We start from the raw sequence: 144,179 nt of genomic DNA, 5'->3' as shown, positions 1-144,179 counted from the left end.
AAGGGCTATAAAAAATGAGAGAGAGAGAGGAGAGATTTATGGAGGGAAAGCAATGTGGGAAGGCCTACAGGTCAAAGGTAAGCGGTGCTGCATTGCACCCAGTCCGGGCCACCTGCCCTGGCTGGGACACAGGGCCCTGTGCTGCTGGCTTCCCTCAGGCAGCTTTTTGGGAAGAGCCAGCTGTGGGTTTCTGAAAGACTTTCCCAGTCAGAAAGGCCTGGGGTATGAGAATAGCATCTTGGGGATGTGAGGGTCTGAACACCCTCTCTGGCCTGTGGTCTGTGGTTGCCTCCCAGCCCCACTGAGCTGCTCCAGCGGACTTCTTCGTAGGCTGGTGGTTAAGTGGGCAGACACGTCTGGGTGCACAGCCCCTGCTGGTCCAGCCGCAGCCGTGAGCAAGTGCGTGTTGCGCTGCCTGCCTCCTCAGACAGAGTGCCACATCCTGGCCTTTCTCACACCCTCTCCCAGTTTTTCCAAAATTCCCTGGGGCAAATGAGACTCACTGTGAAGCTCAGACTATACTATGGAGGGGCTGGTGTGTCTCATCTGGCGGGGTCCCCTGGCAGGGTCACTGGCAAGGACATCTCCTGGCTTCTAGCACTGGAAGAGGGGCAGAGCTGTCAGAGCAGGTCGAGTTAGTCTGGTTCCCTTCCTTCTTCTTCTGCTTCCCCTCTAGTCTACAGTTGCCTCATTCCCGAAAGAGGTGACAAATGAGCCATCCTTGGTGAAGGAGAGAAAGGACAGCACACCAAGCTCCCTGTGACTGAGACAGTGGTGGTGACGGCCAGTCAGGGAGGGGCAGTGACCTCAGCCTGAGCATGTGCGGTGTCAGAGCCTGGGAGCCCAGCTGGCGTGGCCAGCAAGAGACGGCGGGAAGTCTGGCTGGAGTGTAGGCTGAGTCATCTCAGCGCGGCAGAGTCCAGGGTAGTCACGCCTGTGAGTGATGAGCACCTTGAGGAAAGACAACGTCACTGAAGTGTCTGGAAGGTGAATCAGGGAGCCACAGAATAGAGGGCTCTGCATTCCTGGGGATGGCTTCCTCTTACTGCCTTGTTCTGATAGGTTTTCTTCCCTGAGTGACCTCAAAGGAATTTTGAGATTTGCAGTTGATGTTTCTATAGCAAAATGAGCTGGGGTGTCTCAGAGCGTCACAGGGTGAAATCTGTGGGGTTTCAGAGGTTGATAGCCATTCTTGTCTTCCTTCTTTCCCTTTGGGTTCCTCCTTTTTTCCTTCCTTTCTTGCTTCCTTCCTCCCTCCCTGCCTTCCTGCCTTTCTTCTTTCCTTCCTCCCTCTCTCCCTCCCTCCTTCCCTTCCTTCCTCCCTAACTTCCTGCCTGCCTTTCTTCTTTCATTCCTTTCTTCCTTCCTCTCCTCCCTCTTTCCTGCCTCCCTTCCTCCCTCCGTCACTCCTTCCCTCCCTGCCTTCCTACCCTCCTTCCAGCGTGTCCATATTCATCTTACCAATATTTATTAAACAACAACTGTGTGCCAAGCAGTATAGCCTGGGGATACAGAGGTGAATGAAATACAGATGGTCCCTGCTCTCACACATCCTGTAGTCTAGGGTGATAGAAATCATCACAAATAATTACCTGCAATTTGAACCTAGTCCAGGGGCTCTGAATGCACCTAACAGAGGTCTTGGCAGGACCTGGAGGGCCAGGGAGGGCTTCCTTGAGGACAGTACTGTTAGGATGAGACAGGGAGGATGGGAAGTTCACCAGGGAAGAGCATTCCAAGCAGAGGTGTTGGAGAAAGTGGAGAGCTTGATGACTTTGAGAACAGGGTAGTTATTGTGGCCTGAGTGGGGGAGGGGAGAAGAAATGAAGGGCCAAAGCAGGATTCAGGGCCAGCAGGGCCAGGGAGGCTGTGCTGAGGAGCCAGGGCTCTATCCTCGGAGCCCTTCTTCGGCAGGGGTGGGTGGAGGATGATCCACGTGAGCCCTGTAGGGACATGTGAGATTCTGCTCATGGAGTGTTCTGACCCCCCACCATCAGTCACACCACATACAGTCAGGGAGAGGCTCTGGACCACATGTCCTGTTCTAGCAGGCTGGCTTTTAGGCATCATCCTGCCCAGATCCGCTGTGGGTGACTGTGGGCAGGGGCTTCTGTTCCCCTCACTGTCTCTAAGGATGAACAGTAGCAGTGGCTACAGGGAAGGCTTTTGCTTTTTTAAATGGACAGTTCAGGCCCAGAGGGAGGCTGCTGACTGTCTCCCTTCAAGCCAGAAAACCCTGGGGTCATAGTTACATAGCAGCCTGTTCATTGTGCCACAGTGCCTTACTCTAGGAACTGGGAAAGTCTCAAGGAAGAATCAAGTAGTTCACAGATACTTTGATATAGTAGAAGGAATACAGGCTTTGGAGCCAGAAAGATTTGGACTTGCATTCTGGATCTGCCACTAGCTGTGTGGCCTTGGACAGACCACTTAGCCCTCTGAGCCTCATGTGCTCATCTGTAGCTAGGGGACAATTGCAATAAGCTACCCTTATCCTGTCCTATCAAGGATTACTACTGATAGTGTTTGTAAGATGTTCAGCACAGTGGAGGGCAAAAGTAGCCCTTCAGTATTTGGTAAATGTAGGAAAAGTTTAAACCATCTTAGAGAGGTGGTCTTTCCCTTGTGCTCTGGAAAAAGAGAAGCCTCATCTGCCATGAATGCCCTCTAATAGTCCTTTGTGAGTCAAACTGTCACTGCTAGGACATCCTGCCTTTTGTCTCTTTGCATGGCAGCTGGAGCCCACCTCCCTCGGTCTGCCCAACATCAAGCCTGGCAGTATCAGGGCACCACCCCTGGAGAGAAGCACCCAGGCCCCTGGCTACCTACAGGACCTCTCCTCATCTAGTTCCTACTGAAGAGCTCACAGATCACACAGAATACTCTGGTCCTGCTGAAGCAGCAGGTAAGCTGCTTGGGATAAATCACACACACACACAAACACAGGTGTCCCTCTCCCTGTCACTGTCCCTAGACCACACACCAAGACCTATCATTTCCGGCTCTAACCCTTCCCAGGACCAGGGCAGAAGATACCAACCCTGAGGTGAGCAAGGGGACAGGACGAGGATACAGGGTTTCTGGGGCTACACACACACACACACACGAACATGGATATAACACATAATTATGTAACACACACAGATGCATAGGGTGACCCCAAGACCAGAGACACCCAGATACTTAAGCACGTGATAACATTGTTTAATTTTCCATTGGGTCTCTTATCTGTGAACAAGGATGATAGTAAAAGGGTAATGTTGTCAGGATTATACATAAGGTATGTGGAACACTGCCTGGCCCAGACTGAGCACTCAGTTTTTGCTTGCTATGATTTATTACAGCTACAAACCCTCACAGGACACAGACAGATATGGGAATACAAAGATACCCAGGGCTAGCAGGATCAGATCACAAGCACACACATAGCCCATGTCTGCCCCTACACAGAACATGCAAATGCCTACCTATCCAAGGAAAGCCCACTGGTAGCCAGTCTGGTAGGGCTCACATGGCTTGGTCTTGGCCAAGTAAGACCTGGTCTATTTCAGCCACAAAGCAGCAAAGGAAATGGAATTGTTCTGCACATTCAAATGAGCAGAATTTTGAGATGGAGAGTGGATGGAGGCCAGGGAGAGAGGGACCGTGTGAGGAGAGGCAGGAAGCTGGGCCTGAGAGGTCAAATCCTGTTTTAAAGAGGGCAGTGGTGTATTTTAAGCTGTCTGATGGCTTGTCCTGCAGTGTAGACCCCACCCACCTCTGACTTGTCAGTGGAAGATGCTTTGTTAACAGCATCTGACATGACAGGCGTTTGGGGATGATCAAAGAAAGGGGGCTGTGTCCCATATCTGAGGTAATGCACCACTGGCCACAATCAGAGGCAAGAGACAAAAGAGGTGCAATTGCATGGGAGCAGGAAATTAGAGTCAGCAGACCAGGAGAGAGGGGAGAGACCCAAGGCCAATGGAAGATATCATCATCAGATGGGTGTCAGAGCCATTACAATGGCTGAGAGTGCAGGACCCTCCAGGTGGCCAGCTTCTGGATTATAAGCTGCCAGAAATATGAGCACTTACGTCTAACTCTCTTTAAAACAATATCCCCACCTGCTAAGGGAGGCTGGAGGGAGGGGTGCGGGAATTGTGTGGGTTTAGTAAGAGAAAGCTCAGTGAGAGGTGGGGGTGGGGCAGAGGAAAAGCTGCGTTGTGGTCAACTTGAAAGCAGTGTGGGTTATATCTCGAGGCATGTCCTCTAGGAACTTTCTCTGCAATTTATCAAGAGATTTCCTGTAATCCCACACTGGTTATATTTAAGAGGAGTCTGTGAGTGGCCCTCAGATGATTAGTCCCTATCATCTTTCTTTTGAGGAAGAAGCTACCCTTTAAACTCTGTGATTGACGCACATGGACTCTGGACGTCTGGGGAGTTTAAGGAGGAGATCAATTGCTTTTGAAGAAAAGGTGGCCATCTGGGTAGTGCAGGTGCAAGGTAGCCGGGGCTGCAAGGTGGCAGATGGTTTGGTCCTCTGAAGACAAATTAGGGAACCCAGAAGATGACAGATGGGCAGATGTTGGGTCATTGTGAAAGGAGTTTGCCCAGGTAAAACAGATTTTTTTTATTTGGGCTGAGCATAAGGATTTCATCACTATTTATTAACTGCCTTTCAAACTTTGCCCACAAACACAGTGGGAATCTCTTTGTGGCAGATTAGTTTGAAAAATATCTCCAGCAATAAAAAGAAGAGAAGGGAGAGGCCAGGCAGATCTATCATCCCTTACCTGCAATTCCAAAATGTAAAACAGCTCTGAAAACTTTTAAGTTTTCAGTTTTTTTTAAGATTTTATTTTTCAGTAATCTCTACACCCAACATGGGGCTCGAACTCACAACCCTGAGATCAAGAGTCACAGGCTGTACCGACTGAACCAGCCAGGAGCACCTGAAAACTCATTTGGCAGCACTTGGGTGGCTCAGTAGGGTAAGCGTCCAACTTCAGCTCAGGTCATGATCTGGTGGTTCACAGGTTCAGGCCCCACATCGGGCTCTGTGCTGACACCTCGGAGCCTGGAGCCTGCTTCAGATTCTGTGTCTCCCCTTCTCTCTGCTCCTCCCCCACTCATACTCCCTCTGTCTCTCAAAAATAAAACATTACAAAAAATTTAAAAACTCATTTGGCAGCACAACCTGACCTGAGTTGATCTGAAGCTTTTTGTCATCTTTATCCCATGTAGTGGAACATTTGGTACAGAAATATTGATGCATTTGACTATTGAGTGCTGCCCCCAGACTCCACTGGGGTTTTACATAACACAGATAATATGCACTAGATAATCTATCTAAAGTCCAAAGAGTTTTGGATTCTGAAATACATCGGGCCCCCAGGATTTGTGGGTGGGTCCCACCCACCTCCAGGGACAACTGAGAATGAATGCTCTTGAAAGGCTGCCTGGTGGCAGGTCTCTGGGCAGTCTAGGCTTAAGTAAGAGACCAGAGATGCTCCAAGGGAAAGCTGAAGCTTTTTGTGTGGGTACACCTGGCAGGGAGGGAGCATGATGGTATACCTAGGTCGGGGGGGGGCAGGGGTACACCTGTTGAGGGAGAGTGGGGGTATACCTGGGGAGAGAGAGAGAGTGGGGATGCACCTGGGAGGGAGGGAACAGGGTACACCTGGGGAGGAGGGATCAGAGAGTATAAGTCCAGGCTGGTTCCACTGGACTTAGGATGTAAAATTAACAAAGAGGAAGAGAAGCCCTTAGGAAAGCCATTCTTTTGAATTAAACGATATGTTGAAATAGAGCTAATAAGGAAAGCTATTTTTGATGGCAATTTTTTTAAAGGACCCATTCAAGTAGGCCCACCTGGAAAGCCACTCCCCCTCTTTTCAAAACACATTTCAGAAACCTGGGGTGTGACTTTGCTGTCACTTGACTCACTTTTCTTGTCTCCATCAGGTGAGCCCCAGTCCCATAGCCCCTGCAGTGTCCTTGCAGGGGGCCGGAGCTGGAGGATTGACATACATAGATTCATAGTCCCCATTCTCACGGAGGCGCTCCTGAGTTTCCCAGACAGCTGCAGCAGCCGCACAGCCTCGGAAGTATTGGTGTCACCCAGGACGCAGCACCAGGTAAGGAAAGGGGTGGCTGCAAAGGAGGGGCCTTTGCAGTCAGAGGCCTCCGTTGGCTCAGACCCTCGGAACAGCCTGATGAGCAAGGCTGCATAAGTAAGTGAAGAAACACACACCCACAGAGTTCTCATAATAAAGGAAGAAACATTTCTGGGGAAATTTTTAAAGACAGAGTTTAAGTCGAAAAGAAGTATCTTGTGTGGGGCTTAGGTAAAGAATCCTAAGTGACTTGCATCTTTATTTATTTTTTTTTTCTGAAATTTATTGACAAATTGGTTTCCATACAACACCCAGTGCTCATCCCAAAAGGTGCCCTCCTCAATACCCATCACCCACCCTCTCCTCCCTCCCACCCCCCATCAACCCTCAGTTTGTTCTCAGTTTTTAACAGTCTCTTATGCTTTGGCTCTCTCCCATTCTAACCTCTTTTTTTTTTTTTTCCTTCCCCTCCCCCATGGGTTCCTGTTAAGTTTCTCAGGATCCACATAAGAGTGAAACCATATGGTATCTGTCTTTCTCTGTATGGCTTATTTCACTTAGCATCACACTCTCCAGTTCCATCCACGTTGCTACAAAAGGCCATATTTCATTTTTTCTCATTGCCACGTAATATTCCATTGTGTATATAAACCACAATTTCTTTATCCATTCATCAGTTGATGGACATTTAGGCTCTTTCCATAATTTGGCTATTGTTGAGAGTGCTGCTATGAACATTGGGGTACAAGTGGCCCTATGCATCAGTGCTCCTGTATCCCTTGGATAAATTCCTAGCAGTGCTATTGCTGGGTCATAGGGTAGGTCTATTTTTAATTTTCTGAGGAACCTCCACACTGCTTTCCAGAGCGGCTGCACCAATTTGCATTCCCACCAACAGTGCAAGAGGGTTCCCGTTTCTCCACATCCTCTCCAGCATCTATAGTCTCCTGATTTGTTCATTTTGGCCACTCTGACTGGCGTGAGGTGATACCTGAGTGTGGTTTTGATTTGTATTTCCCTGATAAGGAGCGACGCTGAACATCTTTTCATGTGCCTGTTGGCCATCCGGATGTCTTCTTTAGAGAAGTGTCTATTCATGTTTTCTGCCCATTTCTTCACTGGGTTATTTGTTTTTTGGGTGTGGAGTTTGGTGAGCTCTTTATAGATTTTGGATACTAGCCCTTTGTCCGATATGTCATTTGCGAATATCTTTTCCCATTCCGTTGGTTGCCTTTTAGTTTTGTTGGTTGTTTCCTTTGCTGTGCAGAAGCTTTTTATCTTCATAAGGTCCCAGTAATTCATTTTTGCTTTTAATTCCCTTGCCTTTGGGGATGTGTCGAGTAAGAGATTGCTACGGCTGAGGTCAGAGAGGTCTTTTCCTGCTTTCTCCTCTAAGGTTTTGATGGTTTCCTGTCTCACATTGAGGTCCTTTATCCATTTTGAGTTTATTTTTGTGAATGGTGTGAGAAAGTGGTCTAGTTTCAACCTTCTGCATGTTGCTGTCCAGTTCTCCCAGCACCATTTGTTAAAGAGGCTGTCTTTTTTCCATTGGATGTTCTTTCCTGCTTTGTCAAAGATGAGTTGGCCATACGTTTGTGGGTCTAGTTCTGGGGTTTCTATTCTATTCCATTGGTCTATGTGTCTGTTTTGGTGCCAATACCATGCTGTCTTGATGATGACAGCTTTGTAGTAGAGGCTAAAGTCTGGGATTGTGATGCCTCCTGCTTTGGTCTTCTTCTTCAAAATTCCTTTGGCTATTCGGGGCCTTTTGTGGTTCCATATGAATTTTAGGATGGCTTGTTCTAGTTTCGAGAAGAATGCTGGTGCAATTTTGATTGGGATTGCATTGAATGTGTAGATAGCTTTGGGTAGTATTGACATTTTGACAATATTTTTTTTTTCCAATCCATGAGCAGGGAATGTCTTTCCATTTCTTTAAATCTTCAATTTCCTTCATAAGCTTTCTATAGTTTTCAGCATACAGATCCTTTACATCTTTGGTTAGATTTATTCCTAGGTATTTTATGCTTCTTGGTGCAATTGTGAATGGGATCAGTTTCTTTATTTGTCTTTCTGTTGCTTCATTGTTAGTGTATAAGAATGCAACTGATTTCTGTACATTGATTTTGTATCCTGCAACTTTGCTGAATTCCTGTATCAGTTCTAGCAGACTTTTGGTGGAGTCTATCGGATTTTCCATGTATAATATCATGTCATCTGCAAAAAGCGAAAGCTTGACTTCATCTTTGCCAATTTTGATGCCTTTGATTTCCTTTTGTTGTCTGATTGCTGATGCTAGAACTTCCAGCACTATGTTAAACAGCAGCGGTGAGAGTGGGCATCCTTGTCGTGTTCCTGATCTCAGGGAAAAAGCTTTCAGTTTTTCCCCGTTGAGGATGATGTTAGCTGTGGGCTTTTCATAAATGGCTTTTATGATCTTTAAGTATGTTCCTTCTATCCCGACTTTCTCAAGGGTTTTTATTAAGAAAGGGTGCTGGATTTTGTCGAAGGCCTTTTCTGCATCGATTGACAGGATCATATGGTTCTTCTCTCTTTTTTTGTTAATGTGATGTATCACGTTGATTGATTTGCGAATGTTGAACCAGCCCTGCATCCCAGGAATGAATCCCACTTGATCATGGTGAATAATTCTTTTTATATGCCGTTGAATTCGATTTGCTAGTATCTTATTGAGAATTTTTGCATCCATATTCATCAGGGATATTGGCCTGTAGTTCTCTTTTTTTACTGGGTCTCTGTCTGGTTTAGGAATCAAAGTAATACTGGCTTCATAGAATGAGTCTGGAAGTTTTCCTTCCCTTTCTATTTCTTGGAATAGCTTGAGAAGGATAGGTATTATCTCTGCTTTAAACGTCTGGTAGAACTCCCCTGGGAAGCCATCTGGTCCTGGACTCTTATTTGTTGGGAGATTTTTGATAACCGATTCAATTTCTTCGCTGGTTATGGGTCTGTTCAAGCTTTCTATTTCCTCCTGATTGAGTTTTGGAAGAGTGTGGGTGTTCAGGAATTTGTCCATTTCTTCCAGGTTGTCCAATTTGTTGGCATATAAGTTTTCATAGTATTCCCTGATAATTGTTTGTATCTCTGAGGGATTGGTTGTAATAATTCCATTTTCATTCATGATTTTATCTATTTGGGTCATCTCCCTTTTCTTTTTGAGAAGCCTGGCTAGAGGTTTGTCAATTTTGTTTATTTTTTCAAAAAACCAACTCTTGGTTTCGTTGATCTGCTCTACAGTTTTTTTAGTTTCTATATTGTTTATTTCTGCTCTGATCTTTATTATTTCTCTTCTTCTGCTGGGCTTAGGCTGCCTTTGCTGTTCTGCTTCTAGTTCCTTTAGGTGTGCTGTTAGATTTTGTATTTGGGATTTTTCTTGTTTCTTGAGATAGGCCTGGATTGCAATGTATTTTCCTCTCAGGACTGCCTTTGCTGCGTCCCAAAGCGTTTGGATTGTTGTATTTTCATTTTCGTTTGTTTCCATATATTTTTTAATTTCTTCTCTAATTGCCTGGTTGACCCACTCATTCGTTAGTAGGGTGTTCTTTAACCTCCATGCTTTTGGAGGTTTTCCAGACTTTTTTCTGTGGTTGATTTCAAGCTTCATAGCATTGTGGTCTGAAAGTAAGCATGGTATAATTTCAATTCTTGTAAACTTATGAAGGGCTGTTTTGTGACCCAGTATATGATCTATCTTGGAGAATGTTCCATGTGCACTCGAGAAGAAAGTATATTCTGTTGCTTTGGGATGCAGAGTTCTAAATATATCTGTCAAGTCCATCTGATCCAATGTCTCATTCAGGGCCCTTGTTTCTTTATTGACCGTGTGTCTAGATGATCTATCCATTTCTGTAAGTGGTGTATTAAAGTCCCCTGCAATTACCACATTCTTATCAATAAGGTTGCTTATGTTTATGAGTAATTGTTTTATATATTTGGGGGCTCCGGTATTCGGTGCATAGACATTTATAATTGTTAGCTCTTCCTGATGGATAGACCCTGTAACTATTATATAATGTCCTTCTTCATCTCTTGTTACAGCCTTTAATTTAAAGTCTTCGGGGCGCCTGGGTAGCTCAGTTGGTTAAGCGGCTGACCTCGGCTCAGGTCATGATCTCACAGTCCATGAGTTCGAGCCCCGCGTCGGGCTCTGTGCTGACCGCTCAGAGCCTGGAGCCTGTTTCGGATTCTGTGTCTCCCTCTATCTCTGACCCTCCCCCGTTCATGCTCTGTCTCTCTCTGTCTCAAAAATAAATAAAACGTTAAAAAAATTAAAAAAAAAAAGTCTAGTTTGTCTGATATAAGTATGGCTACTCCAGCTTTCTTTTGGCTTCCAGTCGCATGATAAATAGTTCTCCATCCCCTCACTCTCAATCTAAAGGTGTCCTCAGGTCTAAAATGAGTCTCTTGTAGACAGCAAATAGATGGGTCTTGTTTTTTTATCCATTCTGATACCCTATGTCTTTTGGTTGGCGCATTTAATCCATTTACATTCAGTGTTATTATAGAAAGATACGGGTTTAGAGTCATTGTGATGTCTGTATGTTTTATGCTTATAGTGATGTCTCTGGGACTTTGTCTCACAGGGTCCCCCTTAGGATCTCTTGTAGGGCTGGTTTAGTGGTGACAAATTCCTTCAGTTTTTGTTTGTTTGGGAAGACCTTTATCTCTCCTTCTATTCTAAATGACAGACTTGCTGGATAAAGGATTCTTGGCTGCATATTTTTTCTGTCTAGCACCCTGAAAATCTCGTGCCAATTCTTTCTGGCCTGCCAAGTTTCAAAAGAGAGATCAGTCACGAGTCTTATAGGTCTCCCTTTATATGTGAGGGCACGTTTACCCCTTGCTGCTTTCAGAATTTTCTCTTTATCCTTGTATTTTGCCAGTTTCACTATGATATGTCGTGCAGAAGATCGATTCAAGTTACGTCTGAAGGGAGTTCTCTGTGCCTCTTGGATTTCAATGCCTTTTTCCTTCCCCAGTTCAGGGAAGTTCTCAGCTATTATTTCTTCAAGTACCCCTTCAGCACCTTTCCCTCTCTCTTCCTCCTCTGGGATACCAATTATGCGTATATTATTTCTTTTTAGTGTATCACTTAATTCTCTAATTTTCCCCTCATACTCCTGGATTTTTTTATCTCTCTTTTTCTCAGCTTCCTCTTTTTCCATAACTTTATCTTCTAGTTCACCTATTCTCTCCTCTGCCTCTTCAAGCCGAGCTGTGGTGGTTTCCATTTTGTTATGCATTTCGTTTAAAGCGTTTTTCAGCTCCTCGTGACTGTTCCTTAGTCCCTTGATCTCTGTAGCAAGAGATTCTCTGCTGTCCTGTATACTGTTTTCAAGCCCAGCGATTAATTTTATGACTATTATTCTAAATTCACTTTCTGTTATATTATTTAAATCCTTTTTGATCAGCTCATTAGCTGTTGTTATTTCCTGGAGATTCTTCTGAGGGGAGTTCTTCCGCTTGGTCATTTTGGATAGTCCCTGGCGTGGTGAGGACCTGCAGGGCACTTCCCCTGTGCTGTGGTGTATAACTGGAGTTGGTGGGCGGGGCCGCAGTCAGACCTGATGTCTGCCCCCAGCCCACCGCTGGGGCCACAGTCAGACTGGTGTGTGCCTTCTCTTCCCCTCTCCTAGGGGTGGGATTCACTGTGGGGTGGTGTGGCTCGTCTGGGCTACTTGCACCCTGCCAGGCTTGTGATGCTGGGGATCTGGCGTATTAGCTGGGGTGGGTAGGCAAGGTGCTCGGGGGCAGGAGGGGCAGGCTTAGATCGCTTCTCCTTAGGTGATCCACTTCAGGAGGGGCCCTGTGGCAGCGGGAGGGAGTCAGATCCGCTGCCGGAGGTTTGGCTCCGCCGAAGCGCAGAGTTGGGTGTTTGCGCGGAGTGAGCAAGTTCCCTGGCAGGAACCGGTTCCCTTTGGGATTTCGGCTGGGGGATGGGCGGGGGAGATGGCGCTGGCGAGCGCCTTTGTTCCCCACCAAACTGAGCTCTGTTGTCAGGGGGCTCAGCAGCTCTCCCTCCCTTTGTCCTCCAGCCTTCCCGCTTTCCGAGCAGAGCTGTTAATTTATGACCTCCCAGACGCTAAGTCGAGCTTGCTGTCGGAACACAGTCCGCCCTGGCCCCTCCGCTTTTGCAAGCCAGACTCGGGGGCTCTGCTTGGCCGGCGAGCCGCCCCTCCGCCCCGGCTCCCTCCCGCCAGTCCGTGGAGCGCGCACCGCCTCGCCGCCCTTCCTACCCTCTTCCGTGGGCCTCTCGTCTGCGTTTGGCTCCGGCGACTCCGTTCTGCTAATACTCTGGCGGTTTTCTGGGTTATTTAGGCAGGTGTAGATGGAATCTAAGTGATCAGCAGGACGTGCGATGAGCCCAGCATCCTCCTAAGCCGCCATCTTGCCGCAACTCTCGACTTGCATCTTTAAAAAATGGTTTTTAAGTTTATTTATTTTGAGAGAGAGGGAGAGAGCATCTGTACTCGAGAGCATGCACATGGGGAAGGGGCAGAAAGAGAGGGAGAGAGAGAATCCCATGACAGTGCGAAGTCCTCCCCAGGGCTTAATCCCATGCATGAACTGAACCATTAGATTGTGACCTGAGCCAAAACCGAGGGTCTGACGCTTAACTGACTGAGCCACCCAAATGCCCCGACTTGCATCTTTAATAATGGTTTTGTCATGGGCACACAGGATTTTTAATAAGTTTTTTGTTGATGTCACCAGCAATAGAAGACCTTAAATGAGGCTCCAGATAGTGATTCTGTGGGGGTGGGGCACTGTGAACATTCATTTGCAATACTTCCAATAACAAAGAATGCCAAAAGCAGGCCATGCTAGGGTCTCCCACATAGGGCAGTGCTTGTTAGGTAGGGGAGGCTGAGGCTCTGGGTGGGGGCCTGGAGTCCTCTTCACAGATATGAAGGACTTCCTAAAGGAGAAGGAATCAAGGAGACGGGAGGAATGGGCGGAGTCCCCACCTTCTGTCTGACTCCATTAAAGAAAGAATGGCACCTGATGATGGAATGGGCTGTGCTGGGGAGTAGTGAGCTCCTCATCACTGAAGGTGCTTATGCAGAGGCTGGCTACTCCTTGACAGGCATGCTGCAGAGGGGGTTCACGCGTCAGATGGAGGATCAAAATAGACAAGTTATTCCCATCAGAAAAGACAGGAGAGAGAGGGTTTCCAAATCCCGGGGTGGAGGGGGTAGCAAATGATTGTTGTCTTTTGGAGCCACTGATCTACCCTCCTCCCCCAAATCTCAGATGAATGCAGCTGAAGCCAGTGGGCAAGCATGTCCCTCCAGCTGTTGGGGAGGACAGGTTGAGGACCTGATGCTCTCACCTAGGGTACTGGGAGCAACAACAAATATTTGGATGGTTGTAATGGACTAGAGAAATCCTAAGCCAGAGCTTCCTGGGAGGATTTCAGCCCAGAAAGGCAAGCTGAGCTCAAGTTTGCAAAAAAGCAGATCTTCTAAGGTGGCTGTTCTTCTCTGTGCAAGCAGAACCCCCAAGCCCGTGAAACCACCTCACGTGGTTATGGGGAAGCTTCTGGTTTGTAGGTGATAGAACACAAAAGACTGTGGGGTGAGCAAAGTATTTAAAACCAGGAGATCGGGTGCCTAGGTGACTCAGTTGGTAAGCAGCCGGCTCTTGATTTCGGCTCAAGTCATGATCTCACTGACAGCGCAGAGCCTGCTTGGGTTCCTCTCTCTCCCTTTCTCTCTGCCCTTCCCTCGCTCATGTGTGCTCTCTCTATCAAAAATAAATAAACATTTGAAAAAAATAAATAAAATCAGGAGAAATGTGGAACTATCTAATTTATGTCTATCTCTCCTTGCCTGTCTCCATGCTCAGCACTACCCAACAGAACTTTCTGCAATGATGGAAATGTTCTTTGTTGTCCAATAAGATAGCCATGAGCCACAGGTGGCTATTAAACACTTGCAACATGGCTAGTGTGAATGAGGAACTGAATTCTTTCTTTTACTTAATTTTTAGTGATGTAATCTAAATAGCCACATGTAGCTAAAGTCCACTGTATTGTATAGAACAACAGTAGACTATTCTTTGAGAGCTGAAATTGAATTTTTAAAAATATTTGTATCTTCAGCCCCTTTTAGAATGCCCATAAGTAGATATTCAATAAATAAACAGTGAATGAAGATGAAGAAGTTCTGGAGTTTCTAGAGAGGGAGTGGTTGAAATCCAAAGTCAAAAGGGCTATTTTTAGTAGATTAATGGAGACAGAAAAGCACAGAGAATTGTCTGGTTCGTCCGCAGTTTTGTTCTTCTCAATGGCCTTGGGAATTTCTGCCATTTTTACCCCAGTTCAAACCATTTTGATGAATGCATACAAATGTGTAACCACCACCAAAATCGAGCTGTAGAACATTTTCATCACCACAAAAAGCCCCCTTGTACCTGGCGCTGGTTTTGTGGGTGTACAGCCTTGCTCTCATATGGGGGTTTGTGCTTGGTGGGGCCCCACGCTCGCTTTATTGCTCTGCTGCTACTGCCTTGAAATTCTTAATTTTTGACTGAGGGGCACCCTGTTTTCATTTTGCAGTGGGCCCTGAAAATTCTGTAGCCTGTCCGGCTAGTACTTCTTTCAACCATCCTGACCCCAGGCAGCCATGGATCTGCTTAGTTGCTGTAGGTTAAATATGTCCTTTTTAGAGTTTCATATAAAATGGACTCATAAGTATGTGCTTCTTTGAGTCTGTTCTTTTAGTTAGAACAATGCTCTTGAGATTCAGTGTGTGTGTGTGTGTGTGTGTGTGTGTGTGTGTGTGTGTGGTTTGCAGTAGTTTGTACCTTTTTTTTTTGTTGAGTAGTGTTCTAGTGTGTATATACCACATAAGTTTATCCACTCATTTGTTGATGGACATTTAGGTTGTTTACAGTATTTGTCTCTTATGAACAGAGGTGTTATAAACTTGTGTGCACAAGTATTTGTGTGGACATAGATTTTCATTTCTCTTGGGTGAATACCTGGGGATGGGACTTCCGAATCATAGGATAAGTGTATGACTAACTTTCAGAAACTCTCAAATTGTTTTCCAGAGTGTTTGTACCACTGAACATTCCTACCAGCAATGTATGAGTTCCAGACACTCTCTGTTTCTTTTAGCACCTTGTATTGTCCATTTCTTAATTTGAGCCACTCTAATTGGTAGGTTGTAGGTCTTATTATGGTTTTACTCTACATTTCCCTGGTATAATGATGTTGAACATTATTTCATGTGTTTTTAACCATTTATATATCTTCTTTTGTGGTTTCTGTCCAAGCTTTTGCCCATATTTGTTTGTTTTTTTACTGCAGAGTTTTAAAATATATTCTGGATATAGGCATTTTGTCAGATGCACGTGTATGTGTGTGTGTGTGTATTAATCAGATATATTTTCTCCTATTCTGTGGATTGCCTTGTTATTTTAATAGTGTCTTTTATTTTTTTATTATTTTAAAGTATGTATGTACATATGTATGTATGTGTTTATTTATTTAGAGACAGTGGGAGAATCCCAGGCAGCCTCTGCGCAGAGCCTGATGTGGGACTCAAACCCACGAACCGTGAGGTTATGACCTGAGCTGAAACCATGAGTCAGATGATTAATCGACTGAGTCCCCCATTGCCCCCTTAATAGTGTCTTTTAAAAATAGAAGTATTTTTAACTTTGATGAAGTCTAATTTAATATCTTTATCTTTCATGGTTTGTGCTTTTGGTATCCTGAGAAATTTTGCTTACCCCAAGATTATAAAAATTTGCTATTAAGTTTTCTTTTAGAAGTTTTATTCTTTACCTTTAGGTCTATGATACTTTTTGAGTCAATTTTTTGTGTATTGTACGAGATAAGAGTAAAGGTTCTTTGCTCTTCCACCTTCTCTCTATTTCTCTCTCTCTTTCCTTACCATACCTGGTTGTTCCAGCACCATTCTTCCAAAATTCCCTTGCACCATTGAATCGCCTTTTCACTTCTGTCAAAAAACAATGGCCACATATGTGTGGATCCATTTCTGGATTCTCTGTTTGGAACACACTGATTTATGTGTTCAATCCTGATGCTAATACCACCTTGTCTTGATAATTATAATATTTAGTAAGTCTTGAAATCAGGTAGGATAAATACCCCATATTTGTTGTTTATAAAAATTGTAACAATTTTAGGCCCTTAGCAGTCCCATATAAATTATAGAGTCTCACACTGACTATAGATCAATCTGGGGAGAATGGATTTCTTAACAGTACTGAGTCTTCCAATTCATATGCTCCCTCTCCATTTATTTGGATCTTCCTCCATTTTTGTCAGTAATGTTTTGTAGTTCTCAGTGCATGAGTCTTGCATATTTTTGTGGTTAAATTTATTTCTAAATATATAACACTTTTTGATGGTATTGTAAATGGTATTATAACATTTCTTTTCTAATTGTTCATTGCTGCTATATAGAAATAATAGAAATATTTGATTTTTGCATACTGACTTTGTATTGTGTGATCTAGAACTTATTTCTATTAGCATCTTTGTAGATTCACTGGGATTTTCTACACACACAATCCTGTTATCAGAGTATAAATATAGTTTTCTAAAATTTTTTGTTAATTTTGTATTGTGGCAAACTATACATAACATAAAATTTACCATTTTAATCATTATTGCGCATACAGTTTTGTGGCATTAAGTGCATTCACATTGTTGTACAACCATCACCACCCATCATCTCCAGAACTTTTTAATCTTGCTCAACTGAAACTCTATACACATTAAGCAATATAGTTTTACTTCTTACTTTCCAATCTGTATGCCTTTTATTTCTTTTGTCACTGGCTAGGATGTCCTGTACAATGCTGGACAGAAGTGGTGAGAGCTCACAAAAATGTGAGCTTGTCTCTGATCTTAGGTAGAAAGCAGTCCTTCTTTTACTGCAGGTTTTTCATTGATGCCAGTTGAGGCTTTCCTCTCTGTTCCTAGTTGGTTGAGTGCTTTCACCACAAATAGGTGTGGAATTCCATCAGATGTTTTTGTTTGTTCTTTTTGTCCATTTGTTTTTCATTTCCTGAGATGATCATGTAGTTTTTCTCTTTTATGCCATTAATGTGGTGAATTGTATTGGTTGATTTTCAAATGTCAGCTTTCCATTCTTGAGAGAAACCCTACTTGTTCATAATTCATTATCCATTTTAAATATTGCTGAACTCTCTTTGCTAACATTTTGTTAGATTTTTGCGTCTGTAGTTTTCTTTTCTTATAATAGCTTTGCCTGGTTTGGGTAACAAGGTAACACTGCCCTCATAAAGCAAGCTGGGAAATGTTCCTTTTTCTCTTTTATGAAAGAATTTATGTAGTACTAGTATTATTCTTTCTGAGATGTTCAAAAGAATTAGTGATGCCATTGAGGCCTGGTGTTTTCTTTATGGGAAGAAGTTTTTTTTTGCAAATTCAATCTCTTTAGTAAGCATATGGCTAGTCAGATGTTTTATTTCTTCTTTTTCAGTTTTGGCAAATTGTATTTTTCAAATAATTTGTCTATTTCATTGATGTTCTCAAATTTACTACCATTGGGTTGTTCATGATATTCCCTTTTATCTTTTAATACCTGTAACATCTGTAGTGATGTGCCCTGTTTCACTCCTGATAGTGGCCATTTGTGTCTTTTGTCTTTTCTTCTTGATCAATCTAGCTAACAATTCATTAATTTTATTGATCTTTTAAAAAAACTAGAGGTTTTAAAAAATTATGTTCTTATTGTTAGTCCATTTTTACTTAATTTTATTCTTTGTGCTTTAGGTTTAATTTTATCTTCATTTTTTAGCTTTTTAAAGGGAAGCTTCGATAATTGATTTTAAACTTTTCTTATTTTCTAATGTAAGTATATAAAACTCCTAATTGTTCTCTAAGTACTGCTCTAGCTGCATTGCACAAATTTTGATATGTTTTCATCCACTTCAAAATATCCTCATGATTCCTTCTTTGACCCATAGATTACTAAGAAATTTTTTCTTTAATTTCCAAATATTTGGGGATTTTTTTTGGGTGTCGATGTCTAATTTAATTTTGAGTGGGCAGAGCACATATAATTCAATATTTGTATATGTTGATACTTGTTTATGGCCCAGAATATGGTCTGTCTTGGTGAATGTGCCCTGTGCATTGGAAAAGAGTATGTGTTCTGTTGTTTTAGGTGGAGTGTTCCATAAATGTTAATGAGATCATGTTGGTTGATTATTGTTCAAATCTCCTATATATTAGCTGGCTTTCTGTCTACTTGCTGTATAAATTAATGAGAGGAGTGTTGGGATATCCAGCTATAATTGTGGATGAAGTCTATTTCTCATTCCAGTTCTGTTGTTTCATGTTTCATGCATTTTGAAATTTTGTTGTTAGGTATACAAATGTCTAGGATTGTTATGTCCTCTTTGTGAATTGACTCTTTTGTCATTATGAAATGTTCATATTTATCTTTGGTAATATTTTTATAACTACAGTCTACTTCATCTAGTGTAGAACTGTGTTAGCCTTTTAATTAGTGTTTGCATGGTGTGTGCTTTTCTATAAAAGATCTTTTCACTTTCACCTTTTCTGTGTCTTTATCATTAAAGTGGGTTTCTTAAAAATAGCATATAGTTGAGTCTGTTTTTTTAATTGAATTGATACTTTGTTTTATCTCCACTTTAGTTCTTAGCTATATGTCTGTCTTATTTTTTAATGGTTACAATAGGATTTAGAATGTATATATATACATTTCAATAATATATATCATTTCAGGTACAATATAGAACTTTATGACGACATACCTGAAGCCTCTAATCCTTTGTTCTATTGTTATCATACAGCTTCTGTTATAAATCCCCTAATATATTGTTACTATTTTTTTCTTTCAACAGTTAACTTTTGAATAAATTTCTTAAAGGAAAAAAATCTTACATATGTATTCATTTATTTTCTATTTCAGGTACATTTCATTCCCTTGTGTAGGCACAAGATTCCACAGAGACTTTTTCCTTTAGCCTGAAAAAGTTCTATTTATATTTCTAAAAATTTCCCATTTGTATTTTTAAGAAATATTATTTTGTACAATAGGTCTGTTTATAATAAATTATTTCAGCTTTTGTTGTCTGAAAACATCTTTACTACACTTTCGGTTTTGAAGCATATTTTCACTTCTTACAGAATTCTAGATTAATTTGTTTTTCCTTTCAACATTTTAAAGATGTCACTCCATTGTCTTCTTGGTTGCATTTTTTTTCTGATGATAAATCTATGATAATTCTCATTTTGTTTCCTTTATGTTGTATGTCTCTTTTTTTTTTTTTCTCTATCTGCCTTTAAGTTTTTCTCCTTATCTTTGGTTTCAGCTATATGCCCTCATATAGTTTGGTTTCTCCTTATCTATAGTTAGTTTTCTCCTTATCTTTGGTTTCAGCTATATGCCCTCATGTAGTTTTATTTGTGTACACCCTTCTTGGGATTAGTTGAGTTTCTAATTAGATATGTGGTTTGAAAATGTTATCAAATTCAGAAACTTTTCAGATATTACTTCTGCAAATAATTTTCTGCTCCCCTTATGCATATGTTCAATTACTTGACATGTTTCCGTGGTTCACTCATGGTGTCCATGGTTCCAGGTTGTATTCATTTTTTTTTCTCTATGTGTCAACTTAGAGAACTTCTTTTGTTATATCTTCAAATTCATTTGCTTTTTCTTCTGTGGTGTTTATTCTCCTGGTAATTCCATCCACTAAACTTTTCATTTCAGATATTGTTTATTTTTTGATCCCTAGAGTTTCTGTTTTCTTTTATATATTCTGTTTTTTTCTCTGTATTTCTATTTATATTAACGTATTTATAATACTTTTTTAAGACACCTGTTTGCTTATTTCAAAATCTTTGTCATTTCTGGGTATGTTTCTATTGACTGATTTTTTTTCCTAGTTATGGATCATGTTCGCCTGCATCTTTGTATGTCTAGAAATTTTTTGTTGGGTTCTAGGCATTGTGACAGTTACTTTTTTGAGGGGATGATTTTTGTTTTTCTCTTTAAAGAATATTGTACTTTGTTTTCGCATACACTTAAGGAATTTAAGCTCAATTTTTTGAAGGTTTGCTTTTAAGCTTTGTTAAAGCAGATCTAGAGTAGCTTTCACTTTGGGTATATTTTAGTGCTTCTACTAAGATGTAACACTTCTAGGTTACTGAGTGCTCCAGGTGTCCAATGAGATACTTCCTCTCTGGTTGGAGCTCTGCTATCTCACAGCTGTGTGTAAGCTTTAGAGGTTGTTCTGCACAGATTCCTAGTGCTTCTTTGCATTAGCCTCTTGGAGTTTTACCCTGAGCATCCACAGAAGTTTTCAACAATAGACTCAATGAGACCTCTGTGTGGATTTCTGGAATTCTTTCTCTGCATAGTTCTTTCCTCTCCAGTACTCTGCCCAATGGATTCCAGCTGCTTCTGCCTCTCTGAACTCTGATCTTGGCTTAACTTGGCAAACTTGTAATGCTATGCTTGTGTTTTTTCTTTTGCACCACTGTCTGGAAAAGTGGCTCCTGGCAGAAAGCCAGGGCAATTGTAAGCCCTGATCATAGTCCTGTTTTGCTTGTTGTCCAGTATTTGGAAACAGCTGTTTCATATATTTTGTCCAATTTTCTCATGTTTTATGGTGGGAAGACAAGTCTGGTACTGGTTACTTTATCATGACTAGAAGGGAAAGATTTTTTTTTTTTTAAAGATTACATTCTCAGCAGTGATGACTCTAAATATTTTTCATAGAGTCACATACCAAGGGACTTTGGGAACTGGAAAGAATTTCATAGAATCTGAGGTATAGAGATCTAACAGTGGTAGCAGAAGTGGAAACAAGACCCAGGAAAAGGATCTCAGCAGAAAATCTGACAGTTCAGGCTAGAACAATTATAATTTCTGGTGTGTGGGCTAAGAATAGGATGGGAAAATAACTTAAGCATTTTCTTTTTTTATCTTTATTTATTTTTGAGAGACAGAGACAGAGTGTGAGCAGAGGAGCAGAGTGTGAGAGAGAGAGGGAGACACAGAATCTGAAGCAGGCTCCAGGCCCCGAGCTGTCAGCATAGAGCCTGACACGGGGCTCGAACTCCCAAACCATGAGATCATGACCTGAGCCGAAGTCAGACACTCAACTGACTGAGCCACCAGGCGCCCCTAAGCATTTTCGATTTAAACATTATTTGCTTCTTTTTGAAGCAGGGAACCCAATATGAGATGGACCAGGGCCTTTTCTTCTAAGAACTGGAACTTAACCTTGGCTACCTGTTAGAATATCAAGAGAGGTTTTACAAATGCTGACACTTAGGCTGTACTGAAAAAATAAGTCAGTCTCTGGAGTGGGCCCAGACATCTGTATTTTTTAAAACTCCTTAGGTAATGACAGTGTGTTGCCAAGGATGAAAATCACTGCTCCAAGGTTCTGCACAGCCAGCCTGGGGGCTGCAGATCTTTTTTCCTTGGGAAGTTGTATCAAGTGCTCTCACTGTATCACTGTATCAGATGTGTATCTCACCTACTCATCACCACCTTCCTTTATTTTCCCAGGCATCTTCTCACCTTGCCCTTGTTCTACTCAGAATCTCTGGCAACTGTTCAAGGTCTTCTGCTTATACTTCCTGATGACAATCCTCCTTTGGGGTGATGAAAGAGGCCTGGGAAGTCCCTTCCTATTTACCGAGGAAGCATGGTCTTGTCTCCTGGGAATAGAATCCATAGCCTTTCTGTGATGGAAAGTGCCATGGGTCAGAGGTCCCACCGTGCCACCAACTCTCAGAGTGACAGGGGTCAGTTGCTTCTTTTGTATGCGCCCAATTTCCACACCTGTAAAATTAAGGGACCGAGATGCATAGTCCTCTGTCTCTGATAGTCTGGACAAGTGAAGGCAGCCTTGTGTTCCTTTGAGAAGGCTCCAAAACTAAGCTCTAGACTTCTCCTCAAAGATGTGTAATGTCTGGTTGGTGTTGCCTCTAACCTCCCCCCGCCTGAGTGTGCCCAACTATGAGGAACAAGTTGGAAATGGAGAACTTTGGTGCTTAGAAGATGTCAGGTAGATTGTTAGATGTATAACAAAGTATGCAGTGGAATTAGACATTAGCAGGGCTTTTTATTTTCCTTTAAAGCTGATAAAAATGACTACTTTGAAAAGGCCATGTTATGGGCAGACTAAATGTATATTTTGAAAGAGACCACTCAGTACTTCCACTGGTCATATGGGAAGAGAAAGACCTTCTCTCTCTGGGCTGAGAGTGTTGTGTGTCATGGAGATTCCTGGGGATTGGGTCAGGTGAGGGTGGACAGCCAGATGAAGGATGCCCCAAGAGGACCCTATCTTTGGAAGATACCTGGGAACCAGGAGAAATGAGCATCACAAGGGATTCTGCAGAAAGGCTGAGCCTGGGAGCTCTTTGAGGAGATGTGTGGAGCAGCAGTGGAGGAGAGATTCCTGCTCGTGGAAAAAGGGTCCGATGGGAGAGCCAGGTCTCCAGGCAGAGGACCCCACAGCAGTGCTCTGGCAGGGCTCAGCCCAGCCACCAGTAGAGAGATGCCCTCACAAAGACATTGGGCAGAACCAGCAGCACTGCTGTGGCCGAAGACGAGTGAGGAGCCTGTCTGGAAGCTTGTCTGAAGCCTGGCTCCAGAGCCCACGAAGGATGGCACTTGGGAACACCCTACAAACATCAGGGAGCAGACCTTCAGAGAGAGACCGGATTCCCTGGATTGAGAGGGCAAGGGCTGGGGTAGAACAGGAAGTGGTCCTTCCTTTACAACTAGAGGGCTGGCAAGACTGGAGTCGTGAGAGCTGCTCCTCATAGCATTTACTCTGCAGCACACAGAGATACTGCACAGAACAGGGCAGAGAGCCGATTACAAGAGCAAAATGTACAGGATCAGTACTTCTGGTATATTTATGGAACTGCTGCTGTGGTTATCATCATTGCTAATGATCCATCATGGGAATGTTTTCATGACCTGTGGCCCAATTTACATGGATCCTTTTGTTGACTTCTGCTTCATAACTAGGATACCATTGTCCAGGCCTGTCTTTCACATTTGTTGCGCCCAGGCCAACAGTGCAAATGGAGGCCAACATACTTAAATATTATAAATTCAGCTAACAGCAGTGTGAATTATTTAATATTGCAAAATGCTCCTTAGCCACCATACATATGCAACTGGTATGAATGCAGCACTAATTAGTGACAGCACCTGGAACACACATGGGATCACAAAGAGAAGCAAAAAGTGGATGCTCAGCACTAGTGGGAAATTATATTCTGTTGTGCAAGAATCTATTGTATTCATGCTTTCTGAGAGCAAGGATTGGGTAAATCCATTGTGTTTCTTTATCTCAGCACACTGCCCACCTCCCAAGCTGCCTGCCTTTAGCCATCAGCAATCACCTTTGTTTTGAGACTACAGAACAAAGGGTTTGGAATTGTTTGCGGGGGCAGGGGGCTCTCAGTGGTGCTCATCAAGAAGGTAGATGTTTACTTAGGTTTTGTGCTTGTAATGTGTAGGGTGCTCAAAAGCATGGAGTCACTTTGTTGGGTCAACATTATTTTATTTCATTTTATTTCAGTTTTGACTTTAGATACAGAAATTTTAGTTCAACATACTCCTCGGTTCATGGTACAACGCAAACTTCAGTGTGTCCAAGGGCCTCTTAATACTGAATGTGAAATTCAGAGTTAGTTTTTCAGAGAACTATTAAATTAGCCTAAATGCACTGCTAAGATGATGGTTTGCATCTATTTAGAGAAATTCGACTTAAAATTAATTTAAGACAGATTCAGTTTAACTCTTAGATATTTTTTTTTGTTGAAACAGGTTTCAGTTTTTTTCTTTAATATCAGATAATAAGTGATTGAGGATCAGAAGGATCAATACCACTGGATGTAGATAAGTGTGTATAGAGGCAGGTGTCTAGGTCCCCATGAGGAAAATACAGGGAACCAAGGAAAAGGTGCCAGACTTGTGGGCTGGGCTGCCTGTGTGTGCGGAGCATGTGGCACAGCTCATCCTTCATCTCCATCACTGGCTTGACCATTGTGGCTATCCTGGCAGTCAGCCACTTCTGGTCTCCCTGGCCAGCACGCATGGGCCTTCCAATCCCTGTGTTTCCTGCCCCCAGCTGTCCATTCAGCCATTGTAGCTAGGCACCATTTGAGCCTTGACAGGGTTTCTGGTATCCCCTCAAACCCCAGGGGCCTGCATGCCCTGTGTGCCCACCTCCCCAGTCTTATCCCTACTGTCTTTCCTGGAGGCCAAGGCCCTGCTTGTGGAAGTTCTCCCTTGGCTGTTGACTGCAGCAGTGGAGAATGTCCCTACGAGTGAGAGCACTACCACAAGCTGGCCTTGGGTGGCAGCCATGGGAGTGTGCAGCTCACCTTCCCTTCAGGAGGGAGCCAGTCGATAGGAGCTTCCAGCTGTAGCGCCCTCCGGATCTGTGTCTGTGTTTGAACCATGGCCATACTTTCCCAGGCAGCAACAACCAGTGACTATGTCCAGTGGAGGCACTAGGACCTGACAATATCTGTCCACTGCAGGACTCGTCTAATGACCAATCTGTGTTCTAGAGCTCCCAATTAGGCTGGCCAAGATTATCCTGGGGCTGTACAGCTCTGAGGCTCTTCCTATTTAATTTTCCTTCCACTCATCTCCTTTCACAGTGATCAGAAATGCACTGTGGTCTGAAGGCTCTCGCTGCCAACTCCTGTTCATTCCTGCCTGTTCTCCTTCACAGTCATCTCCCCAAGTGAATCTCTTGCACTGCCAACTGCATCTCAACATCTGCTTCCTGGAGGATCTGAACAGACATAACTTGTGAGAAAGTCTGTGTTAGAGAAACCATATGTGGCTTTTCAGCTGTTGACAGAGAAGGAGAAAAATGCTTTAAGGGAAGGGTGAGCCAACAGTGGCCTTCCCAGAACCACTTGCCTATAAGAACATGGCTTGAACAGAAAATAAAATGGAGAAAATGTGGGGGCCCCTTGATTTCTGTGCTTTCCTGGGTGTAGCCTCTTTTCTGTACAAAGTATAGGAAGTTTGGGATCCAGGTCTCATACTCATCTCCTTCCTTTGCCATCATCCTCTTCCTCTCCATCCTCCCCACCATCTGCAAGGGCTTTCAACAGGTGGGGTGCAACAGGGAAGAAACTGGCACTGAGGCCCTCTTTTCATTTGGCCAACCTTCCTACATATAAATTTGTATGTGTTGTTAATTTCTTGTGCAAATATCTCTTAATTGTCTGGCTTCCTCTTTAGGATGTAAGCTCTATAAGCAAAGGGACCCTGTCTATCCCATTTTCAGCATTGATTCCCTAGAACCAAAAAATAGTGTCTGAAACATAACAGCTACTCAGTAATATTGGTTGATGAATAAATGAGTGAGTGAATGGAGGGTGGACCATATTTTTGTGCTTCCAGCAGCTAAAAAAGCAAACCAAGAAATTAAATGTGTCCCAATAGTTTAGTATGCTAGCCAAAAATTAGATCTCCCATGGCCACCTTTCTAATGCATATAGTCCCTGGGGTGTATCTATTCACGCCCTTACTCCATCACTGAGCAATCTCTCTCTCCCAAATAGTGGCCCCACTGCTGGAGATGCCATTCTTGTATTCAAGATGCTTTAAAAAAATTCCTTGTAAGAAGCCTATTCCCCAACCCCCTGTACTCAGACTTCCCCAGAATGCTAAAGCCAGTTCTGTCTGTGTTGGCCAACATGTTTAGGGTGCCCTGCAACTGCTCCCAACTCAGGAAAGCATGTTAGATGACATTCCAGAGGGTGCTCCTCCCATCTTCTTTCATTTAAATAATTACAAGTCTCTTCTCCTGAAAGAAGTTCCCCATGGGGCAAAGTCCTTTGGAAGGTGATCCAAGCCTGGCTTTGCTGATGTGCTCTCAGACTTTAAAAACCATCCTCTATCAATTATCTCAGGCACTGGAGATGCCAATAAGTAATTATTTGTCTAAACCAAGAGGAAAAACAATAGACACACTCAAGAGTTGAGTTTCACTCAAGACTCACTGGGCTTTCAGAGTGGAGGAGGGAAGGCTCTGTGTATGCTTATCTTCACCAAGGGCCAAAGGAGACAATGGGTTGAAAGGGCAGTGAATCCCAATGACTGCTGAGCAGTAGCTCCTTTATTATTATTATTATTATTTTTTTAATGTTTATTTACTTTTGAGAGAGAGAGAGACAGACAGAGCGTGAGTGGTGGAGGGGCAGAGAGAGAGAGGGAGACAGAATCAGAAGCTGGCTCCAGGCCCTGAGCTGTCAGCACGGAGCCCATCGTGGGGCTTGAACTCACAAACTGCGAGATCATGACCTGAGCTGAAGTCAGATGCTTAACTGACTGAACCATCCAGGTGCCCCACTAGTAGCTCCTTTTTTAAAAAATAAGGTTAGCTCACTCTTTCAAGTATATTAGATGTGCTCACGGAAGAGCCTGGGCTCTGGATAAAGTCCTGTATTCCCTTCTGGTCACCACACTATAGTAAGCCAATTCAAGGGCAAGTTGCCATACCAGGGACAAGTCCTTTCAACAAGAGTCTCTGTCTACCCCAGTCATTCACTTACTCTGTCTTCCAGAAAACATTATATTATATAGAAGAAAATCTCTCCAAGATCAAGGTGACAATAAGTAGGTTTACTCAACTATTTTTTATTTATTCCAGAAACATTCATGACATGTGAACCGCATGCTAGGAATTGTTCTAGAAGCTGAGGATGTGTCAGTGAACAAAACAGGCAAGGTCCCTGCTCTCACAGAGCTTATTCTTTAATGGAAAGGAAAGCTGCAAGTAAATAAGAAGACAATTTCCAATAGTAATGAGTTCCAGGAAGACAATGAAAGAGATGATGTGATAGAGAGGATGGGTTCTCTCTGGGTGAGGACATGTGTTTGGGGAGAGTTGCTAATTTGGACTAGTGGTCAGGAAAGAACTCACAGAGGGTTTAACATTTGAGCTAAGACTTGAACAACCCCAAAAGTCAGCCATATAGAGACCTAGAGGTAGAGCTTTCTGGGTATATAGAAGAATAAGAAAAAGCCAAGGTTCTAAGATGGGATGAGCTAGGTGTGTTTCAGGAATCAAATGAAAGTCCAGATGGCTGAAGTGTAATGTATGGTAGAGGTCAGAGAAGTAGGTTATGTGATGAAAATAACCAACCTGCCATACTAATGAAAACTTTAATGGTCTGTGCCCATCTCAATTTCTGGGCACCTAAGACTAGGTGTGTGTTGGTGCAGGGATCACAGACTGGTAATGGGATGTGGGATCTGAGCTGACTTTAGTCATTTCCACAGTAACACAAACATGCAGGTGTGTCTAGAATCCTTTGTTCCCACTAAACTTCTGGGCTGGCCTCTTCCATGTTTTACTCTCATCTTGGCCAAATCAACAGAAGTGGCTTTGCAAACTCAGCATTCCAAACCAACTACAGAATTCCTATTTAAACAACTCGTGGTTTATGAGAGGGAAGTGGTCAGTTTTCAGTGCTTTCCAGTGATTTCTCTGACTTCCACATTAATTCTGTCACTATGCAGCATCAGGCTACAGACCAAATCCAATTCAAAGAGCACCAGAGCTTCTCACTGGTCAAAACTTTGCAGAGGTTTACAGCACCTTCACTCACTTTCCCTGGTTTCTGTTGACTATTAGAGCCAATTTCTGTTGACTATCTCAGTCATTTGAGAGTCACACTTCCCACCCAATGAAGGAATCTCAGTGCTAACATCCTTGTCATCCATCCTTGACTGGATTGTTCCTCTAGTGGAGGGTTCACCTCCATCTGAAGGAATTGGTCCCTTTATTGGATAACTTTAGTAATTAGGAAGCTCATCTACTTATTGAGTGGACATTTAATCTTCTGGAACATTTATGAAGGGGTTATTTGAAGAGAGTTATCTTGTAGTCTGAGTCTTCTTGTCTCAGAATTACATATCCAATTCCTCACCTCTCCCCCTCTCTCCCTGATGAAGTTTCTAGATTATTTTAAGCCCTCTGATCTATGTGTATGAGTTAGGACTCCTTTGGTAACAAATGACTGCAAATTCACATCAAATTGATTTAAACCAAAAAGATAATTTGTTGGTTCATGTAACTGAAAAGTCCAAGAAAAGCACCGGGACTGTCTTCATTTGGTGTCTGTTTTCTCCCTGTCTAGACCACGGGCTCAGCCTTCCTTTGTGTTGGGTTCATTCTAGAGATCCGTGGGGTAGTCCTTGGAACTCTAGGCTCACAGCAGTTTACAAGTGATGCCCTGACTGGCTGGTCCTGATTACATTCCCACTGGTAAAGCAATGAATAGGGATCAGCAGCACTAGAAACAAATGTACTGAGCATGAGGAGAGGTGTTCTCCCAGAAGGGAAGTGTGGTATAGCTACCTAGAGGGAAAAAAATGCATAGATGCTTGGGAGCAGAGCAATAGGACTCCACCTGAATCACAGATTTGAAAGTAACCAATATGTCCCGCTTCATCTGCTTGGGGTACAATTAAGGTCATATCTCTTTTTGCAGTATTCTAATTATAGACCTCAAGCCTCAAATCTGAACTTATTTTTCTCTCTTCCTGGGGTCTACCCTTCTGGGATAAATGGACAAGTAAGCATCCAAGTTGTTAATTTGTGTTTACTTGTATGTTATCCTGCCTCATGGTGGGAGTAGAACTCAGACCTATCCCAGAAGCCAGAAATCAGGCATCACAGTTGATGCCTCTGAGATCCCTTGAGACTTCTGTTCTGCTGCTGTTGTGGCCCTCATCACAAAAGGTGTCACCCTGCTGGTCACAGGTGAGAATCTGTGGCCAACTGGGACTGAGTCTCCTATTTAGGTACTGCTCTGGCAGAGGCAGGGGGTCCTCAGGTCCTGATGAAGGCCAACTTCCCATGCTTCTCCCTTCCTATGTCCTGAGCTGTAGGCTTAGCCAACAGGGTCTTCAACAAAGTATGGCCTGGCTTCTGAGCATGTATGTAAACAACTCTTTAATGTTTGAGGGCTTTTGAGGATGGAGAAGAATTAGTACTCCTGTACTTTGTTTAATGGTTCATTTGTCAATGTTCCAAATTTCTCAAATGATTAACATTCCATTAATTTTAAATGCACTGTATTTCTCTACATGTTCACACAACACTTACACAATTATAAATCAAAACTCATTGACTCACAAATTAAATTTCCCTAGTCATTTTCCCATTGATGGGAAATTATTTAATCTTCTAAACATTTATCATGTTTAGAAATCCCATTATTATAAATCCCATTCTAAAACAAATCCATTATATCAGACTTTCTTAAATGCTTCAAATACTTTAAGAAATAAAAATACTCCAAATATCACAGTCATTATAAAACTGATTATTAGACTTCTATTAAAACCATTTACAAATGTGCTAGTACCTGGGTTTTTTTATTATTTCTATTCTCATCCTCATTCTTACTTTTATTCTAATATTTCATGGAAATTCTCTTCCTAAGGTTTATAAGGGAGAAAATAAAAACCATCTCTGTTTTCTAGTTTTCTCTTTGTGGACTGCTTGAAACAAAGGATGCTTCAAGCAAATTTAGCTTTAAACACAGTGAAGTCTGACTTATTTCACAATGTTAACATAGGTTACACGTAGGGAGTGGCAGTGGGAGACAGAAAGGGAGAAACTTTAATTTTTCTTGTATATACTCGTGTATTATTGGAGTATTTTTTAATCAAGCATTTACTACCTTTCTGATGATGAATACAGTTTTCAGAGCTTTGAATGACAAAAACTAACCCACCTGTGGCCAACACTGTTAGTACTTTTTTATTCCCTTTGTTTTGTTTTTCCGCGGAGGCATCTCTATTTCTTTTTGCAAAGTAAAAACCACAACCCATATTTATTATTTCCCTCATGTCACAAGCACTTTCTCATGTTATCAGATTTTCTTGGGAAACATGGGGCCTGTAACAGCTGCATGATACTCTATCATGGGGACGAGCCACAATTCACTGAGTCATCTTTCTACCTTTGGCAGAGAATTGCTTCAAATCTGGGAAGTACGTGAAAGATCATTTCGTTTGAGTTTCTTATTTTCCAGATGAGAAAGCTGCATCCCCTGAAGCTAGCAATTTGTCCAAGCATGGCCAGCTGGTCAGAGGCTCGGCTGGGACCGGGCACTCCCAGGGCCTGGTCTCTGCTCTTGCTGGCGTCACATGCTGCCTCCTGGGCCTCTGCAAGGCACTTTTTGGAACCTAACTGTAGGGCACTGCCTACATTCTTTCTAAATTACATTTTGTAATTTGGGGCCCATTATTCCTGACTGTCAAGATCATTTTTTATCTTCTGTCATATAACCATTAGCTAATGGGGGACACTGTAGCCAACACCAGAAATTGTGGTTTTCCTCTATCATGATGTGCTTCCTAAGTCATCTCTGTGCCAATGAAGGGGAAATACTGTCATAACTTTTGTCAGATAATTCCAATAGTCACCAGAAATTATAGGGAAGGGTGTTAATTAGCATACTTCGGTCCATGTTTCTCAGGGATCCCTTGGGTTCTGACATTCTGGGATCAGCATTCCAGCGGATGCCTGGGCACTGCCCAAGGGCCAGTCCAGTGCTCACAAGATGGAAGAGGAATAATTATTGGGTGGGGAAAACAAGGAGAGAAGGGAGCTAACATTGGTCACCAACTCTGGACTCAGCTCTGAGTACTGGGGTGCAGATGACAGAAAAACATTACAGGAGGGGGAGCCTAGAGGATGAGATTGTTAAGGTTTGGGGGAAAGTAGGTGGATTGGGGGTATTTCCCTTTTACTCAAAGTGTCTCATCCTGCGGTTGTGTCATTAAACTCTACATGAAGGAATTCACCATGGTAGAAGAGATCACTCTTGGAGGGCTGTGGCTTATTCTACTTTTTCCTTTACATTTTAAGAGGCACACTCTACCCAATCTGTACAACTGCTTCTTTAACATCAATATCTTCCATCACTAGAGCCACTTTTTGAGTCATCTTATATAGATTTTTCCAGAATGCCATGTTCACTCTCACCTAAGTTATTTGAGATACAGCCCCTTCAACATCTTTCTTTGGAAATGTTGTGGCTTGGGTTAACATTTTTAGTGTATTGCTTTTGAGAAAATCCTTAATTCATATGAATGTCATTGGAAGGCACCACAGAATGTGATGGTTTCTATTTATGGTTAATGTTAATCCTTTGACCATATGGTAGTTTAAATTTTTGGTACAAATTCCTTTTGCATGGTGTTATAGCTCATTCCTGGGCTGCTATAGTTGTGTAATTTATTAATGTGAAAAATGGACTTTGAAATGTAATAGTCCAGAGCTAATATGGAGAGCAGCAAGGGAATTTAGTGTGCTTAGAGAAGAGCTGTTTCTATGGAAACTAATTCCTTTGAGTGAAGTCCTGGGGTGCCTGAGCTGCAGGGTGTTTCTGTGTCCAGGTGATGCAGCCTGGGTCCCAGGCTCAGCTCTGACATGAATCTCCAGGTTCCATGAGCAAGTCCCAAAATCTTTGGGACTTAACCTTCTCATCTGTGACTTGGAAGAGTCAGATGAGTTCAGTGTTTACTAGACTAGATTTTGGAGTATTAGCGACCAGTAATATATTTATTTAAAGTTCTAATTTTGGAATAATTTTAGATTCACAGAGAAGTTGTGAAAGATAGTACAGAGAGTTCCCATGTAACTTTTAACCAGTTTTCTCTAATGTTAACTCATTACACAGCCACAGCACATTTGTCAAAACTAAGAAATTAACGTAGGTGTAATACTATGCACTAAGCTACAGATTTTATTTGGATTTCCCTAATTTTTTCACCAATATCCTTTTGTCTGTTCCCAGTATCCAATCCAGGCCACTACATGCATTTAAGCATGTCTCCTTAAAATCCTCCAATCTGTGACTATGATCTTGTCAGCTTTAAAGAATGCTGGCCAGATATATTGTAGAATGTCTCAACTAGTAATATTTTTAAAAAGAAAAACAAAATTAGAGGATTAGTCTAGCTTTGGAAAAATTGCACAAGGTGTATGAATGAGGTCTCTGTGTTGTGAGTGACAGAAAATTCACCCTGAATTGTCCTCTCAAACAGGGAATTTATTGGCTCATGTAACTAAAAAGGCCAAGGGCATATGTGGCTTCAGAATGACATTCATCTCCAATTTTACCTGTTTCTTGGCTTGGTTCTTCTCTCTTCTGAATATTCAGGTCATTCTCAGCTATGTACTCACCACATAGTTACAAGATGGCTTCTAGCAGCCCACATGGCTATATCCATTCAGTGTGTGTGTGTGTGTGTGTGTGTGGTAAGAGGTATTCACCTCTGCTCCATGTTCACAACTAAGAAGATAATCAGTTTTCTGCTTCTGATGTGAGGATGTGTTGCCCAGAGTTGTGGCCACTAAATTGTGATCATGAAGGGAGCAGGCTGACAGCTGAGGAGGACACAAGAACCTTAAAGATAGATAAGAACCTGGGTTCTGGGTGATTTTATTTAGTTGTGGAATTAATCAGCCGTGGATCTGGATTGGTTATATGAAATAATAAATTCCCTTGCTGCTTAAACTTCTGTTAGTTGAGTTTCATTTTACTTGCAACTGAAAGCATTCCAAATGATACAATGATATTGCAGGTTTCCTTGTTGGATACAGGATATTACCTGGATACAGATTTGCTTGTTGGGCTTCTCTATTTGACAGCATAATACAAATTGGAGCCCAACGTTTTTTGGCTTGTAGTTTTCATTAGAATTATTGTTGAAAAGCCCAGCTTCACCTGGGCATTTTGACAAAAACAGAAGTGATACTCATCAGTTCACATATTATAGAGCATTTGAGTAATATTTCCAATATTTCTGGTTGCTTCTTCCCATGAAGGCTAGAAGCAAACCATAGGGACAGGGCAGGGAGGGGGCAGGAAGGGGTTTGCAGGGTGCACCTCACTCAGAGCATATTCAGTACAGAGGCTTCTGCTCATCCAGTGGGCACAGTCTGGAGTTGGTCAGAGAGGGACGCCTTGCCTGGAGAACACTTTCTCATGGCAAACATTTGGGCACCTGGGCTGAGACGATCTTGTCTAAGGCCTTTCAACTCAGGCTAGCACTGTGTGATGTAATGGTGTGGAGATCACCATGCCCACAGCGGGGGCCCTTTCTCTCAGTGTAATAATCACTGAAGTACTGAGCACCTGAGTAATGAAAGTTGTTTTTAACTTTTTTTAAATGTTTATTTATATTTGAGAGAGACAGAATATGAGTGGGGGAGGAGCAGAGGGAGATGGAGACAGCATCCAAAGGAGACGCGCGTCTCTGAGCTGTCAGCACAGATCTTGACACAGGGCTCGAACTCACAAGTCATGAGGTCATGACCTGAGCTGAATTTGGACATTCAACGGACTGAACCACCCAGGTGCCCCAATAAAGGTCTTTTAATAAAGATTTTTATAAAAGGATAAAAGTTCTTTTTTAATAAAAGGTTAAAAGTGATTTTTAAAAAGGTTTAAAGAGGTCTTTAAAAATCACTGAAATTAAAAAAAAAAAAAAAAAGAAGAGTGTAATTATTACTGAAAACACCAGCCCATGGTTTCTCATTGAAGACTAATGTTTTCAAGGGCTAAAGGAATAACAATTTGGAAATGCATTGGCTTCTCCCATCGTTATGCTCTATACACTCACTTTTTTTTTTTTTGAAAGAGAACTTGTAATTACTTTAATGTACAGAAAACTCAACAGCATCCACTTACCCTAGTTTGGAAGCCAGTTCTTTGGCCTTTATCTTTTCCAACTTGGCAATGCAAGCCACCAACTTTGGACTCAGGGCATTGCCTCCCCAGTGACAATGGATCTCATCATATCTGTCATTGTCATGGGTCCTGATGGCTTCTACCAGCTTAGCTCCTTTGTCTTCCAAGTTAACTTGTGTGAAGGTGAGAGTGGTGCAGGTATTCCTGTGGACCAGATGCCCCAGCCTGGCCTTCCTCTTGATGATGCAGGAGGGAACCCCATCTTACGACATAGGGCAGCCAAGAAGACAACCCCAGCTCAGTGGGATCCACAGCACATGCAATCACTGCCAGCTGAGCCTTCTTGTTTTCCACTAAGGTGGTGACAGTATTAACCCCAGCTTGAAGGACAGGTGGCCTCTTAATGGGGACATCCCCTTTGCTGGCAGCTTTCTTCTCAGCCTGGGCCAATGATCTCTGCTTCTTCTCTTGCTTTGTCTTGCTGTCTGTGGGCCAGCTTCAGCAGTTGAGTAGCTGTTTCGTGATCCAAGGCCTGGGTGGACTGGTTAATCGCGGGAGGCACTTTTACACATTTATAGAGAACAGCCGTTTGCCGCTACAGCCCAACGTAATGGGGCCATTTGACCCAGTGGGTGAGGTCCCTTTTGGGCTGGATATCCTGTCCGATGCCAAAATTCTTGGGCTTTTTCTCAAATGGGATTGACAGCTTCTTGGCCTCCTGCTTCTTCACCACAGCAGGGGCCGGGGCCACCTTCTTCCCCTTAGCTTTTTTTCTTTTTGGCATCTTTGGTGGCTGGAGGAGAGAGCTATACTCACTTCTTTTAAAGAAGTATATGATGTATATGAATAGTTTTTGCTTGTCCCTCTAGCTTTTTAAAATGAAAACGATTTTAAAATGAAAATGGTTTGGAGGCACCTGCGTGGCTCAGTTGGTTAAGCATCTGACTCTTGGTTTTGGCTCAGGTTATGGTCTTGCTGTTCCTGGGATCAAGCCCACATTGGGCTCTAGGCTGACAGTACGGAGCCTGCTCCGGATTCTCTATCTCCCTTTCTCTCTGTCCCTCCTGCATGCATTCATTCTCTCTCTCTCTCTCTCTCTCTCTCTCTCTCTCTCAAAATAAATGAGTAAAAACAGATAAAAAATAAAATTTCTAAAAAATTTTTAAAAATATGGGTGCCTGGGTGGTTCAGTTGGTTAAGCGTCCGACTTTGGCTTAGGTCATGATCTCGCGGTTCCTGGGTTTGAGGCCTGCATCCGGCTCTGTGCTGACAGCTCAGAGTCTGGAGCCTGCTTCAGATTCTCTGTCTCCCTCTCTCTCTGCCTCTCCCCTGCTCACGCTCTATGTCTATCTCTTAAAAAATGAATAAAAGTTAAAAAAATTTTTTTTAAATAAAATGAAAACAGTTTTACTCCTTCCCTCCCACACACACTTTCTCACGAGGAGATACATACTTACATGAATACTCTCAGACATCGTGTGGATCCACATATTTTGGGCATGTATATAAAGCCATTTATAGGGATTTAATCCATGAATCATAAACAGAAGATTCTCATTAGGAATGAGCAGTGGCCTCTTTAAGCTTGCATAGTGCTTATAGTATTTGAAGATGGAAAACTCTCAACGTTTTATAGGAGGCTTATAGATGCACAGTGGACTCTGCATTTTAATATTAAAAACTTAGAAATGGTAGTAAGTCCAAGAGGCAGTAATAATCTGATACGATAGCAGTGCTGTATTCAGGGCTTGGCATAGAGTAAGTTGTCAAAAACATTTGCTGAGAAAAAAATGACACTTTCTCTCCCATTTTTAATGACTGAAAAAGAGAAATAGAGGTTTTCAGGGTAAAAAGTGACAAAGCAGAGCTTTCGGGAAAATCAGTGACTTCAGGATAAAATAGCAGGTATTCCCAGATCGTTAAGCACTGAAGCAATTTTTAAGTTACTCTGTAAACTTCAACAGGGCTGTGGACAGCCTCATGCAGATTTGTTATCTTTCAGTGAATGAAATTTCTTTTTTAGTGTCAAACTGGCTCTGTGTCGTGAGCCCATTTTTCTGGGACTGTAGGTGTTTTCAGCAACCCACACAAAGCCCTCAAGGGCCTGGGCACTCACTCCACTGCTGAGGCTTCCACTTTCTCCTCTTTTCTCTTCTTGCTCTCAAATTAGTGTGACTGAAACCCTATCTTTATGTGGGTCAGGGCTTCCTTTTTCCTTAAAATGTCTTTTTTTTTTTCACTTTAAAAACAAACAAACAAAACCACTCTTCTATTTCCAGAAATTCTTTGCACTTCTTTATTTCCTGTTGGCTTATTCAGAGGCATTTTTTGCTAATGAAGTTTCAAGATGATTTCTTGAAACTGTTATAAAGTTATGTAACTTTGCTGATTTAAAACTATCTTCTTTGCTAACTTCTTAACTGTTGAGTCTCTTTCTCTTTTCAGAGCAAAGGCTCCTTCTTTTTTTTGTTTTTTTCTCGATCTGAATTAGAATTTCTTTATTTTATTTTTTATTTTTTTAAATTTACATCCAAATTAGTTAGCATATAGTGAAACAATGATTTCAGGAGGAGATTCCTTAGTGCCCCTTACCCATTTAGCCCATCCCCCCTCCCACAACCCCTCCTGTAACCCTCCGTTTGTTCTCCATATTTATGAGTCTCTTCTGTTTTGTCCCGCTCCCTGTTTTTATATTATTTTTGTTTCCCTTCCCTTATGTTCATCTGTTTTGTCTCTTAAAGTCCTCATATGAGTGAAGTCATATGATTTTTGTCTTTCTCTGACTGACTAATTTCACTTAGCATAATACCCTCCAGTTCCATCCACATGGTTGCAAATGGCGAGATTTCATTCTTTTTGATTGCCGAGTAATACTCCATTGTAGATATATACCACATCTTCTTTATCCATTCATCCCTTGATGGACATTTGGGCTCTTTCCATACTTTGGCTATTGTTGATAGTGCTGCTATAAACATGGGGGTGCATGTGTCCCTTCGAAACAGCACACCTGTATCCCGTGGATAAATGCCTAGTAGTGCAATTGCTGGGTCGTGGGGTAGTTCTATTTTTAGTTTTTTGAGGAACCTCCATACTGTTTTCCAGAGTGGCTGCACCAGCTTGCATTCCCACCAACAATGCAAAAGAGATGAGCAGAGGCTCTTTCTTAACTGATGATGGTCATAACAGCAAAACTTAAGTGGATTTTGCACTATATGGATCTCGGTTTCTCAGGATGTCAATCCATTAGGCATATTCCCCACCCTACTCATCCCTGTACCCCCGAGTCTGATCCCAGATTTAATAATCCTCTGTTCTGCAACAATTGTTATTACCTCCTGTTTTAATCCTGCTGATTCATACCGTTTCGCCAAAACCTACCTGTGGACTCCGAGGGTCTACTATGGGCTTGTTTGGGGGCTCCCGGGACATGCTGCCAAGAAAAGAACCTTGTACTGGATTTGGGGCCCAGTGCCTGATTCTGCCTTGGTTTCCCCATCTGCAAAGCATGGAGCCTGGAGTGGATGTCTATGGTTCCTTTAGTCCCAGGCCCTCATCTGCCCAAGGCATGATGCCAGCCATTCTATTTTCAAACACTTCAGAGAAGAAAATTCTAGAGTCCATGGTTCTTTAATTTTTCAGTCCAGTAATTGTAAAAATTTCTTCCTTCCATCATAGAAATCTTTTCCCATTCAATCAAGGCCTGCTTCTGCAGCTACATGGTTGAGTGGCATTTGCACACCAATAGATGTAGGAGGCTTTCCTAGTCTTCTTCATAAATGCGGAATACCACAATTATTCATTTGTTTCCAGAATAAAGATTACAGGTACAATGGCATGGTGCAAGGAAGATGGGCTTGGGCTGGGGCAGAAAGCCCCTCTGTTTCTGGGAGATCCTGGCTCTCAGAATTTCATTTCCCCATCTGTCAGGTGGGGATCTGGCCATCCTGGCCGCAGGGCTGTTTTGAGGATGCATGGAGAGGATGCACCCAAATAAATCCCCACAGGAGGTGGCTATCCTCAAGGTATGGGATTATGCTGGAGTGAAGTCAGGGATCTGGCTGTGCACCGAGACCCCTCAGGAGCGGCTTTCACCCCACGGAATCTTTGGTGGACTGCGGTGGGTTATAAACAAATGGAAAGAATAAAGTGGAAATAGAGCCTCCCAGAGAATCTGGCTCCCTGTGACTCAGTTGGGGGACTGCGCAGGGAACCATTTATTTGGAACACTGTGGCTCCCTCCTGTGCCCTCCTCAATCCCGGGTTAAAAACAAAAGAAAACAAAAAAACAAAAGAAAACAAAAAAACTTTCCCGAACTTTCCCATTCCTCTATGGCTTGGCTGCGAACTCTGAAATTCCATCCCGTATTTGTTGTCACCCGCGGGCCCGTTTCCATGGTTACCCAGATTCCAGGCGCTGGCCCAGGGCCCACCACAACCCATCCCTCAAAGTCTCCTTGGCGGAGGAGAAACATTCCTTCTCACTGCGCGCTCCGTCCCTCCGCAGCCCTGTCGCAGCCCCGTTCCTGTGTGATGTGCATGTTCCAGTGTTCTAGGTGGTTCTGTTCAGCATTGGTTTGGGGGTAAGCGCAACATAACAATTTGCTCCGTGTCTCTTTTTCCTCATTTAAGCTGAGGAAACACTTTCTTGTACCAAACATTATACCCTTGGCAAACTCTCCAGATGGTTCTCATTAAAATTCCAGTTCCTTTTTTTGCAATTCCTTTTTTCCCCATTCTCCACACACTGTTAGGTCAAAAATAAACACCAGGATGAGGACTGAATGGGAGGTCTTGAGTATAGCAGCTCAAATGAATGGAATCTTTTCAGAGCCCCCTGGTGTGGGCAAGAAGGAGCCCCCAGGTCCCCTTCTTACCAATGGCCACTTCCCCTTTCATGGGGCTTCATAAATATGCACTGGTGTGTGGGGGGGTATGTATTTGATATTAAAGATGCCCTTGGCCATGAGCTCTGCAGGCCTCTAGAGAGCCAGCTAGGTCCCTGCTCCCCAGCAAGTCCTGGCCCTGACTGTGCCTGCAGAGGGACTGGGCAGAGGCCTGCTGTCAATCCCAGTTCATGCACATGGAGGCCTCTGAAGGTTACTCAGGACACTGTCTTCAGGAGTGAGGCACTCTTGCTCTAAGAAGTCAGTGGGAAGGATCGCCAATGCTGTTTTGCTTTTTAGCAGCTGTGCAAGGCACAGGCTTTGCCCCCACCTCTGAAAAAAATCTGCTTGCACAGAAAAAGTGTGTGGGGGTCCAAGGACGTGTATTTGATGTTTTAATTTCCAACTTTATATTATGAAAAAAGTTTCAAATCATGGAAAAGTTGAAAGAAGAGTGCAATGAATACCCATATCACTTCACCTAGATTCAGTGCATTACATTTTGTCATATTTGCTTTCTCCCTTTCTAGATAAATAGATGATAGGTGGATAGCTGACAGATCAGTCAATCTCTATATATCTTTTGCTTAGGCATTTGAAAGTTGGAAGCTTGCCCCTACAGTGTTTTATAACCTCTTAATTTATGTATTAATATAATTACATAATATATGACATTCTAATAGAATACATTCCTACTGTAAGTTATTCAGACATTCAAATAGTGTAGATAGGAGGCACAAGTCCTGCCCAAGTCCCTCCTCCACTTGCGTCCCCCACCCCACAGAGTAGCTTGGTTTGTGTCCTTCTGACCTTTGACTGTGTTTATACAGATATATGCATGTTTAAATAGAAACACATTGTGTTATATGTATTTTTAAACATAAATGAGATCATACTATACGTGCTGTTTTGCCATTTATTTTTCACTTGGAAGTATGTCTGGGATCTTTCCATATTAGTGCTTGGAGCTCAGCCTCATTCTTTAACTGCTGCAAAGCGTTCCAAAGAATGGCTGTGCAATAATTTTCTTAACTGTTCCCTCTTAATGGACAATCCAGCTAGTTGTTATTGTCTTTCCATTACTCACAATGATGCAGTTAATATCTGTGGAAAATGTGTTTTTGAGGACATGTAGCAGTACAGCTCTTCGGCCGATGCCTAGATGGCTGATGCCCTAGCTGGGTTAGATATGATGCTCACTTTATATTTGTGTAGAGTCTGCCAAACTGCTCTTCAGAATGGTTGCAACAACATACACAAGCTCCAAAATAGAGCCCATTTCCCCTTACCCTCAGCAACACTGAATTTTATCTTTGTTTTTTTTTTTTGTTTTTTTTGTTTTTTTTGTTTTTTTTTATTTTTTTATTTTTTTATTTTTGAGAGAGAGAGAGACAGAGTGTGAGAAGGGGAGGGGTAGAAAGAGAGGGAGACATAATCCGAAGCAAGGATCCAGACTCTGAGTTGTCAGCAGAGAGCCTGATGCGGGGCTTGAACCCACGAACTGTGAGATCATGACCTGACAAGTTGGATGCCTAACCGACTGAGCCACCCAGGTGCCCCTATCCAACTTTATAATCATTCACATTCTTTTTTTTTTAATTTTTAACGTTTATTTATTTTTGAAGTGGGGGGCAGAGAGTGAGGGAGACACAGAATCTGAAGCAGGCTCCAGGCTCTGAGCTGTCAGCAGAGCCTGATGTGGGGCTCAAAATCACGATCTGTGAGATCATGACCTGAGCAGAAGTCAGATGCTTAACTGACTGAGCCATCCAGACACCCCTATAATCATTCACATTCTGATCAATGAGAAGTCATTTCACTGTGGGTTTAGTTTGCATTTCTTTGATTTTTAATAAGTCTGACCATTGTGTCAGAGTTCAGCTGCAGATGACAGCAGCCAGTCTGCTTAGTTTATGTAGAAAGATCAGTAGAAAGAGAGTACAGGAACTGCTTGATTTAAAATATGGAATCAGATGCTTACAGTTTGTGAGATCAGATGAAAAAGTAGGACTGACCCCCAGAACTCCAGCTCAGAACCAACCTGCCAGAGGAGCCTCTACTTCTGCCATGACCAGGAAACTGGGATTCGGGAGGCTGTGCCCCAACTGCCGATTTGGTAATCTGGAAGCCTGGAGGCCTCAGACATACCTGGTATCCAGGACCACGCTGCCTCAGCTGCATTGTGGATACCTTACATCCTGTCCACAGTATCTATGGAGCTGGAGACTACATCTAGACAGTGAGATTGCTGCTCTGTTGATGCAGGAAAAAAAAAAAAAAGCAAACCAAGCAAAAAATAAGCACCTCCCTTAACCCCGAGTGTCACCAGAGTCAGTCAGTCTCTTGAGGGTATCTATGGCCAGGGGAAGCCTGATTACATTTAGAAGCTCAGCTCTAAGGGAGCCTGGGAATTGTAGGCATTAGCTTTTTAGGCTCCAGCATGCAGCAAGCTACAAGGTAGTAGGCATGGAGTTGAGTGAATCAATCTGAAATATTGGCCATAATCCTATTTTCATGTTTCATATCTTTTTTTTTCTGCGAATCGCCTGGTTATACCTAGTGCCCGTTTGTCATTCGGGGTTATCTTTTTCTTATTAATTTATACAAAGCCTAAGCTTGGTAGGCTATCTGGAAAAGAATCTTTTGTCTGTTATGTATGTTAAAACCAGCTTCTACTCTTTTACCTTTTTTGTTATGTAGAAATCTTGAGCTTCTCTATTTTGTACTTTATGGTTCTTCGGTTTTTACTTAGGAAGGCCTCCCCTGCCTCAAGGTTCCTAAAGTATTTAACTACATTTCCTCCTAACATCTTTAAAAATTTTTTAGGTTTAATTCTTTAAACCATCTTGAATATGTGGTTTGAGGTAGGGATCTATCTTAGTTTTGTTTTTGTTTACCCAGATTGTCCCAGCATAATTTGTTGAATAAATTTTTTTTTATCATACTTTAAATCTGGAGAAGTTTGTAAAATATAGAATGAGCTCTTAGCTTTCTCTGATGCAGAACAAGGCAGTGTAAAGCTTTGAAAAAATTAACTTGTTATCATTTCACATTTTAGTTCTCTTTAAAAATAGGGGGTTGGCATTTCTAAAGCACAGATATGACAAAAACCTGATCAAAAGCCTGGTCAAAAACCTGATTGTGTCTCCTTTTCCTCAGGACCAAGGTCTAATCTCTGTTAAGAGGCTCTCTGTTCAGCAACCCCTATGGGCCTTTCCAGTATGATTTCCCTGCTTCTTCCCTAGAAGGGAGGTCATATGATTTGATTTGGCCAACAAAAACAGAAAACATGTGTAGATATCTGTGTCAGCACTTTCTCTGTGACACTGTAATAATTTCTTTATGATACTTCTCTTACTTACTGGTATTTCTCATTGTGGTCACCATCGGTATCACAATTCTTTATTGCAATATATTTAACAGCCCTGGCCAACATACCACTAAATGCAGCAGTGTTCTCTGACACCCACTTCCCCATCATCCCGGTCATCGTGACTGCCAAGAAAACCTCCCACCTGTTTCCAAACATACCAGCTCTACTCTCAGTGAGAAGGAAGGAAGAGAGGGAAAAAACCACTGGGATTGAAACAGAAATGACAGGATATCATTACCATAAGGCCCTTTGCCAACTTTGCCTCTCATCTCTAGATGTCTAAATCTAGACTTTCAAAAGCTATCTTTTCCATAAAGCTTTCCTAAATACCCATAGCTCTAGATTATTCCTTTTCCTTTTTTTAAAAATGCAATCCCTACCTAATGGGGGAGCTCAAACTCACAACCCCAAGATCAAGGGTCGCATGCTTCACTGACTGAGTCAGCCAGGAGCCCTGATTATTCCTCCTCTGATTCCCCTCTTCCAAGGCATTTTTTCTATATCTATTTATCCATCCATCCATCCATCCATCTATCCAATAGGTATTTAGTGAGCACTTATAGTGCACCAGGCACACTGACCACTTTTCTTCTTAGATTATTGCCCTTGGCATAAGTGTTTTATCTGGTCTACTATGTTGTAATCTCAGGTAGACTCCCACATCTGATCCACCTTGGCATCTCCTAGAGTGCTTTGCATAGAGCTGGCACTCCTGCGGAATGTCAGCAGAATGAAAGTTACTGAATGCTGATGCAGGTTTTAACACACACCCGAGATGTACATTCAAAATCAGTGAGAATATTTTTTAAACAATGCTATTCTGATGTTCACAGTATCTACATTATTAGTTTTTAAAAATTACCCATAATCTCACCACTTTTTCAGGAAGTAATGTTAGATATGACAGTTTCCTTCTTGGTCAGTCTGACCTTGTCCTTAGACACAATGACTGCCAATAATTGGCTGCCTTTCCTTCCAGACTTTAAAAAACATGTTTATGCAAATTCACATACAGATATGCCCACATGCACATGTATTATATTTAAATTAGCATTAAGGGGTTGCATGAAACACGAGTTTGAGCCTCAGTTAAAAATTTACAGAGTATGGGGTGCCTGGGTGGCGCAGTCGGTTAAGCGTCCGACTTCAGCCAGGTCACGATCTCTCGGTCTGGGAGTTTGAGCCCCGCGTCAGGCTCTGGGCTGATGGCTCAGAGCCTGGAGCCTGTTTCTGATTCTGTGTCTCCCTCTCTCTCTGCCCCTCCCCCGTTCATGCTCTGTCTCTCTCTGTCCCAAAAATAAATAAACGTTGAAAAAAAAATTGTTTTTTAAATTTACAGAGTAAATAAATTATGATATCTAACTTAACTATATATCGTTTTATAACTACACCACAGTTTTGAGTACACTGTACTTATTTCACTCCCAACCCCTGGGATATAGGCTCAGAAAGGCTGCCACACAGGCTCCTGGCCACACAGTCAGTAAGTGGTGGAGCTAGAACTTGAATCTAGACCTTCTGCCTCCTAAGTCACTGCTGTTCCTACCATGCAAAATTTTTAATTCCCGAGGACTATTTTGGGAATGATTATTTACACAATAAAATTATTCTTTGCTTGACTTCAGAGTATCAATGTAGAATTCCTTTGAAATGCTTAAATGTTTTATTTTGTTGAAAACCCACAATAGCTAATGTTTTTCAAGTGCTCACCATATGCCAGAAACTGTTCTGAGTGCTTTACTTGTGTTGGCTCATTTGGTACCCCAATAAGCCTATCATGTGAGCAGTATTGTCAACCCTATCTCTGATCCAAAAGCAGGTTCAGAAAGGTAAATGACTTGTTTGGGAACAAGTAGCTGGTGCATGCTATGCTGGGTTCTGAACCTATATTTTTCTGCCTCCAAAGTCTGTACTTTTAGCTGTTATATTTTGCAGCAGCCTGTATATGGTTTCCTTACACGTCATTTCAAGTAAGTAACTTATGTAAAATACACAAGGTGCCAGCCTGACATGTGTTCTACTTTAAAGGTATTTGTAGCATGAAAGAAGTCTAACGTGGAGGAAGATGTTTAGATAAGTGCTTAAATAAGAGCAAAAAAGCAAGAAGGAGAGGAAAGACACATGCACAGAGGAGTCTTGCCTGCTTGGTTAACTGAGAGAAAGCGGGAAACTGGGTGAGATGAGAGGCAGGTAGCAGTCCGTGGGCTCTGTGACCCAGACTGGGCTCATTTTTCTTGTGTATAACTGGAGCCACTGCTCCCTGTCCTCCTGGGCTGAGAACTCAGATTCGTGAGCGCCTCATCTCCCAGATGGCAGCCCTGGGTGAGCAGGAGCTGTGAGTGGAGGGGAAGGAGTAACTCTCAGCATCCACACAGCCCTGAGAGCTGAGAGCCAGAGAAGATGGGAGGAGAGCAGGGGGGAACACAAGAGCCAGAAAGATGGGACTGGAGAGAAGGGCCTCCCCAGGACAGCCCATGTCCCCATCTGTCTGGGCTGAGCTGGGGGAGGCCATATGGGGTCCTAGCTGATGATAGGAGTTAGGGCATCCCCACTGGCAGAGAGGCAGGGATGCTGCCTCCTCTCTTTTCCTCAAGAAGTCCCTCATAGTTAGATGGTGTGCCAGTGAGAGTGAGTACCAGTCCGCGTGCTTGGTGGTAGGGGCAGGGAGACTGCTTGAGACTAAGAGGACAGGGCAGGAAGCATGGGCAGAGATGCTAAGAGAGTGGAAGCAAGATCATGGCGTGGGTGGAGGAAAACCCCCTTTGCCCTTGGGTGGTGGCCCCAGGATAAAGGGGATCTGAGTCATCAGGGAAGGCATGGAGTAACTGGGATGGGTTTATACATCAACCACCCTCACTTCCTTTGGAGTCACTTGGTTGTTTTCAAATTCTCCACCCTTTGCCAGCTCCTGCCTCCCCTCATCATATCCAGTGTGTGTTGTGTGTGTATATGTGTGCAACTGGCTCTAGGTAAGAATAAAATTAGCAAAAAACCCCCAGGAAAGTGTGCCTATTTTTGACCTATAAAAACAGCTTTTTAAAAAAGTTTATTTATTTTGAGAGAGGGTGGAGGGGCAGAGAGAGAGAGAGAGACAGAGAGAATCCTAAGCAGGCTCTGTGTTGTCAGCATAGAGCGCAACATGGGACTCAATGTCACAAACTGTGAGATTATGACCCAAGCCAAAACCAAGAGTCAGCTGCTTAACCAACTGAGCCACCTAGGGTGCCCTCAAAACAGATTTTTTTTTGGTATGGTTCAACACAATAAGGTAAACTGAAATAAAAACCCAGGCAGAAGCCCTTCATGAACTTGTGTGTTGACCATTGTTCTCAGCTCTGTAATTGTGCTCTCATATCTTATTTCAGTCAGGGGCTCTATTCTGAGACAGCTAGGGCAATGGAGTGTAAGTTCATATAGTATTTGGCCAAAAGCCAGATAAGATTTAGGCACAGACATGCCCTGGGATTGGGTGATAACCTTGCTTCAAGTTCTCTCAACTGTCTACAAAACCTTTCTTAATGTACTTTGTACTGCTTCTTTATCTACCCTCTTACCCCATGGGTAGGATGGCAACAATGACAGAGGACTCAGTCAAGCTCAGGAAACAATTTCATCAATAGGTCTATAGGTTTTCATGAGGAACAGGAACAGCTTTCAGGATGCCTGGAGGTCTGCCCCAGCTTTTCTCCCATTGCTTCTCCTGGATGAGCCTACTTTTCTGATAGCCCGAAGGCACACAGTTGGTTTCTTGAATTCTCATATGATTCCAGAAATGTGAGGGCATTTTCTGGGTCCAGTTGGTCACTGTCCAACATGGAACCCCTATAGATGGCTGCCATAGTTTTAAGGACCATCATTGTCATTTATGGGGCCCCTTGTTCAATAATTGTTAAGAATCTCAAGACAGCCTCAACAGGCTGTTCTGGGTGTGAGCCCTGTGTTGCCACATGGGCTGCATGTCCATGAACTGGGTCCTGGTTGGCCCAGGTGCAAAGGCCAAGGCCACAAGATGTGAAGTCTCCTCAAGAGACCATCCAGTTGCCTTTCCATGCCAGCCACTTCCCCCCTTCCACTACTTTCTATACGAGCTCACTGACGGTGTGGCACGACAAGGAACTGGGGAACAGATTTAACTGTGCATAAAACATGGCCAAATCAGGACAGGAACTTTGGAAAGCAGTTTTTCTAGAGCCTTATGTATCATTCTAGAATGATGCCTAAATTCTCCAAATAATTTAACACAGAGAGCTGGGAAATAGCTTAATGAAAGTCCCCAGGCCTGACTATAAGTATGGGTTGGGGCCACAGGCTGGCACAATTCCTGATTCTGGCTACCTGTTTCTGTAATCAAAGTTCTGAACTGCCCTCACCTTCCGTGTGCCCTTATTTGGCTCCCCACAAAGCACAAGTGAGGAGCCCACTAAGTGAGCTGCCCAATCCCAGGGTGGCCGCCCGGAATCCCAGGGATTCACACAAACCCCTGCCCAGCATGCTGGGCAACCAAGACCTGCAGAACCACTTCCAAGCAAAACACCACATTTATGCAGTGTCTTCAGCCTGTTCTACCAAGACCTGCCTGCGATTCAGACTTTCTCAAAAGAATTGTGCGCCCCCTGCTGGGAAAATAGCACTGACATTAAGCTGTTCACTATGGTCGCCCCAAATCTGAAAACACACCTTTAGGGAATTAACCTTGTATAAACCCAGAAACAACAGTATGACTCATAGTGATAAAGTTGTGAGTTATAGGAGTTATATACGGATGTGGCAATAAGTTGAATTTTTTAATGTTTTATGGCTCCTGGGTCCCTCACCATTTTTTTTTTTTACCTCAATCATAGAAACAAGGTAAACATTTTGAAGTTCTAAGTGTCCCAATAGGATTTCCTGCCTATTTCAGAGAGGACTGGTCACAGAAGATTTCACAGGAGAGGCCACATGGTCCAGGGAGAGGACATGGGTTTGGAGATCAGCCAGCCTAGGTTGCAATTCATTTACTACTTAAGTGGCTTCAACTTGAGACAAGTTGTTCAATTTTGAGTTGCCATCTCATGATCATGAGTACAATAATATTCACCTTCAAAAGTGGATGTGAGGGCTAGAGATCTTGTGCCTGAAGCACTCAGAAGTGCTCAGTTTAACTGTGGCTGTTGTTGCTTGTTACTCTATTGTTAAGAAGTGGGTCTAAGTGGGCTTCAAAGGATGGGCAGCTCCTGGACACAGATACTACCTTCCCGGGGGGTGGAGGCTGCATCTGGAGCCCTGTGTCTGGTTCAGAGGATTCACCCCTGGGTCATGATGCCAGTGCTCACACTGGGCACTCTAGTCTCTTTTGAACCCCACAACCATGCTTGGGGTGCTGGTGTCATGAAATACACCTCTCACTGGGCACATCTGGACAGTTCTCCCTCTAAGAGATAACCCTGGTCTAATACCACCTCCACCTTGTTAGCTCAAGCCACTGTCATCTCGCTCTCGAGCCAATGCAAAGCTCTTCTGTCATTCCACCTCTGTTCTCACCTGCTCAAATCCAGAGTAAGTTCTTTTTTTTCTTTTCAAAGTTTTATTTAAATTCTAGTTAGTTAACATGTAGTGCAATATTAGCTTCAGGAATAGACTTCAGTGATCCATCACTTTCATACAACACCCAGTGCTCGTAACAAGTGCCTTCCTGAGCACCCATCACTCATCTAGCCCTTCTCCCACCACCTCCCTCCGTCAACTCTCTGTTCTCTGTATTTAAGAGTCTCTTGTTCTTTGTTTCCCTCTCTCTTCTTCCCCCCACCCCATATGTTCATGTTTTGTTTCTTAAAATCCACAGATGAGTGAAATCATATGGTATTTGTCTTTCTTTGATGTATTTCTCTTAGCATAATACACTCTAGCTCCATCCACATGGTTGCAAATGGAAAGATATCATTCTTTTTAGTTACTGGGTAGTATTCCATTGCATATATATACCGCATCTTTTTTTTTTTTTTTTTTTAATTTTTTTTTTCAACGTTTATTTATTTTTGGGACAGAGAGAGACAGAGCATGAACAGGGGAGGGGCAGAGAGAGAGGGAGACACAGAATCGGAAACAGGCTCCAGGCTCTGAGCCATCAGCCCAGAGCCCGACGCGGGGCTCGAACTCACGGACCGCGAGATCGTGACCTGGCTGAAGTAGGACGCTTAACCGACTGCGCCACCCAGGCGCCCCTATATACCGCATCTTTATCCATTCATCAGTCGATGGACATTTGGGCTCTTTCCATACTTAGGCTATTGTTGACAATGCTGCTGTAAACATCAGGGGGCACATACCTCTTTGAATCAGTATTATTGTATCCTTTGGATAAATACTTAGTAGTGTAGTTGCTGGATCTAAGGCTAAGACTTATAAGACTTGTAAGTCTAAGACTTAGCCTTAGTAGTTCTATTTTCAGTTTTTTGAGGAACCTCCAACAATTTTTTTCCAGAGTGGCTGCACCAATTTGCATTGCCACCAGCAGTGCAAAAATGTTCTCCTTTCTCCGCATCCTTGCCAACATCTGTTGTTTCCTGTGTTGTTAATTTTAGCCACTCTTACAGGTGTGAGGTGGTATCTCATTGTGGTTTTGATTTGTATTTTCCTGATGATGAGTAATGTTGAGTATCTTTTCATGTGTCTGTTTGCCATCTGGATGTCTTCTTTGGAAAAGTGTCTGTCTATTCATGTCTTCTGCCCATTTCTTGACTGGATTATTTGGTTTTTGGGTGTTGAGTTTGATAAGTTCTTTATAGATTTTGGATATTAACCCTTTATCAGATATATCATTTGGAAACTATTCTCCCATTCTGTCAGTTGCCTTTTAGTTTTATTGTTTCCTTTGCTGTGCAAAAGCTTTTTATCTTGATGAGGTCTCAATAGTTCATTTTTGCTTTTGTTTCCCTTGCCTCCGGAGACATGTGTAGTAACAAGTTGCTGCGGTCGAGGTCAAAGAGGTTGGTGCCTGTGTTCTCTAAGATTTTGATGGTTTCCTGTTTCACATTTAGGTCTTTCATCCATTTTGAATTTATTATTGTGTATGGCATAAGAAATTGGCCTAGTTTCATTCTTCTGCATGTTGCTGTCCAGTGTTCCCAGCAACATGCAGAAGAGCAAAGTAGGAGACTTTCTTTTTTCCATTGGATATTCTTTCCTGCTTTGTCAAAGACTAGTTGACCATATAGTTGTGGGTCCATTTCTGGGTTTTCTATTCTGTTCCATTGATCTATGTGTCTGTTTTTGTGCCAATGCCATACTGTCTTGATCACTAAAGCTTTATAATGTAGTTTGAAATCTGGAATTGTGATGCCTCCAGTTTTGGTTTCCTTTTTCAGGATTGCTTTGACTATTTGGGGTCTTTTCTGGTCCATTACAAATGTTAGGGTTGTTTGTTTTAGCTCTGTGAAAAATGCTGGTGGTATTTTGATGGGGATTGCATTAAATGTGTAGATTGCTTTTCATAGGATAGACATTTTAACAATGTTTGTTCTTCCAATCCATGAGCCTGGAGTGCTTTTCCATTTTTTTGTGTCTTCTTCAATTTCTTTCATAATTTTCCTATAGTGTTCAGGGTACAGATCTTTTACTGCTTTGGTTAGGTTTATTCCTAGGTATTTTATTGTTTTTGGTGAAATTGTAAATGGGGTCAATTCCTTGATTTCTTTTTCTGCTGATATGTTTTTAGTGTATAGAAATGCAACAGATTTCTGTGCTGATTTTGTATCCTCAGTTTTGCTGAATTCCTGTATTCTAGCAATTTTTTGGTGGAGTCTTTCAGGTTTTCTCCTGAAATTGGCAAATAGTGAACGTTTGCCAATTAGGATGTCTTTTATTTCTTTGTGTTGTCTGATTGCTAAGGCTAAGACTTCCAGTACTGTGTTAAATAGTAATGGTGAGAGTGGCCTTCCCTGTCTTGTTCCTGCCTGTAGGGGAAAGGCTCTCAGTTTTTCCCTATTGAGAATGATATCAGCTGTGGATCTTTTGTATATGGCCTTTATGATGTTGAGGTATGTTCCATCTATCCCTACTTTGTTGAGGGTCAAACCTAGAGTAACTTCTATTTGACAAAATAAGATCTGATTGAGGCCGCTCTCCCAGCCCTCCCCCCAGCTTACCTGCCAGCCTTGAGTGTTTTTTTTGTTTTGTTTTGTTTTGTTTGTTTTTTGTTTTGTTTTGTTTTGAATATATGGAATTTATTGTCAAATTGGTTTCCATACAACACCCAGTGCTCATCCCAAAAGGTGCCCTCCTCAATACCCATCACCCACCCTCCCCTCCCTCCCACCCCCCATCAACCCTCAGTTTGTTCTCAGTTTTTAAGAGTCTCTTATGCTTTGGCTCTCTCCCACTCTAACCTCTTTTTTTTTTTTTTTTTCCTTCCCCTTCCCCATAGGTTTCTGTTAAGTTTCTCAGGATCCACATAAGAGTGAAAACATATGGTATCTGTCTTTCTCTGTATCTGCCAGCCTTGATTGTAATGCCAGTCTCACCTTTGGGCTTTATGCAATTCACTCTCCCTGCCATAGCTCCTCATCCCTCAAATTCCACCCCCCGTCCTACTCTTTCCCACCCTTCAGGTCTTGTCTCTGAACTCAAGGTGGGTACATTAATTGCACACTTTCTTATTTTCTCCAGAGCAAATTGAGTCTTTTTGGTCTCATTCCGCTGTGCTACAGCAGAAATTATATCTGTGGTCACTAGGGTATCCTTTCTTCCTTTTAAGGTCTCACAAGCATTTGGGATATTCATGAATGACCTCAAAAGTGGGTGAGGACCTCTACTCTTAAGCCCATCTGGGTCACTGCTGCTATCCTCATAGCCAATTCTGAGGGGCCCTGGAAGGAGGTGGCTTCAGTGCTTGGGGTTTTGCCTAGACTGGAAGACACCTCAAAACAATGAACCTCTGAAGTACATCTCACTGGGTCCAACCAATGACTGGGGCACAGCCTTCCTCCACTACTCTTGAGAGGCTCCTCCTCCCCCTCTCCCCTGCATCCAAAACTAGGGGTAGGGTTGTTTTTGAACACACCTGTCCTCTGAAACAGCAAGCACAAAGCAACCACTTACTTGGAGTAGGAAAAATTCATAAACAAAATTAATATTTGAAGTTACATGCTATAAAAGCTACTTGTCACAATGTCACACCGTGATTATCTAATCTAAGTCAGGTCCCCCCAGTCCCACTCTCTATACCCTGTAGTAGTTGCTATTGGGGCCCAGATCCCCTTTCCCTGGTCTGTCTGTGCACCCATTCTCTGACTACTTGCTCTGTGTTGGATGCCAAGAGCTCATGGCGGCATGTACTCTGGAGAGCCTCGTCCCCCAGCAACGCCTGGGTTATGCCCTCCCTGGGGGATGGTGGGAGGGGCAAGACCAATGACTGCACACTGCCCATTGAATACAAAGGCCCAGCCCCTTGCCTCAAAGTGGGAAAACTCTTGGTGACATCACATTGCATAGCACCTGTGGAACCTGGCTGAGGCTAGACTGAAGCGTGAGGCTGTATCTTTGCTCAGCTTTTTCCTCTGCTCTATCCTGTTTCCCTCTCGAGCCCCTCCTGATATCACAACCTCAGTAGATCCCCTACACAAGAAACTGTGCCTCAGGCTTTGCTTCTAGGTACCCAGCCTAAGTGACATCCTTTTCTCCCTTCCTAGCATGTCACAATTTAAAAGCATAGATTTGTATAACTCTTGGTTTAATGCCTGTTTTCCCCACTAAAAAAGGCTGGAGCCACGTGAGGTCCCTTTTACAGAAGACAGCAATGCACTGATTTGAACTGGAAAGCCACACGAACATAGCCTCTCAGGCCCTGCTCTGCAGACTTTCCCTTTTTTTTTTTTTTTTAATTTTTTAATGCTTCTTTATTATTTTTGAGAGGCAGAGACAGAGCATGAGCAGGGGAGGGGCAGAGAGAGAGGGAGACACAGAATCCGAAGCAGGCTCCAGGCTCTGAGCTGTCAGTAGAGTCCAGTGGGGGCTTGAACTCACGGACTGTGAGATCATGACCTGAGCTTAACCAACTGAGCCACCCAGGCACTCCCAGACTTTCCTGTTCAGGTGTTCTGGTACATTTGCTTGAAAAGCCAACCTACAGCAGCCACCTAGAATCTCTTGTGGCCATCTTCCTCAAGCCAGTCCTGGATAGGCAGATTCCAGAGCCGCAGGTGACAATCTGATGGGCTCTGGATTGGTCACCTAACTCCACACAATGACCCGTAGTTCTGGCACCACATCACAGATCAAACTTGGCAGACAGCTCTCAGGTGAGGGTAGAGGTCAAGCAGATAAATCAACAGCTATTTTACAGGCATCACAATCTGATTCAATGGAAATCAAGACAGCTTTCTTGTTTTACTGGCCTACCAGCATTCCCAGGAAAAGCTGGATTCCTATGAACATCTGCGGGGTTCCTAGATGGCAGTGTCTTCGGTATCACATACCTCAAGTAGAGTCATAGTATAACCCTTTTAATTAGAATCTGGAAGAACTGTGGCAGTCTAAGTACTTCCAAGTTTTTGAAAAACTTTTCTCTTAGTATAAATTTTTTCTAAACATTATAATTCTCTTTTCTATTGGGTTGTCTTTCATTGACGGACCGATGACTTGGGGTCTTTATTCTGAGAAGACTTCTAGGCAAGACACTGATGCACAGGGAATTAGCCTGGATGTATTTGGATTACAGGAGAGTTGCTACAACTGTTTCTGATGGAAACCCTAGAGCTACTTCTGACATATTTCTTCCTAAAAGCTAGGTAAACAGAAAGACCCCATAAAAAAAGATGAGAGACTTTTTTTTAAACATTTATTTGTTTTTGAGAGACAGAGTGTAAGTGGGTGAGTGGCAGACAGAGACACATAGAATCCAAAGCAGGCTCTGGCTCTAAGCCATCAGCACAGAGCCCAGTGTGGGGCTTGAACCCATGAACTGTGAGATCATGACCTGTGCCAGAGTTGGACGCTTAACCAAGTGGGCCACCCAGGCGCCCCTAGTGTTTCTAGTTTTTGAAAGAGGGATACAGAAATATAAGCCAGGGGCTCTTTCTACAGTTCACAACCTGGGTAAGAAAATAAGAAACACCACTCAACAGAAGCATAATGACAGGAGATAAATGTCCATGGATATGTTTTTCACAACACGGGTTCTTATACAAAAGTGTAGCTGAACATGGACTTTGTGGTGTTTCCATTGTATCTGAAAGGACTCTTAGAAAATATGAAATCTTGTTACTGGGTAACACTAGTGGTCCGGTTTGCCAAAGGTCCTTTCCGGTGGCACCAAGTTAACTAGTAGGGAGAGCAGAGATACCTGCCAGATAACCTTTAATCTATAAACTTACCCAAAGTTTGAAAATGCCATGGAGAATCTTAGGAATCCCACCAATCAGCCAATAGGATCATCTAGACACGCGTTCCACCTGCAGGTGCTACAGGCCATTGCTCAGACTGCCTCTCAGAGGGAGGCACAGGACAAGTTAACACTCTCCTTACGTCTGGCTTCCTGTCTTTGCCCATCCCTCTTGTGTTTTTAATCACCTGTGTCACAGGACACGTGTAAGTAGTTGGCATGTGTTAAACTCTGAGTAGAGCAAAATCAGAGTTAAAGGCAAATGTTGAACCACTTACATTCAAACACAAGCTAGTGAATGAAGAACTTTGGGTTCAAGGGCCAAATATTCTGCATTCCTGAGAAATCTGTTTCTCATTCTGTTAAGTATTTTCACATTGCACTTTGCTTCCACAAACTAAGTGGGTGTACATTTTTGAGTGTAGCTTTATCACTTCAAGATCTGAATTAGGAGAATGAAAGAAAATATGTAGTTTTAAATTTTTTAAATTTTTATTTATTTTAGAGAGAGAGAGCGCACGTGCATGTGTGCACCTGGGGAAGAGGCAGAGAGAGAGGGAAAGAATCCCAAGCAGACTCCACACCGTTAGCATGGAGTCCGATACAAAGCTCTATCTCAAAAACGGTGAGATCATGACCTAAGCTGAAATCAAGAGTTGGATGTTTAACCACTGAGCTACCTTAGTGCCCCTACATATTCTAAAAAAAATCCGTCCATGCAAAGGGAGCCAGGTGTTAGTTTCCTACAGGGGGAACATTCTCATGGAGGTACTGTAAGGCCAAGTCGGTCCACTTCATTTCTTGCTCTTTAACAGATTCTGTGGTGCCACCGTTGTCCTGTTCCGGTTCAGGAAGCTCATTCTGAAACGGTACAATGGACATTCAGAACGCTGGTATACTCTGCATTAATAAGCCCCTTAAAACTCAAGAGTACTTAGAATTAAAACCTGTGAGTTCTTAGAAACAGGCAGCATAATTGACAGAAATGTATCGTAAAGAAAGAACTAGGATAAAAAAAAACGTGAGGAAATATCACATGTATCGCTCACATGTGCCCTGATGTCTGTAGTAGGGAACGGCAGCACCACGACTCTGGTGCTTGTGCAAGAGGCAGTGGTGGCAGAAGGATGAGAGCACAGGCTTTTGGAAGCCACTGGGATCCAAGCCCACAATTCCACCCTTTGCTGGGTTACCTGGGCAAGGTATTCAGACTCCTGGAGCCTTTGTTTTCTCTTTGGCAATGGGAGGAAAAAGGAGCCATCACCTCATAGGATAGCTATGAAGACCAAATGAGATCAAGTAAATGAGATCAAGTGCTCACCACTGTGGGGGCCAGCCAATGCTCAAGAAATAGCTGCTGTTATTACTAGTGGCTAGGATCACTGAAAAGACCCCCTACTGACTCTTTTCTGGGGAGGCTGCTTTAATAGAATACCACATTTGCTGGAATATTCCTTAAGCACAAGAAATGTATTAAGATAAAACAAAACAAACTATCCTGTCCCCAACATGCTCATATTAAGTGGCAAGCACTGAAAATGTAACATGATAGGTGAGACTTCCCTCTAGTGATGGAGCATAGCAACATAAATCCTGCAAATGACCAGTTCATATCCGGCCAGCAATTTTCTTAGAATGGTAAATCATGGGCCACACTTAGTATAGAATCTGACATATAGATTTTTCAGCATGAGATTTAATTTACATGTGACACTGTATAAGTTTGAGGCATATGACATGATGATTTGATACATGTATGTATTATGAAATGATTATTGCAATAAGGTTAGTTAACACATCCATCACCTCACATAGTTAGTTAACCATATTTTTGTATGTGTTGAGAACTTTTGATAGTTTCCTTGTAGTTTAAATTTAAATTTATTACTACCAGGATTTTGCTTTGTACCAGAGTTCACTGACACCAATATATGTCTTTTTAATTACCTGAATTTACACCTTTTGAGGGGGGGCAGCAAAGTGTTACCCAATACTGAGACTTAGGATTTCCCACTGAATTCCATTTTGCAGTATATGAATATAGTAATGTTTTTATCCTTTAAAATTATTCAAAATAGTGGGGCCCCTGGGTGGCTCAGTCGGTTGAGCACCCGACCAGCTCAGGTCATGGTCTCACCATCCATGAGTTTGAGCCCTGCGTCGGGCTCTGTGCTGACAGCTCAGAGCCTGGAACCTGCTTCAGATTCTGTGTCTCCCCCCATCTCTGCCCCTCCCCTGCTCATGCTCTGTGTCTCTCTTTGTCTCAAAAATAAATAAAAACATTTTTAAAAATTTGTAAAAATAAAATAAAATAATTCAATATATATAAAATGATTTACTTACAGTCTGTACGAGTATTATCTGAACCACATACATCTTTTTTTACAACATACAACATAATACTGAGATTCAAACACATCTGTACAAACTGCAAAGAACTATCATTTACTGTAACACAATGATACATTCAAACTTAAAGAGAAAGTTTGTTTCCAGTAATTATTTATAGCTGACAAAGCATAAACAAGTCCTTTGCTAATGAATTATGTGATTGGCAGAAAAGCAACTTTACTTAATTTCACCTTATCCGTGGTATATGTTCTGAAAAAGTGTCTTTCATTTGGTCACTACTGTCTCTTGCAATGAATGCCAAGGTTAAAAAAAAAAAAAGCGTATGTGCTTAGAAAACAAATGCACAGTATCCTGAGGTATCATAAACCCAACCATCCATTATATGGTATACTGCAAAATGGCCTCGATTCTTGGCAGCTACTCCTATGAAAAGGCAGAGTCCTCTTTCCCCAGTTTCAGGTTGGGACTGGCCAAGTGCCTTACTTTGGCTAACACAGAGCAGCTGCAGTGTCAGTGGGCTCGCTGTCAGCCTGAGCTCCAGGCAGCCTCACCGTTGGGTCTCCTGCTGCTCTTGGAACCCCGAGACAGCCATGTGCAGTCTAGGCTGGTCTGCTGGATAATGAGACTTGGGCCTAAGCACCTCGCCATCCCAGCTGACGACCTGCTACCTACCAGATTATGTGACAAGTCTCCCGATGACCCAGCCTCCAGCTGGCCTGCTGGCTGACTGCAGAGCACAAGCAGATCCAGCAGGGATCAAGCTGGCAAGGACTGGAAGACCCTCTGAGCCCAGCCACAAAATCATGAGGTAAACTGCTATTGTTTCAAGCCACTCTGTTTGGGGGAGATTTGTTAGGCAGCAACAAAAGCTAACCAGTACACACATTGCCTCAGAATCACAAGACACAGGAAAAGACACAGATTCACAAGCAGGCTAGGCTACAGCCTGGATGTTAGCATAGAAATTTCTCTCCCTCAACCCCTTCCACAGCAGTGGTCCCCAAATCCTGCCATGAGCCTGTCCAGAATTAACCAGCTCCCCTCCAGTGTCGTGCCTTTGTTCAGGCCCTCCTCCCCTGCTGATACACTACTGCAATCACTTCCTTACTGGTCCCTCTGCCCAGTCATTTGCCCTCTTCTCCATGTCACACATCCTCTAACAACACTGCTGAACTGATTTTCCAAAACTCAAATTTGAGCATGGCAGATTTCTATTATGAAGACCACTCATTCCTGGCTATCCTCAGAATGAGGTTGAAGCATCGCATCAAATACTCCTCTCAAAATCTGGTCCAAGCCCATCTTTTCGGCCTACCTTAGATGACAAATATTTTCTCCATCCACAGTGAATGTCTCACCATCTCAAGCCTTCAAAACTCTGAGCCTTTGAACTTCTGTCCCCTCTGTTGGAGTGCCCTTGTCTATCCCCACTAAATTTCTGGCCCTCCCTTATGACCAGCCTAAATATTATATTCTCTCTAAAGCCCTTCCTGATGCCGAATGGGCAATCAGCCACTTCCTATCCTATGTAGCTGTTTACAACCCATTTATAACACTTACTGTAATTATTTATGTATGTTGCCTCTCTAGCACCCCAGGGGCAAGAACTATATCTGACGTTCACATAGTCTTATGGCATACAGTAGGCTTCAAAAAAATGCTTGTCGAATGAAAAAAACAAGTTTATAAGACAGGATCTGCAGCCTTCACACAGACCTAGGTAGGAAGTCCCAACTTACCAGCTGTCGGGCTTTGGACAAGTTCCCCTCTCTGATCCTATTTCCTTACTGTAAAATAGGGATAACACTACTACTCTTGCAAGGGTGTTTCAAGGGTTAGAGATAACATACATGAAATCTCAACCTCGGTCCAAGGCATAAAACTGGTATTGAGTAAGTGACAGCTATAATTCTCATTATGCACTCTCTTTTGACTATTTTTCTAAACTTGAACTAAGCTGTGACTTATTATTTAATATGTGTATTATTCATTGAACATATTATCATCTCTTAACCTTAAATGAAAATGTAGGTGAGCTTAAGTTTATTTATTGGTCAACAGCAGTAGCAGTCTACTTGTAAGCTGTATTTCATTAACAGCTCCTCTCAAGGCACTTGGTGTGCTCTACAGAAAAAGTTCCCAGAGCCTGTTCTCTTTGTTTTTTGTTAGGCCTCTATGACATACATAGGATTTTAAATAAACATTTATAAATGCAAAACTTTTGTTTTATTTTTTAAAAATGTTTGAGAGCAAGAGAGTGCTTGTGAGTGGGGGAGGGGCAGAGTGCAAAGGAGAGAGAGAATCCCAACATGGGACTTGATTCCATGAACTGTGAGATCATGACCTGAACCAAAATCAAGCGTCGGATGTTTAATCAACTGAGCCATGCAGCCGCCCTTACAAACGCAAAAACTTTTAGATCATTTATTATTACATGAGGTTCAACAAACACCTTGCAGGACAGTTCTCCAGAGATCAGGAAAGAAAAGAGTATCACAGGGCCCTTTTGGTTTAAATGCAAAAAAGCCAGGTGTCTTTCAAACATTTTCCAGGAAACCTAGGATAGGTGTGTATTTCAAGAGTGTGTCTCTAAAGATGTCAATTGATCAACCACAGGTAGACAAGTAGGAAATACAGAGTAAATGCCACTGCTTCGTGTTCCACTACATCTTGTGCATTAAGGTCTCATTATCTGGTTTACTAGCTTTGGTGCAGTGGACAGAATGTGGCTCAGAAGGCTTGGGTTCCAGTCCTGGTGTGACCCCTAACTGAACTCCTCATATCAGCTCTCTGAACCACATTTCTCTACAAATAAAAAGGTCAAGCTATCCAGGGTCTTCTAGAGTTAGAGGAGTCCACAGCTTTCATTTCTTTGCCCTACTGTTTTATTTGTCCATTGATATCCTACATCTACTAGCACACTCCAGATCATACGTCTAAGCCACCATCGCTGGCACAAATTATAGCCTACCAGTGGTATTGCAACATCCTCATACGGCAGCTTGTCTTCTCGCCAGGCATCGTCAATCAAATCCAAGATCCTTCCATCTCTCTGTACCTCACTGTCCATTCTTCTGCAGCTTTGATCTTGTCAGATCTATAAGCCAAAGAGGTGACCTCTTAAACATGAAGGCTGAAGGGATGATATAATCTAGCACTAGGACTCCCCAGGCTTTTTAGCCTGGATGTGTCTTTTGGTGTAACATCACCCTGGGAAATGGGAGAGACTCATCTTCTCATTTGGGTCAGGTGACAACTTATTTATAAGATCACAGTCTCTCCGTTCTGCCTCCCGCTCCCAGCCCTCCCCACTGCTGAAGGATGCTTTATAGCATATATAGGACAGAAATCAGATATAGCTCAATTGACAGACCAGTGTGACAGTGTGACCTTGTGTACAAGGCCACGGTATATCTGGAATGTAGCTTTTCTCTCCTAATATGCATGTTCACCTTTCCCTGTTCGGGATGCCTTTGATGAATCCCTGATTCATAACCAAATCTCTTCTCTGTCCCCTTTAGCCTTTTCCTGAAATATTTCTACAAGTCTCCACCTGCCTTGGCTCTAATATTAGCATCCTTAGGCACAGGAGCTAAATGAACACACTGAGATACTGAACTGGGCCACACAAAGTAACCAACTACAGATCTGACAGAAATCCTCAGCTGAGTTTGTAAAGGAAAACTGCCTCCCTTCTTAAAACAGTGCCCAACCAGAGTTCTGAAAGGAGCACCACCAGGTGAACAAGAGTAGCAGGACCCCATGCTGCCCATTTCTGCTTTCCTTTGGGGTTCCTTCCTGATTTTTTAATGCTGTACTCCCTTCAATGCCTGGACCAAGTGGTCAAGATGTTACTTAGCTCCTTGGCCATAGCTGATTCTCCATTTTTCTCCTAAACAGCTGCAGCCAGCATGGAGAAAACCTCTGGTTTCCCTGTTTCCAAGTTTGGGCTCTGCTCCTTCATTATGGGTTATCACCCTACTGTGCTTCCTGCCACAAAGTAGCCATCCTGATGGCCTGGAAGCCAATGGCACCGAAGGCACTTCCAGTCACTCCTAGTTTCTGAGGCTATGAACATTCACACAAGGAACAATCTTTCGGGGTGGACTCCAACTCCTTCAGACAGGTCTGTGCTTGTCCCCAACAGCATGATTGCAAGATAGCCCTAATGCCTAGGTAGTAATTACACAAGTTGGGTGGGATAAGAGTTTTTGACCTCATCATGGTAAAGATCCAGGTAAAACTGAAGCAGAAGGTATCCAGCTAGTTCTGTCTTCAGTGAAACAGATGAAGCCTTGATGTTTCACTCAAGAATTAATTCAGTACTACCCAGTAGATAACTCAAAGCAAGTATAAGGATATTGACTTTAGGAAATTTACATACAGTTCCAGTTATATTTTTGGAATCCCTGTCCTGTAAGAGCCCTTTTTCCTGCTGCCATTCCTTTGCCCTTGCTGCTGTCCCCTGGGATACCCTCATTTCTCTAGTTGATCACAACTAGTTAATTTTCCCAGTCACACATAGATTGTGTGACTTTCTGTGAAGTGTTTTTCAAATCACTCTACCTTTAGCAGGCATTCTGCCCTTGAATGTTTCCTTCTTGTCCTTAGGATCCACCTAACAGGTTAGGTAGTCTTTCCAACAGTTTGCCAGGTACCCTTGTCTCCAATTAATATGTGTAAATTTTGCAGCAAGACTCAGCACATCTTTCCCAAATTTCGCCTCAATCTTTTTTTAGCCGTCCCTCTTGGAAACACCACTAACCCTGCCACACTTTCCAGACTTTGCACGCAAAAGCCTTTTTCCCCCATCACTAACGCCTACTTTTCCTTCCAAACTCAACACTGGGATCAGCTCATCTGGTCAACATTCCACTTCCAGAGTCAGACGCTAATGTGCCTTCACTCTTCAGGGGCTGGAAGAGAGGAAAGCATCGTAGATACGCAATGTCCCACACAAGGCCCGCTGTCCCAAGCACTTGCCACACTCGACAGAATGAACCACTACTACCTTCCTGAGCAAACTTTTCTTACACATTTAACAGTCCCAATGCCTGGAACGCTCTTTACAATCCCTTTGTTTCCAGCTAACCCCTAGTCAGTCTAAAAAACTTGGCTCCCAGGTCGTGTCCCGCAGGAGCTTGTCACACTGCTCATTACATGGTTTTCCCAGACCCTCGGTGCGTCCGATCCCCGGAGCAGGGGCACGTTTTATCTCATCATTGCACTTTATCGCTCTGGGAACAGGTAATTAACAAGATCTAAGTGGGACGGCCTTTTCGCCCTTACTAGAAATGACCCTCGCAGGCCACCACCATCCGTAAGAAGCGTGGGGCGGCTCAACAGTCCCGGCTTCCGGCTCCAAGATGGATACACCAAATGTGGAAGCGGGGGAGGCCCAGAACCGCCACGGAAGTGCCTTTCCACCCGCCCACGGCGTGCACCGGGGAAAGTGATTGTAAGGATGAAGTGAAGCCATCGGCCTCCACCCACGGGAATGGGGAAAGGGCGACGCTGAGGAAGCAACGCGTCGGCGTCCCTCCAGCCTAGGGGCGCAAGAAAGTCTTACCCGCGCGGGACCCAGCGCCGCACCCGCTTCTACCTGACCCCACCCTCAGCATCACGTGACCCAAGCCCTTTTCTCTCCGACTCCCGGATGTGGGTGAGCCCATTTGTTTGCGCGGAGGGGAGGTCTGGGAGGACGCAGCTTCGATTCAAAAGCGAGCGGGCAGTGGGCGGGACGAACGTGGAGACCGCGGAGGCTGGACGTCGGGTCGGCGGAGACGCGCGTGCGCGCCCCCGGCCGGAGGTAACGGCGGGAAGGCTCGGGGGCGCGCTCGCGGCGGCCCAGTAACTGCTTGTGAGCTTGTACGACGGGCGAGGGGCGGGCGTGCCCTAGCCCGGAGGCGCCCTGGCTGCGGTGGCGCCGCGGGCTGCGCGGCCGTATGGCCCGGGGCTGGCCTCCGCAGCAGCCCGCCGGCCACCAGCCCCGCCTTCGCCGGCCGGGGTCCGCTGCGGCGCCCCGCCTGTCCGCCTCGCTTCGTGTGCTGTGCGGACCCGCGAAGGCGAATATGGCCCTGCCCGGCACACAGTCCGGGCCAGCCAGGTTGTCAACCCCTCCCCCGAGGCCGGGCCGGCGGGAGGGCGGCCGGGGGGGGGGGGCGAGCTGCCGCCGAGCCCTCGTCTTCCGTGGCGGAGCCAGCTGCGTGCCGCTCTTCCTCTGCAGAGGAGGAACCCCCGGCACAGCCCTCCCGCCTAGGCTGCCGTACCTGGTTAGCTTCCCAGCATTGTTGTGACAGGCCCTTGACGGCACCTGATGCCGGTTCTCTAATGGGGGGGAGGGGGGGGAACTTAAGCAGTTTTTGAAGTAAGTTAATGTCAGTACAGGAGGTACGGAAATGTGACAGAAATCGTGAAGGACTGAAGTTACGGATTGCTCCAAACAAATCAGGGGTGGGAAATAATCATATCTTAGAGTGAGGGTTTAAAAGGGACAGTTCCTTAGGAGCACTTCAATCTTGAAGATACTTGAAGACAGGAAATTCAAGCTCAATGGTTTTTTTTTTTTTTACGTCCCTTACAACATTAGAGAGTAAAAACGAGTCTGCTGGTAGTGACTAATCTTCATTTATAATTAGAGTACACTTATTTCCACAAAGTAGTTTTCGTTGAGCCTTACATCGGATTCATTAAGTTATTTTATTCCTTTAATAAAGCAGTACTGTAGGGTACGTGCACTGCTGTTATAGTTACCCACATGCTTGCATTTCATTTTATAGCTATGGAGAGGAAGTCCTAGTAAGGATCATCAACTACATGTAACTTTCAGATATTTATATTAAAATTTTTTTTAACATTTATTTATTTTTGAGACAGAGAGAGACACAGCATGAGCAGGGGAGGGTCAGAGAGAGAGGGAGACACAGAATCCGAAAGAGGCTCCAGGCTCTGAGCTGTCAGCCCAGAGACCCATTCCGGGTTCGAACTCACAGACCGCGAGATCATGACTTGAGCCGACGTCGGACGCCCAACCGACTGAGCCACCCAGGCGCCCCCAGATATTTATATTTAAACTTATAGCTGTAGTTTAATAAAGTGTATTCTCTTATTTGAAATGCAGTACCGCCTTTAGATTTGTATCAGCTTCTTACCCTTTATATCATATCAGTGATTAGTAGAGTAAAAATGAAATTAAAATGGGTTAGAAAAAAATTAAAGTGAAATGAGTAGAGATTTATAAACATTTAGACACACCGTCCTTTAAAAATGTATGTAGATTCAGGTTTTACGAATTATTTGTAATATATGTATCTTAATTGTACTGAGGCCATTTTTCTCCCATTAGAAGGTGGACTTTTGCTTTGTCCTTCCCATTTTCATTTATGTAGTAGTGGTGGCCAGTTGAGTCAGCATCAGTAATCCACTCTATTAGAGATCGCTACTTTAAAAAAAAAAGTCAACTTGATTTGAAATTCATCTGCAGCCAACATGAACAGTGGTTGCAGGGATCGAATTTATTTTTATGTTAGTTTTTTTTTTTTTTTTCCTCTGAAAGTTAAATTTGCTTTTTTGGCTTTATAAAACCACAATAGTGTCATCATACCTGTGAAAATTTATAAAAGTACCACGATGTCAATATTCAGTTTGGGTTGTTTTTTCCAACTGTCCCTTAAATGACTGTTTACAATTAGTTTGTTCGGATCAAAATCTCATAGAGATCCACATGTTGCATTTGGTTGATACATCATTTAAATCTTTTTTTTTTTTTAATTTTTTTTTCAACGTTTTTTATTTTATTTTTGGGACAGAGAGAGACAGAGCATGAACGAGGGAGGGGCAGAGAGAGAGGGAGACACAGAATCGGAAGCAGCCTCCAGGCTCCGAGCCATCAGCCCAGAGCCTGACGCGGGGTTCGAACTCACGGACCGCAAGATCTTGACCTGGCTGAAGTCGGTCGCTTAACCGACTGCGCCACCCAGGCGCCCCCATTTAAATCTTTTTTAATAGAGCAGTTCCCTCATGTCCCTTTCTCCCCATAATAGTCTAGAGTTAACTGATTGTATCCGCATGACATCCTTTAACATGTACATCCCTTTATTTCCTTTAAACCAGTAGTTAGATTTAGAATCACATGATCCAGTATAGTAGCCACCAGCCAGGTATTTAAATTAATTAAAATGAAATCAAATTAAAAATTCAGTTCCCTAGTTTCATTATCCACATTTTAAATGCCCAATAGTCACAAGTGCCTGGTGGCTAACCTTGGAATGGTGTAAACATAAAATATTTCAATAATCACAGAAAATTCTGTTGAATAACACTAGAAGATTAGATTCAACCTTAATTTTTTTTTTTTTTTGGGGGGATCAGGGTGGTGGGGGTAAGAAGATTTCCTAGGTGGTGCAGTAGACAATCTATTGCATTAATTATCAGAGAGGCATGAAATGCCTGAGTTGTCTCTCTTGTGTTAAGATTGAGCAGTGTAATGCGTTCAGGTATTGTTAGCCCAATCCATCCATCGTGAAATTCCCTATGAACTTTTCACTTAATGGGGAAATCTTTTCATGGATCTAGATTGCCTGTATCCATTATTGCATTAGGGATTGCAGAATGCTGATATTCTAATTCTCTCATTCCTTCAGTGTTTATTAGCTGGAAATCTTTTATGAAGAACAACTCTCCCCCACCAGCCATTTGACTACCATCAGCTATTTGAAATGTAGTTTGTACAGGAAAGGCAAGAAAAATGCTTAATTCTTTCCCTCTATTTTCAGACTACAGTAATGAGTTGGTGGCCTAGCAACCTCCAAAGGTAACCATGAGGGTTTTTGCATTTTTTAAAAAAATCATCATGGACTTGAATATATTTAAACTGTTTCAACTTACTGCAATTTTGTTTTTTGTTTTTTAATACCCAAATTTTCTTACCTTTGGGTAGTGGCATCTCCTTTAAGTTGGCTCCTGTCCACCTTGATATGACTAGTAGCCTTTGATAATTCCCTTTTTTCTGGTAAAAGCATGTTCCTCTCTCATTTATACATTAACGGCCACCAAAAAGACCTGGTTCCTTTGAGTGGAAGATGGTATTTAGAGACCACAGCCTGGGTGCTCTTGCTGCTAGTTTAGTCAATGGCTCTAGGATTTACGATGGCCAGAGTTAGAAAATACACTTATTGGGGCACCTGGGTGGCGCAGTTGGTTAAGCGTCCGACTTCAGCCAGGTCACGATCTCGCGGTCTGTGAGTTGGAGCCCGGCGTCAGGCTCTGGGCTGATGGCTCAGAGCCTGGAGACTGTTTCCGATTCTGTGTCTCCCTCTCTCTCTGCCCCTCCCTCGTTCATGCTCTGTCTCTCTCTGTCCCAAAAATAAATAAACGTTGAAAAAAAAATTTTTTTTAAATAAAAAAAAAGAAAATACACTTATTATCATTTATTATTTTTTATTTTAAAAAAAATTTTTTTTAAATAAAAAAATACACTTATTATCATTTATTATTTTTTATTTAAAAAATATTTTTTTTCAATGTTTATTTATTTTTGGGACAGAGAGAGACAGAGCATGAACGGGGGAGGGGCAGAGAGAGAGGTGAGACACAGAATCCGAAGCAGGCGCCAGGCTCTGAGCCATCAGCCCAGAGCCCGACGCGGGGCTCGAACTCACGGACCGCGAGATCGTGACCTGGCTGAAGTCGGACGCTTAACCGACTGCGCCACCCAGGCGCCCCTATTATTTTTTAAATATGAATTTTTGAGAGAGGGAGAGCATGCGCGTGTGTGTGTGTGCGTGTGCGCGCACACAAACACGTGAGAGAGGGGCAGAGAGAGAGGGACAATCTGAAGGAGGCTCCAGGCTCTGAGCTGTCAGCACAGAGCCCGATGCGGGGCTCAAACTCACGAACTGTGAGATCATGACCTGAGCTGAAGTCAGATGCTTAAATGACTGAGCACCCAGGCACCCCAGAAATACATTTTTTAAAACAAATATACAGAATTCACACTGATTATTTACATTTTAGGGTTTTTTTGTATTTGTTCTTATATGTGTATCTTTTTGTCTTGCTGAAAATCTTAGAACCACATTAGGTTAACATAATTACTTTTTTCCTTACCCTATATTCTACATATTGGTTTTAAGTTAATGATACCAATTTTATTATTAACCATATGATTCCTAATAGTGTTTAGGATTTCTTTGCAGTTCTTTTTTATCTTTAATATATATCCCGCTTGGGCTATGTACAGTAAAACTTGCATTTTAAAGGCATATGAAACAATTGGCTATATGGTTTGTTTGCCAACTTGATAATCTAGTTGATACTTGTTTCATTTTGTTTCCAATTTTTAATATTCCTTTTTTAATTTGGATTTTTTTACATATGTAACAAATTAGCATAGTTCTCAAAACAAGTACCTGTAAAACACAGATATCCAGACAAGTTTAGCTTTCATTCCTCTTTTCTCCACCCTGTTTCCCTTTGTTATAGGTATCATGTTTACTGGCTTTGGATTTATCCTTTGATAAAAACAAATGCATTATCTACTTGCTTTCCCCGTCTGGTAATATATGCCTTGTCCCTTTTGACAGCTTCATAACATTCCATTGGTGGATGAATATTCAACTAGTCTCTCTCTCGATAGGCTTTTGTGCTATGTCCTACTATTGCACATTGTGCTGCACCGTGTGTCTTTGTGCATGTGTGACTTTGTATTTTTGCCAATGTGGCTTTGGGATAGTTTCCTAGAAGTGGCATTGTTGGGTCAAAGGGTAAACGCATATTTCTCAGTTGCTAGGTATTGCCAAAATCTCTACAGAAATTATACCATGCTGTGTTCCAAATTTGCCTACCATGTATGTGAGTGCCTGTTTTTCCATAGCCGTATCAGAGTATATTGTTAAACGTTTGAGCTTTTGTTAATCTAAATATAACTTCCTGTATTTTAAATTTGTATTTCTCTTACTTGTGAGACATCTTTTCATGTTTTGTTTTAACTTAATTTTTTATTTTCATTTCAGTTAGCATACAGTGTTACATTAATTTCAGATGTACACCTTAGTGATCGGTGCTTCCATACAACACCTGGTGCTCATCACAGCAAGTGCCCTCCTTAATCCCCATCTCCTATTTCACCCATCCCTCCACCCATGTCCCCTCTGGTAACCATCAGTTTGTTCTGTATAGTTAAGAGTGTTTCTTGTTCTCTCTCTCTCTCTCTCTCTCTCTCTCTCTCTCTCTCTGTCTCTCTCATCTCTATGCTCATTTGTTTTATTTCTGAAACATAGGAGTGAAATCATATGGTATTTATCTTTCTCTGACTTATTTTGCTTTGCATTATACTCTCCATCTCCATCCATGTTGTTGCAAATAGCAAGATTTCATTATTTTTTATGGCTGAATATTCCATTGCGTGTACATACCACATCTTCTTTATCAATTGTTGGACACTTGGGCTGCTTCCTTATCTTGGCTATTTAAAATAATGCTGATATTTTCATATGTTTAAAGTCATTTGCATTTCTTTTTGTGTGAACTGCTTGTTCATATCTTCTGCCCATTTTCTATAGATTCCTCCCCCTGTCTGGTTTTTATTTATTTATTTATTATTTTTTCCCCTCAACTTTTAGGAAATTTTTATATATTGGATAATTTACCCCTTGTGATAAAACTTTCAAATACTGTTATTTATCTTTTGACTTTGCTTATTGGCATTTTTCCCTATGTACAAGTGTATCTTTATCTACTCTGATTTCTTGGTCTTTCTTCTTATTCTTTCTGGACTTTGAGTGATAGTTTGGTCAATGTTTTAAAATTTCATTTTTATTTTGGAAAATTTCTTTGATACTTTGTGTTTTTTCCCTTAAGTTTAAGTAGGAACCTTTCTGAGGAATGATAAGTTATATTGATTGTTTATTGGAACAGCCAGTTTATCAGCCATAGTAAATCTGACAGAACCATGTCTTTGTAATCATAGTAACACAAGACAGGTAAGGGACAGAGCATTGTTACCCTCCTTTAAATGAGACGTGATGGGTAGGCATAACCCTTTTGTTAGTACATATCAATTCATAATTCTATCTGGAGTTTTATTTTCTTCCTGTGTCCCATTTTGTGAGTAATTTGATCTTGGGCATATACTCTGAATATTTTTCCTGAATTGTAAAATGAAGAGGTTAAGTAAGAGGCCTTCAGATCCTTTCTAGCTCTTAAATTTCAATATACTAATGAATTTCAAAGCTGTGCCTGTTATTAGCTATCCTATGTAGATTCTTTTTCCCCTAAGACTTTAAGTGTCTTTTCTCCGTTTCCCACCCTGCATTTCCTTTAACTCTCCTATTCTAGATATCACCACTTTAAAACAGCCTTTATTCCAAAGAAAAGTTGTAATTAATAACTTAAAAAGAGTTAACCATTAATAGCTTATGTCTGTTGATGTCTTGGTCTAACTGCAGAAATGACCATTGTAGAGCTACACCATTTCCATTTAACCACATTTAGTATTTTATGTTAGTGGCAAGGAGTAGCAGATGATCAAACAGTAATTAAATTGGTATTTAATATTATGAACTAAGAATATCTAACTTTATATCATTATCACGTGGCACAGGCAAAGAAGAAAGCAAAGTGACATAGTACCTAGAGTTGAATGAAGCTCAGTTTGGCTAGCAAGGAATCAGTGATCTAGCCATGAGAAACTCAAATTAGAAAAGTCCATAGAAAATCTGGGTCCTTGCTGTTTACCTGATCCCAAAGAATGAGAACTGATGGTGTTTGGCAGCTATTCAAATAGATGGTGAAGGTATTGGTAAAGAAACACACTAGTAAGATTATTTTCCACAGAGAAGGTTGATGGTTCCCCCACTCCACCATCATCCATTTTTGTAAAACAGAAATGTCTTTGTTTTAGTCTTAAACTATTTTTACTTCTGAAATGGCAGTTTTCCCAGATGTGGACTATTTTCATTATTGTGTTACTGCCATCTGGTGTCCATGGTGTTGAGTTTGCATTTTTCCTGTATTCAGACTTTTTCGTTTGGTTTCATTTATTGCCAGTAAGACACTATTAAAGCAAAAGAAGATATGAGGGTATTTTTAGATCTGAAACTGTAAAATATAAAAACATTGCACATTGGTTGGGACTTGGGAGTCGCACTGCCTAGGTTTGATCCTAGGACTATAATTTGTAGTTTACTGTAGTCAAGATAGCCTCAGTTTCCTCAAAGTAGTAGTATCTTTTATGAGCGTTGTGAAGAATGAATTTGACTGTATATACAACACAGAACAATTGAGCATTCAATGGCTGTTACCTTCTGTTATAAATATTGTTAGTTATTAATAATATCCAGAAAATGTTAATGTATATTAGTAAATGTGTATTACTAATACATTAATGTTTAAGAATTATGTGACCTAAAAAAGTATAATTTTACTGATCATAATTTTGAATAACTGTAGTAGCACTGTCCTTAGGAATAGCTCTTTCTTTCTTTTCCTTTTTTAAAATTTTTTTATGTTTAGTTTTGAGAAAGAGAGAGAGCCCATGAGCGAGCAGGGGAGGGGTAGAGAGAGGGAAACACAGAATCTGAACAGACTCCAGGCTCTGAGCAGTCAGCACAGACCCCAGTGCGAGGCTCAAACTCACAAACTGTGAGATCACGACCTGAGTTGAAGTCAGACACTTAACTGACTGAGCCACCCAGGCTCCCCAGCAATAGCTCTTTCTTACAGATTTAATAAATACCCATGTACGGTAGTCAAGAGCATGCTACTTACAGTGCACATTTGATGGGCTATTAGAATCCCATGAAACCTTGGAGATGATAGTTCATACCCCCTCATTTTACAGATGCAGAAACTGAAGTCCAAGGACACAAAGCTGCCTAGTTGCAGAGCAGGGCTATATCTTGGGTTTTCATCTACATGGTGCTATGTGAACTATGCACTGCCTCTCAGCTCCCCAGAGGGGAATAAAACATGGAATGTAGTTATACTGTAATTAACCATATGATGGTTTGAAAGAAAGTGGATTAGAACATGACATTCTTTTTCTTTAGGTTTTTATTTTATTTAATGTTGGTGTAATATAATGGGAAAACCAACTGGAGAAAAACCCTCTCTGCCATATTTGTGCACAAATAGTTAGTTTAATACTCCTGTTAGTAACTTTAGAAATAAATGCAAATAACATGCAGTAGTTGTATTTTCCAATCTTGCATTCCTCTCTGTGTCTCCAGGACACCCTGTTCTCGCCTCTGTCGATAACATTTGTCACACGGGGGGAACATTTTGGGTTTAATTTTTTCTTTCTCAAACTGGACTATTAATTCCTTGAAAAGGACCATTTCTTTCATCATTATGTACCTGTGGTTAGTACAACACTGAATTCTGTGTTAAATGAAGGAATCCCCTTCTCTTGTCTTTATAATAGATGAGGCGTTAGTACAAAGGGGCAGAACCTCCCACCACAGCCTTTGAGAATTCCGTAAAGACTAATTCAGGGTTGAGCCTTTGAAGGGTTAAGGAAAAAAGGTAGTTCCTCAGGAATGAGAAGTGGTTTGACATTGGTTAATAGTTTTGTAGAGGTGAAGAAACCTACAACAGGTACTTCTTATTGGCAGGCACTTCCAAATTTAAGGGTAATCTTTCCCCTGTCCTTCTCACCTTCCTTTCTTTATGGTTCATCTTTACCTTTCTATGGCAGTCTGTTCTGTCTCCTTCCATTCTTCTCTGCTAGACTCTCCTCTGCAGTTCTCCAGCTATGACCAGGTTGCACAGAGGGATAGGGAAAAGGGAGGAGAGTTGTGATAAGTTCAGCCAAAAACATCTAGCATTTGCCATCTGAAATGCTACACTAAGCTCTGGAGGTGCAGAGGTGAATAAAAATCAGTTTCTGCCCTTAAGGGTTAAATAGTAAGGAAAAAGTGTGCAAAAACCTCATTCCCTGTGTAGTGTAACTCCTATGAAAGAGCTCTTAAGGACTCGCAGTGGGGGAAGCACAGAGGAGGGAGGACCCGTGGGGCTGCCTTTTGAGGGAAGGGAAGGTGTTCTGGGAAGCCTCACAGGCCTGCCATTTCAAGGGTGGGTAGGATCTCTCGTGATGGACCAAGGAGTTCAAGCTCAGGGCATTTAACCTTTTTATAGTATCAGGCTCTCTCTCTTTTAAAGGGCAGAGATCTTTACCTCTTTTTTTTTTTTCTTTAAGTCTTTTCATTTATTTTGAGAGAGAGAGAGTGTGCCCGCATAAAAGAAGGGCTAGAGAGGGAAGGAGAGAGAGAGAGAGGGAGAATCCCAAGCAGGCTCTGTACTGTCAGCTCAGAACCTGATGCAGGACTCAAATTCACAAACCCGAGATCATGACCTGAGCTGAAACCGAGAGTCAGATGCTTAACTGGCTGAGCCACCCAGGTACGCCAATATCACCTTTTTATAATATCTCTTTTTTAAAAAAAATAAAGGTATATTTTTCCTCTGATGTGTGTGACCCCTGATTACTTCCTCTCATTTTGTGAGGGGCTTTGTTGTTAGTGTCCTTCTGGGACACAGAACTGGTTCACAGGAATGCAACAATAAGGTATGATTTCTATCATGTGGGAAGGTTGTCAGTAGCATTCAGATCATTGTAAGTCATTTTCTTGTAGTCTGAAATGTATTTGGTCCTAATATTTCTTGAAGGGATATTCCTGGACTGCTTCTACACCCATCCTAAGAAGTGGCTGCATTTTCTCATTGTTATTTGTTATTGTATGTTTTCATTCACATTCTTAGGTTTGTAAGTTGGAATGTTAGAACTTGAAAAATGAATTTTCTCCTGACTGATTGTTTTTGCTTTCCCAGTTGCCAAGACAAAGGGGATTTGGCGATGGAGGCTTTGTTGGAAGGAATGCAAAATCAGGGACATGAAGGGTAAGATTGCTTTTGACCTTAAGCTCCTCACTGAGTTTAAAAAGCGTATCCAAGTTATCCCTCTATTTTGTGCTTTGGCTACAGAAGCAAAAGTGCTGAGCAAAAGCCCAGTTGATCCATGTCATGTTTGTGGACGGCATCTCTCTTTGGGGTGTTGGCCTCATCTCAGTAGTGAAGCCAGTGAAGCTGGCTACTTGTTTTCATCCCCCTCTAAATTTTCTCCTCCCCAGAAGCAAACGTAGAAGTTCAGCAGTTTTGTACACTAAGAACAAATGCTTAAAAAAGTGTTTAAGCCTTAGTGATGATAGCTGTCTGTGGCCATTCCTGGACACCTGTTTGAACCCAGTGCACCTATCTATGTTTACTTCTTTTTCTGCCTCTGTAATATCTGGCACCTCCTGTAACTGTGAAGGATGTCAACAAGTTTACAATAATAAGGTCGGCTGCAGGAAGTTTCTAATAATAAGGTGGGAAGAAATCATTGAAATAAACCTGGCTCAACGATGAGTTTCTTGAAACAGCTCTTAAAATTGTATTATCACCTTCCCACTAGCCTACTCACTTCCAAGGCTTTTTATTTTGGTTAGCTAAGAATGTGACAAGCTCGCCTGGATTCTTCCTGATAGCTCTCCTGAAACATTACAGAAGAGCTACTTGTTGGTCATGGAAGCCCCGCTCACAAGCCAGACTTAAACATCATCTCGTGTTTGAACAAACGATTTAGGCTTTAGGGTTGGCTATGAGAGGAAGACAGAACATGCAGTGGAATAAGTAATCATCTTAATATGAACATTAAAAGGAAAAGCTCGGAAGTCCTTTTCTTTGCTTCTAATAATTTCTTTACTGACACTTTTCCACCTCAGGTGGGTTTATGTCTGCTACGTTTTTACATGCGAAGGATAAGTCATGGGCATATGATCTTATTTACAGGGGATTTTTGACATCCTGTGAAGCAGAACTACAAGAGCTCATGAAACAGATTGACATAATGGTGGCTCATAAAAAATCTGAATGGGAAGGGCAGACACATGCTCTTGAAACTTGCTTGGGCATCCGTGAACAAGAACTGAAGGCTCTTAGGGGTCAGTTGGATATGAAACACAATGAGGTAAAGCCGTTGATTCACTCCTCTTTTTGATATTTTGACCTTGGCTTTTGTATTAAATATGTTTCTAAAATATTTGTTGAAGAAAGCATTTGTGTGTTGTTTCTGTATTACTTCAGTGGTTTCTTTTAGAAGAAAAATTCATTGTGAAAACATGTAAGAATATTAATATTTATTTCAAGGATCATGTTACTTTGGTCACATAGAGCATATAACCTCTTAAAGAATGTGCAAAGGGTGTTACACGATCTTTGTATAACTGTCATCCTATTAATGTTTGTATTATCATTCACCGAGTTTAGTGAACGTTGTTTTTGGCCTCATTGTATGACTAGTGTAAAAAAGTTAAGCCCAGAATTCAATAATTTGCCTCTCTGGGTTCCATTTAAAAAATCCAGAAAACCTTAAAGTTCTTTTTTTCTCTGCCCTTGTTGAAAATTAGGGGAAAAGAAAGGAAAGAGGAAAATAAAAATTCCTTGCAATCCCACCACCACTAGTTATTGGTGATTTGGGGGGAAAGTTTTATAATGTTTGTTGATTGACTTCCATAGGTTAGCTGGTACAGTAAAAAGAAGAACATTAAATATTAGAAAGGAAGCAGAAAGCACTTCTAGGCCCAAGAAATGCTTATAATGTCTCGCATGAGTGTCAATCTGAGAAGGATTGCAAAAGTTGTAGGAAGGGCCTGGCCCCAACCCTGACTCTGATGAATTTTCCCACCAGCAGGATCACCCACGTATGAGTGCTGTTACTCTGTTTATTCAGGAACACTCCTGTGAGGGTATACACTGAGATTGTGATGCCTTTTTTTTTTTTTAATGTTTATTTATTTTGAGAGAGAGAGAGAGAGAGAGAGCATGCATGTCAGTGGGGAAGGAGCAAAGAGAGGGGGGAGAGAGAATCCCAAGCAGGCTCCATGCTGTCAGCACAGACCCCCAATGTGGGGCTCAACCCCATGAACTGCAAGATTGCAACCTGAGCTGAAATCCAGAGTTGGATGCTCAGCCACCTGAGCCACCCAGGTGCTCCAAAATTATGATTCTTTTGATGACAATTATCAAAAGTATTTTAGAAATGTTTCACGTAACAAGGAAAGAATTAGGCTTGTTATAAAGTGGTTTATGCTTGTCAAGGGAGTCTGTCAGTGGTTGGCCGTTTGCACTTTGGGTCAGAGCGGTACAGAGTAATATTGGCCGTGTCAAATTCAGTTTTCTGTGAAAGCCATTTGCTAAGCTAGAATGTGTTTTAAAATTTGGTAGAACTTTGAGAATGTATTTTAAAATTACACTTAATGCAAACACGTAGAAGGTGGTAAAAAAGTATATGGGATGGTAATTGTATTTGATTTTTTTAAACACTGTAATTTAGGTAGGGTCAATGCTCCTTGTCTGGTAAGCTACTTTAGCTACCACGTCTTTATTTCTCCTAGGGCAAAACAAAAGTAGTTTTGTTTAGTAAGTTAAATTGATTGTGGTTTCCTAGCTAAGAAAATCACCGTATGTACACATAGGTATCTAAGTCGTTTATTTTGTGAGAAACCCATTAAAGAAATTCCTATGTGTGTGATTTTGAGAATATTTAGTCACTCTGAGGCTGTTTAAACTTATTCCTGTAGCTTAGTTTTGATGTCAAGGGCATTATTGCCGTTACTTAGTACCTCAAAAAGAAATTAAAGGGATTGAATGGATAGGTTCCATGGTAAGGATTTGAAGATTACAATTCTGGCCGGGGGACATAAAAGAAATTTAGAATTGTAGCTGTCTGGTCAATTTACTGCTTCATTGATTGGGCTGCTGAAAGTTGATTAAGTTTCCAGAAGTAAAGTGCTTTTACCAAATGCTAGTAATGAGAATCTATCCCATAGAGTTCATCTGTGAAATTGTGTTGGTATTAACATGTTTATAATCTGCTTTGATATAAGAGTTAGAAAATAGGACTTTAAGTTTTTGTCATTCTTATTTGTTTGAAAGTTACAGGCTTAGAAGCAGCCCTATGGTATGAACAAGTGCTACCCAAATGACAGGTGCATGGTGAGATACAAAACTTTCACCAGAATGGACATCAGCACGTTGCATCATTTACTTCTTAGAACGTTTCGCTACATAAAAAATGCGAGTTACACTAAACAGTGTGTTTGGTGACATAATTGCTTCACATTCTGCCTCAAGCTCCTTATCTTGTGCTGGATTGCTGTAGTGACCAGCTCCAGCCTGTGTGCGCATGCGTGGTACTTGGAGGAATACTAGTATAAACAATTCATTTTGTAAGTGAGTGCTTTATGTGTTTTCTGATTACACTGTTGGGATTGAGTTGTTTGTTTTCTTAAATTTATTTATTTTTATTATTTTTATTTTTATTTAAGAGAGAGTGTGGGCAAGCTGGGGAGGGGGCAGAGGGAGACAGAATCTTAAGCAGACTCCACACTCAGTGTGGAACCTGATGTGGGGCTCAATCCCATGAACCTGGAATCATGACCTGAGCTGAAATCAAGAGTTGGAGGCTGACTGAGCCACCCAGGTGTCCTGGGATTGGGTTGCTGTTTTGGTTTTGGTTTTGGTTTTTAATTTTATTTAAACCCAAGTTAGTTAATATATAGCATAATAATGGTTTCAGGAGTAGAATTTAGTGATTTATACCTTACATATAACATCCAGTGTTCATCCCAACAAGTGCCTTCCTTAATGCCCAACACCCATTTAGTATATCCCCCTACCCACCAACCCTCCAGCAACCCTCAATTCTCTATAGTTAAGAGTCTCTTATAGTTTGCCTCCCTCCCTCTCGTTTGTAACTATTTTTTCCCCTTCCCTTCCCCCATGGTCTTCTGTTAAGTTTCTCAAGTTCCACATATGAGTGAAAACATATGATATCTGTCTCTCTGACTGACTTATTTCACTCAGTGTAATACCCTCCAGTTCCATCCATGTTGCTGCAAATGGTAGGATTTCATTCTTTCTCATTGCCAAGTAGTATTCCATTGTATATATAAACCACATCTTTATTTATTCATTAGTCAGTGGACATTTGGGTTCTTTCCATAATTTGGCTATTGTTGATAATACTGCTGTAAACATCAGGATGCATGTGCCCTGTCAAATCACCATTTTTTTATTGTTTGGATAAATGCCTATTGTAATTGCTGGGTTGTAGGGTAGCTCTATGTTTAATTTTTTGAGGAACCTCCATACTGTTTTCCAGAGTGGCAGCACCAGTTTGCATTCTCACCAGCAGTGCAAAAGTGTTCCCCTTTCTCTGCATCCTTGCCAACACCTGTTGTTTCCTGAGTTGTTAATTTTAGCCATTCTGACAGGTGTAAGGTGGTGTCTCATCGTGGTTTTGATTTGTATTTCCCTGATGATGAGTGATGTTGAGCATCTTTTCATGTCTCTGTTAGCCATCTGGATGTCTTTGGAAAAGTATCTGTTCATGTCTTCTGCCCATTTCTTGACTGGATTATTTGATTTTTGGGTGTTGAGTTTGATAAGTTCTTTATAGATTTTAGATAATAACCCTTTATCAGATTTGTCATTTGCAAATATCTTCTCCCATTCCGTCTGTTGCCTTTTAGTTTTGTTGATTGTTTCCTTTGCTGTGCAGAAGCTTTTTATCTTGATCAGGTCCCAATAGTTCATTTTTGCTTTTATTTCCCTTGACTCTGGAGACATGTGTAGTAATAAGTTGCTACAGCTGAAATCAAAGAAGTTGTTGCCTGTATTCTTCTCTAGGACTTTGATGGTTTCCTGTCTCACATTTAGGTCTTTCATCCATTTTGAGTTTATTTTTGTGTATAGTATAAGAAGGTGGTCCAGGTTCATTCTTCTGCATGTCGCTGTCCAGTTTTCCCAACATCATTTGCTGAAGAGATTGTCTTTTTTCCATTGTATAATCTTTCCTTCTTTGTCAAAGATTAGTTGGCCATACATTTGTGGGTCCATTTCTGGGTTGTTTATTCTGTTCCATTGATCTATGTGTCTGTTTTTGTGCCAGTCCCATACTGTCTTGATGATTTCAGCTTTGTAATACAGCTTGAAGTCTGGAATTGTGATGCCTTTGGCTATTTGGGGTCTTTTGTGGTTCCATACAAATTTTAGATTGTTCTAGCTCTGTGAAGAATGCTGGTAATATTTTGATAGGGGTTGCATTGAATGTGTAGATTGCTTTGGGTCATATAGACATTTTAACAATATTTGTTCTTCTGATCCATGAGCATGGAATGTTTTTCCATTCCATTATTTCTTCAATTTCTTTCATAAGCTTTCTATAATTTTCAGTGTACAGATGTTTTACTTCTTTGATTAGGTTTGTTCCTAGATATTTCATGGTTTTTGGTGCAATTGTAAATGGGATTGATTCCTTGATTTCTTTTTCTGCTGCTTCATTATTGGTGTATAAAAATGTAACTGATTTCTATATGTTGATTTTATATCCTGTGACTTTTCTTAATTCATGTATCAGTTCTAGCAGTTTTTTTGGTGGAATCTTTCAGATTTTCCATGTAGAATATCATATTGTCTGTGAAGAGTGAAAGTTTAACTTCTTCCTTGCTGACTTGGATGCCTTTTATTTCTTTTTGTTGTCTAATTGCTGAGGCTAGGACTTCCAACACTATGTTGAACAACAGTGGTGAGAGTGGACATCCCTGTCACGTTCTTGACCTTAGGAGGAAAGCTCTTAGTTTTTACCCACTGAGGACGATATTAGCTGTGGGTCTTTTGTATATGGCCTTTATGATCTTGAGGTATGATCCTTCTATCCCTACTTTCTTGAGGGTTTTTATGAAGAAATGATGCTGTATTTTGTCAGATGGTTTTTCTGCATCCGTTGAAAGGAGCATGTGGTTCTTTTTCTTTTATTAATGTGATGTATTATGTTGATTGATTTGCAGATATTGAACCACCCGTGCATCCCAGGGATAAATCCTGTTTGATATTAATATGTTGTTGGATCCAGTTTGCTAGTTTCTTGTTGAGAGTTTTTGCATCCATGTTCATCAGGGAAATTGGTCTGTAATTTTCCTGTTTAGTGGGGTCTTTGTCTGGTTTTGGAATCAAGGTAATGCTGGTCTCATAGAATGTGTTTGGAAATTTTTCTTCCATTTCTGTTTTTTGGACCAGCTTCAGAAGAATAGGTATTAAAACTCTTCTTTAAATGTTTGGTAGAATTCCCCTGGGAAGCCATCTGAATATATCTGTTAAGTCCATCTGATCCATTGTGTCATTCAAAGTCATTGCTTCCTTGTTGATTTTGCTTAGATGATCAGCCCATTGTTGTAAATGGGATGTTAAAGTCCCCTACTATTATGGTATTATTATCAACGAGTTTCTTTATGTTTGTGATTAATTGATTTATATATGTGGGTGTTTCAAGTTGGAGGCATAAATATTTACAATTGTTAGATCTTCTTGGTGGACAGATCCCTTAGTTATGATATAATGCCCTTCTTCATCTCTTGTTACATCTTTGTTTTAAAATCTAGTTTGTCTGATATATGTATGACTACTCTGGCTTTCTTTTGATATCCATTAGCATGATAGATGGCTACTTTCAACCTGCAGTGTCTTTAGGTCTAAAATGAGTCTCTTTTAGGCTTTTTTTTTTTTTAATGTTTATGTATTTTGAGAGAGCATGAGTAGGGGAGAGAGAAGAGATTGAGAGAACGAGAGAGAGAATCCCAGCACAGAGGCTGACATGGTGCTCAGTTCCACAGACCATGAGATCATGACCTAAACCAAAATCGAGTCAGACGCATAGCCAACTGAGCCACTGAGGCCTGTGGATTGGTTTTAACGGCCATTTCTGCTAGTGTTACCTCCTGACACCATGCAGTGCAGGTTGACCTAATGAAACAAACAAGTAAGGAATTTGGAGTCCTGGCTGTGCCTCTTTCCAGCTGATTGGCCTTGGACAAATATTCTAACTTCTCTGAGCCTGTTTAATCATGTGTAAAATTGGAACATAATGCTTATGTCCCAGGGTTGTTGTGAAGAGTGAGTTACTATTTAAGAAATCTCTTTGAAAACTTCCAATTGTATCTAAAACGATCCGTTATTTCAGTTTTTTCTTCTGTCATCCATAGTGACAGTTTCAAACCTTGGTTCCCATTTCTCTGCCTAATGCCATCCCTTCTCAGCATTTAACCTCTTTTTTTCCTCTAAGAAATTGAAATATTGTTGAGTGCCCATTATGAATAAGACCCCTGGTACATAAATAAAAGTAAATAGTCTTTTCTTCACATTTAGTATTTATGCTTGCCACATGTAGTAAGTAAAAAGAAAAATGGTTCTGCAAGGTTGGTAAGAAAAAACAGTAATCACCTGGCTTACCCCTCTGAAGCTGGAATTCTGGCTGCTCGGAAGCACTCATTTCAATGCCTTTAAGTCTTTTGGTATTCTCCCCATGTTTCTAAGTAACATTTGATACTGATTTTTTTTTTTAATTTTCAGTTTTAGCTATTTATCTAATGACTTGTTACCATGAAATATAAGGGTTTTACTCTTTTACATACAATTTCCATCCCCTCATCCTGCCAGGATTGTATATCTTAATTTTTGGTTAGATCAGTATTTCATATTTACATCATTAAGATGGTAGATATTATTCACATCTGAGACAGATAGTCTAATGGTAAGCATATTTCTTACATAATTTTTTGTTTTCCTGGGAATTAATAATTATCTCATTTTCATTTACTTTTTAAAAATGTACCTACCACTGATTCTTCCCAAACTCTCTGACCCAAGTGTAAGTCTTCTCTGTGTGTTCAGACGTATCAGGTAATTTATTTATTTTTTTTTCTTTTTTGTGAAGATGTCTTTAGTGGAACTTGTCATTCTCGAATAAGGAAAAGCAACGCTGTAGGCTAGCTGGAGAGCTGTCATTTTGGGAACTCCCTTCACCAGTATTCTAGAGTTTCTTATGCTTTTCTCCTTTTTGTCTTTGTATTCTGTCATATTCTTAATTAGTTTATTTCTTCATTTTTGGTAGAACATACTTTTGAGATCTTCTATGTCTAAAATAACCATAGTCTCTTTTTATGTCAGATTGAGAGTTTTATCAGCTGTAGAATTCTGCTTTCAAAGTAAATTTTATACAGGATGTTTTTAGTTAAATATGAATCTTTTAGGCTTTAGCATCTGATAATGATAGACTGGTTAATTTTGACCAGCCCACCCACTGAGAATAAGTAGGTAAGTTAGATTAAAAAAAAAAAAAAAAAAAAAGTCTGCTTAAAGTAGAGTGCTAAACAAGCCGGTGAAGAATTTACCAGGCCAGGATCTGGGCTAAACCAGAGGTTGAGGCAGGAGCCCAGGGTTGGGGCAGTTATTAGCTGGACCTAGAGAAGGTAGCTCAGAGGGTAGAGACTGAATGGGGTTTTTGATAACTTCAAGGAGCTAAGAGAATAAAAGATTTGGTGTCCAAAGCAGCTGTGAACCCCTCCTTACTGTGGGTTGGGACCTCAAAAGGCAGCACCCTAGGAGGAAGGATGGGCTGGATATAAAACAGGCCCTCTTGAAATTGTCACTCAGCCACAGACATTTAGATCTCTGAAACAGTTTAAGGTGACCCTAGAGTGCTTCTGTCCCTAGGCATCTCCAAAGTTCTAAGTCTTCCAGGAACCTGGAAGAAGCAAACTTAATTTTTTTCCAGAGGGAAAAAAACCCCACTGTTCTGGGGCTTGAATTATTTCTTCAAATAATTTTTGCAAATACAGTGCCTGATACCCACTCAGAAAGTGACCCCTGACACACAAGAAGATAAGCAACAAAAATGCGAAAAAGCAGAAGCGACAGAAGATAGACACAGATACATGGCAAATCTAGATATTGGGCAAATACCATGCTCCAACTTTGCAATAGCTGTGTTCACTATGGTCAGGGAGGTAAAAGACAAGATTGAGCACTTCAAGAAAGAATTGAAAACTCTTCATATAAAATTTTTCATATAAAAAATGAAATGAGGGGAAATTATAATATTGAAAAGTAAAATAACTCAAATTAAGGACTTAAAGATTAAGAGATAATTAAGAGAGCTTGGATATAGGACAGAAGAAAATGTTTAGAATAAAGCACGGGCAAATGATGGAAAATATAGAGGGAAGATAAGAGAAAGAGGATGCAGTGAGAAAGTTTAATATGAGTGTTTTTGGAATCCCTGGAGGAGAAGAAAAGAGTATGAATGAGCAGAAGCAATATTTGAAGATAAATTAACCAAATGTGAGGAAGGCCATGTATTTATGAAGTCAGAGAATCTCAAGCAAGATAATAAAAAGGTTAGTAAAAAAATATTTACCTATGTTGAAAGCTAAAGACAAAGAGGAAGTCTGAAAGCAATCAGAGAAAAAAAAAAAGATTATTTAACAAGAAAAAAAGATTATCTATAAACAGCTCTGAACAGCTGACTTGTCAGCTAAAACAGTGAAAGCCGGAAGACAATAGAGTGATCCTTACAAAGAAATGACTGTTCTCCCTTGCCAAACCAAAATCTATATCCAGAGTAAAGATGACATAAAGATATTTCAAGTCAATAAAAATTGAGAGAATTTGTCATTGACAGACCAGCGCCAAGGAAATACTAAATGTTCTTCAGGCAGATGGAAAATGATCTCAGTTGGAGTTGAGCAGATAAGGAAGAAATGAAAGACAACAGTAAATATGTGGGTAAATCTAAATGAACAGTGACTGTATGTAACAACAGTAGCCTTTTCAGTTTTACATGTATGTGTAATTATGATGGCATTTAAGTCTGGTTGGGGGATAAATGGAATTAAAATATTTCTGTAGTCCTTGGGTTGCCTGGGCATTGGTAAAATGACTAACACTGGATTTGTTAAGTTGCAGACCTATGTTTTAATCTCGAGAGAACTATTAAAAGTATATATTGATATATTAATAGAGTATATATTTTCCAAGCTACTAGAGAGAGAATAATGAAATGATCAGAAGTTACCATTTCCAAAGAAGGCAGGAAAGGAGAGAAAAAGGATCATAGTGCTTATTAAGTACACATTGTACTTAATAAATGATAGATTTAAGGTTTCCCCTGCTATCTGAAGGTTCACCTTACACCACTTCTGCTTTTCAAAAGACTTAAGTTAGTACCTGTCTTTGCTAACTGAAAAAGCTGAAGAGGATTTTTACTTTTATGAAGTGATCGTTGCTTCTTTGCTTTATGCCATCTTGGCTTGTGAACACAGGTTTCATAGGAAGGCTTTCAGATAGTGGGGGGATCCTTGCAGGTCCATTAAATGTAATTGCATAAATGGCCTAATTAAAAGATACAAATTGTCCAACTGGATACAAATAATTAAACTCAATTATTTGGTGTTTGTAAAGATGCACCAAAATTGAATTGTTCTTAAAAGAATTTTGTTTCTGTTTTTTTAAATTAAGATAAAACATTATATTGATTTCAGGTGTACAATGTAACGATTCAGTAGTTATATGTATTCTGAAGTGATCACCACAATAAGTCTAGCTAACATGTGTCACCATACGTGCTTACAAAATTTTTGTGTTTGTGATGAGAACTTTTTTTCCCCCAAAGATTTAGATGCCTCTATTTTCTTCTTTATTGATACTGCCTATTAGGATATGAATCTCTGAGGTATTTGGTGATCAGTATTTTTATCTTATTTTATTTTAAATTAATACATACAATATTATATTAGTTGTAGGTATACAACATAACGATCTACACATTTCAAAATGCTCACCATGATAAGTGTAGTTACCATCTGTCACCATACAAAGTTATTATAGTATTATTGACTATATTCTCTATGCTGTACTTTTCATCCTTCTGGTTTATTTTATAATTGTAAGTTTGTAGCTCTTAATTCCCTTTGCCGATTTTGCCCATCCCCCTGCCTTCCTCACCTGGCAACTACCAGTTCTCTATATTTATGAATTTGTTTGTTTGTTTTGTTTTGTTTTGTTTTTTAGATTCCACATATAAATGGGTGATGAGAACTTTTAAGATGTAATTGTTTTGTTTGCTTTTTTTTTTGAATGTTTATTTATTTTTGAAAGAGGGAGAGAGAGAAAAAGCACAAGTGGGGTAGGGGCAGAGAAAGGGAGAGAGAATCCCAAGCAGGCTCCGTGCTTTCAGCGTGGAGCCCAATGTGGGGCTCAGACCCACGAACCGTGAGAACATGATCTGAGCTGAAGTTGGATGCTTAACCAACTAAGCCACCCAGGCGCCCCTGTTTACTTTGTTTTTTAACTTACTATATTGTGATTATTACCTCCTGTTCCCCATTCTCCCTCTCCCTCCTCACTAATTAATAGATGAAATTCTAACTGGTTATGGAGAGATGTAGAGAGAGACTGATGGGTATTGATGGAGGTGAGGGCTGATAACTAGCTGTGGCTGGTATCAAGCCATTGAAAAATGGTTGGGATAATGCCCTCACTCTGGTTGCTGGAACTGATTTCTTTGAAGTGGGGTAAATGGTAAAGCAGGTTCAAGCCTCCTACTGTCTTTGCATCTAACATGACTATTCTGCACTTTGATTTCTATAACTTTTTCTTGAAGTCTTACTGATTTTTGTTCAAAATTCTTAGTTTCCAAGGTTTTTACAACCTTGTATCTCTTAATTTTTTCATGAGTTTTTTTAAATAAAAAATGTTGGGGAGAATGAGTCAAACAGAGCAAGTTTTCATGTAAATCTAGAAATTTTAGAAAGGTTCTATTTTCCATTTTTTGTCAGTGTTATGGATTTTTAAGTAATTAGATGTTTGATTTCCTGAGAAGTGGGGTATTACCATATACAGTTGAGAACTTGTTTTTACAGGTAAGTGCAAAGGTTATTTCCTATTTTAAGGTTTCAAGGATATTGTTTCAATGCCAATAATGAAAAATACTACACCTTTTGGCTTCTAGGTTGTAATGTTGCGTCAACAAGTAGAAGAACATGAAAAAGTTAAACAAGAGATGGCCATGGACTATAAGCAGGAGTTAAAGAAACTACATGAAGAAGTAAGATTTTAATTATATTATGTGTTGCATAATTCTCTCTTTAACCCTTAGAATTTTGTTAACGGGCCTGTTTGGACTTCATAAAACGAGAAGTGTATATATTCTCTGGGAGGTATAGGGTTAGAAATTTATTTCTTTGTTTTTAAATTCAGGCATAGAGTCTTGTCTAATTATATGTTTGGTGCTATCTAAATAGGGATTCTAAAATGTGTTTCTCAGTTGAGTACCTGAAAGAAATAAAGCCGTTTTTGTGTAATACTATAAAATATTGATACCAAGAACTTATGTAAAAAAATTTAATGTTTGAGTTAAATCAGCTAGATTTTAAATAATGGAGAATCCAAAGTTTTCAAAAGCATTTTGGGATAAATAAGAAAAGTAAAAATTGTAGCAACTCAATGTTGCTAATTAACTCAATGTTGAGTTAAATCAGCTAGATTTTAAATAATGAAGAATCCAAAGTTTTCAAAAGCATTTTGGGATAAATAACAAAAGTAAAAATGGTAGCAACTCAATGTTATTCTCCAGATTAAGAAAAAACAACAACAACCTGCTTTTATTTTTATTTAATTCCAAAGCATTCCTCTCCTGCTTACTGAGTATCAGTGTTCCACAGGAGAATGACTCAAGAACCACAGGTCTAGAGAAAAGAAAAAAGAATTTTTATTTACTGCTTTTATCATGGGTGTGGTTTATGGGGTCCTTAAGTGCAAGGCTATTGTAATAAAAATTAAAGTTTTGTTTAAAAAATATTTTTCCCTTGATTTTTTCTTTGATGCAATATTTTTTTGTTCTAGTGTTTATTTTTTATATGCAAGTTTGAGTCGTTTGTATTTAATTTGCAAATCTAACACACTCAGTCTATTTTCAATAGTCCTGTTTAGCACTGCTCTTGCTTTCATAATACCAATTTGTTCCACCACGACTGTTTACAAATTCTTAAATTTTAAGTCTAGAAATAACTGTGTCTACAGTTAGGCAGACTGAAAAGAAGCTATGAAAGACTACAGAAAAAGCATATAAGGGACTTCAGAGGAAACACCAAAAATCACAGGGAAGATCGATCTGAAATTGAGAGGTTAACTGGAAAAATAGAGGTATGTTCATGGTAATAATTTCTTCATAGTGGTTGGCAGACTTCCTGTAGGAAGGTGCTCTTTCTAGAAATGGTACTAGTTCTGAACCTGGTTTTCTGCCGTCTCCAGGACTGGCGTGGAGCTATTTCAGAGGTACATCCTGTCATCACCTGGTCTTCTGTGGTTAATGGGGTTATTACCTATCAGTAGTTTCCAGTAGGGCACTACCACCCTTTGAGGGCATTTGGAAATGTACAGACACATTACTTTGGTTGTCCAAATGACTGGGAGTGAAACTGGTGTTTAGGGGACAGGGACTAGGGATTCTAAACATGCCCCAGGGCCACACTACACAGGAAGGGTTACTGTCCCCAAAATGCCAATATTGAGAAACATTGACCACCAGTCACTACCAGTCCTCCATGGGCAATGTCCTTGTCTTATTTACCACCTAATAGAATAGGGATTAGTAAATGTTGAAAGTACTTGGCTTTTTGTACAGAGTACTGTGCATATCAGATTGCTTATCCTCAGTTCCCATTTAGATGTAGTAAGCCATTTACTCCCTTCTTTGCTAACTTTCTTTTTATTAAGGCAGAGTAACTCTGGTTATTGTGTATGTTGATTTCCAGAGGACCTAAGGGAGGTGGTGAGTTAACACTGCCAAGAGTGAAGGAAGAAACAGCATGAGGCTGTCACTCTTTTCCGTGGTATCTGCCTCTCCCCTCCTCTGTCTATGCCATTGGTCCTCCAGTGTACTAAGAATCACCAGAGTCCTCTTTAGGCTGTCAGAGATTCTGCTCCAGTAGTATGATGTGGGGCCTAGGAATCTGCATTTTATCTAGCTCCCCTGGGTGTTTGTAATTTGAGAAGTATTGTTCAACATCTCTCTATGATTAGTTACAATTTTCTCAGAGCATCTGTCACCCACAAATACCATTATTACTATTTAGAATTGTAATTTCTATACTTAGTGTTCTTTTACATCATAATATTTTTCTACATTCGAGGAGCCTAGACTCAGAGGACTATGCAGATACTGCTTCCTTTCTAGGCATCTTCAGCGATACCTGAGGTTTTCTCCCCAGACTCATTGTTCCTCATTACCACTTCCTGGCCATTCTCTTTTCTACCTTAAGACCCCATCTTTTTTTTTTTTTTTTTTTCTCCAACGTTTATTTTATTTTATTTTTGGGACAGAGAGAGACAGAGCATGGACGGGGGAGGGGCAGAGAGAGAGGGAGACACAGAATCGGAAACAGGCTCCAGGCTCTGAGCCATCAGCCCAGAGCCTGACGCGGGGCTCGAACTCCCAGACCGTGAGATCGTGACCTGGCTGAAGTCGGGCGCTTAACCGACTGCGCCACCCAGGCGCCCCAAGACCCCATCTTTGATCTTCATGTCTTCAGCCTGTATCCCCTACCAGTATACATACAACCAAAGTCGTCATCTTCTGATCCTTGGGTTATTTCCCTAGCTTAGAGGTTTCAGCTTCCAGGACACTGTCACTGTCTCCAATAATACACTTACCATAATTCTTAAAGGTTTCAGTATCTACAAGGATGATACTTATATGACTCTGGTCTTTGAATTCCTTGTTGTTCTTTCCTCCATGGACATATTGATCTCCTCCTTATCTCATCCACCCATTCCCGCTACTGTTCCTTAGGTATCGTCATGACCAAACTTGCAACCCTCCTGGAATCACATTTTTAAGCATTTCATTCTTTGACTACCATCCTTCTCTTTTTAGCTCACTTCCTCTAGTCCCTTGACTCTCAATAGTCACTTGATCCCATCCCCAAGTGATTGAACTCTGCCACCTTTTCACTGCTGCATACCTATCTCATGCCTTCATGTGTCAGTCATTACCCAGCTTCAATTCCATGGTAACATTCCTTATATTCCCCTTCAGCTCCTGTGTCCCTCTCTTACTTCATCATATTTGCTTGGCAAAACCATAACTCTAGTTAAATCCAGCTTTCTGCCCAGTCTCTACTTGCCATGTGTGGTAGACCGTGGCTGGAGAAAAACATAATCATGCTGACTGGCCTCATTTTAATTCATGGTCACTTCCTCAAATAAGTCCCAATGCTACCCAGAAACATACTATATTTCCCTTCACTCTGCTACTTTCCATAATGACTATTTCATACTTTCTCTTTTCTCAAACTTTCGACACTTTTTTCCACATTCTTATATTTGGGTGATGATCTTGCTTTCCATTTCATTGAGAAAATAGAAGCAATAAGAAGAGATTTTCACAGACTTCTGACACTGTATCTTCCCACCTATTTGCATCTGTGCCCATATACTTTGCCTTCTTGCTGATGGAACTGCCCATACTCTCCCCGATCCTTACCCAAGACATGGCTCCAGCGATTCTTCTCTCTTCTGCATCCTCCCTTCCTTCATACTGGATATTTCCACCACCATCCAGATTTCTCCCCTCTTAAATCCTCTTTTGACCTCTCTTTCTCTGGATGCTGCCCCATTTTTTTCTTCATTTTTTAAAAATGTTTGTTTTTGAGAGAGAGGGCAAGCAGGGTAGGGGCAGAGACAGAGGGAGACACAGAATCTGAAGCAGGCTTCAGGCTCTGAGCTGTAAGCACAGAGCCCAACACGGGGCTCGAACTTTTGAAATCATCTATGACCTGAGCTGAAGTCAGATGCTTAACTGACTGAGCCACCCAGGCACCCATTTTCCTTCATTTTATAACTAAACTACTTTAGGCATCTGTACTAGTCTCCAATTCCTCATTGTCCATTTTTCTTGCACTCGCTCAATAAGGCTTTTGCCCCCTCAACTCTACAGAAGCTATTTACTTGGAGGTCACCAATGACTTGTACCTGAAAATAGTTCCTTGATTTGACTTAGAGAACAGCCATACTTTCCTGGGCTTTCTCCTACCTTGTTAACCAGTCCTCTCAATCTCTTTTGATCCCCAACCTTTTACCATTGGAATACCCTAGGGTAGTGTCATTGGACCTCTTCTTTTTTCTATCCATGCTCCCTCCCTTGGTGATATCATCCAGTCTTGTAGTTTTTAGCACTGTATATATGTTGATAATTCCCACTTTTATATATCCAGCCTTGACCTGTCCTTTTTGCTACAGAATAATTTTTCCAACTGCCTGTTTCAGCTGTTTCACATCTCCACCTTGATACCTAAAGCTGTGTCACACTTCATACTGGTTTTCTCTTCCCCATCTACCAACACCATTCCTGTTTCAGTTAATGGCAACTCCATTCCTCAACTTTTCAAGCCTAAAACCTTGGAGTCACCCTTGACTTCTCTTTTCTCCACACAGCAGCCAGAATGATTCTGTTGTAATTATGTCAAATCATGTCCTCTCCTCTACAAAAAACCTTCTAGTAGCTTCTCTCAAAAGCTGAAGTGATCCTGAGGACCTACACAGTCTTGCTCCTTGTTAACTGACCTTTCTCTACCTACTTTTCCTTTTACTCCGTTCAAGCCATACCTCGTTGCTTGCCCTTAAACATACCAGGACATTTCTACCAGTTCAACCTTTGTACTTGCCTTTCCATCTTCCCAGAATAGTATGACTTCATCCCTATCTCCCTGGGAATTTAAATGTTACTCAGTCTGGCCATCCTTTTTTTAAAATTGCAACTCCCAACTCTGAGCACTGTGTGCTCCATTTTCTCTAAAATAGGTATTATCATGTAATGTATTATATAGTGAATGTGTTGTCTATTGCCAATTGAATGGGGCTAGGATTTTGTTTGTTTTTGTTAACTGTTGTATCCCCAATCCCTAGAATAGCCCCTGGCATATATAGGAGAATGAATGAATGAGTGAATGAATGATTATCAGAAAGCTGGTTAACTGTGATTACCCCCAAGTTAGCATGAGACTTCTGGAGTTGAGGGTCCTAGAGAACAGTGATAGAAATCCCTTTGATTTTCATAACTCATAATTTCATATTTTATATGATCATAAATCATATTTTCATAATCATATTTTCATAAATATTGGGCTCATCTTCTTTGTTGTTCATGCAACTTGTAGTGACCCATCATTAATTTTGACTGTTCCACTTTGGGTTACAAATACCTGTTAAAATTTAGTACAGATCTCCCATTGTTATTCAAGTTCTTGCAGTTGTTCTGTTGAGAGGGTAAAAATCTGGATACCAAAGGGTATTCTACTTTAGGAATCTATTTGGTTCCTGAATTTCAGATACTGAGAAGAATTGGGCTACGGAGGGACTCACCTGAAAATTTATTTGATCTGTTCAGTTTCTGTGTTTGGATATCAAGAATTGGTAGCAGGATCTCCTCATAATCATATTTTGAAATTTTAGTTCTCTTCAGATCAGTTTTCTGAAGAACATCACAAAAAATGATAACAACCTTTAGGTGGCAGCAAATCTGTGAAAACCATCCTGGACCCAGTATTCAGCATCTGTGCTTCATACTCTTCACCATTAGGGTGTTAAATTTAGAGAGACAGATCTCCAGAGGCTCAGTATGTCAGGAATTTAGTGTTGCTCTCCAGTTCTATCAGCTAAGTGAGTAATGGAGCTCCTGCTGGGGAGTAAGGTGTGTGTATACCCAGGGACAAGGGGAAAAATTAAAGTAAGAATGAATCTGGGAAGCATGACAGTAAGGAGAAGCACTTAGAAGTTAAGCACCTTAATTGCCTCTTCAGGAATTTCGTCAGAAATCACTGGACTGGGAGAAGCAACGCCTGATTTATCAGCAACAGGTATCTTCTCTGGAAGCACAGAGGAAGGCTTTGGCAGAACAATCAGAGATAATTCAGGTAGGTTTAAACCATTTTATTTTTTATTTTTTATTTTTTTAATTTTTTTTTTCAACGTTTATTTATTTTTGGGACAGAGAGAGACAGAGCATGAATGGGGGAGGGGCAGAGAGAGAGGGAGACACAGAGTCGGAAACAGGCTCCAGGCTCTGAGCCATCAGCCCAGAGCCCGACGCGGGGCTCGAACTCACAGACTGCGAGATCGTGACCTGGCTGAAGTCGGACGCTTAACCGACTGCGCCACCCAGGCGCCCCTAAACCATTTTTAAAAAAGAGGCGGAGAAGTCTTGATGACATTGGCACTAGCTGAACGCAGTACACGGGTGCTCTCTCATATCTGCTCACGTCTTTGTGCCACATGCTCCTTTGCCTGCTCCCTCCCTCCCTTGTGCTCTCTTGCCCTCTCACTCTGGCTGTCTGGTTCTCCTGCTCACTACATGCTCACGTTCACGTCATTCTCCTAATCTTGGTCTTCCCTTTTTCTCCCCCTCTGTCCTTCCCCTTCTCCCTTTCTCTGCCTCTGTTCTTTCTGTTTTCTTTTCCATTTCTTTGGTGTTTGGCTGTTTCTGGCTCTTGCCTTGGCTCCACTTCTGTGTCTCGCTCGGTTTCTGATAGCTGGGGTACCTTGGCTGAGATGCCTCCACCAGGGAGCCTCAGATCGGCTGCTGTTTGCATACAGATACTAAGAGATTCATACTGCACTGATGTGCATACCAACTAAAAGTATCTTTGTGGTGACAGATACTTTTTAGAACTGTAGGAAAAACCTTTTTTTAAATGAACTGGTGGCTTAAGCAGAACTAAAAAATTGCTACCTAATTTGGGGATATTGCTTCTTAGAATACACTCATTTTGTATGCTTTTCCAATTAAAAACCAAGAACATAAAAGGAAATGAACATAGAGGGGAGTAAATATTTGTGACCATTCATTGTGTGCCAGACAGAGTCTCAGTGCTTCTTCTAGAAGCAGTTATCTGGAATATATTGTTCTGTGTTATCTCTTTCATTTGATAATCTGTCAAGGTTGGTAGTTATCTCCGTCTTACAGAATAATGGAATTACTGGAGAAATTACAAGAGCTGAAGGAATACCTTAAAAAAATATATTAAAAAAAAAGTCTGCATTATTTTCTACTTTAAGTCTCAGTAATGTTTTGGCTTTTAATCATTCCCCTGAAATAACAGCTGGCTGATAACGTACCATGAATGCTGTGCTGTGAGTAACTTTGGTCAGGTGGCACGAGGAGCCTCCAGCAACCTCAAGGAGGAAAATTATTTACTAGGCTGCAGCAAGCTATGCAGTCAGAGTGGGCCAATAAAATCCTGGATGTCTAGACCAGAGTTTTTTTTTACCTGAATGCTAAAGCACTGTGCAAACATAAATAGTTATAAGATATTGTTAAATTCTTTTTTTTTAATGTTTATTTATTTTTGAGGGAGACAGAGCTCCTCCAGGGGAGGAGCAGACAGATAGGGAGACACAGAATCAGAAGAGGCTCCAGGCTCCGAGCTGGCAGCACAGAGCCTGACACAGGGCTCGAACCCACAAACTGCGAGATCATGACCTGAGCTGAAGTTGGACATTTAACCCACTGAGCCACCCAGCTGCCCCTATTATATTCTAATTGTAACCTTCAGGTTGAAAAAAAAAAAAAGGAATCACGTCCTACTTTTTAGTTCTCAATTCCTCATCTGTGGAGTGTGCTTACTATTGATTGCAAATCCTTTTTTCAAATTACTATTGTGATTACTCTGCATAATTAAACCTCATTGTTGGTAAAAGTGAGATTTTTATTTACCGTAATTCAGCTAGGCTAGAAGAAGAAGCCTTTAAAAAGCCAGCACTTGTTTTCCCTACTAAGGGTTTTTGAATTATTCTTCTGATACTCTGCCTGTTTAACTCAAAAAATGTTACTGATAATATATTTCTCTTTCTTCCTTAGCAAGCTAAACAAAATTAAATCTTCATGTGATTCAGGAGCGTCATTAAAAAAAAGAAAAAAACTTTTAAATGAATTTCTGTATAGTTGTTACCCAACATTAGATGGTTACCATCATTTTGTCAGTCTTTTTTTTTTAATTGTGGTAGAAAACACTTTAAAATTTACCATGTTAATGATTTTAAAGGGTATGGTATAGTAATGTTAACTATATGCATAGAGTTGTGTAACAGGTCTCTAAAACTTTCTCACTTACAAAACTAGGCTCTGTACCCATTGAACAACAGCCCATTTTGCTAGTCTTATTTCATCCTTCTCTACTTTTTTATCTTTGGCTGGAATATTGCAAAGCAAATTACAGAAATTGTCATATTTCCCCACAGATAAGGACTTTAAAAAATTATAATATACTAGTACTACATTAACAGAATAAATGATCTATTAACATAATTCAATGCTTACTCTATTCGGACTTCCCCGGTTGTCTGAAGTTATGTCTTTTTACAGTTGAATGTTTAAATTGGAATCCAGTCAAGGTTGACACATTACATTTTGGCGATATGTGAATCACCATTGAACAATAAAGGGAGAAAATCTGGGTGATTGGATAAATGGATATCACATCTACACTTCCCCAAGTTTTTAAAAACTCTTGATGTAGACTTTTTTCTTATCCATTTTTTAACATTTAAAAGTGGAGTTCAGGGGCGCCTGGGTGGCGCAGTCGGTTAAGCGTCCGACTTCAACCAGGTCACGATCTCGCGGTCCGTGAGTTCGAGCCCCGCGTCAGGCTCTGGGCTGATGGCTCAGAGCCTGGAGCCTGTTTCCGATTCTGTGTCTGCCTCTCTCTCTGCCCCTCCCCCGTTCATGCTCTGTCTCTCTCTGTCCCAAAAATAAATAAACGTTGAAAAAAAAAAATTAAAAATAAATAAATAAATAAATAAAAGTGGAGTTCATAGTAACTTCTCAATCTTTGAGTCATTTATTTGTTCAAGTTCTTTCTTCTGGTCAGCTATTAAAGTTACATAATACATGTTCATTTTAGAAAAATGAGAAAATGTGGATGACATGAGAAGTAAATAAAATAACCCATAATTCTGTCCTTTAGAGAGTTAGTTACCATGATTTACATGTTGGTATAAATTTCTTCCAACTTTTACTATGCTTATCTGCAGTTATATACTGCAGTCATGTACCTTTAGTAGGAAAACATTGTTATGTGTGTGTGGGAATATGTATCCTTGGTTTTTAGATTCCACATATAAGTGAAATCATACAGTTTTTGTCTTTCTGTCTGACTTATTTCACTTAGCATAATGGCCTCTAGGTCCATTCATGTTGTCACAGTGGTAAGATTTCATTTTTTTTTTTTATGACAGAGTAATATTGCATTATAATAGAATATGAATATGTATGCACACCCCCCACATCTTCTTTACCTGTTTATCTATTAATGGACACTTAGGTTGTTTCCATGTCTTGGCTGTTACAAGCAGTGCTGCAGTGAACATAAGGGTACATACATCTCTTTGAGTTGATATTTTTGTTTTCTTCAGCTAAAGACCCAGGAGTGGAATTACTGGATCCTATGGCAATTCTATTTTTAATTTTTTGAGGAGCCCTCAGACTTTTTTCTGTAGTGGCTGCACCAATTTATATTCCCACCAGCATTGTATAACGTCTCCCTTTTCTCCACTCAGTAATACTTGTCTTTTTGATACTAGCCACTCTGACAGGTGTAATGTGATACTTCATTATGATTTTGATTTGCATTTCTCTGATGATGAGTGATGTGTAGCATCTTTTCATGTGCCTGTTGGCCATCTGTATGTCTTTGGAAAAATGACTATTCTTTTTTATTTTATTTTATTTTATTTTATTTTATTTTATTTTATTTTATTTTATTTTATTTTCCTCTGCCCATTTTAAAATCAGGTTTGGTTTTTTGATATTAAGTTGTGTAAGTTCTTTATATATTTTGGATTTTAACTCCTTATCATATGACTTGCAAGTATCTTCTCCCATTCAGCAGATTGCCTGTTTGTTTTGTTTATGGTTTCTTTTATTGTGGAAAATGTTTTTAGCTTGATGTAATTCCATTTGTATATTTTAGCTTTTGTTGCCCTTGCCACAGGAGACTGGTCCAACAAAATATTGCTAAGACTGATGTCAGAGCTTACTGCCTGTGTTTTCTTCGAGGAGTTTTATGGTTTCACTTTCTATGTACAAGTCTTTAATCTATTTTGAATTTTTTTTTTTTTCAACGTTTATTTATTTTTGGGACAGAGAGAGACAGAGCATGAACGGGGGAGGGGCAGAGAGAGAGGGAGACACAGAATCAGAAACAGGCTCCAGGCTCTGAGCCATCAGCCCAGAGCCCGACGCGGGGCTCGAACTCACGGACCGCGAGATCGTGACCTGGCTGAAGTCGGACGCTTAACCGACTGCGCCACCCAGGCGCCCCTCTATTTTGAATTTTTGTATGAAGTGTAAGATAGTGGTCCAGTTTCATTCTTGTGCATGTAGCTGTCTAGTTTTCCCATCATTTGTTGAAGAGACTGTTTTTCCCCTTTGTATGTTCTTGTCTCCTTTGTCATAGATTAATTGACCATATAAGCATGGGTTTGCTTCTGGTTTCTATTCTGTTCCATTGATATATGTGTCTGTTTTCATACCGGTATCTTACTGCATTAGTTACTATAGCTTCGTAGTATAGTTTGAAATTAGGGGCCATGATACCTCCTGCTTTGTTCTTCTTTCTTAAGATTGCTTTGGATACTTGGCATCTTTTGTAGTTCCATAGAAATATTAGGATTCTTTGTTATAGTTCTGTGAAAAATGTCATTGATATTTTGATGGGGATTGCCTTGAATTTATAGATTGCTTTGGGTAGTATAGACATTTTAATTCTTTTAATTTATGAACATGGAATATATCTTTCTATTTATGTTGTTTTCAGTTTCTTTCATCAATGTCTTATGGTTTTCAGTGTACAGATCTTTCACCTTATTGATTAAATTTATTCCTAGGTGTTTTATTCTTTTCGATGCAATTGTAATTGCAATTATTTTTGCAGTGGCATTTTTCTGATAGCTCATTATTAGTGTGCACAAATACACTACTATGTTAGTATGTTAATTTTGTATCCTACAGCTTTACTGAATTCATTTATTAGTTCTAGCGGTTTTTTCTGTAGTCTTTAGGGCTTTCGTTATGTAGTGTCATGCTATCTGCAAATTGTGACAATTTTACTTTTTTCTTTCCAATTTTGATGGCCTTTTATTTCTTTTTCTTGCCTAGTCACTGTGGCTAGGACTTCTAACACTATGTTGAATAAAAGTGGTGAGAGTGGGCACCTTGTCTTATTCCTGATCGTAGAGGAAAAGCTTTCAGCTTTTTACTGTTGAGTAAGTAGGTTAGCTGTGGATTTGTCATTTATGCCCTTTATTATGTTGAGATATGTTTCCTGTATATCCACTTTATTAGGAGTTTTTATCATAATGGATATTGAATTGTCAAATGCTTTTTCTGCAACTATTGAGATGATCCTGTGATTTTTATCTTTCATTTTGTGGTGTCTCACATTGATCGGTTTGTGGGTATTGAACCATCCTTATGTTCCAGGAATAAATCCCATTTGATCATGATATATGATCCTTTTAATGTATTGTTGAATTCAGTTTGCTAATATTCTATTGAAGATTTTTGCATCTGTGTTCATCAGGGATGTTGACTTGTAAATTTCTCTTTTTTTGTGGTGTCTTTGGTTTTGATATTAGGGTAATTAATGCTGGCCTCATAAAATGAATTTGGAAGCATTCCTTACTCTTCAGTATTTTGGAATAACTTGAGAAGGGTAGATACTAACTCTTGTTTAAATGTTTTGTAGAATTCACCTATAAAGCCTTCTAGTTTTGGACTTTTGTATTTTGGGAGTTTTAAAATTACTGCTTCAATTTCATTACTTGTAGTTGGTCTATCCAGATTTTCTATTTATGTGTGACTTAGTCTTGGAAGGTTTTGTGTTTCTAGGAATTTATCCATTCTAGGTTTTCCAGTTTGTTGGCATGTAATTGTTTGTGGTAGCCTTTTATGATCCTTTGTATTTTCTATGGTGTCATTTGTAACTCTTTTATTTATTTTGTCCTTCTCTCTCTTTTGTTTTTTTTCTTATGAATATGGCTGGAGATTTATCAGTTTTGCTTATCTTTTCAAAGAACCAGTTTTTAGTTTCATTGCTCTTTTCTGTTTTAAGTCTCTATTTCATTTATTTCCTCTGACCTTTATTATTTCTTCCTTCTACTAACTTTAGGCTTTGTTCTTCTTTTCCTAGTTCCTTTATGCGTAAAGTTAGATTGTTCATTTGAGATTTTTGTTTCTTGACTTAGGCCTCTATCTTTAAGAACTTCCCTCTTAAAACTACTTTTGATACATTGTTTCCATTTTCATTTGTTTCAAGGTATTTTTTTCTTTCAATTTTGTTGTTGTTGTTGACCTATTAGTTGTTTATAGCGTGTTGTTTAGTCTCCAGGTGTTTGTGTTTTTTCCAATTTTCTTCTTGCAGTCAATTTCTATTTTCATATTATTGGGGTCAGAAAAGATGCTTCATATGATTTCAATCTTATTGAATTTATTGTGGTTTGTTTTGTGGTTTAACATGTGGTCTGTCCTGGAGAATGTTCCATGTACACTCGAGAAGAGTGTATTTTGCAGTTTTGGATGACATGTTTCGTTTATGTCTGTTAAATCCATCTGGTCTAATGTGTCCTTTAAAGCCAGTGTTTACTTACTGGTTTTCTGTCTGGCTAGTCTATTCATTCAGGTAGGGTGTTAAAGTCATCTACTATTTATTATATTACTGTCAGTTCTCTCTTTATGTCATTTAATCTTTTCCTTATTATGTAGGTGCACTAAGCATTTTATAATACAATATTTTATTTAACTTTCACACTTAAGCTTTTCCTTTTTAAATATGACAAATCAACAAATGTATAGTAATAATGATTGCAAAGGAGTCCAGTCTACTATTAAATGTACCATAATTTACGTAACCAATCCCTAATTATAGAACATGTAGTTTTTTTTACTTTTTCACTCTTGTAAATAGTGCTTGGTTGAATGTCTTTATATAAACATCTAGGAGAGTATGTCCATTTATATTCTTAAGAAATGACCCTAGAAGTGAAATTGCTGCATCCGTGTAGTTGTCTTAAAGACTTTAATATATATTGGCAAAGTACTCTCTAAAGTTTTGTTGATACAGACTTTCACCAGCAGTGTTTGAGACTGTCCATTTCCTCACACTTTACCAATGTTGGGCACTATTATTTCTTTTAATTTCCCCTACTTCTAGACTTGTCTTTGCCAATCTTATAGGTGAAAAAATATGGTATCTGATTATTTGTTTTTAATTTGCATTTCTTTAATTATGAATTAGGTTGAGCATTTTTTCATGTACTTGCAGGCATTTCCAGTTTTTGTAAATGTTTTATGTCCTCTGCCCATTTTTCTTTTAGTATATTTATATTTTACTATTTTGAAATAGCTCTTCATACATTACCTATATTATTAGCCCTTAGCCGTTTTGTTGCAATTGTGGATATTTTCCTATTTGACCTTAATTTTTGCCTAATAGTTTTTTTGGAAATACAGTTGTTTCATAAATAATTATTTAGAATTGCTTAGTTCTATTAATTTTTTCTTTAGGGTTTTTGTCTTTGATGTCATACTATAAAGCCTTATCTAAGCCAAGATTTCTTCTGCTTTATAATTTCTTTTTTATATATTTGATCTGAAAATTATTTTGTGACATGGTATTTGATACGCTAATTTTTTTTTTCTAAATGGTTATCCACATAATTTATTGACTGTTAGATTTTGAGAACTTGACAGAATGAATCTAAAATTGATGTGGAAAAATAAATGAATGGTACTAGGCAACACTTTTTAAAAAGAGGGTGATGTTCTATCAAATATTAAAAAATACAGTTGCTAAACAACATGACATTAGATACAATGATAGAATGATGGTTATATTTGCATAGGAAAGGATCCATTTAGTCACTGAAACATAAGGTTATTTCTGTGTGGAAGGCAAGCAATCACCGGCTGCTTTCTCTCTTGCCCATATACAAGTGTTGCAAGGAGATATTAAGGGAAATCTTAGAGAACATTAATAACATTAAAAAAATTAAAATATTAAGCCAGCACAGAGTATAAAATATTTAGCCCATAAATGGTATGTGAGAAAAATAGAGGCTGCATTAAATATATATGTTTTCCTTTTGAAATATTTAGATGAGCTGTATGATATTGTACGAGTCAGTTCTAAATCCACTTTTCAATTATGTATGTGTGAGTATAAATGTAATATTTTTTAAAGCATCATATTTCTCTCACAACTCACAAAGAAAAGATGATCCTAACTCAAATGTTAATCCGTTGTCTAGGGAGAATTATCCGAGTTAATTAAATTGGCTCAGACCTACTGTTTTAAAGTTTGTGGTGACATAGACACGACAGTGATAAGAAGGTGTTACTGGGAGCGGTTCTCTTAATGGGCTCGTCAAGCTGCTACTTGGTGGAAATGCCGCAAGGCTGTGGCTGCACTGACACGTTTGGAGTTGACACTGATGGGGAGGTTGGTGAAGATGGATCCCGCCGTGGCCATAGCTTCATACTGGGATCCTTTGGAAAATAAAAGGCCCTTGTTTCCCATGACACTGTTCTCAGGAATCTTGGCGGTCTGGGAGAGCCACACCCTTGAAGCACCAGGATTACAGACCCCAACCCAGTGAAGGATTTGACTGCAACCCTGGTTCCTAGCCCCTTCCTTACTCTTACACTTCAGCTGCACACCATCGGCTTTTATTTCCATCTCCCTGACAGAAATGGTCTTTTTAATTGTTTCTTTACTTTGAACACCTCTGCTGTGAGCTCTGTTGTTGAAATAATCCCACTCATTCCAATAGGATAGTTAGGATGCCACATGTTAGATTAATAAGAGGAAGTTCTGGATTCTGGTTCAAAAACTTAATGGCCGTGGTTAGTGCAAAAAAAAAACAAAACAGTTCAGAAATATATCAGCCTTCAGATACCTCTAACACTAGATATTTGAGAGAAATAATCATTACTTTAGAAGTGATTTATATGATTGCTTCTGACTGTTAGTATTGGAAGAGGTATTTTTGAGATATTCTAGTGTAGTTCAGTGGAAATGTAATGAGAATTACATCTGTAACTTCAAATTTTCTTGGCAGTCACATTTAAAAAGTGAACAGAAAGAGGTGAAATTCATATATTTAACTCGGCATACCAAAAAAATATCATTGAAGCATTTACATTTTTTTTGTTGACTGAGTCTTTGAAATCCAGGATGTAGTTTACGGTTTGTGTTCATCTCCTTTCAGACTAGCCACAGTCCAGGTGCTCAGTGGCAACACGTGACTGGTGACTGCCATATTGGACTGCGCAGGCCAAGTGTGTTCACTCTAGTTAATGAAAATTGAGACTTTGTATTGGAATGATTAGGTACTTCTTACTGTGCTTAAACACTGTACTTGTGTGCGACTGAAATAGTGAATCAACAAAAGAAGGTGGGTCCTTGATTCCTTACAACTAAGAAATTGGTGAGTTTTTAAGTGTCAGATCTAGACTCACTGGTTAAAGTATAACTTAGTTAAATTGTGACTCCAGCCTTGAGTTTAAGAACTCAGATTTGAACTAAATAGTATTAAATAGCTATTGCAGTGTTAAAAAGACAGTGCTAGTGTTTTGCAATTACGAATTTTTTCATCCTGAGAGGCCATTTGGGCAGAGGTTTTCTAGCTGTGTTCTGCCAAGGCCGGGGGCTGCCGTGCAGTTTAAGGTGGGCTTGGGGAGGTTCGGCCATCTCAGCAAGTTGGGCCCCCTCGCTTTCCTCCTCACCCTCATGGCCCAGTCTCTTCAATTATTTATTCTGCACAAGATTCTGTAGAAGAGTTTCCCTTGAGGAAAAAAAAAAAGTTTATATTGTATTTTATTTTATTTTTTATTAAAAAAAAATTTTTTTTTTCAACGTTTATTTATTTTGAGGACAGAGAGAGACAGAGCATGAACGGGGGAGGGGCAGAGACAGAGGGAGACACAGAATCGGAAATAGGCTCCAGGCTCTGAGCCATCAGCCCAGAGCCTGACGCGGGGCTCGAACTCACGGACCGCGAGATCGTGACCTGGCTGAAGTCAGACGCCCAACCGACTGCACCACCCAGGCGCCCCTATATTGTATTTTAAAAGTTTGGAAACTGTTGCATGCTTGGCAGTTGTTTTTACAGATCTAAAAATTCTTTGATATCCTTCTTTCACACTATTTTATGAATCTGGTAGAAAAAGGTTTTGGTTCTTTATGCTGGAATCTTGATCTATAATTTACACAAATACTATTTGTCTGTCTCTTTGCCTTTCTCCTTCCAGCCTTTCTCTGGCTTATGAGCATTATTGAGCATGTACTTGTGTGACCACAGTATAGGATTTTGGCCCTGTACAGTATACAATAAAATCTTTCATCTGTAGCATATTGATTTCTCAGCTGACATTTCAGCTTAAATTAAAAAACATTTTTTTAATGTTTATTTTTGAGAGAGAGAGAGAGAGAGAGAGTGCGCATGAGCAGGGGAGGGGCAGAGAGAGAGGGAGACACAGAATCTGAAGCAGGCTCCACGCTCCGAGCTGAGCTGTCAGCACAGAGCCCGACGCGGGGCTCGAACCCACGAACTGTGAGATCATGACCTGAGCTGAAGTCAGACACTTAACCACCGAGCCACCCAGGTGTCCCATCAGCTTAAATTTTTTAAATAAAATTGGATACCTTTACCTTTTAAAAATACTTACAATTAGGGAAGTTTGACTTACACAGATGAATTATGTCCATCTTTGGTACGTAGAGGAAGTACCTATCTGGATGCAGGGTTAACACTTGTGAAAACTAGAAAGTTGGGAACTACAAACCAGTATAGCTGGGATACATAGCCTAGGAATTACCTAAGTCTGCAGGAATTTTATACTGCAGGTCTGTGAGATAGTCACTAAAGTGGTGTTATTTGTATGTACCTCAGTAGGTAAATCACTAGAAGAAACTAATTTGAGTGCAGTATGTTTAGTGAAGTCTTTTAGCTCAGGGAATGTCTAAAAATTGGTGACAGAACCAGTCCTTTCTCTCCTCCAAGCACAGCACCTTTTTCCTCGAGGAACAAAATTCCCCACTTCCCTCTACCCCAAATTTAAACATTTTGTGGTCAGTTTGAATCATCTGAATATGCATGTTTGTAATGTATCTGAAAATACAGAATAATTAACTACATGCAGCATGTTCTAGGGTGGGGAGAGAGGAGAATTTGACCTGGAAATTTAAGATGTTTAGTGGTTAAAAAAATGTTTATGAGCTTCCATAAGAAATAAAATAATGCATTATAGTTTCTATTTCCTATGTTGTAAAGAGGAGAGAAATCCTGTTTTCATATATGATGACTCGTAGATGCAGTTAAACTTCTGTGCAGTGGGTAGAATAATGCAGCTGTCTTTGCAGTAAATGGGTAGCATCTCTTCTCCTGAGGAATCCCTTTACTTTCTTAATTTTTTATTACCCCTTCTTCTCAAGATATTTATTATATAATTATTAAGACTTTATTTTTTTAATGATTCTTTAAAATTTTTTTTTTAATGTTTATTCATTTTTTGAGAAAGAGATGGAGACAGAGCGCGAGGGGAGGAGGGGCAGAGATAGAGAGAGACACAGAATCTGAAGCAGCTCCAGGCTCTGAGCTGTCAGCACAGAGCCTGATGTGGGGCTCAAACCCACGGACTGAGAGATCGTGACCTGAGCCAAAGTCGGACGTTTAACCGACTGAGCGCCTCCCCCCTGCCCCAGGTCCCCCAAGACTTTATTTTTTTAAAAGCAGTTTTAGATTTACAACAACATTAAGAGGGAGGTACAGAGATTTCCTGTATCGCCTCCTCCATTACCAACATCACTCACCAGCATGCTACATTTGTTACTAAGGATGAACTTACATTCACACATCCTGGTCACCCAAACTCCATAGTTTACTTCAGGTTTTATTCTTGATGTGTATGGCTTATGGGTTTGTACAAATGTGTAATGACATATACCGTCATTGTAATAGCATACAGAGTATTTTCACTGCCATAAAATCCCTCTGTGCTCTGCCTATTCATCTCTCCCCTCCCTCCACATCTCCATAACCACTGATACGTTTATTGTCTATATAGTTCTGCTTTTTCAAGAATGTCATATAGTTGGAATCATATAGTATGTAGCCTTTTGAGACTGTCTTCTTTTACTTAGTAATGTGCATTTAAAGTTCCTTCATGTCTTTTCATGTCTTGGTAGCTCATGTTTTTAGTGCTGAATAATATTCTATTCTTTGGATATACCAAAGTTTATTTATCCACTCATCTACTAAAGGACATTTTGGTTGCTTCCAAGTTTTGGCATTTATAAATAAAACTGCTGTGAACATACATGTGCAGTTTGTTGTGAAAACAATGTTTTCAGTTTCTTTGGGTAGATGCCAAGAAATACAGTTGTTGGATTGTGTGGTAAGAGTATATTAAATTTTGTAAGAAAACACTAAGTTGCCTTCCAAAAAGTCTGTAACATTTTGCATTCATACCAGCAGTGTATGAGAGGTCCTGGTGCTCTACATCCTCACCAGCTTTTGGTATCATCAGTGTTCCAGATTTTGGTCATTCCAGTAGATGTATAATTATTGTATTAATATGCATTTCCCTGATGACATCTAATGTAGATCACCATTTCATATGTTTATTTGCCTCTGTATATCTTTTTTGGTGAGATGCCTTTTCAGGTCTTTGGCCCATTTTTTAACGGGGTTGTTTGTTTCCTTATTCATAAGTTTTAAGAATTCTTACTCTAATTTCTCCCGGTCTATGGCTTGTCTTCTCATTCTCTTGATATTGTCTTTCACAGAGTGGAAGTATTCAGTTTAAATCAAGTTGAACTTATCAGTTCTTTCTTTCAGGGCTCACGTCTTTAGTGTTGTATTTAAAAAAACATTCCTATACCCAAAGTTATCTAGGTTTTCTTCTATGCTATCTCCTAGGAGTTTTATAGTTTTGCATTTTACATTCACATCTTTGATCCATTTTGAGTTGATTTTTGTGACAGGTAGAAGGACTTTGTCTAAATTTATTTTTTTGCTTGTGGATGTCCAGTTGTCCCAGCACCATTTATTGAAGAAACTGTCTTTGTTCCATTGTATTGCCTTTGTTCCTTTGTCAAAGTTCAGTGGACCGTATTAATGGGGGTCCATTTCTGGACTCTGTATTCTGTTCCATTAAACTTTTTGTCTGTTTTTTCACTAGTACTATACTCTCTTGATAACCATAACTTTATAGTAAATCTTGAAGTCAGGTAGCATCAGTCCTCCAACTCTTTTCTTTTTCTTCAATATTGTTTTGGCTTGTCTGAGTCTTTTGCGTCTCCATATAAACTTTGGAATCAGTTTGTCAATATTCATAAAATAATTTGCTTGGATTTTGATTGTGATTGTGTTGAATCCATAGATCACATTGGGAAGAACTGACATCTTGACAATATTGAGCCCTCCTATCCATGAATATGGAATATCTCCCCGTTTATTTAGTTCTTCTTTGATTTAATTCATCAGAGTTTTGTAGTTTCCCTTATGCAAATCTTGTGCTTATTTTATTATATTCATACTTTAATTTTTTCAAATGTTAATGTAAATAGTGTTGTGTTTTTAATTTAAATTTCACATGTTCATTGTTGGTATGTAGAAAAGTGACTGACTTTTTTGTATTAACCTTCTATCCTGCAACCTTGCTATAATTGCTTATTAATTCCAGGAAGGTTTTTTTTTTCTTTTTTCTTTAAGTTTTTATTTTAATTCCAGTTGGTTAACGTACAGTGTTATATTAGTTTCAAGTGTACAACACAGTGATTCAACAATTCTGTGTATCACCTTGTGCTCCTCGTGACAAGTGCACTCCTTAATTCCCATCACATATTTAAGCCATCCCCCATCTTTCTCCCCTCTGCTAACCATCAGTTTTTATCTCTAATTAACAGTCTGTTTTTTGCTTTGTCTCTCTTTTTTCCCTTTGCTCATTTGTTTTGTTTCTTAAATTCCACATATGATTGAAATTATATGATATTTGTCTTTCAACGACTGACTTATTTCTCTTAGCATTATACTCTCTAGCTGCATCCATGTCATTGTAAATGGCAAGATTTCATTCTTTTTTATGGCTGAGTACTATTCCATGGTGTGTGTGTGTGTGTGTGTGTGTGTACACACACACCACATGTTCTTTATCCATTTATCAATCAGTGGATACTTGGGTTGCTTCCGTATCTTGGCTATTGTAAATAATGCTGCTAGAAACATAGGGGTGCATGTATCTCTTTGAATTGGTATTTTTATATTCTTTGGGTGAATATCCAGTAGTGTGATTACTGGATTGTAGGCCAGTTGTATTTTTAACTTTTTGAGGAATCTCCCAGGGGTTTTTTTGTTGTTGTCGATTCTTTCATATTTTCTACATAGATGACCATGTTATCCTAGAGCAAAGACAGCTTTATATCTTCCTTCCCAATGTGTATACCTTTTATTAACTTTTCTTGCTTTATTGCAAGGATATCCAGTTGGTGTTGAAAAGGAGTAGTAAGAGGGGATATCCTTGCCTTGTATCTGATCTTAGTGAGAAGGCTTTGAGTTTCTCACTGTTAAGTATGATGTTAGCTGTACAGTTTTTGTAGATAGTCTTTATCAAATTGAGAAGGTTCCCCTCTATTCCCAGTTTTTATCATGAGAGATTTTTGTTTTTTTGGGTCACGAATGGGTTATTATAAATGAACTATTATTTTATGTTTTTATGCAAGTACAACTGGGTTTTATTTTAGTCTTCCTTATTCATCATTTATTCTTTTATTGTTTCACTTTTATCTATTGGTAACCTGTGTTTCTAGGCTCAGCTTGCCAATCGGAAACAGAAATTAGAGTCTGTGGAGCTGTCCAGTCAGTCGGAAATTCAGCATCTGAGCAGTAAGCTGGAGCGAGCCAATGACACTATCTGTGCCAATGAGTTGGAAATAGAGCGCCTCACCATGAGGATCAATGACTTAGTGGGAACCAATATGAATGTTATACAAGAGCAGCGGCAAAAGGAAGAAAAATTAAGGGAATCTGAAAAACTGTTAGAGGTGTGTTTTAAAATTACTTCCATTGCGGGGGGAGCACCTGGGTGGCTCAGTCTGTTAAGCATCTGAATCTTGGTATCAGCCCTGGTCAGGATCTCACGGTTTTGTGAGTTTGAATTCTGCTTTGGGCTCTATGCTGACAGTGTGGAGCCTGTTTGGGATTATTTCTCTCCCTCTCTCTGTCCCTCCCTTGCTCAATGCTTTCTCACTATCTCTCAAAATAAATAAATAAAATGTGTGTATGCATGTTTTTAAGAGAAAATAATTAACCTCGAACTAGGTTCCAGAATCCATGGTTTCTTTCTTACTCTGCTGCCAGCAGATCAGACATTGATAACTTTATTAATATGGTACCTGTTATAGTCTGACTCCCTGGCTTCCTTTCCTCATGAAATAGAAAAATTGTAATAACAACTGATTTTTTTCCTGAGCATTTTTCAGATTCTCCAGGAAGAAAAGAGGGAACTGAAGGCAGTTCTTCAGTCTCAAGAAAATTTCATCCATGAGGAAAGAATGCAGAAGGAGAAGCTACAAGCAAAATTAAAGCCAACTGACAGTCAACACACAGTACAGGCCGTGAGGTATATTTAATCCTAAATATTAATTGTAGCCATTTGGTTGTTTGGCATTGAGCACCAGTTTTAATACTGCATATTCATAATTTTGTGTTTGATCACATTATGGGTTTTCCTATTCAGTTTTAATTTCTGAGTTAAGTTTTTATGCTGTTATAAAATTTTGTGTGGTTAGTTTTTTTCTGCCTCCAGTTTGGGTCCTTAACCAAAAGACTGTAATGTTTAGAAAGTTAGAAAGTGCTTGGTCAATCTGTAGCCTTGGTGAAACTCCAAATGTGAAAGGATTTAGAGTCCACGTCCCCTGGGAAGCCTCCGTTCCTTGGTAAAATAGGTCATGATTTGTAGCTGCTTATCCACATCATTAATAAGCCAGCTATTGAGATAGCCCTTCTTAAAAAAAATCCTAAAACTCATTTCTATATATGAATTATTGCCATGAGGTTTGTAATAGAAAGTAATAGAGGAACTATGCTCCTGATTTAAGTCTGGTACACATTTCTATTCTTTACAGAACTTTCCTGTAACTTTTTAGTTTCTTTGGCTCAACGTGTCAAGCGGAAACCAAATTTTTGTTTTTTTTGTCTTTTTCCCTTGAAAAACAGGCCAAATCCCAGTTGAGAAAGGAGTAAACTGCTGCCGACTTCTTTGAGAAGCATCATCTCTTCCTTCTTTACTCTCCCAAATGTTCTCTTTGTAAAGCAGGAATCAAGCTGAAGAGTTCTAAAGAGTTTCATTACCAAAAACAGTTGAGAAATATGAACTGATTGTGCATTGTTTATTTGCAAAGATCAGAAACCTTGAACAGTCCTCTTGTGTCCTTTGTTAGGTCACCAGACGAGCCGCAGGCAGAAAGGAGGTACACCTCGCAAGGGCAGGAGGACTTGGGCAATGTGCTATCTCAGCTGGATCTCACCCACAATAGTGAAGAACTTCTGCAGGCAGAGGTGACTCGTTTGGAAGGCAGGTAGATAATTACATACCCTTTCAAGAATGTTCACGTTGTTAAAAATGATTTTTGATCATCATATTGAGAAACTAATATAACAGTCTTATTGAAAAAATAAGGTTTTTTCTCTAGTTTCCACAAATAAGCTAACTTCTTATTTCAGTGAGAAAACAGAAGTAAGAAAAGGAGGGATTCTTGATTTTTCTCCCACCAAATCTACCGGTCTGCCTGCATCTGTGCCCTTAGTCTGTTAGAGTGGATGAGTGGATGGATGACATGTCTGTCCCCTACCACTTCACTTGTGTCCTGTTCTTCTCTCTTTTACATTGTCAAGCTCTTCCTCTCTGCTCAATCATTCCCATGGGTATAAAGTAGGCTTAGTATTTCCTTTGTTGGGAGAAAATGGAAACCCTTCTTGAATCCTGTATCCCTGTCAAGTCGTTTCCATATTTCTCCCTTCTCCTTCAGAGTCAGATCTGTCAGAAGAGTTGTCTGTACTGACGCACTAATCTTGATCTTGCGTTTCTCCCCGTAGAATGCCTTCAGTTAGGCTCTACTGTCGAGCGGCCACCTCACTGGAGCTGCTCTCAGCGAGGCACCCTGGGCACGTGGCACTCCTTCCTCCTATTCAGAAGTGCCCTTGGGTTGTTTCCTGGGTGCCGGTTGAAAACCTGATCTGTGCTGTAGTATGCCCATGCTTGCTTTGTTGTCATGCTTGTGAACTGTTTTTGTTTGTCATACCTCTAAACTTTGTGACTGGGAAGAGTTTGATATTTTGTGTGAAACATGAATCATGATCATTTGTACATGAGCACTTTCTGTATGTAAAAGATTTTAAACTGTACAAACTATTAGCCTTTAGGCAAAAAAAACAACAACAAAAATATTCCCATTTTACCCTTTTGAGTAAAACATTTTTTTGTGTTTACTGTTATTTCTTTGGTTTTTGGAAACCTCCAAGTATTTTCTTTACTTATTAAATATCATGTGTGCACATATGTATGTGTGCACACACATACACATAGTTTATGCTTTATTTCTTTTGCACCTTGGAATACTTAACATATTCTTGGTTATCATTATCGGGGTGTATGTGTACACTTTAGATTGAATAAAATAAAAGTTATTATTCTTTTTGACATTGGAACTAAAATTTACCTTCCTATCATAGATTTTCCATCAATGCACTTTTTAGTATTTTAGGTATGGTTTACCGTGCTCCCACAGGCTCTAAAGACTTACCTCATGTTTCTGACTTGCAGTGTGACCTTGGACCTGTAGCCTCTTTAAGCCCCCGTTTTCCCATCTCTAGCTAAGACAAGAGTATCTGTGATTCTTCTCTCTCTGCCTCAGTGTTTGACACACTGTACTTACATACGGGTACCAAATAAACAAGCATTCTACCACATTTAGAAGTAGGTAAACTTGAAATAAATGGACACAAACATCAGTGTTCAGTAATAAACAATGCCTTTAAAAATATTTTCTCTATCAAAGGCAAATTGAAAAAGGGACCCTTTTTTAGACAGTTTATTTATGTCATTCAGTTTGAACAAAATATTCCCTGAGAAAGGAGCAGAAGGATGTTATTAGCAGAAATGAGTAGTGAGATAACAGAGGCGTGGTGCCCTGAGGTTCTCATATCTGGTGAGGGATTGATTCTTAAGTAAGGGTGACAGGTTGGAAACTGTTTAAAGAAGAGTATTTTTTAGGTAATCAGTATGTGGGTTTCAGGATTTTTGCGTTACGTCTGTGATCATATTTTTGTCATGCACACAGTTTGGAGTCTGTGAGTGCAACATGTAAACAGCTGAGCCAAGAACTAATGGAAAAATATGAAGAACTGAAGAAGATGGAAGTATATAACAACGAGTACAGGGCAGAGATTAAGAAGGTAAAAATCTGCCTGCGTTTGTAAAGTTGTGTTTATAGACTGAGCTGGAGGTTGGGAGGTCATTGGAGTTATTTTTAATGAGAGAAAAATGCAGTACACAGAGCCACTTGATATTCAGGATTAGCTATGCACCTGGAATGTGCTTCGGTAACGTCTTCGTCATCCTCAGGGATGCCGTAGAAATGTTTTTGAGATAATTGAAGCCTGTCCTTTTTGAACGCTATACTTTATTTTAAACGTGTTTTGATGAAAAGCTTTCTAAAAGTTATACACTTTTTTGCTTGCTAAAAGATACTATATGAACTAGCATTTAATATTTTCTTACTGACTGGAGCTGGTTATGGCTGATTTTCCCATGCTGTGTGGTGTGGTTTTAATACCCTCACTGGCTGTTGAGGTATCAGAGCTGACTGTTTCCACACTGATGGGCCTTGGCTGTTACGTTTGTGGACTCGTATTTTTTATTACTTATTTGAGATTACTTCTAGTTTCTTCCTCTTTCATTTCTATTGTCTTCTGTGGACAAGGAAGCCATATAAACAAAGTTTTTAGTTTTGCACCTAAAGAGAATCACAGGTGTTGTCCTCTAAATAATGTGTGCATGGATTTTGACACTGGTTTTCAGCATTTGACTAACACATCTCTCCCTGATTTGCGATTAATAAATTATCATGGGTATAGCCATTAGACCTTTGGTGTAGACATACAACTTGGTAAATTGCTAATTTTTTGCAGACTTAAGGTAAAAATTCATGTCTTGAGGTAAGGTAAAAATTACCTTACTATTTTAACTATTAACATATCTGTCTATCTAATGTGCTTTGTCTTCATTTTTTATGCTTTCCTTTCTGTTTCTTTGTAGTTGAAAGAACAGATTCTGCAGGCTGAACAGAGTTACAGTTCTGCATTAGAAGGAATGAAGATGGAAATCTCTCAGCTGACTCGGGAGTTACACCAGCGAGACATCACTATTGCCTCCACTAAAAGCTCCTCCTCTGACATGGAAAAGCGACTCAAAGCAGAGATAAAAAAGGCAGAAGAAAAAGCAGTAGAACATAAGGTGAAGCTTGAACAAAAACTCTCTTCATTTGAAGTGTTTTTGAAGACTGAATTGAGTACAGAGATAATTTCCATAGTATTTTTTTTAAATGTTTTAATGTTTATTTATTATTGACAAAGAGAGACAGAGCATGAGTGGGGGAGGGGCAGAGAGAGAGGGAGACACAGAATCGGAAACAGGCTCCAGGCTCTGAGCTGTCAGCACAGAGCCTGTCATGGGGCTCAAACTCACGGACAGCGAGATCATGACCTGAGCCGAAGTTGGACGCTCAACCAACTGAGCCACCCAGGCGCCCCCCCATAGTATTTTTCTAAAAAAATGTTTATTTACCTTGAGAGAAAGAGTGTGAGTGGGGGAGGGGCGAGAGAGAGAAAAGTGAGAATCCCAAGCACGTGTATGGGAGCACTGAACCTCGAGCCCGACTCGGGGCTTGCTCCCACGACCTGTGAGATCATGACCTGAGCCTATATTAAGAGTTGGACACTTGGGGTGCCTGGGAGGCTCTGTTGGTTGAGCATCCAACTCTTGATTTCAGCTCAGGTCATGATCTTATGGTTCATGAGTTCAAGTTCTGCATCAGGCTCTGTGCTGACAGTGTGGAGCCTGCTTGGGATTCTTTGTCTCTCTCTCTCTCTCTATGCCCCTCCCCTGCCCTCTCTCTCTCTAACTAAATAAATAAACTTAAAAAAATTGTTTAAAAAGTAGTCAGACACTTTACCGACTGAGCCACCTAGGTGCCTCTCCATAGTATTTAATTCAGGAAATTTGTATTAGACTCCTGCTTTGGGCTGAGGGTGTGCTGGTTAACAAGCATTCTGTGAGGATCAGTGGGGAGGTGAGAGTGACTAGAGTAGAGAGGCTGTGTCTCTTGTATCTGGTGAGAGTGCGATGTGTCTGCGTTGACAGACTAGAGCACACAAGGGATGGGACTGGGAAGCAGGAACTCCTGAAGGGTCCTGCCAGCTTGTGAAAGGTTTTAGTGTTCTCTTGAGGCCACTAGACAATGGCTGTAAGCGGGAGTCAAGGGTCTCTATGGTTGTCATATGGAGAGTGAGCGAGGAGGCAAAGAGACCACTATGGATACAGGAGTGACATGGTGGCCTGAGCAGTGGGCAGGGAAGGTAGAGGGAAATGGAAGAATTCTGAGGTATGTGGCTGGTAAAATCAACTGGGCTTTGTAGTTGCTTGGACCCAGAGGGCAAGTTAGAGTTAAGGGAGGATGTCACTCAGGATTGCAACATGGGCAATTGAGTAAAAGTGATGCTCTTTAGTGAAATAAAAGATGGGAGCAGATTGGGGCAGATACTGCATTTGTATGAAAGTTACACAAAATAGGGAAGCTGGTGGAGGGAACTGGTTTGAGATAAAGGCTGGACTTTCATATGGAAATATCTAATAGTTGATTTCACAGAAGGCTGGAGTTCAAGATTAAAATCGAGGTGAGGCATTTGGCTGTGGAAATCTCTGCATGGAGATGGCCTTTCAAACACCCTGAGAGACTGAGAAATTATGGGAAGAAAGCATAGAGATAAAGAGCTGAGACTGAACCAAACTTAGGAAACTACTCATTTAGGGTAAAAAGATTTTGGAATAGAGCTGAGAAAAGAAGGGGATAAGGAGGGAAATGAGATAGTTTTCACAAAGGAAGCAGGAAACCAAGGAAGGCAGGAGTCTTTTCAAGTTGGAATGGCCAAGCAGACAACTTGAGGAGAATGAGGACTGAAGGTAAGTTACAGGCATGCCTCCTCTTTTTGCACTTTGGTTTGAGCCCTGTGATAAGCAAATCTCTTGGTGCCATCTTTCCAACAGTATTTGCTAGTGTTTCTGTGTTACATTTTGGTAATTCTTGCAATATTTCGTAAATGTTCTCATCATTATTATGTTTGTATGGTAATCTGTGATCAGTAATTATAACTTGCCAGAAGTTCAGGTGATGGTTAGCATCTTCTAGCAAAAAAAATATTTTATTTTCATTTTTTAAAAATAATTTATTTATTTTTTTTTTTCAACGTTTTTATTTATTTTTGGGACAGAGAGAGACAGAGCATGAACGGGGGAGGGGCAGAGAGAGAGGGAGACACAGAATTGGAAACAGGCTCCAGGCTCCGAGCCATCAGCCCAGAGCCTGACGCGGGGCTCGAACTCACGGACCGCGAGATCGTGACCTGGCTGAAGTCGGACGCTTAACCGACTGCGCCACCCAGGCGCCCCAAAATAATTTATTTTTGAGAGAGAGAGCACACACATGAGCAGGGGAGGGGCAGAGAGAGAGAGAGAGGGAGAGAGAGAGAATCCCAAGCAGGTTCCACACTGTCAGCTCAGAGGCAGATGTGGGGCTTGATCCTGTGAACTGATCCCATGAACTGTGAGATCATGACCTGAGCTGAAATCAAGAGTCAGAAGCTTGGGATTCCAAGAGGAGGGAAGATGGCGGCATAGGAGGACGCTGGGCTCACCGCACGTCCTGCTGATCACTTAGATTCCACCCACACCTGCCTAAATAACTCAGAAAACCGCCAGAAGACTAGCAGAACGGAGTCTCCGGAGCTAAGCGCAGAAGAGAGGCCCACGGAAGAGGGTAGGAAGGGCGGCAAGGCGGTGCACACTACACGGACTGGTGGGAGGGAGCCGTGGTGGAGGGGCAGCCCGCCGGCCAAGCAGAGCCCCCGAGTCTGGCTTGCAAAAGCAGAGGGGCTGGATGGAGTGTGTTCGGACAGCAGTCAGGACTTAACATCTGGAAGGTTATAAGCTAACAGCTCTGCTCGGAGAGCGGGATGGCTGGAGGGCAACGGGAGAGAGAGTTGTTGAGCCCCAGACGACAGAGCTCAGCTTGGCGGGGAACAAAGGCGCTTGCCAGCGCCATCTCCCTTGCCCATCCCCCAGCCAAAATCCCAAAGGGAACCAGTTCCTGCTAGGGAACTTGCTGGCACTGCGCAAACACCCAATGCTGTGTTTCTGCGGATCCATCCCTCTGGCGGTGGGTCTGACTCCCTCCCGGTGCCGCAGGGCTCCTCCTGAAGCGGATCACTGAAGGAAAAGTGAGCTGAGCCTGCCCGTCCCGCCCCTGTGCACCTTGCCAATCCACCCCAGCTAATTTGCCAGATCCCCAGCACCACAAGCCTGGCAGTGTGCAAGTAGCCCAGACGGGCCACGCCACCCCACAGTGAATCCTGCTCTTAGGAGAGGGGAAGAGAAGGTACACACCTGTCTGACTGTGGCCCCAGCGGTGGGCTGGGGGCAGACATCAGGTCTGACTGCGGCCCCGCCCACCAACGCAAGTTATTCAAGACACCACAGGGGAAGTGCCCTGCAGTTCCGCACCACTCCAGGGACTATCCAAAATGACGAAACGGAAGAATTCCCCTCAAAAGAATCTCCAGGAAACAACGACAGCTAACGAACTGATAAAAAGGATTTAAACAATATAACAGAAAGTGAATTTAGAATAATAGTCATAAAATTAATCGCTGGGCTTGAAAACAGTATAGAGGACAGCAGAGAATCTATTGCTACAGAGATAAGGAATGGCCAGGAGGAGCTAAAAAATGCTATAAATAAGCTGCCAAATAAAATGGAGACAACCACAGCTCAGATTGAAGAGGCAGAAGAGAGAATAGGGGAATGAGAAGATAAAATTATGGAAAAAGAGGAAGCTGAGAAAAAGATAAAAAAATCCAGGAGTATGAGGGGAAAATTAGAGAACTAAGTGATGCACTAAAGAGAAATAATATACGCATAATTGGTATTCCAGAGGAGGAAGAGAGAGGTAAAGGTGCTGAAGGTGTATTTGAAGAAATCATAGCTGAGAACTTCCCTGATCTGGGGAAGGAAAAAGGCATTGAAATCCAAGAGGCACAGAGAACTCCCTTCAGACATAACTTGAATCGATCTTCTGCACAACATATCATAGTGAAACTGGCAAAATACAAGGATAAAGAGAAAATTCTGAAAGCAGCTAGGGATAAACGTGCTCTAACATATAAAGGGAGACCGATAAGACTTGTGACTGATCTCTCTACTGAAACTTGGCAGACCAGAAAGGAATGGCAGGAAATCTTCAATGTGATGAACAGAAAAAATATGCAGCCGAGAACCCTTTATCCAGCAAATATATCCTTTAGAATAGAAGGAGAGATAAAGGTCTTCCCAAACAAACAAAAACTGAAGGAATTCATCACCACTAAACCAGCCCTACAAGAGATCCTAAGGGGGATTCTGTGAGACAAAGTACCAGAGATATCACTACAAGCATGAAACCTACAGACATCACAATGACTCTAAACCCATCTCTTTCTATAATAACACTGAATGTAAATGGATTAAATGCTCCAACCAAAAGACATAGGGTATCAGAATGGATAAAAAAAACAAGACCCATCTATTTGCTGTCTACAAGAGACTCATTTTAGACCTGAGGACACGTTCAGATTGAAAGTGAGAGAGGAGAACTATTTATCATGCTACTGGAAGTCAAAAGAGAGCTGGAGTAGCCATACTTATATCAGACAAACTAGACTTTAAATTAAAGCTGTAATAAGAGATGAAGAAGGCATTATATAATAATTACAGGGTTTATCCATCAGGAAGAGCTAACAATTATAAATGTCTATTTGCCAAATACGGGAGCCCCCAAATATATAAAACAATTACTCACAAACATAAGCAACCTTATTGATAAGAATGTGGTAATTGCAGAGGACTTTAACACCCCACTCACAGCAATGGATAGATCATCTAGACACACGGTCAATAAAGAAACAAGGGCCCTGAATGATACATTGGATGAGATGGACTTGACAGATATATTTAGAACTCTGCATCCCAAAGCAACAGAATATACTTTCTTCTCGAGTGCACATGGAACATTCTCCAAGATCGATCACATACTGGGTCACAAAACAGCCCTTCATAAGTATACAAGAATTGAGATCATACCATGCATACTTTCAGACCACAATGCTATGAAGCTTGAAATCAACCACAGAAAACATCTGGAAAACCTCCAAAAACATGGAGGTTAAAGAACACCCTACTAAAAATGAATGGGTCAACCAGGCCCATTAGAACAGAAATTAAAAAATATATGGAAACAAACGAAAATGAAAATACAACAATCCAAATGCTTTTGGATGCAGCGAAGGCAGTCCTGAGAGGAAAATACATTGCAATCCAGGCCTATCTCAAGAAACAAGAAAAATCCCAAATACAAAATCTAACAGCACACCTAAAAGAAATAGAAGCAGAACAGCAAAGACACCCTAAACCCAGCAGAAGAAGAGAAATAATAAGGATCAGAGCAGAAATAAACATATAGAATCTAAAAAAACTGTAGAGCAGATCAACGAAACAAAGAGTTGGTTTTTTGAAAAAATAAAATTGATAAACGTCTAGCCAGGCTTCTCAAAAAGAAAAGGGAGATGACCCAAATAGATAAAATCATGAATGAAAATGGGATTATTACAACCAGTCCCTCAGAAACACAAGCAGGTATCAGGGAATACTATGAAAAACTATATGCCAACAAAGTGGACAACCTGGAAGAAATGGACAAATTCCTAAACACCCACACACATCCAAAACTCAATCAGGAGGAACTAGAAAGCTTGAACAGACCCATAAGCAGGGAAGAAATTGAATCAGTTATCAAAAATCTCCCAACAAATAAGAGTCCAGGACGAGATGGCTTCCCAGGGGAGTTCTACCAGACGTTTAAAGCAGAGATAATACCTATCCTTCTCAAGCTATTCCAAAAAATAGAAAGGGAAGGAAAACTATCAGACTCATTCTATGAAGCCAGTATTACTTTGATTCCCAAACCAGACAGAGACCCAGTAAAGAGAATTACAGGCCAATATCCCTGATGAATATGGATGCAAAAATTCTCAATAAGATACTAGCAAATCGAATTCAACGGCATATAAAAAGAATTATTCACCATGATCAAGTGGGATTCATTCCTGGGATGCAGGGCTGGTTCAATATTCGCACATCAATCAACATGATACATCACATTAATAAAAGAAAAGATAAGAACCATATGATCCTGTCAATTGATGCAGAAAAAGCATTTGACAAAATTCAGCATCCTTTCTTAATAAAAACCCTCGAGAAAGTCGGGATAGAAGGAACATACTTAAACATCATAAAAGCCATTTATGAAAAGCCCACAGCTAACATCCTCAATGGGGAAAATCTGAGAGCTTTTTCCCTGAGATCAGGAACACGACAGGGATATCCACTCTCACTGCTGTTGTTTAACATAGTGTTGGAAGTTATAGCATCAGCAATCAGACAACAAAAGGAAATCAAAGGCATCAAAATTGGCAAAGATGAAGTTATGGTTTTACTTTTTGCAGATGATATTATACATGGAAAATCCGATAGACTCCACCAGAAGTCTGCTAGAACTGATACATGAATTCAGTAAAGTTGCAGGATACAAAATCAATGTACAGAAATCAATTGCATTCTTATACACTAATAATGAAGCAACAGAAAGACAAATAAAGAAACTGATCCCATTCACACTTGCACCAAGAAGCATAAAATACCTAGGAATAAATCTAACCAAAGATGTCAAAGATCTGTATGCTGAAAACTATAGAAAGCTTATGAAGGAAATTGAAGAAGATTTAAAGAAATGGAAAAACATTCCGTGCTCATGGGTTGGAAAAATAAATATTGTCAAAATGTCAATACTACCCAAAGCTATCTACACATTCAATGCAATCCCAATCAAAATTGCACCAGCATTCTTCTCGAAACTAGAACAAGCAATCCTAAAATTCATATGGAACCACAAAAGGCCCCGAATAGCCAAAGTAATTTTGAAGAAGAAGACCAAAGCAGGAGGCATCACCATCCCAGACTTTAGCCTCTACTACAAAGCTGTAATCATCAAGACAGCATGGTATTGGCACCAAAACAGACACATAGACCAATGGAATAGAATAGAAACCCCAGAACTAGACTCAAAAGTATGGCCAACTAATCTTTGACAAAGCAGGAAAGAACATCCAATGGAAAAAAGACAGTCTCTTTAACAAATGGTGCTGGGAGAACTGGACAGCAACATGCAGAAGGTTGAAACTAGACCACTTTCTCACACCATTCACAAAAATAAACTCAAAATGGATAATGGACCTGAATGTGAGACAGGAAACCATCAAAACCCTAGAGGAGAAAGTAGGAAAAGACCTCTCTGACCTCAGCTGTAGCAATTTCTTACTTGACACATCCCCAAAGGCAAGGGAATTAAAAGCAAAAATGAACTATTGGGACCTCATGAAGATAAAAATCTTCTGCACAGCAAAGGAAGCAATCAACAAAAGTAAAAGGCAACCAACGGAATGGGAAAAGATATTCGCAAATGACATATCGGACAAAGGGCTAGTATCCAAAATCTATAAAGAGCTCACCAAACTCCACACCCGAAAAACAAATAACCCAGTGAAGAAATGGGCAGAAAACATGAATAGACACTTCTCTAAAGAAGACATTCGGATGGCCAACAGGCACATGAAAAGATGCTCAACATCGCTCCTCATCGGGGAAATACAAATCAAAACCACACTCAGATATCACCTCACTCCAGTCAGAGTGGCCAAAACGAACAAATCAGGAGACTGTGGATGCTGGAGAGGATGTGGTGAAACAGGAACCCTCTTGCACTATTGGTGGGAATGCAAATTGGTGCAGCCACTCTGGAAAACAGTGTGGAGGTTCCTCAAAAAATTGAAAATAGACCTACCCTATGACCCAGCAGTAGCACTGCTAGGAATTTACCCAAGAGATACAGGAGTACTGATGCATAGGGGCACTTGTACCCCAATGTTTATAGCAGCACTCTCAACAATAGCCAAATTATGGAAAGAGCCTAAATGTCCATCAACTGATGAATGGATAAAGAAATTGTGGTTTATATACACAATGGAGTACTACGTGGTAATGAGAAAGAATGAAATATGGCCCTTTGTGGCAATGTGGACGGAACTGGAGAGTGTTATGCTAAGTGAAATAAGCCATACAGAGAAAGACAGATACCATATGTTTTCACTCTTATGTGAATCCTGAGAAACTTAACAAGAACCCATGGGGGAGGGGAAGTAAAAAAAAAAAAAAAGAGGTTAGAGTGGGAGAGAGCCAAAGCATAAGAGACTCTTAAAAAATGAGAATAAACTCAGGGCTGGTGGGCTGGTGGGAGGGAGGGGAGGGTGGGTGATGGGTATTGAAGAGGGCATCTTTTGGGATGAGCACTGGATGTTGTATGGGAACCAATTTGACAATAAATTTCATATATTTAAAAAAAAAAAAGTCAGAAGCTTAACCAGCTGAGCCACCCAGGTGCCCCCAAAAAGTATTTTTAAATTAAAGTGTGTAAATTATATGCCCTGGGAAACCAGAATATTCATTTGACTCATTTTATTATGGTACTTGCTTTCTTGTGGTGCTCTGGAACTGAACCTGCGCTATGCCTGAGGTGTGCCTATATTCTCTTGTGTACGGAGCACAGTCCATGTGATGTGGGAGGTAGAAGCCACATGAGAGGAGGCTGATGCTAGAGAGTGGGAGGGATTTACCAGTGAACTCGTTCATCTTTTTTTTTTTTTAACATTTATTCATTTTTGAGAGCTAGAGTGTGAGTGGGGGAGGGGCAGAGAAAGAGGGAGACAAAGAATCTGAAGTAGGCTCCAGGCTCTGAGCTGTCAGCACAGAGCCCAACACAGGGCTCAAACTCATGGACCGGGAGATCATGACCTGAGGTGAAGTCGGACACTTAACTGACTGAGCCACCCAGGTGCCCCTTCTTAGAATATATTAAATGCATGCATGTTAATTCATCTTGACACACCTTTTTAAACAATTCTTTTAGGAAGATATTTATATACGTGTGTGTGTGTGTGTGTGTGTGTGTGTGTGTGTGTGTGAATGGAAAATGCGTCTTTACCTGATGAAAATTATGTATGGAAAACTTTTGTAGATGCATTTGATTTATTTGTTATGTTTGTTTTTTTCTGCTTTTCCCTTCTCAGGAGATTTTGGATCAGATGGAGTCACTCAAGTTAGAAAATCATCATCTTTCTGAAATGGTGATGAAATTGGAATTGGGTTTACATGAGGTACATAAATAGAAACTTAAGTCTTTTTCTGTTATCCAAGCCTTTTAAAGAAGTAGCTTTAAATATTGATGTTGTAAAGAGAGAGTTAAGATCAAACAATGGAATGCTCCTTCTGCAGAAACATTCTCAAAGAAGTCAAGACAATGATGGAAATGAGCAAAATATCACTCTCCACTTTAGCAATTGGAAGATTTTTTTTATTATGCATATGACAAAATATATGTACAGTCTGTGTTCTTAATAGGGAGCGTGTATATAAAGTGCTCAGCATAGTGTCTGGAATGTAGCAAGTATGCAGTAAATGATTTGTTACATACTATTATTACTGTTGTAGGTACTATGTTCATAATATCTTGTCCTTATAAAGTATATCACCTTTTACATAATTTGGTTTTAATTTCTATAAGGTATAATTAATTTAGTCAAATATTCTAGAATCTTTTACATTCAAAGTATTTTAGTAGACAGTGTAACAGACACAAGGATGGCTGAGGATTCTTGCCTTAGGAGAGTGAAAGTAAACCAGTAAGGAGGGTAAGAAGTGTGTACCAGCTCCTGTGAAGCGGGCAGAATATGCTTCTTAACAGTGAGTTATAAACCCTGTGGATGTCCTTTTAGCTGTTTTTTAATAAAATTCTTGTAATTTGCAAAATGACCCATCTGTTCTGACCCATCTCTTCTGACCCATCTCTTCTTGATGTTGGTCAAATGCCCGAAGATTGTAGAAATTCTTTTTTTCTGCACTTCCAGAGAGTGTGTGCCTTCAGAGATGTATGCTATTTGCTATTAAGTAGTTTTAATTTCATAATCATGGTTTATGGGGGCTGGGGTGGGAGAAAGTGCAAAATACAAAATACTAAATGAATACTTTATTTCAAGTAACAGAAAATATTGGGGACTATCTTTATAATCTTTTGGGACAGTAAGATTCTCTTAGCATCATGAATGCATAAAGAATTTTACAGCATAAACAGTTTTACAACATAAAAATGTAAAATTTGTGGATGGCATAAGACCCCATAAAACAAGACTAATAGAGTTGGGGAAAACAATTTGTACATAGTCAAAAGGTTAATATAAAATATTAATATGGGGCGCCTGGGTGGCTCAGTTGGTCAAACGTCCAACTTCAGCCCAGGTCATGATCTCACGGTTTGTGGATTTGAGCCCTGTGTCAGGCTCTGTGCTGACTCTCACAGTCTGGAACCTACTTTGGATTCTTTGTCTCCCTCTTCCCTTCCCCTGCTCATTCTCTGTCTCTGTCTCTGTCTCTGTCTCTCTCTCTCAAAAATAAACTTAAAAAAATTTTTTTTAATTAAAAAAATTAATATAAGGATTTCCTGCAAAGATAATAAAAAGATCGGATTCCAGTAGAAAAGTGGACAAAGAACAGATAATTCATAGAAGTAATGCAAAAATCTAGTGACCAAGAAAAGCTTATTTAACCTCCCTATAACCAAAACAAAATAAATATTTTTTTTGCTAACTGGCTTGACACTGATTTTTAAGAATGAGTATAATCAGTATTGGCAAGGATATAGGGCAACAGACTCTTAAGCTCTGTTAACGAGAAAGTGAATAGATATGGCCTTTCTAGAGGACAATTTAGCAATGTCCATTAAACTTGTAAATATATATAGCCTATAAAGTCCTGGATCATCTGCATTTCTGATTTTGATAGTCATTGCAGAATAGTTCTCCAGAAAGGTCATACCAGTTTGCATTTCCAAAGAACCCATCTTATAGGAGCAAATGTGCAGAAATGGTCATTTTGATGCTATTTTCAATGTCTAAAAATTTGAAATAAGCTAAATGTTAACCTATAGAGGGATGGTTCATCTGTGCCTATCTATACTATGAAATATTACGTCATCATTTAAGGTGGCAGATGAAAATAATGCATCTAATTTTGCTCCCTTCCAAATCCCTCTAAAACTGTAATGAATGGATTTTTCTTAATTTTGGTAATTTTTTTAAGAGTTTACTTATTTTGAGAGAGAGAGAGTGAGTGAGAGTGTGTGCAAGCGGGGGAGGGGCACAGAGAGCGGGAGAGAGAATCCTAAGCAGGCTCCATGCTGTCAGACCCTGATGTGGGGGCTCCATCTCACGAACTGTGAGATCATGACCTAAGCTGAAATCAAGAGTTGGATGCTTAACTGACTGAGCCACCCAGGTGTCCCATGAAAGGATTTTTTTAAGTGCAAGCCTACAAGGATAGGAAAAAGGGGAGAGGAGACAGCAGTTAAATTGTAAGGGGAAGTTGGACTCATGGCGAGGAGGGGGGGTGCCAGGAGAGGGAGGGAGGAAGAAAGAAAGGAAGGGAGGGAGGAAGGAAGGTAGATGATTTTTGTTTGCCCTGATAAAGCCAATACTAAGCTAGTAGTGGAGAAAGTCAAGATCCAGCCTCATTTACACCACAGAATCTTAAAAAGACTCAGGATTTAGTAGTATTTGATTGAGAGAATATTATCTTATGCAGTGATTGCCTATTCATATTTAAGAGTTGGGAACTGTCAGGGGTGCTTAAACCAGACTATGACCAGAGATTCTGTTGAGTTTAATTTCTCCTGAAACCCCATATAACAGTAGTAGTCCTGTCCTTTCTTTACAAACAGCTGGGCATGTGTGTGGCATGCAGTTTTTATATTACCTTTCACATTCACTTATCTGAATTGTTGCTAATAAAATAATAAATTTGAGAAAAGTTCAAAAGATGCCTGGCAAAAGCAAGCACTATCTTTTTAAAAAAAGTATATTTAATGACATCAAACATCAGACTCTGGTTGGTCAAAATCCCATCAAGTCGTTTAAACTTCCTCTGGTTTTGAAGTTACACACAGTGTGAACATGTTGTATGTATTAAGAATAATTATTAGAAGGTTCCTGTTCGTGGTTTATCACCTAGGAAGGTGGAATTACTTTTACAAATGAATGTTTGGATTAAATAACTATTGTAACAAAATTAATTATCTTAATAATGAAAGCAGTAACTCTGATAAAATAAATTATATGCCACACTTAAAAAATTGACAGTAGTTTGTAGTTTAACTCCTGTATCCTGCAGTTTTTTTTTTTTTTTAAGATTTTATCTGGCATTGGCAACTTATTGAAAAATCTTGTAACTTACATCACTATTGGTACACAGATATTTGGATGCTGCATCTTAAAGTTTATATTTTAAATTCTGTTTGTTAAACCACTTTTGACCAGCTTATTTCTAGAAAATTCTTTACAGAAAAGACCAAGCTAAACATCATATTAAATTCCAAACAAGATTGCATAATTTTTCAAAATGTTAATGAAAGATTTTGTCATTAGAAAAAAAAAAACAAAAACGGTCCAGACTACTGTTTTTTCAGGTACTGTTTTACCAGCAAACACCTAGATGGAAAAGCAATAAAATGAATGATCTTAGAACCTATACCAGATCAGAGTAGGAATCTCCACCTTATACTTGCATGCAGCTCTACCACGTAGTTCATTTGATTTCACGTCCCAGAATAGGTGCCGATGTTATGTAAAAGTCCTGAAGAGCAGAGTACTTTTCAGAACCTTCTGCTCAAATGCCTTTCTTTGAACTAGGTCTCTCAGTCTTCTTTTGTAGATACTCTGGAAGAACCCATGGCTGCTATTTTCTTTTTCTCTTTGTTTCTGACTCTACTTGTAGCTTTCCTCCATCTGAGTTCCAGCCTTCCTCTAGCTCCATAGGTATTCCTTGGCTCATCAGGGAAGCCCATTGTGCTCCTAATTACCGCCCCCCCCCCCATTTACTGTAAGAGACAACACTTTTTCTCATAGGGGGCCAAACACAAGTATTCATTTTTTCCAAAGTAAAGCTACAGATGAACTAGTTATAACTGAAAGAAATGTAATTTCCTACCAGCAGTCTCCCAGATCACAAATATTCTTATACAAATTATGTAACTCTAGCATTCTCTTTTATTAGGCAAAAGAGATTTCACTAGCAGACCTCCAGGAGAATTATATTGAGGCCTTAAATAAATTAGTGTCTGAAAATCAACAACTGCAGAAAGAGTTGATGGATACTAAATCTAAGCTGGAGATTTCTACTCAGATATGCAAAAAAAACCATGAGAGAATCTTTAAACCGACACACAGCAGAGCACCTGAGTTCAAGAATACAGAGTTCAAGTAAAATTTCTTCACAGTTTACTTAAAATGTGTACTATTGTAACTCTCGTTTGAGCACGATTTCAGACTACAGAAATTAAATCTTCCTCAAACGACTCTATGTCTGATTCCGAAGTACAGTGTGGACAAGTAAAGCTGCCATGAGGATAAAATGTGACGGGTGGTTGTATGGCACTTCCTTCAAGCTTTAGTTTCAGACACTCTGGACGCATGCATAAACAACGTCCTTCCTCCCCCGAGCCTTTCCATGCTGCCTCCCCCCTCTGTAGCCCCACTTGTACCCTAAAAGTAGAAATTGGCTTTTCACATAAAGAAAGCTTCCTTTGTATTGTTGGTCAATTAATTATAAGCTGTTACCATAAGAAGTCAGCATTCAGTGAAAACCCACCTGGCTTCAGCTCTTATTCTACAGCTGACGTGTTTCCTACCTACCAAAGCCTCTGCCGACCCCTCTCCTCCACTGCCACCTCGACCCCAGATGATGTCAGGCACCCTGCTCATGCGCACAGTACTTCCCTCTGTCCTAGCACCAAACACACTTATGGCAGTTTGTCTCCGCGTGAGGGCTGAGGCCTGGCGGCGGGGGTTGGACGTTTGGGGCCTGACTGGATAGAAAGAGCATTGTAGTCCAAGTGGGCTGCTCTTTTAGTAAATTACAGCCTTACTGGTTAGGCTATTCCTTTGTTTTTAAGTGAACTTCCTGCAGCGGTTCTGTGTTGAAAGAGAAAAGTTACTACAATGTATATTTGTTTTGTTTTCTAATCTGCTATCCAGGCCAACCCGTGGCCCGTACAGACACGATGGAGTAAAGACTGAGCGCTGCAAAACAGGTCTTCATTCTCCGAGACGACAGGCGTTGGATAGTATAGAGCCCATGTCCAGAGTCCTCAGCCCCCTGAGCTCTCAGATCAGCCCTTGCAGTTCCACCATCTCTTTGCCTTCTAACTTTCTGTGTAAAACTAGCTCTTTGCCTTCAGTGCTAGATACAAATGATGCCAGTTTTTCTGACACTGTCTCTGAGAGTATAAATGACCAGGAAGAGTTTATGTCTTCGGTATGGAAACGTTCTGATCTTATTAGTTTATTAAGTCTATTCAGTTTGATTTTATTTTTTATTTTAAGGGTAAAGCAGGGTGATGGTTTTCTGTTTTGTTTTGTTTTGTTTTTTCCTTACTGGTTCTCTAGCTTAAGTACTCTATTATGTTCATGTATTTCTGTCTTGCAGTTTTATTCATGAAGACACATTTCAGCCATGATTACTTTTCAAAATACATCTTAGTTTTGAAAATTAACATAACCATTCATTTGTATCTTTTTTTTTTAGTTTATTTATTTTGAGAGAGACAGAGAGAACCAGTGAGTGCAGGGGTGGGACAGAGAGAAGGAGACAGAGATTCCCAAGCAGGCTTCCTGCTGTCAGCACAGACCCCAATGGTGGGGTTCAAACTCACCAGGATCATGACCTGAGCAGAAACCAAGAGTCGAAGTCTTACCCAACTGAGCCACCCAGGCACTCCCATTCATTTGTTTTTAACCCTAATTGGAAATTCCTTTCCTGCCTTTTTCAGAGAGGGTCAATTTTGTATTTCAGAGAGGGTCAATTTGTAGAGGGTCAAGGAATATCTCTGGATGCCAAGATGGTCGTGAAGCCTAGCCAGTGAAGAAGAAAGGAAGCAACTTGGGAAAGGGAGAAAGCGGGTGGGTGGAGGCGGAGGAAGGAACTGCGCCTGACGTGTCCAGACGTGGACTGGGTGCCCCAGCGCGACACTCGCTGCTCCGTGTTCCTGCAGCCACTGTGCAGACTCCACCATTTGTCTGCGTTCTCTACCGAAGCCCCTGCCTCTGGCCAGATTTTCATTACCGTCACCAGTTACATGGTCCTATCCCTGTGAAAATGCAGTTATTTTTGACCTTTGCATATGCCAACAAGTTCATGGAAGAGTTTTCTTTTCATTGTTAAAAGAAGTCTCCACTTCACTTACATGTAATTCTGAGACCTAAAAACATCCTGAAAACTTTCTTCCTAAGTTTGGCAGCAAAACCTTTTTGAACTGAACTGATGTGCTAATATGTATAGACTCTTTATCCCACTTAGTATTTTGCTTCAGAAATATCAGTGTCTTTGATTATGAGACGTTACCTCAGACTCCACTAAGGTAATACAGTTGATCCTTATTTGTCACGGATTCTGTATTTGCTAATTCTCCTACTCGCTTAACTATTTAACACCCTGTTCAATACTTGAGGGATTCCCACAGTCATTCGTGGTCCTGTGAGAAGCTGTGAAAAGGTTGGATCCCCGCTTACACGTTCCCAGCTGAGATTGGTTGAGGTGGTGCTCTGCCCTCCTGTCCAGCTGTCACACAGAGGTGACCAGAGTGGGGACGACGTGGGGACAGCACAGTGTAGCTCAGGGAGCTCAGGCTCTGGGGCCTGGTAAACAGGGTTGGAACCCCAACTCTGGCACCCGTTAGTGGGGTGGCCTCTGGCAAGTCACTTCACACTTCTGCACCTCGTTTTCTCTTATGTAAAATAAAGAAAATGGATTCTTTATTAAAATAACTCCAGGAGGAGTTGTTTTTAGGATGATAGTCTGTGTGAGATTGTGTGTGTATATATTTCCCCAAGGAGCAATGATTCTTTATTCACTAACTCAGTGTTTGAGGGGGCTGTATATAGAACATAACGACTGCACGTGAGAATGGACTGTATGTGGTACATGTCCTATATTACCTTTCTAAAATCTGGATTCTGAAATACCGTGGTTCCAGGAGTTTCAGATGAGGGAGTGTGGACTGAGATTTTGGATGAGGGAAAGCGTTGATTTCACTTGCTGTCTAATCTGTTGTCGGTAGATTTTCTGTGCTTTAAAATCAAAGTAACGTATTCAGATTTTAAAAGTGAATTTAAAATAACAGGCATTAGGTATATTCTCTTCTGAGGGTATTAAAGGATATATAAGTCTGAACTGAGATATTCTTTAGGCCCATAACTAACATATTTATGTGACACCTTACATTTATACAACTTGTGTCAGAAAGGAAGAAGTCTTATGTTAATGTTTATGGAACAGCTGCTTTTTTTTTTTCAACGTTTATTTTTTTGGGGACAGAGAGAGACAGAGCATGAACGGAGGAGGGGCAGAGAGAGAGGGAGACACAGAATTGGAAACAGGCTCCAGGCTCTGAGCCACCAGCCCAGAGCCTGACGCGGGGCTCGAACTCACGGACCGCGAGATCGTGACCTGGCTGAAGTCGGACGCTTAACCGACTGCGCCACCCAGGCGCCCCGGGAACAGCTGCTTTTTTACTAGTCCTATCATTAGGATAAAAACAAATTATCTCTTTGGAAGAAAAAGTATTTTAAGTCACCTTTTAATATTTCTCGTTAGAAAATGTATCTGAGAAATCTACTGTTCAACTTACATATGTCCAAATTTGTTTCTCCTTCAGTGTCCCTTGCCTGTGTCTCCTCTTGGTTCAATAGCTACCAGATTTTTGGAAGAGGAGGAACTGCGGTCCCATCATATTCTAGAGCGCCTGGATGCCCATATTGAAGAACTTAAAAGAGAGAGTGAAAAGACAGTGAAACAGTTCACCACCCTAAAGTAGCCTTTTTAAAAAATCACAAACTTGGAAATAAAAATGAACCCTGAAGAGTTGCTGTCACCCGACGAAGCAGCTTGTCAAAACATGAACATGTAAAAATAGCGAAGATGAGACATCCTAACACTGTTGGGAAGAAATCTGAAAACCTGATGCTTCTCTAAGGCATTTTCACTGCACTGGTTTGTTTGAAGAGCTTTCTCCAGCAATAACTTGTAAGAATAAACCACTTTGCTAGACTTCTTTTTTTTCTCACATTACTCTTTATTATTAAGTGGTATTTTCTCTTAATGACTTCACTGTGAATAGCTGTAGACTAATTAAAATAAGGATTTTATGATACAAGTTGAAGAGAAATTAACTATAGAAATGGGTAATGCAAGTATGGATTTCAGAGTCAAAGTGATCCAGATTGATGTACCAGTGTTGTTGCTTCTGGCAGGTTGGGTTGGGAGAGTTTATAGGGGTGAAAGAATTGTGACAGAAAGCCCTGTCTTGCTCCAAACAAAGTATAAGAGAGAGGTGGAGGGAGAGGACAGGCTGGTTTTAGGCATGCGTGCCTGTGGAATGTCAGATGGAAATGCTTGGCATGTGCATTTCTGAGATGTTTAAGGCGGAGACAAAGATCTCAGGGTGCAGAAGGTGTTTAAAACCATGGAGAGCTGATATGATCTACCAAGGAGGATGTGTAGGGAGAAGAGAGCAGTACGCAGGGCTGGGGGCCCTGAAGGATGCCAGCATCTGAGGATCCCAGGAAATGGATCAGTGGAGGAGCTAGAATGGGCAGCTGGAGATATCAGAAGGCACTGGCTGAGGGAAGGGACAGGGCTTCTGCGACTCTCCCCTCCCCAGTGCCCCTTTCCTCTCAGCATACAAACATCCTGTCATTTCCCCTTTCTTTAAAGCAAAACAAAACCTCAGTTCCCTGTGCCTTTCTGTCTCATACTCTGTATATTTCCTTTCTTTCACCCAAACAATTCTGGCAAGAGTTGTCTGCAGTGATGTTTCTGGCTCCTCACCTCCCTCTTAACCTCCTCCAACCCCACCTCCATCCCTACCATGAAACTGCTTTCTTGCTCTCGAGGTCACCAGTGATCTAATTAGTCCCTGAGCATCATTTCACACATTAGCCAATCCCTCTTCCTCTCTTGGCTTCTATGACCTGTCACTCCTGGTTTCTCTCCTACCTTACTGGCCCCTCCATCTCACCTGCTCTTCTGGCTTTTTCTCTTCCGAAGCCTCTCCTCTCCCTTCACCCCCACCCCGGGGCTTTGACATGGGTTTTCTCACTCAACTTCCCCAGAATATTCCATTCACTTTTTAAGCTCTTAAGAGCATCTATAGGCCAGTGACCCCTACATTCAAAGCTCATGTTGACTTCTCTCCAGAGATGCTGTCTTAGATATCTGACTCCCAGAGCTGCTTTACTCGAATGTCTCGTGAGCATCCTATGTTGAATTTTCACAAGAGAGAACTCTTGGTTCTCCCTCCTCCTAAGATTGCATGTCAGGACAGCTTCATGTCTGCCATTTGCTAGGAGTTCCCCTCATTTCCTTCTTCACCCACACCTCCAGGTCCAAGCCATTGGGAAGTCCTATCAGTTCTGCTTCCCAAATCTCTCTTAGATGCAGCCATTTCTCTCCCCAGGGCCACCACCCTGGTCCAGACTAACCAATACTCCCTTCATACTACTCACCACTCTGAACTCATTTTGTTACTTGATTCAAGGACTTTGCCAGTCTGGTTCGCCGTGGGGGCGTCATCACCCAGCACAAGCCCAGCACTGTGGAAGTGCTCAGATTGTTTGAACCAACAGATAAATGTCCTTCCTTAGATGCACCACATTTTCCCTTTGTGCCTGTGGACGTGCTGTCCCTTAGGTCAGCCTCCTCTTCCCAAACTCTTTCACATGCCCGTATTATCTTGCCTGGCAAAGACTTCCCACAGCCCCCGATCAGACTCAGGGAGAGCTGCTCATTTCTTACAGTGCCTTGTATGTGCCCTTCTCAAAGCACTGACCATACTGTGCTGTCTAATTTCTCTCTCTCCCACTAAATTGGAAACTCCTTAAAGGAGGGACAAGGTCCTGCCTCTATCCAGTATGCTGTCTTACACATAGTAGATACTAAGTGAATACGAGGTGGATAAAAATGGCTACTATTCTGGGCTTCATTGTACTCACCTGTAAAATGGGGATGGTACTTCATGGAGTTGAGAGGATTTACCGAAAATACATTTCTGAAAGGGCTTTGCAGACTCTAAAACTGTGATGCCCATCTGGATTGGTATGAGGGGATTTTTGAGTGTCAGACTGTCCCATGCTTCCACTTAAAATATGTAGGGTGCAACCCCAAGTTTCTATGGTACATGTTGACTAGGAGGAGCAAGGACAGACACTAGTCACTGGAGATGCATAAGGAATCATGAGGTACTATGTACACCCTTAAACTTATACTGCGTTGTTGGTTGAAGTAAACTGTCTAAATTTGTCAAAATGTTTGATTGCAATTTAATCTCTCAACTTCATTTTTCAAGAAGATATGCCAAATATTAAAATGTGTCAACTAAATTTGAGCTAGTTTCCTAACCCACACTTTACAAAATCTTTCTAGGATCAGGATGCTCACAGGAGATGAAAAGGTAAGGGTGCTCTCATCTACTTTTGGTGTTTACGGATGACGTTGTGTTGGGTGAGTTACCTCATTCCACTTGGCCGGCATTCCCAGTGAAGTTTGGTCTGGATTTCTATGCAGGTTTTAGCTGAAGAGGACAAAGTGGAGTTCTCACTGTGGGGAGGATGCTGCCTTTCAGTGGAGCCTCCTTTGATTTCAATGAGCCGAGGATGCAGTGGGTGTCATTGTTCCCACGTGATTTATGTGGCTTACCCAGGGTCCCAGAGCCAGGCTCTCTTTAGCAGAGGCCAGGGGTAGAGAGTGCAGACTCTGCAGGCTGGCGACCCTGTTCCTAATCCTGGCTCTACTGTTCACTGGCTGTGTGACCTTGCACAAGTTAATTAACTGCTCCATACCTGAGCCTTCTCATCTGTAAAACGGGAAGCAATAATCATGCATCCCTCATAGGGTTTTTGTGAAGATTAGTATTTGTAAAGTACATAGAACAGTGCCTAGCCTAGTAAGCACCATGAAAGTATCTTGTCAAGTAGAAAAAAACCACAACACTGTCTCTCTTATGTCTTCTCAACTTAAAAAAAAAATTTCTACCTTCCTTCTCCTACCTAGACACATATTGCTTAAACTGGGGTGATGGTAATCTGTTTGCAAAACACCCTTGAGTCCAGAAACTAAAAGTTACCGGTGAGAAAAATAACTATAAAATAAATTCTGTCATTAAGAACATGCATAAACAAACAGGTGTCATGAAAAAGAGATTTGTTGACTTGTTCTAGAAACAGTTTGAGATCGCATGTAAAACGTATCAAAAAGAAACAGTGGAATCAGGGCAAAGGGAAAATGAAGGCCATCAATGTCCATTCACAAATTAACAGAGTATCTAGTTCAGTTGCTGGGGACAGGCAGCAACTTTACCTCTGAGGTTTTTGTTTGTTTGTTTGTTTGTTTTTTTAACGTTTATTTCTGAGAGAGAGACAGAGCATGAGTGGGGGTGGGGGTGGGGGAACAGAGGGAGACACACAATCCAAAGCAGCTGTCAGCACAGAGCCCGACATGGGGCTCAAACCCACGAACTGTGAGATCATGACCTGAGTCAAAGTCAAATGCTAAACCAACTGAGCCACCCAGACACCTGAGTTGTTGTTGTTGTTTTTTTTTAAGTTTATTATTTATTTTGAGAGAGAGCACATAACTGGGGGAGAGACAGAGACAAGGAGAGACAGAATCCCAAGTAGGCTCTGTGCCATCAGTGCAGAGTTAGATGTGGGGCTCGAACTCACAAACTGTGAGATCATGACCTGAGCCGAGATCAAGAGTCAGATGCTTAATTGACTGCATCACTCAGGTGCCCCTTACCTCTGAGTTTCTTAAGGGAAAAAGTGGGGAAGGAAACATTATGTAACAGCTTTATGGTGCTGACGAGATCAAAACAGATCATGGGTTAAAGAGAAGCACATCTTTTCTGAGTGCGTGTATGAGCCTTAGGAGAGGTCCTACAACATTTTTGTAACTGATAGTAATAGAATCTGCACAGTTTCCTTACAGTGCGCTTTCATTGTGGGCTGATGGCAAAGGCTGAAGTGCAATCAGAGACCAGTTCTAAGACAATCCCAGATGTGATGGTGTAAAGCTCTCGTGGTCTGGCCTGATCACAGGGGAAAATTTGGAGAAATGATGGACTGCAGGCCTTCAAAGCAATCTTCTATAAAAGCTGTTTCTTTACAGTGTGATTTCGATAATCTCACAGCCAGTTCATTCTTTTTTCCTCTGTGGGAACCTAGAATTTGGGCATTTTATGTCGTCCATTAAGGCCAGGTTCAAATCATTTTGACAATACAATCATTAGAAATAAGTGTACACTCTTCTTATGAAAAGAAAGAACCTTACTAAGGCAATGCTTGAATGGTGGAAGGTCCAGGAACTCCCTGATACTAAATGCAAAATAGACAAATTTGCATATGTACATTTTTCTCTCAGAGACTGTCCATCAGACTCTCAAGGATATCTGTGAACTGGCGGGGGGGGGGGGGGGGGGCGGGTGGGAATCAAGAACCACAACTTCAGGGACTGGAATTTTCCCAGAATGATGTTATCTGGGAAGAGATACAAAATTTGCAGGAACCTATCCCATTCCTGTTGGGGCTGGGGCTGAGTTTTAAAGTGCAGCTGGATAGTCATTAAAAACTCAAGCTTTTCTGACAAAATTATGAAATTTAGAAGTTTTGAGTTCGAGAGCGAATGGCTAAGCAAGAATTCTTGAGATGTTTTTCGTGCAAATGTTGATTTTATTATAGCACGGGGACAGGCCCCATGCGCAGAAAGACCTGCACCAGGATTATGAGGGGTGACTACGTGCTTTTTAATTAGTGAGGTTAGGGATAGCGTAAGCCTCTAAGGAGTTTGGAAGCAAGGCTATCAGGACCTTGAAGGGCTAGCCACTCTTAAGGTTACTTTTAGTCTTTAATAAAACAAACATTAGGGCACTAAGGCAGCCATGAAGGTCATGCTGTGCGTGGTTCAGGTGTCAGTGGGTTGCAAGCTAGAAGGAGACTTAATTTTGGCTCCATTTCTCTTGCCTTTGTTCTCATCATTTTCAATAATAAAAGGACAGGTAACCCAATTTTAAAGTGGGCGAAGGATCCGAATAGACATTTCTCTAAAGAATATATACAAATGGCTGAAAGCGCATGAAAAGATGCTCTACATCACTAGTCTTCAGGAGAATGCAACTTCAGAAGAATGCAACGCTATGTGAGATAACCACTTCATAGCCGCGATAGTACAAGAGATGGACAATAACAAGTGTTGATGAGGATGTGGAGAAATTGGAACGCTTCTGTGTTGCTGATAGGAATGGTGCAGCCATTCTGGAAAAGTTTGACAGTTCCTGAAAAAGAGTCACCGTTTACCCAGCAGTGCCAATCCTAGGCACGTGTCCAAGCTCACAAGAACACAGGTCCACACGGAAAGTGACACATGCATGTTCACAGCAGCGTTACTCATGGTGGCCAAAAGTTAGAAACAACCTGAATGTCCCTCAACTGATGAGCCGATAAACAAAATGTGCTATATCCAGACAGTGGAATATGTTTGGGCGTAAAAAGGGATGAAGCATTGCTGTCACAACACTGATGAACCTTGGGAACATTCTGCTATGTGACAGAAGCCTGTCACAAAAGACTACATACGTATCATTTCATTTATATAAAGTGTCTATGATGGGCAAATCTCGAGAGCCAGACAGTAGGTTGGTGGTTGCTAGGGGTGGCGGGGAGGGGGGGAAGGTGGGGGAGGTGGAAGACTAAAGAGTAAGGGGTGTCTTTTGGAGGTTATGAGAGTGTTCTACAATTGATTGTTGCACAAGTCTGAATGTAACAACCAAAAAACTATTGAATTACATGCTCTATCTAAATGGGTGAATTGTATGGTATGTGGGTTATATCTTAATAAAGGTGTTGCCCAAAAAAAGCCTTCCTGATGCATAGCAATGCCTAAAAAATTCAAGTTTATATTCAGAACACATCACAGCACAATGCATGCCAAAGTTTCATGTTTTCTGCTCTGCGTGCCCATTCAGGAGTAACAGTGGTAGCCTTCTTCAGAGAACGGGTGACCAAGCTCTGTCTGCATGATTGCTTGTGAGTGGAGGCAGTTCCTCACTGCCAAGATGATGTGAGTAAGGGCTTTGCCGCAAGCTGGGCATGCTGCAAGCCTCCTGCTCTCCCTCCAGGGGGTGGTCTTGCGCTGCCTGTGAGGGGAGCAGTTTCCAGGATTACTGAGGGTCCTGGCAGCAAAGTCCCTAATAATCAGCCAGGCAGCACTTTTTGGCTACGTATCTTGTATGGAGGGGCTACAGGAATGCTTGGCACGAACTTCAGTGGTGAGGAGGACTGCGTCCAGAACGTTTCAGAGAGCGCTACAGACCAATGATGGGGAAGTGTGTGAATATGGGACACGTGCACTAAGACTGCTTGGCAAATCCTCCAATAGCTCTCCAAGCATGACTGGGAAAAACAGAGAAAGGAAAGCCAGATCCATTACAGAAACCTCTTCATTGCTTCAGCTCTGGAACACAGATCAGCTAAGACTGTTTGACACTAGTTTGCCCAGTGCTTTTGTGGAACAACCACTCCTTTGGGAGGCATCTGGTGTGGCTGAGCTAATTGCCAGTTCCCAGAGTTGTCCTAATTCCCATGGCACTGGCTTTGGGAGGCAACGAGGACCTCTCGGGATTCCGTCTCTTGGATTTGTCTTAGCCCTGTTGGATAACATGCCAGTCCCTGAATCTTTCTGCAATCTAGAACACGTTTCAGGTCCTCAGCCCCAAATTAAATGCTATAAACAAGGCAAGAAGTGTTTTCTACCAATTAATTTTAACTGTGGTGGAGGATATAGCCTGCTCCCAGCAGGAGCATGTACTCCCAACTGTGCAGGTCCCCGTACAACCCAACAGAGTGGTGGCTGGGCAGGAGCCCAGTGGTTTCCCCAGTGATCCCCCTCCTGGCTGACAGCCCAGCGTGGAATCCTGACCTGTTCGTATTAACAAGTCCTGGACCGTGAGCGAAGGATAGGAAAGATCCTAGGTAGCTGGTATGTTCAGTGGGCTACCTCCTGCAAAAACTTCCATTTGTATAGTGAGAAGGCATCACCTTATCTTTTTATTTTGCTCCAAAAGGTCTTAATACTATCACTTTTTAATTTTTTATTTTTTTGGATTTGAGGTACACAAATGTGTTTTCTTTTTTTAGTGATTTTTTTATTAACTTGTTTTATTTTTTATTTTTTTAAATTTACATCCAAATTATTTAGCATATAGTGCAACACTGGTTTCAGGAGGAGATTCCTTAGTGCCCCTTACCCATTTAGCCCATCCCCCCTCCCACACCCCCTCCTGTAACCCTCAGTTTGTTCTCCATATTTATGAGTCTCTTCTGTTTTGTCCCCCTCCCTATTTTTATATTATTTTTGTTTCCCTTCCCTTATGTTCATCTGTTTTGTCTCTTTAAAAAAATTTTTTTTCAACGTTTTTATTTATTTTTGGGACAGAGAGAGACAGAGCATGAACGGGGGAGGGGCAGAGAGAGAGGGAGACACAGAATCGGAAACAGGCTCCAGGCTCTGAGCCATCAGCCCAGAGCCTGACGCGGGGCTCGAACTCCCGGACCGTGAGATTGTGACCTGGCTGAAGTCGGACGCTTAACCGACTGCGCCACCCAGGCGCCCCTGTTTTGTCTCTTAAAGTCCTCATATGAGTGAAGTCATATGATGTTTGTCTTTCTCTGACTAATTTCACTTAGCTCAAGGCCTTCCAGGCCCATCCACGTAATTGCAAATGGCAAGATTTCATTCTTTTTGATTGCTGAGTAATACTCCATTGTAGATATATATATATATATATATATATATATATATATATATATATATATATACACACACCACATCGTCTTTATCCATTCATCCATCGATGGACGTTTGGGCTCTTTCCATACTTTGGCTATTGTTGATAGTGCTGCTGTAAACATGGGGGTGCATGTGTCCCTTTGAAACAGCACACCTGTATCCCGTGGATAAATGCCTAGTAGTGCAATTGCTGGGTCGTAGGGTAGTTCTGTTTTTAGTTTTTTGAGGAACCTCCATACTGTTTTCCAGAGTGGCTGCACCAGCTTGCATTCCTGATTACTATCACTTTTTTAAAGAACACCAAGCAATTCCAGTGTCTTCTCAGGCTAAGCAATTCCCTAAATCCATATATTTCAAGCTGTTTTCCAGAGATCTGAAATTTTTCAGTGTTAATACATGTTCCGTAGAAATATGCCCAAGCAGAATGAGAAATGCTGCATATCGTATCCCCTAGGGCCAGTATAGAATTGGGAGAACTCTTCCCTTCACTGGCCAAGATCCTTCCAGCCCTCCAGCTCTCTACCAGTGCCTCCTCTATTGCCTCCCAAAGCACTGGGAGCTGGTGACCTTAGGCACTTACAGTTCTCAACCTTTTGTGTGCCAGGGACTCCTGTGACAGAGTGGTGAAGCCTGTGGACACCTCAAAATCATGACTACGTGCATAAAATAAAACACATAGTGTTAAAAGGAAAGCCAATTATTTTGACGTTCTGTTATCAAAACCTGAGACAAAACAGATTTGTAACACAGTATTCTGTATACTTCTTTATTAACTCATTAAATAACAAGATTGAGTGGCGGGTCTGGCTCCTACTATGCTTTCAAAGCAGTGACTCATGAAAATCATGTTTTGAGATGTCTACAATAAGTGTAATGAGATATAAAAATATCTGTGATTTCTACTGGAATAAAGCTCCAGGTACTGGTAGCTGCTGTGGTTTATGGTCTATATTCTTAATGGAATAAAAACTAAATTTCAGTTAGAGCTTACTGAGAATTAGGATGTCAATTTTTCCCATCCAAGTTCATGGACTCCTAAATTCCATCCTTAAGCACCTTGGTAGGGGGTCTGTGAACTCCAGGTTAAGAATGGAGAGGCTTAGGGGCACCAGGTGGCTCAGTCGGTTAAGCGTCTGACTTCGGATCAGGTCATGGCCTCATAGTTTGTGGGTTGAAGCCCCACGTCGGGCTCTGTGCTTACAGCTCAGAGCCTGGAGCCTGCTTCGGATTCTGTGTTTCCCTTTCTCTCTGCCCCTCCCCAGCTCATGCTCTCTCTCTCAAAAAATAAACAAACAGGGGCACCTGGGTGGCGCAGTCGGTTAAGCGTCCGACTTCAGCCAGGTCACGATCTCGCGGTCCGGGAGTTCGAGCCCCGCGTCGGGCTCTGGGCTGATGGCTCAGAGCCTGGAGCCTGTTTCCGATTCCGTGTCTCCCTCTCTCTCTGCCCCTCCCCTGTTCATGCTCTGTCTCTCTCTGTCCTCAAAATAAATAAACGTTGAAAAAAAAAATTTAAAAAAAAATTTAAAAAAATAAACAAACATTAAAAAAAAAAGAATATAGAGGCTTAGAACTTTATAAGGTTTACCTCACACCTGGTCAGTCTTATTCTTTGTGAACACACACTTGGGTAGAGGGGGTACTATTTGTACTTAGTATCCCTGACTTACACAAGGAAACTTTTTTTTTTTTTTTTAATTCATGGCATACCTTTAGGCATCTTGGAGAACAAGTGTTATTCATTGGCAGGCCAGAGCATCACACCTGGATTATTGGGGTGCCTGGAGTCTTGGGAGCCCTCAGAATTTGGGGCAGCCAGGTCAAGTCTGGGATGGGCAGAGCTCCTGGCCTGGGGCTCCTCAGAGGAGAGCTAGGTTTGGCCATGTAGCCAATAGTCCCTAGAGGTGACAAGCCCAATGAGTGATGTGTGGGATCTTGGGCTTGCTGGATGTGACCAGGGAGCAGCTGGACCACTTGAACATCTTTGACAGAGCCGCAGAGGGTGCCACTGCCTTCTGTAGACATGGTGCTAAAGGACACTGGGGGGGGCCTGTGCTCTGTGTGCCCAACGAGAATTTTGCATCCCAAGTGGAGCCACCTGGGGACTGCAGGGCAAGAGACAGGTGAGGGGTGGTTGACGTAGGGGGGCCTGGTGGTGTTCTCGTGGGTGCAACCCTGCAGCAGTCTCAAATCTCTGTCTTCACAGAACAGTCCAATAGTCTGAAACTTTCTGGAATCTCAAGACCTGTATCTTGGACTCTTGCCCTAAATTAAATACTGCAAACAAGGCAATTATTTTCCAGCAATGGTCTGATAGTTGTAGCTGTCTACTGGTGTACCCTGTCACTTCTTATCACAAGCTAAGCTACAGGTTGACGGCTCCAACGAGAAACAGAAATTGTCCAAATTAGCATTTCACGTGGTTAACACTGGGTCTAAAAGTGTTTGATTGGATTCAAGTCTATCCATAATATTACTAGAAACTTCAACGTTAAATTTGTCAAGAAAGGAATTACACTTAGAGTCTTGAAATACAATCTGTATTGTTGTAATCTTCAAATTGTTGTAAAGAGCATTATCACTACTTGGCAAAGTTCCTCATCAAGGTCTGTATGAAGAATTTAAAGACATTGTTAATTCAGAATGCCTTGATCAGGAATTGCGCATAATGGTTTCAAGAGTAAGTCCTTATATAGAAAGTTAAAGTCACAAAAGAAAGCTCACGGTTTTCATTAAAAATTTTTTAAAAAGACCGTATTAAGTCATACTAGATCATATAAATCGTATAAATTCAATGTCTTCTAATATTTGCATTTTATCTTTATCATCATTACATATTTCAGAGAAAATCGATGAATTTTGTCCCATATAGACACCTTTAAATCCTCTCTTGTTTACCCCAGAGGGTTGTACAAATATTACTGTCTATGCTTTTTATGTGAAGTCTTCTTCGAAATGTTCAGTCATGAGATGAGAGGGCCTCATGGCGGAGCCTGCCATGAGTTCTGGCACGTCATGGGCCTGCCCCTCCTCCTCTTCCTTTATATGCCTCAGCTAAAATATTTCTGCAGTTAAAATCTATTTTGATTAATGGTTAAATATACGTGAGCTACTCAGATGACAGCTCATCCATTTATTAGTTCATTCGTCAAACATTTAATCAAGCAAACCCCTCAACTAGGAGCCTGAGCACCTGCTACTCCCTGCAGGTGCCAGCGCAGGTGACACGGACCCCAACTCCCTTTGCACTCCCAGAACCTGACAGGTGTGCCTGGCGGCCTAGTAACACACCTGCGCCCTGAGCACTTTGTATCTTAAAAGTGCTTAAAGATAGCCCCAGTGCCCAGGGCGATGGGGCCCAGAGAATGGAGTCTCAGAGCAGGGGGGAGCACCTCAAAGCCAGCTCACCACTTAGCAGCTGTACGCCCTTGGGCAGTTTCCTCATATGCAGAGAGTGGACTCTGATCCTTACTCAGCAAGGCTGTCAGGAGACCAGGTGAAAGGCTGAATAGGGAAGAGGACGGAAAAGCTGTAGATGGAGCCTTGTAGGTAACACCAAAGAGGGCAGCTGTAGGAAAGCATCCACTCAGGCATCTGACCCTGGCCTTGGGGTCTGGGAGTCAGAGGGGCAGGTGTGAGGCAACCCAGACAGCCAGCTCATCCAAAGGAGGGGTGGGGGCTGCATTGCAGTGCAGATGCTCACAGACTTCTGGAGAAATGCTGGCCAATCAGATTTCGGTGTGATTTTCCTGATTTTTAAATGTTGGCACTGATTAACTTTTTTTTTTTTTTTTAAATACTGCATGCTGAGCAGTTTTCAACCTCTGCCCACACCAGTATTGGGGTGATAAGGATGACCTGGTACCAGGCTCCATTATCCCTGGCAAGGCCCCTCAGAAAGGGGGTAGCAAGGCAGCAGGAGGAAGGGTCATCTTTCTTGCCTGCAGGGCTCCCGGGGAAACTGATGCCACGGAAGGTGGCTGCCCGCCATGTGTTCCATCCTTAATGGAGAATGGGGCTCATCTTGCAACAGAGTGGACTTCTTTAAGAGTTAAAACCAGGAGCACCTGGGTGGCTCAGTCAGTTAAGCATCCGACTTCAGCTCAGGTCATGATCTCATGGCTTGGCTTGTGAGCTTAAGCCCCATGTCGGGCTCTGTGCTGACAGCCTGGAGCCTGGAGGCTGCTTCAGATTCTGTCTCCCTCTCTCTCTGCTCCTCCTCCAGTTGCATTCTGTCTGTCTGTCTCTCTCTCAAATAAAAATAAACTTTTAAAACAATAAAAAAGGAGCTAAAACCATAAAACTTGTAGAAGAAAACAAAATCTTTGAGACCCTGGTTTAGGCAAAGATTATTATTATTATTTTTTTTAATGGTGGCACGGATGATTTCTTTGCCCCTGAATTTAATGAATGCCAACATTTCAACATACATTCTTCAAAATTACATAGAATAAAAGACTACTGAAAATGTCTTAGTTTTGGTCTAATTCCATGCCTTTCTTCTGTCTCCAAGAAGCAAGTGCTGTCCTAGTGATGGTGTTAACATCTCACAACTATATTTTTGTATTTGTTATATCTATATTTTTGCTCACCCACAAAGAATGCACAGCATGACTTCATGTAGTATATAATCTGTATATCCATATGCTAGAAACAATTAGAAAATGTACTTTAAAATTTATGCCATTTACCACATCATGAAAATACACCTGTAAATACCTAAAAATATATCTAACAAAAGACATTACTAAACACAAAATCTACTAAACATTACTCCTGAGAGAAAGGAAAAATTTCCTACCTCAGCCTCAAAATTGGAAGATGGAAAAGATGGGCGGGGCTAGAATGGCAGGAGATATCCGAACACAGTGTCTAATGCAAATCAGTACTTGACCTTTACATTATTATGACCCTGTAAATACCCGCATATAATATATACCATGATTAATGTGACTTTTTTGTACAATATTTCTTCATGAAATTAGTATTTGCTTTGTTTTCATCATAGCTTTCACCAAATAGTCCTGCAAACTCCTCAATGTCACTGTAAAATAGCCCCAGTACCTCGGGTAACTGATTTAGTGGTCCCATTTTATTTTTTCCTGTGATATGCCTCCTGGACTGGTCTGCCCTCTTCCTTTCTAGACCGTGTCCATCCTCATTGTCATGCAGCTGTTCCCCAGATTTGTCCATTACCATCCTCCTGAGTACCCCCCTTGTCCTCCCTTTCTGTAGGAGCTTCCTGGTCCCAGTGCCCACTGTTCTTGGCTTACAGGAGGAAGTGGTAATGCCTTATATGTCATAATCTTGAACATCACACACTGTTATTTCTGTCACATTCTAATTGTTAGAAGAGAGTCACTAAGTGTAGCTCCCACTTAAGGGGATGCAGATTAGGCTCCACCTTAGGAAGGGAGGAGTACCAATGAATCTGTGGAAGTATTTTAAAACCACCACAGGGGCACCTGGGTGGCTAAGTCAGTTGAGCATCTGACTCTTGATTTCAGCTCAGGTCATGATCTCAGGGGCATGAGACTGAGCCCCACATTACGCTCCACACTGGGCATGGAGCCTGCTTAAGATTCTCTCCTCTGGTCCTCAAATGTACCTCACTCTCTCAAAAAATAATATAAAATAAAATAGTAAAAAAATAAAGTAAAACCACCATAGATGCCATTTGCAAACTCTGTGTGTGAGTGTGTGTGTGTGCATGGGGAGGGATCCTAGAGGAATCCCTAGAGGTCTAATAGGGTCCTGGTCCTGTCACTGGAGACCTTGGATTGGTTAGTTTTCTCAAAGAAGAAATGTTTGGAGGGTATAAGGCTGGCAGCCAGGGGCATTATGTGGGATAAGGGCTTGGGGTGGTCTCACCATACAGTATGCAAATCGTATATATTTTCTAACCATTACTTTTCTTCATGTGGTTTCAGATGCACTGGCAGGCTCTCTTGAGTGGGAGATTTTCCTTTTCTTTCCCTGTCTTTGGACTCTCCTTCCTTGTCTAGGTAGATTACAGCTGTTCCAGCCAACTCCCAGAAACCCTGGATGAGCTGGGTTTTGTACCTGGTGGCTCAGGATGCCTGCCATCTAGTGATCTTGGAAAATTCTAGGTATGTTCATGGACCAGGGGGTGGATTGGCTCAACTGCTTGAATTTAAGGCAGTTACCTAGAGGGAAGGTCTTTTAACAGAGCTGTCTAGGAAGGGAATAGCTGTTTCATGGACGGGTGAGCTCCTGGTCTCTGGAAGATTCTAGGAGAGGTAGGTGGCCAAGTGGTGGAGACAGGATTTCTGCTCTTAGAGGCTAAAATCAGTGATGACTAGGATTTCAGGAGGAGCCTGGGACGTTTGGATTCAACACCGCACTGGGAACAACACATGGCCCTTTAATATCATCCTCATAATGCCGAGGACACCCACGGTGTGGCAGTGATGACAGCTGACACTCACCAAGCAGGAACTATGTGTCAGGGGCTCTTCTGTTCACTGTATTCATGTTACCTCATTCAGTCCCCATAAGAAACTTGCATGCTGAGCGCTTTGATTATCCCTAGTTCACCGCTGAGGAAACCAAGACAGGGAGGATCAGTAACTTGCCGAAAGCAGAGGGAAGTGGCTGAGTTGAGACGGCACCCAGGGGGTTGCGTTCCTGTTATGCCAGCCTGACGTTGGCAGACCAGGTCTGAGCTACAGGCCTTCCCTGGCCTTGGGCCAGCCAGAGCTCAGTGAGAAGGGCTGTTCAGCTAGCTGCAGAGCTTCCCCAAGTTGAACCAATGTTTACAGAAAGAAACCACGGCTTCGATCATACATTAATGGCTCCCGATGGTGCAAGACAGCTTTCAGTCAAACGGGACCAGCAGCTAAGAGGACATCTTTCCAGAAAGAGGCCCATTCTCTTCTTTTTAAAATGGACTTTTAACGCTCTTGCTGAGCTTTAAAAATTTCAAGTGAAGCTTTTACTGACAGAGTGGATTTCCTCCCACAATCAGGTTAACGTGTTCTCTTCACTGTGTTTCTCCTGGGAGGTGGGGAAGGAGATCCGGCTGCTGAAGAAATGGAGGCCAGAGGGTTCATGGTGCCCACGTTTGCCCAAGTCCCAAGGGCAGAACCATCACAAAGGATATGGGCAGGGGAGGGGACAGCCTCTAAATGCCTCAGGCGTCTTGGCTACACCTAATTTTTTTTATAGTATAATAAATGTTAACTTTCCCACCCCCTTGGTTTCACGTACATACACATACAGCAGCCAGTGTTCAGGGAGCAATTTGTAATCCTGCAGTTGTTTCGATTTAAATAAATGTCTCCCCGTTTTCCCCTGTCACCATTCTTTGTCCATGTGGGAGCTGCCAGGGGCCCTTACATCTGTACTTTACATTAATCATGTGGCCCAATTGTTCTTGGCTGTTCAGGGCTGTGGCTGCTCCTGTGCCCTCATGCCCCAAGCGTCTGCACAGTCCTGTCTGCCACCCGGGGCAGGGCGCCACGGCCTCCGTCCCTGCACAGCCGGGGTGCAGTGATGTCTGATTCCTTGTGTCAGAGAGGCAGTCAGCCATCCCTCCTGATGGAAACAAAGCAATCTCAGCGCAAGCTGAGGACCATGGGTTCCTTGAGAAGAAGGGTACTCCTCTGATCGATCTGGTGTCCTGATGGCTTCCTGGTGGCAAACAGTGCGAGCGCTCCCGGCTGGTGGCAGTTTCTGTCTTCCTGTAAACATACATTTCCCTCAAGGCAGAGACACTTGCTGCTGGGCATGTATTTTATACTCAGTTGAGAAAAAGAGGGAAATGACTGCTCTGGATGTTGTAACTCAACAGCCTTTTTGGTCAACAGCCCTGGAAATAAATCCAGTGATCTAGGAATTCGCTTTTGAAATGACAAATTGATGTTTACTTCAGAAACTTACTGATCATTTATTCCAAATGCAGGTGTCATTTAATCATGACATGAGATGAAACAGCAGGAACGTCCAGCCTGGGCTCCTTCTTCCTGGGGTGGTGTATACCTGCGTGCACTTGCGAGCTCCAAGTGGGTATGTTGGGTGGCATCTCCCTGGAGCCCAGAGGCGTCGGGAGGCCTCCAGACCATCCTTGGACCTACGGTTGGGCAGCTGACTGGTTGTTAGTGGGCTAGTTGGCTCTGTTGGGATTGGTGTGGGGAGGGCTGCAGATGCCTTGAGCTATATTTATGTGCTACTAAACAGAAGCACTGAGCTTAGGCTATAGAATCTCCTTTAAATAGGGTCCTGGAAGGGGAAATCTGGGCCAGGATCCACAATTAGGGAGAGGAAAGGCAATTCCATGAAGCTATTCATGGACAAAGAGTCCTGACCACCCCCTGCCACCCACATTCACACACAGGGTGACCATTTTTCTCTTGTCAAGCTGATGCCCTTTGTTTGAGTCCTGTTCTGTGGAATATGCATGTGTTCTCTTTAGAGCCTCAGAAGTAAGTGTGGGCTGCTGGTCTTGGTAAAAAATTCACCCACTTCTTTAAAGACCACCATGAACTACCTCCCCCACCATCCCCAGGGTGGTCATTCCAGTATCTCCCCTGCCTCAGGTTCCCAGCCCTTCCTGGGGTGTGGCCCTCCCTGAAAGCATCTTGGGTTCTCCTCAAGTTCAGGCTGTGGTGTCCAGAGCTGGGCAAAAGGCATGGGGCCAGTCTTGGTGAATTGGAAACATTTCAACAAATGTCAGTGAATTGGTTACTGGACTGCTGAGTTACGTTACTTTGCTGGTCCTGCCTTCATCTTTCCTCTCTGTTTTCCCAATGAAACACTTGCCCAGCATTTATCAAACCACTATTTTGTGCCGTGGAGAAAAACCAAAGTATCTGTGTTCAAACAATTCATGACTAAGTGTGTGGAACCTCCAACAACCCCCACAATCACATAAATCACGTAGAAAGTACCTGGTTAACAGATGAGCTGAAAAAGTGCTAAGTGGAACAGGGAAGGTGGGCAGATAATTCCACATGAGATTGGTTAGTGGGAAGGCTAAGGAAGGGCTGACAAAAGATCTGGGGTTGGTTTGGATCCCTGAAGACCAGGCAGGGCTTCTCCAGAGAGAGGGGGAGGGAGGGGAAAGAACAGCATGTGTAAAAAGTATGGTGGGGGGGGGGGCGGGCGTGCAGTGCCTGGGTGGCTCAGTTGGTTGAGCATCTGACTCTTGATTTTGGCTCAGGTCATGATCCCAGAGTTGTGGGATCAAGCCTGCCCACTGAGCCTGGAGCCTGCTTAAGATTCTCTCTCTCTCTCTCTCTCTCTCTCTCTCTCTCTCTCTCTCTCTCCCCCTCTGCCCCTTTCACCTATTTTTGCCCTCTCTCTCTCTTAAAAAACAAAACAAAACATGGTGGTATGAGGGTCCATGGCCAGCCTGGTGTTATGTAGTTAATTTTTGCAAGAAGCATCTCATGGAATCTCTAGCTAAAGTAGAGAAAACATTGTGAAGCCAGAGTGTGTGCTATAGATTGAATGTTTGTACCCCTCCCCCAAATTCATGGTTGAGACCAAATCCCCAAGATGATAGTGTTTGAAGACGAGGCCTTTGGAAGGTGATTGGGTCATAAGGGTGGAACCCTCATGAATGGTATTAGTGTCCTTATAAAGAGACTCCAGAGAGCTCCCTTGCCCCTTCCACCATGTGAAGACACAAGGAGAAGAGAACCATCAGGAAGTGTGTTCTCACCAAACACCAAATCTGTGAATGAGTTGATCTCAGATTTCCTCCAGAACTGTAAGCAATGAATTTGGATTGTGGTTTTTTTTTTTTTTAAGAGAGACAGACAGAGAGAGAGAGAGAGAGAGAGAGAGAGAGAGAGCGAGCAGGAGAGGGGCAGAGAGAGGTGGGGACATAGGATCCAAAGTGGGCTCTGCACTGTCAGCAGCTAGCCTGATGTGAGGCTCAAATTCATGAACCGCGAGATCATGACC

At 41.3% G+C, this 144,179-nt stretch overlaps 2 protein-coding genes and 1 pseudogene across 12 annotated transcripts; 1 reads left to right on the top strand and 2 right to left on the bottom strand.

Annotated features, from left to right (window-relative positions):
* Positions 1 to 33,737: 33,737 nt before the first annotated feature.
* On the bottom strand, positions 33,738 to 34,669 carry LOC122492414 (annotated as a pseudogene).
* A 19,302-nt stretch (positions 34,670 to 53,971) lies between these two features.
* Positions 53,972 to 61,528, bottom strand: ANAPC13 (anaphase promoting complex subunit 13). The gene is made up of 3 exons (XM_043595360.1): positions 61,416 to 61,528; positions 58,818 to 58,943; positions 53,972 to 54,355 (listed from the first exon to the last, which is right to left on the bottom strand). Exons 2-3 carry the CDS (start codon positions 58,914 to 58,916, stop codon positions 54,230 to 54,232), a joined length of 225 nt encoding a protein of 74 aa, XP_043451295.1. The 5' UTR covers positions 58,917 to 58,943; positions 61,416 to 61,528; the 3' UTR covers positions 53,972 to 54,229.
* On the top strand, positions 61,398 to 126,461 carry CEP63 (centrosomal protein 63). 11 transcript variants are annotated; one of them, XM_043595349.1, is made up of 16 exons: positions 61,868 to 61,952; positions 64,621 to 64,658; positions 71,675 to 71,743; positions 72,674 to 72,851; positions 83,730 to 83,825; positions 84,800 to 84,922; positions 89,578 to 89,691; positions 104,641 to 104,874; positions 105,313 to 105,452; positions 106,273 to 106,410; positions 108,172 to 108,286; positions 109,149 to 109,346; positions 118,379 to 118,465; positions 122,412 to 122,617; positions 123,392 to 123,671; positions 126,070 to 126,461. In XM_043595349.1, exons 2-16 carry the CDS (start codon positions 64,630 to 64,632, stop codon positions 126,226 to 126,228), a joined length of 2,166 nt encoding a protein of 721 aa, XP_043451284.1. In that variant the 5' UTR covers positions 61,868 to 61,952; positions 64,621 to 64,629; the 3' UTR covers positions 126,229 to 126,461. The 11 variants fall into 11 exon arrangements, with proteins under 11 accessions (XP_043451285.1, XP_043451292.1, XP_043451293.1 ...); XM_043595350.1 differs by lacking the exons at positions 61,868 to 61,952; positions 64,621 to 64,658 and adding an exon at positions 61,398 to 61,508; XM_043595357.1 differs by lacking the exons at positions 61,868 to 61,952; positions 64,621 to 64,658 and adding an exon at positions 61,523 to 61,655.
* Positions 126,462 to 144,179: the final 17,718 nt, after the last annotated feature.

The sequence above is a fragment of the Prionailurus bengalensis genome, chromosome C2 (assembly GCF_016509475.1).
Source record: "Prionailurus bengalensis isolate Pbe53 chromosome C2, Fcat_Pben_1.1_paternal_pri, whole genome shotgun sequence".
NCBI lineage: Eukaryota > Metazoa > Chordata > Mammalia > Carnivora > Felidae > Prionailurus > Prionailurus bengalensis.
This window is presented reverse-complemented; position numbering and strand designations above follow the sequence as displayed.

Excerpts from the sequence above, each read along its gene's own strand:
- ANAPC13 (XM_043595360.1), bottom strand. The coding sequence starts at position 58,916 with ATGGACAGTGAGGTACAGAGAGATGGAAGGATCTTGGATTTGATTGAC. Across the intron at positions 54,356-58,817 it reads AGGATGTTGCAATACCACTG|AATGAGCTTCCTGAACCGGA; the intron begins GTAGGCTATAAT and ends GTACCGTTTCAG.
- CEP63 (XM_043595346.1), top strand. The coding sequence starts at position 61,792 with ATGGCCCGGGGCTGGCCTCCGCAGCAGCCCGCCGGCCACCAGCCCCGC. Across the intron at positions 118,466-122,411 it reads TGGAATTGGGTTTACATGAG|GCAAAAGAGATTTCACTAGC; the intron begins GTACATAAATAG and ends CTCTTTTATTAG. Across the intron at positions 122,618-123,391 it reads TTCAAGAATACAGAGTTCAA|GCCAACCCGTGGCCCGTACA; the intron begins GTAAAATTTCTT and ends TCTGCTATCCAG.